Raw genomic sequence first — 144,179 nt, forward strand, 5'->3', positions numbered from 1 at the left:
TTTCAGCTTCCCAAGCACCCTCTCCTTAACAATAACAACTATAATCTCTCTTACCGCTTAAACTCTCGAATTTCTGGCATACTATTCATGTCTTCTACAGCGAAGACTCATGCAAAATACTATGAAGTTCATCTGCCATTTCTATGTTCCCATTGCTATCTCTCCAGTGTCATTTTTCAGCAGTCTAATATCCACTATCACATCTTTTACTCTTTGTATACTGTGTCTGAAAAAAAACTTTTAGTATTCTCTTTCAAATTTTTGGCTAGCTTAACTTCATGTTTCATCTTTTCTCTCCTTGTGGATTTTTTAGTTGCCTCCTGTTGATTTTTAAAAGCTTCCCAATCTTCCAACTTCCCACAAAATGTTGCTATATTATATGCCTTCTCTTTTGCTTTTATGCTGTCTTTGACTTCCTTTGTCAGCCACGGTTTGCTCATCCTCCCTTTAGAATATGTCTGCATCTTTAGGATGTATAGTATCTATCCTGCTCTCAGAAACAGCAGCCATGCTGTTCTGCTGTCATCCCTGATGGTGGTCTTACAGTTTCTTAACTCTATCACAAGAGGTCTACGAGGGGTCATTGATAAGCTTGTGGCCTTAGGTAGAAGGAGACAATTTTAGAAAACCTAGCACATTTATTTTTCAACATAGTCCCCTCCTACATGTACACACTTAGTCCAGCAGTCATGGAGCATACAGATCTCTTCTTTGTAGAAATGGTCCACAGCAGGGGTGATTGATAAGTTCATGGTACATGCACGTGCAGTTCAACTCTTTGAGTTATTATGCAGAAAGTTTGAAATTAATAACTCATCTCCTTCTTCCGTAGGCCACCAACTTATCAATCACCTCTGCTGTGGACCACTTTCTGGAGGTCCAAGACACCGACTTCTACAAAGAAGGGATCCATATGCTTCACGACTGCTGGACTAAGTGTGTAAATATAGGAAAAATAAATGTGCTAGGTTTTCTAAAATTGACTCCTTCTGCCTTAGGCCATGAACTTATCAATCACCCCTCGTACATATTCTGATCCTATGTCACCTCTTTCTAAGGCTTTGATTTCATTTTTTACCAACAGAGCCACCTACCCCTTCTGCATACCTGCCTGTCCTTTTGATATGATGCTATCCTTGGATGTTTAACTCCTCACTATGATCTTTTTTCAGCCATGTCTCAGCAATGCCCACAATGCCATACCTGCCAATCTCTAACTACACTACAAGGTCATCGACTTTGTATCATATATGGTGTGCATTCAAATACAACACCTTCAATCCTGCATTCGTCACCCTTTACGATCTTGCCCCCATGTTGCATTTTAAGTCACCACATTGACTGCAGTTTTGATCTATCACCTGTCTGTCTTTCCTCAGTCTTACTAGTTAAGCCAAGTTTATTGTCATTTAACTATATAGATGCATACTGCCAAATGAGACAATGTTTCTCTGGACCATGGTGTACACATAACACACAATACCTTAGGAAAGTATGAATTAAATCTACATATGAATTACTCTTAGATAAATAAAGTGCATAAATTAAATATTGTAGAGTACAGTATGGATTATGCAATCACACTTGTATACCTGGAAAAGCAACCGAGCCTCTGTTTAAAGATTCTCCCAAAGGTCCATCTCTAATGAGATTTCATCCCTCAGTCCCGGAGCTGAGATCCTCAGGTTAGGATATGAACGCTTGAGTTACAGGTTAGAGTATGAACCAGTATTAATTGTTGAGAATTTCATTGTCTGGTTTTCTTGGCTAAATTCTGAGAATTTTATTGACGTGGAATTTAAAGGAATTTAAACCATGAATGCTTTTTGACCTCTTGCAGTTCGATTTTTTTTTAATGCTCCAGATCCCAGCATCTACAGTCTCTGGCCCTAGGAAAGTTTTGTGAATAGAAATTTAATCTGAACAGGATCTGACAGTTTTGGTGGGAGAAATGTTTGCACAGTGTGACTCAGGGGCAAGTTTCAATAGCTCATTGTGATTGTGCCAACAAAGTAGTGAGACTCACAGACCTAAGCAAGAGAGTGCTGGAACAAAAGAACTGCAGGAAGAACCCAGCAGGTTAGGTGACATCTGTGAACGGTCAAAGTTTGGCATGAGGCTCTTCATCTGGGCTGAAAGATAGAGGGGTGATAGCCAATAAAAGACCACAGGACATAGGAACAGAATGATGCAATTCAGCCTATCTTCTCCACCATTCCAACATGGCTGATTTAAATTCCCTCTCAACCCCACTCCCCTGTCTTCTCATAACTTATGCCCTTATTCATCAAGACCCTATTCACCTTTGTCGTTTCCACAACCAACAACTCACTTTCAAGGACTCTACAGCACATGTTCTCAATATAGTTTAATTAATTAATATTATTATTATTATGTGTTTTGTATTGCACACCTTGTCTTTTGCACATTGGTTGTTTGTCAGCCTTTATTGCATTTTTTTTCTATCTACTGTGTATTCAAGAAAATCAATCTTCAGGTAGCTATGGTGACATTTTCAAACTTTGATAATAAATTTACTTTGAATATTTTAAGTATACCTGATAACTTAGCTTCCATAGCCGTCTGTGGCAATGATGCCTTCTGGCTAAAGAAATTTCTCCTAATCTCTATTCCAAATGTCCTGATGAAGGATCTCAGCCCGAAATTTCAACTGTTCATTCATTTCGATAGATGCTGCCTGACCTGCTGAGTTCATCCAGCATTTTGTGTGTGTTGCTTGGTATGCCCTTCTATTCTGAGGCTGTGTTCTCCGGTCCTAGACTCTCCCACTACTGGAAACATCCTCTCCACAAATATAGTGGCACAGCGGCACACTTTACAGTAGAGATATCCCAGGTTCAATTCCCGCGGCTGCCTGTAAGGAGTTTGTACGTGACTGCGTGGGTTTCCTCCAGGCGTTCTGGTTTCCTCCCACAGATGTGCCAGTTGGTAGGTTAATTAGTTATTATAAAATTGTCCAGTGATTGGGCTCGGATTAAATTGGGATTGCTGTGTCAATTCCATGCTGTAACTCGATAAGTAAATAAAGAGGTGAGGGGAAGGCATGGCAAATAATGGATGAATCCAGGTGAAGAAAGGTGATTGGAATGACAGAAATAAATGTCAAAATTCCTGGAGATTTTGTGTCAAACCGAGAGTTAAATTCAACAGGTTATTTTCAGGCTGACAAATTATCACCAGTAGGGGGCAACGGAGTTATTCCTGTTTACAATTTATAGCAGGACTTGGTGGAAGAATCTAAACTACTGTATTATGTCGAGGTTTGACACAAAACATGGTGGGTATGTTAGATGCAAGAAATATGTAAAAAGTCCACAAACAGAGCTGAAAAAGGTGGCACTCGTGGGGCTTGAACCGATAATTTGATTGTTTAGAACCTTACAGCAGTTAGACGAAATTATAAGAACAAGAAGTATATGATGTTGACCATTCAGCTCCTAAGGCCTGCTGTATCATTCAATGAGATCTGTTCCCTGGTCTCAGGACTATCCCTTCTGATTCTACACAGTCTGTTTTAAAATGTACCCCACGGTGAATGAGACCTCAGCGGTACACAGCGCCACAAATGTAGTCAAACCAGAATCAGGTTTAATATTACTGACATACTATATCTTGTGAAAATTGTTTCCAGCAGCAGTGCAACACATAAAAATATAAATATAACAAATTAAGTTATACAAAAAGAAAGCGAAATAGCAGGGTATTTTGATTTATTTATTGAGATACAGCACAGAATTTGCCCTTCCTTCCAGCCCTCAAGCACTGCCACTCAGCAATCGCCTGATTTAATCATATCTAATCACAGGACAATTTGCAATGACCTACCGACCTACCAACTGTGGGAGAAAACTGGAGCACCCGAGGGAACCCACCCCCCCCCCCCCCCCGTGGTCATGAGGAGAACATACAAACTCCTACAGGCAGTGGCGGGAATTGAACCCGAGTCACTGGTACGGTAAAGCATTCTGCTAACTCCTCCTGAATAGAAGCAATGAGAAGATAGCATGTAGTGGGTGATGAGGTCCTTCATAATAGACGACAACTAATTTGAGACATTACCTTTCAAAGATGTCCTCAATGGTGGAGAGTCTAGTGCCCATGATTAAGCTGGCTGAGTTTATAATGGCTTTTCCCCCAATCCTGTGTTGTGGTCCCTCCACACCAGACAATGATGCAACCAGTTAGAATGCTCTCCACTTTATATCTGTAGAAAGTTGTAGAACATGAGCAGGAGTGATCCACCAGGATCCCCATTTAGACTGATTTTGACTGGCCCCAACTTCTTTCTGTTCCATTTCTCCACATACCTAAAGTCCACAATCTTACAGATAAAACTATGTGCTACTACTTGAATTACTTCTGATGATTTTGACCTAGAAGACTTGACCACTGTTGTCCTCCAATACTTCTGTATTAAAGCTGATATCGCGTAACTCCGTGAACAATTTTCTAGCTTTTAGCCATCAGGGAAAAGCTCTGAAGGTGTTTTCAGGTAATTTCCATGGCACCATCCTTACCCAGACACCTAAGCGCCCCAGAAACCGCTATTAAGTGGGAAAGCAATCTAGTGCGCTGGCGCCGAAAACCGGAAGTCGTATCGGAAATACTCGCATGCGGCCAGTGAAGAACAGAGGCTGGAGAGTCGGCAGCAGGTAGGAGCGGGTTGTCGATGCGCATTTAATCAGCACTTCCTCCTCCTGCTAAGGGAGAAGCGGTGCGAGCTTCAGAAACGTTGCGGACTTCCACAGTGCCGGCTCTCCCCCGGTCCCGAAACCCGGCCAATTTCTGGTTCCCTAATGGAACGCGCTGCCAGGCCAGCCCTGGATTCACTGCTGGCCGTCGGAACGCCCGGCTGTTGCTGGAACCGTGATATGTTGGTTTCTCACTCATCTGGGGTTATGGGTAAACAGGTAGGCATGGGATACAGCCGGGGAGCTGTCCAGACTCTGCAGAGGGCGCAAGATCTAATCCAAACACTCTGCCCTCTTCTCATTGTTACTGTCAGGAAGGAGTGAAGGAAGGCTCACACTCAGCGATCCAGGAACAGCTTCTTCCCCTCTGCCAGCCGATTTCTAAATGGACATTGAACCCGTGAGCACTACCTCACTACTGTCTTTTTACCTTGGGATTTTTTTTTTTTGCAGTACTTAACTATTATATAGATATAGAAAAAAACTGAATTACTATATGTAATATATAGTAATTCCGTTTTTTCTATATTTATTTACCATGTATTTCATTGTACTGCTGTCGAGCATTTTGTTAATTTTACGACATATGCCGGTGATATTAAACCCGATTCTGGGTCGAAGTCGGGTTGATTGTTAAGAGAACGAGTACAGCAGCGTCACGGGCGCAATGCATCAATTAAGCACCATTTGCAAGAAAACACAAGTCGTACAAACTGAGTGAGAGGAAGACGATTAGTTAAACTTCCAGTTACAACCTTTGTTGAATAATTCTCTTCCAATGGAAACAGTTTACCTTGAAATTACATGATACCCGTCATCAATTTGAACAGCTGCAGTAAATATTCCTTAACATTAATCTGCTCATCGAAGAATATCTTCAATTGTGTCTTTGATTAACTGATGACCAAGTCAGCAGAGTTAATAAATTTACATCCATAATACCCCTGATAAACGCGGTACTTGGAAATGGGTCAAAAACTCGAATGCTGCTTCTGAGTGTCGCTTGTATGCAGTTAAACTATTGCAACCTAGCTTGTGTCAGAGAGTTAAACAGCATGGAGACAGGTCCTTTGCCCCAACTCATCAATGCTAAACAAAATGCCCACCTGAACTAAAGGCATTTGACCCATATCACTCTAACCTTAGCTATATGTGAACCTACCCCTATGTCCTTGTAACATAATTGTAACCCACCCCACCCACAGCTCCACTATTGCCTCTGGCAGTTCATTCCATTTGCTCTCCACTCTCTGTGTTAATAAAAGACATTCATTGCAGGTATGGATAGCAAGATTTTCACTATACCTTAATATGTGACAGTAATAAACCAATTTCTAAATGTTTCTCCTCTCACATTGAGCCAGTGCTCTTTAGTTTCAGTCTCTACTGCCAGGGAGAAACTCTGAATATCCACCTCATCTCCACCCCTTGTGGTTTAATAAATTTCCATAAGGTCACCCCCGTTGCCGTCATTCCAGTGAAAACTGTTCCAGACTAGTCTATGAAAGCTCTCAGTCATCCAGGTCATTGTATATCAAGCAGTAGTAAATGAAGGCAATTGGATTCGCTGTGTTGTCTGGAAGACATTTTGCCACTCATCCGAGAGGCTACTTCAGTTCTGATCCATGGTGGGTGATTTTCCGGCTTATAAACTCTGTGAGTTTAAAGGTATGGCAATCACATGAGGGTCGTAGAGGTAATGAGAGGGTCATTAGTCTTGTCTTTGCATGAACAGAGGTGTGAACTGTTGTGAACAGGTGAGAAGACAGCTGAAACGTCTCAACCCAAGCAAGGCTGCAGGACCGGATGGTGTCAGTACCAGGGTGCTCAAAGCCTGTGCCCCTCAGCTATGTGGAGTACTTCGCCATGTATTCAACCTGAGCCTGAGGCTCTGGAGGGTTCCTGTGCTGTGGAAGACGTCCTGCCTCGTCCCTGTGCCGAAGGCGCCGCGCCCCAGTGACCTCAATGACTACAGACCAGTGGCATTGACCTCCCACATCATGAAGACACTGAAGAGGCTTGTTCTGGAGCTGCTCCGGCCTATGGTCAGGCCACACTTAGATCCCCTCCAGTTCGCCTACCAGCCCCGACTAGGAGTTGAGGATGCCATCGTCTACCTGCTGAACCGTGTCTACGCCCACCTGGACAAGCCAGCGAGCACTGTGAGGGTCATGTTTTTTGACTTCTCCAGAGCGTTCAACACCATCTGCCCTGCTCTGCTGGGGGAGAAGCTGACAGTGATGCAGGTGGATGCTTTCCTGGTATCATGGATCCTTGATCACCTGACTGGCAGACCACGGTACGTGTGCTTGCAACACTGTGTGTCCGACAGAGTGATCAGCAGCACTGGGGCTCCACAGGGGACAGTCTTGTCTCCCTTTCTCTTCACCATTAACACCTTGGACTTCAACTACTGCACAGAGTCTTGTCATCTTCATAAGTTTTCCGATGACTCTGCCATAGTTGGATGCATCAGCAAGGGAGATGAGGCTGAGTACAGGGCTACGGTAGGAAACTTTGTCACATGGTGTGAGCAGAATTATCTGCAGCTTAATGTGAAAAAGACTAAGGAACCGGTGGTAGACCTGAGGAGAGCTAAGGCACCGGTGACCCCTGTTTCCATCCAGGGGGTCAGTGTGGACATGGTGGAGGATTACAAATACCTGGGGATACGAATTGACAATAAACGGGACGGGTCAAAGAACACTGAGGCTGTCTACAAGAAACGTCAGAACCGTCTCTATTTCCTGAGGAGACTGAGGTCCTTTAACATCTGCCGGACGATGCTGAGGATGTTCTACGAGTCTGTGGTGGCCAGTGCTATCATGTTTGCTGTTGTGTGCTGGGGCAGCAGGCTGAGGGTAGCAGACACCAACAGAATCAACAAACTCATTCATAAGGCCAGTGATGTTGTGGGGATGGAACTGGACTCTCTCACGGTGGTGTCTGAAAAGAGGGTGCTGTCCAAGTTGCATGCCATCTGGGTCAATGTCTCCCATCCACTACATAATGTACTGGTTGGGCACAGGAGTACATTCAGCCAGAGACTCATTCCACCGAGATGCAGCACAGAGCGTCATAGGAAGTTATTCCCGCCTGTGGCCATCAAACTTTACAACTCCGCCCTTGGAGGGTCAGACACCCTGAGCCAATAGGCTGGTCCTGGACTTATTTCATAATTCACTGGCATAATTTACATATTACTATTTAACTATAGTTCTATTACTATTTATTATTTATGGTGCAACTGTAACAAAAACCAATTTCCCCTGGGATCAATAAAGTTTGACTATGACTAAAGATGTTAGGACTGTATTGTAAGTAGCTGATAGGTGGTGTTGTACCCCACCCCCTCTGTCCAGGGATGGGTTTTCCAGTTTGACAAAGATGGCTTCTTTAACCCTCTTTCAAATCACTTGTCCTCCCTGTCCAAAATGTACACACTTCATTTTGGAACCACTCCACAAGCATAATAAGACCAACATAGGAAGGCTAACACCTCAGGTCAAGACTCGGCTGTATACCTACACCTAAAGGACAAGGGACACCACTTTGATGATAACAATGTGCACATTTTGGACAGGGAGGTCAGTGGCTTGAAAGAGGGAAAACCCATCCCTGAACAGAGGGAGTGTGGGTATGACACCACCTGTCAACTACTTACAATGTAGTCCTAACATCTCCAAACTGGCATCTTCACAACAGTTCACACCACCATTCTTGCAAAGATAAGACTAATGACTCTCTCATTACCTCTACGACCCTTAATGACCCTCATGTTATTGCTACACCTTTAAACACCTCTCAGAGTTTATAAACTGGGAAACTACCCACCACGGATTAGAATTGAAGAAGCCTCTCGGAGAGTGGCAAAGCATCTTCTAGACAACACAGCAAGTCCTTAATTTACTACTGCTTGAGTCCCAGACTGTGTAGACTCTCCTTTAGATTATGAAAACACTCAATCCTCGTTTATTGTCATTTAGAAATGCATGCATGCATTAAGAAATGATACACTGTTCCTCCAGAGTGATAGCACAGAAAACAGGACAAACCAAAGACTAACACTGACAGAACCACATAATTATAACATATAGTTACAGCAGTGCAAAACAATACCATAATTTGATAAAGAACAGACCATGGGCATGGTAAAAAAAATGTCTCAAAGTCCCAAGTCGATCAGCTCCTGAGTCTCCGATAGCAGGCGGCAAAGGGAGAAGCTCCCTGCCATAAACCTCCAAGGAACCGACAACTGCCGATGCCGTGGAAGCAGCCAACCACAGCCAACACCGAGTCCGTCCATCCGAAAACTTCGAGTTTCTGACCAGCCCTTCCGAGCGCCTTCGACGTCGCCCCGGCCGCCAAAACAAGCAAAGCCGAGGATTCAGGGCCTTCTGCTCTGGAGATTCCAGTTCCCAACCAGTAGCAGCAGCAGCAGCGAAGCAGGCATTTCAGAAGCTTCTCCAGATGTTCCTCCGTACTCTCATGTCTGTCTCCATCAAATCAGGATTTTGCACGGTCCCCTACTTGACAAATAACAGACATCACCACGGAAGTGGCCACGCGCGCTGCGTCGCGCCTCCATCTTCTCCTCCTCCTCCTGGAAAAAGAAGTCAAATCCTCTAGTCCTGGCTGCAACCTTCTGTATCTTTTCTGCACCCTTAACCTATCCTCATAAGGCAGCATGCTAGTAAATCTCCTTCCTCTAATGAGGTGACCAGAACTGAACAAAATATTGCAAGTGAGGTCTAATCAGGGTTTTATAGTTTTATGTTTTAAATAAAGGCACAAAGTTATCCACCCTCCCCTGTGTGTGGCTAATGGTGATACAAAAATCTCTACCAAGGTCCCAGCAATTTCTTCTCTTGCTTCTCAAAATGTTTTCGTCATGGAGTACTACAGAAACAGGACCTTTGGCCCATCCAGTCTGTGCATTCTGTTCTTCTGCCTAGTCCCACTGACCCACACACAGACCAAAATGATGGTTAAAACTCCTGTACAGCATTGATGGAACGTTGCATTTTTAGTGAGGACATTGAACTGAACAGTGTTGGCAGGTATTTCTATTGAGAAACTCCAGTGAGTTACTATGCGTGTGTCTACCATTCCAGATCTTGCTGCCAACATGCTGTAGAAACAGGAGAACAGAGTGGCACAGTTGGTAGAACCACTGCATCCCCGAGTAAACACTGCCATGGGATGAGCTTGTGATCTACTGGGTGAGTCCACTACTCTCTGTGCTGTGTCTTCCTACAAGTCTCTGATATTCGATAGCACACCTGTCTCTGCAGTGAGATTCCTTCCTGGGACCACAGCTTTGAAATGGCTGGGATGAACAGAGATGCTGAGTGTGGCACGACACAGTAGCATAGCGCAGCGGTCCCCAACCACCAGGCCGCAAAGCATGAGCTACCGGGCCGCGAGGAAACGATATGATTTGGCGACATGAAACGACAGGAGTCAGCTGCACCTTTCCTCATTCCCCGTCACGCACTGTTGAACTTGAAACAACCTACCAAATCACACCAAATCACACCAAATAACACATAAAACCTAAAATAACACTAACATATAGTAAAAACAGCAATGATATAATTCACAGCCTATATAAAGTAAAAATAATGCAAGTTTCACTTAAAAGAATCAGGAAGATTAAGCCAAAACTGATTTGTAGGAAAAAAATCGGCACATACACACATGCGCACACAGGTCCCCGCGCAAGGCTTCATGGTCATGGTAGTCTTTCTTGGGGTAAACACAAGTATCCCGTATTTGACTGCTACTTTTGTCCCTTATTTGGGAGTGAGAAAGTTGGCAACCCTACTTAGACACCCCTCCCGTCGGCCGGTCCACAAGAATATTCTCAATATTAAACCGGTCCGCGTTGCAAAAAAGGTGGGGACCCCTGGAATAGCGGTTAGCACAACACTTTACAGTACCAGCCACCCGGGTTCAATTCCTGCCGCTGCCTGCAAGGACTTTGTATATTCTCCCCGTGACCACGTGGGTTTCCTCCAGGTGCTCCGGTTTCCTCCCACATTCCATAAGACGTACTGGTCGATAGGTTAATTGGTCATTGTTAAATTGTCCTGCGATTAAACTAGGATTAAATTAGGGGATTGCTGGGAGGCATGTTTAAAGGGTCAGAAGGGTCTATTCCGGGTAGAATCTTAATAAATGAATTAAAAAAAATAAAACCATAGAGACACGTTTAGCATTCTGTTCTGGAGACCAAAGATCAGCCGGGTCAGTGGAATAGAAACGGATTAGAAGTGAGTCAGCATCTGTGAAGGAGAGAACGGGGTTTGTGACTTGTCAATGACCTGTGGAATTCTGGGAGATAAGTTAAACATGTTGGTTCAGGTGAGGTTCATATCCCTGTATCCTTCGGAATGCTGATGACCCAGGACAGTGTGTTCCAACCAGGCCACCGTACACCCTAGCAGGGGTGGACAGAACAGATGGGTTTGGGCTCCTGGGGTTTCCCTGTAATTGAACAATGGAAATCAGTGAAAAGCTGGAGCTCCTGTTCCAGAGATCTGCAGCTCAGTGAAGGAACAAACGAGGAGTCCCAGGGAGAGAGCTGCACAGTGACATGGGTTTGAGATGCTCTGCCAGAGTCTGCTAGAGGGAGGAAGACAAACAGGGTGAATGAACGGCTGGAGAATCAAAGAGGTCACTGCAAGTTATCTGGGTCAGTGAGTCCTTGGTCATCCTGCGGAGATTACAGACCTGCAGGCAATGAAATGCACTGGGTCTTGTTCACCATGGATTAGACACTGCAAAGTGTCAGGTCTTTGGACAAAATGTTAATGGGGGTCAACATTTTGGATTGAATGGTGAAAAGGTGAATTGACAGAGACCCCAGAAACCCAAAATAAACAATAGTTTGGGAGTGTGAGATGAGGGAATGATTTTGATGGGTTCAATGATGGTAGTTATTGGGCTGGGTGATTTAGCAGATCAGTAGCTATGGACCCATCAGCGTGATTCGAGGGTGGATACACGGGGAGAAGTCTCGTATAGAGGGAGGAAAGTGAAACGGAGAAATGATCAGAGTAATACCTTATCAGTGATGTGATGATCAGTGTCAAAAGGCCAGGGGGGAAGGCAGATGGTGGGCGTGGCTGTGAAAATAAATCCATATGTGGCGAGAGATTGAGGAGGAATAGGAGAAAGATACTTGGTGAGAAGAGAGAAAGAAGGGTTATGAAGTTTGAAATAATTAAACTCATTGTGAAATGAAATCAGGTCTGTTCAGTCAGCACACTTTCAGTTATTGCCTGTTTTACTCAGGGGGCTCAGGCTGAGTGTGGGTCAGACGTGCAGGAGATCTTGCTTCCTCCGAAGGATATGAGTGAACCACGTGAGTACTGGTATAAGTTTATTACTGTCACATGTACCGAGATGCAGTGAAAAGTTTGCCTTGGCAGTTAATTTGATCAACAATTCCAGTTATCCCCACTCTGTCTATTACCCCTCCCCATCACTGCTGTGTACCGTAGACACCTTAAACTATTTTTTATATTGTAAAACAAAATGTTGGTGCATTCTAATATATTTATTTATGTGCATTATATTCCATATTCAGACTTTAACCTCTAACTCAGTTAGCTCTTTTCCTCTTTTTTGTTTTTATATCATTTATTTTTAAATTATTCTTTATAATTATTGAATTTTTTTTGTCGCATGTCACACCCTGATTGACACACCACAGCAAATTCCTCATACATAGGAAATGGTCTAGTAAAGCTTTATTGCACTGCCTCTATAGCAAGAACATGTTTCCTCAGTACTTCCTTAGGAGGCTAGACATTCAGCATGTCCCTGATGCACACCAGTGTCGACAGATGCACCAAAGAAAGCAGCCTGTCCATATGCTTCACGGCTTGGTATAGCAGTGACAGTGCAGAGAGTTGTGAACACAGCTCAGCACATCACAGAAACCAGCCTCCCCTCCACAGACGCTGTCTACACGTCTCACTGCCTTGGTAAGGCAACCAGCAGAATCAAAGTCCCCACCCACCCCGAACATGCTCTTTTCACCCCTCTTCCTTTGGGCAGACACTAAAGCCAGAAAGCACACACCACCAGTCTCAAGAACAGCTTCTACCTCACTGTTATCACACTCATGAATGGACCCCTTGATAAGAAGGTGAACTCCTGACCTCAGAATCTTCCTGGCACGGCCTTGTAGGTTATTGGTGTCGGTTTATTGTTGTTACATCTACTGAGGTACAGTGAAAAGCTTGTCTTCCATACTGTTCCTGCAGATCAATGCATTACACAGTGCATTGAGGTAGAACAAGGTAACACAACAGTGATATAGTGTAAGCTGCAACGAAAGTGCAGTGCAGGTAACCAATAAGGTGTGAGATCACAACAAGGTAGACTGTGAGGTCACAGTCCAGGGAACTGTTTAATAGCCAGAATCAGAATCAGGTTTATTATCACCGGCATGTGATGTGAAATTTGTTAACTTCGCAGCAGCAGTTCAATACAATACATAATCTAGCAGAGAGAGAAAAAAATAATAATAAATAAAACAAAACATAATCATAAACAAGTAAATCAATTATGTATATTGAATAGATTATTAAAAAATGTGCAAAAACAGAAATACTGTATATTAAAAAAAAGTAAGGTAGTGTTCAAAGCTTCAATGTCCATTCAGGAATCGGATGGCAGAGGGGAAGAAGCTGTTCCTGAAGCACTGAGTATGTGCCTTCAAGATTCTGTATCTCCTACCTGATGGTAACAGTGAGAAAAGGGCATACCCTGGGTGCTGGAGGTCTTTAATAATGGACGCTGCCTTTCTGAGACACTGCTCACTAAAGATGTCCTAGGTACTTTGTAGGCTAGTGCCCAAGATGGAGCTGACTAGATTTACAACCTTCTGCAGCTTCTTTCGGTCCTGTGCAGTAGTCCCCAAACCAGACAGTGATGCAGCCTGTCAGAATGCTCTCCATGGTACAACTATAGAAGTTTTTGAGTGTATTTGTTGACATGCCAAATCTCTTCAAACTCCTAATAAAGTACAGCCGCTGTCTTGCCATCTTTATGACTTATAACAATGTGTTGGGACCAGGTTAGATCCTCAGAGATCTTGACACCCAGGAACTTGAAGCTGATCACTCTCTCCACTTCTGATCCCTCTATGAGGATTGGTATGTGTTCCTTCATCTTACCCTTCCTGAAGTCCACAATCAGCTCTTTCATCATACTGACGTTGAGTGCCAGATTGTTGCTGCGGCACCATTCCACTAGTTGGCATATCTCACTCCTGTACGCCCTCTCATCACCACCTGAGATTATGCCAACAATGGTTGTATCATCAGCGAATTTGAGTGATGTCTAACCACACAGTCATGTGTATCCAGAGAGTTGATGCTGCCCTGGTGTTACATGTATTATAATAATCCACAAGTTTCACCATCACCTCACTTTGATGGTGGACACACAGTTGTCCGAATTGCAGAACTTGCTTTTCTGTACTGTCTTTCTCTCACACTTCATTTAAATTAATTTCACAGGGTGTCAATAATGGAGGATTCACTGACCAGAAGCTCAAACCAAACGACAGATCACAACCTGCAAGTGTCACCCAATCCACTGGAATCTGAACATCAGCAGACTTTGTACATGGAAGCAGAAAGCTCCACTGACAGTGGAGAGAAATGGTCAACGTGTTCTGAGTGTGAGCAAGACTTCAGTCAAGCATCCACACTGACAGGAGACCAGATCAGTCACTCTGGGGAGAAACCGTGGAAGTGTGAGGACTGTGGGAAAAGATTCATTTCTCCTTCCCATCTGGAAACTCACCACCGAAGTCACACTGGTGAGAGGCCGTTCACCTGCTCTGAATGTGGGAAGGGATTCACTCAGTGTTCCGACCTGCAAAAACACCAGCGAATTCACACTGGAGAGAAATCATTTATCTGCTCTGAGTGTGGGAAAGGATTTATTCGTTCAGATAGTCTGGTGATACACCAGCGAGTTCACACTGGGGAGAAGCCATTCACATGCTCTGTGTGTGGGAAAGGATTCACCCAGTCATCCAACCTAAAAACTCACAGCCGAAGTCACACCGGGGAGAAGCCCTTCACGTGCTCTGTGTGTGGGAAAGGATTCACCCAGTCATCCAACCTAAAAACGCACCAGCGTGATCACACTGGGGAGAGGCTGTTCACCTGCTCTGAGTGTGGGAAGGCATTCATTCGGTCAGGAAGCCTGGTGATACACCAGCGAGTTCACACTGGAGAAAAACCATTTACCTGCCTTGAGTGCGGGAAGTGTTTCACACGGTCTGACAAATTAATGGCGCACCAGCGCGTTCACACTGGAAAATGGCCATTCACCTGCTCTGAGTGTGGGAAGGGATTCAGTCGGTCAGACATCCTGGTGATACACCAGCGAGTTCACACTGGGGAGAGGCCGTTCACATGCTCTGTTTGTGGGAAAGGATTTACCCAGTCATCTAACCTAAAAACACACCAGCGAGTTCACACTGGGGAGAGGCCGTTCACCTGCTCTGAGTGTGGGAAGGGATTCTCCCAGTCTTCCCACCTGAAGAATCATCAGCGAGTTCACATTACAGAATGAACATTCATCTATCCTGTGTGTGGGAAGGGATTCAATGAACAATCCAGTCTGTGGAGTCACCAGTAAGGTGACACTGAGGTGATGCCATTCACCGGCTGGGAGTGTGGGAAGGAGCTCAGTCTGCAGAATCACCGGTGAGTCGATGAGTGACTGCAGAAGCTGGATATTCCTGTCGTTGCTGCTGATGATATCCAGGATTTAACCATGGTCATTGTCCTGGTCTGGCTTCATTCTGCTGATGTTTACAGCCCGTGATTAGAGTTTATTCTTGACAAATCAAGAATATATCACCTTGATCTTTAATACCCAGCCTATTTCCTGCATATCTGATATTTAAAGGATAATTTAATTGAAGATTTTATAACAAAGGTAGTGTGGGAGATAAGTCTGCTGGAGCAAGCACCAGGGAATCAGATTTTTTATGAATGATGTAAAAGGCTGCAATAATTTTTCAGGTAGAAATTTGATGCTGGGTTAATTTGTTAAGCAAGGGATATGGGGTGATGGTTGTTATTTGGAGCTGGGGCACAAGTTGGCCGTCATGGCACTGAATGAAAGGATAGGCTGGAACTGCTCCCACCTCCCTTAGCATGCAGGTGAAGCATCTGTCAAAGAGCAGCAGATGTTGCTTACACTAGAGTCATGGTGGCCATAAGTACCCAGAAACCTCTCAGCAAAGAAAGCTACCTATGATGGTCAAAGGATGGGAGAATACATGCATGGATACCAGAGACTGGATGTGATGTCAGACCATGCAAGGCATTGTACAGCCACACACGTTCCTCCCTATTGGGCAGCAGTGGGTAGGTCAGTGGCACCGCATGGGTTTAATAGATTTCAGCACTGGTAGTCTTTGTGTTCCTGCCTAGCAGCTATCTCAATCTTTCTCCTTTTTGTTCGCCTTGATCTATCATGCACCAGCCTCTGTCTCCCTTTCCTATATGGTTCAATCTGTCTGGCAGCATTGACCCACCCCTTCAGGTTATCACTTCCCTCTACTCTCCATACCCATTTTCCTCAGACCATTGATCCAGGTCCCTGAGAACAAACTAGTACATCTTCACTGGATAAACTGCTCCACATGTGTCATGAATTCACAATGTCTTCTGAACCACTGGGACAGCAACTAGATCAAATGAGGGAGAAATCATTCATTTGCTTACTGTGTGAAAAGGATTCACCTGGTTGTTCCACCTACTGACATACCAGCGAGTTCACACCGGGCTCCAAATGTGGGAAGGGATTCACTCAATTATCCAGCCTTTGGAACATCAGTGAGTTCACACCAGACTGAGCCCATTCAGCTGCACTGAATGTGGAAACTTGCTCACTTGGTCACCCCACTTGCTGACTTAACAGCAAGTTCACATTGGAGAGAGGCTGTTTGCCTCTTCCGTGTGTGCGAGAGGATTCACTAAGTCATCTCACTTGCTGAATCATCAGAAAATTCACACTGGAGTGAATCATAAACACAAGAGAATCTGCAGTTGCTGGAAATCCAGCGTAACACATACAAGATGCTGCTTGAGCAACTCAGCAGGCCAGGCAGCATCTATGGAAAGGAATAAACAGTAGGCGTTTCATGCCGAAACACTTCATCAGAACTTTGGAGCGAGTCAACTCAGAACACTGGAGCCAGGCCTTCCATCTGCTCCAAGTGTGAAAGGGATTCACCCAACAATCCAACCTGCTGAAACACCAGCAGGTTCACACTGGTGGGAGGCTGTCCACCATATCTGAATGTGGGAGGGGATTTGCTCAGTCAAGGGAGCTCACATGGTAGAGAGGCTGTTCACTTGCTCGGTGTGAGAAGAGATTTATTCAGTCTTCCAATCTGCTGAGACACTGAGTTCACACTGATCAAAATACAGAGTACATTACCATTGCATCTGCTAAAATGAAGGGTCACAGAGGAGAGCAGGCATTATATTCCACAATTATTTATGGTGGTCAATACACACTGGGTTTTGTAGGTGGTTTTGTATTTATGCTGATGTTTCTGTCCCTAATAACTGAACTGGAATTTAATATTCTGTATGTTACTAATAAATCAGTTCTGCTTTAAATACTCTGTTTCAGGTTGATGTCCCTGCAATAATCAACATGTTCAATAGGAAGAGTCCTAATGAACTCAGGTCATCTGGTCCCCTGGCAGAATTTCTGCTCCTCTCCACTTACCCTGTTTGAATGTTGTATTTGTGCTCAGTGGCCAATTTATTTGGTACATGTGGTTTATGCAAGTTCATGGTCTTCTGCTACTGTAGCCACTCTACTTTAACGTTCAACGTGTTGTGCATCTAGAGATAATCTTTTGCACGCTACTAATGTAACTTGTGGTTATTTGAATTACTGTTGCCTTTCTGTCAGCCTGAAACAGGCTAGCCATCTCACTTACAAGGTATTTTCACCCAACAAACCGCCACTCACAGGATTTTTGTTTTGCTTTTCGCACAATTCTTTGTAAACTCTAGAAACTATGTGAAAATACTCAAACCACCCTGTTTGGCACCAACAAACATTCCCCGGTCAAAATCACTTGGATCACATTTCTTCCCCATTCAGATGTTTGGTCTAAACAACAACTGAACTTCTTAACCATATCTACATGCTTTTATGCATTGAGTGCTGCCACCTGATCAGCTGATTAAATATTTGCATTGATAATCAGGTGTACAGATGTGTGTAATAAAGTGGTAATTTAGTGTAAGAATGCAGAAGTCCCCCATTGCTTCATAATTTCGACAAAATGCAACAAAAAAAAACTGAACAGTAAAGGTGTGCAAACTTGAAAATTCTCATTGTCTCCTGTCCTTTCATATTTACTTACAGCACAAGTAGACTGAAGTGCTACACCTGCCCTTTCAGGTGAGGCAACACTTCACCAGCACATTGGTTGGGCTTGTCTATCTGTCTAGTGCTCCCTGAGACCTGACGCAGATTGGTGGACTGCTTTGTTGAGCACCTCTCCTCCATTCCAAAAAAGCAGGAATTCCCAGTGGCCAACCATTTAAATTCCTGTCCCCATAGCCATTCCTACATATTGGTGCATGGCCTCCTCTTCTGTCACGATGAGACCACTCTCAGGTTGGAGGAGCAACACTTCAAATTCCATCTAGGTAGCCTCCATGCTGATGACATGAATATCGATTTCCCCCAACCTCCTGTAATTTTTCCCCTGTCCCTTCTCCAATCTCCACTCTGGCCCCTTACCTCTACTCCTCACCTGCCCATTATCTCCCCCTGCTGCCCCTCCTCTTTCCCTTCATCCCTTGGTCCACTCTCAGGTTCCTTCTTCTCCAGCCCTTTACATTTTCCACTTACACCTCCCATGGTTAGTACTTCGTCTGCCTTCCCCCCCACCCCCAATCTGGCTTCACCTATCACCTGGCATGTCCTCCTTTCCCTCCCTTCACCTTCTAACTCTGGCATCTTCCCCCTTCCTTTCCAGCCCTGCAATGTCGGCTGATTATTAATTTCCATGGTTGCTGCCTGACCTGCCAAGTTCCTCCAGCATTTTGTGTGTGTTGCTTTAGACCAGGAGTGCCCAACCTTTTTTTTTATGGAGTGGACCAATATCATTAAGCAAGGGAGTTGTGGACTCCAGGTCGAGAACCCTTACCTTTGACCTGTGCCTATTGAGTCTACTCTGGCTCTCAGCATCCCCAATCGCCATTTATTTACTGGTAACCTACTCTCTCCCATCTGTACTTGGGAAAATGATTGAAGCTATCATTAAAGATGAGAAAGGGAGGCATCTGGAAAGAAATGGATCCTTTAGGCACATGCTGCATGGATTCAGCAAAGGCAAGTTCTTTGAGGATATAACAAGCGCAGTGGATAAATGGGAACAGGGATGTTATTTACTTGGGTTTCCAGAAAGCGTCGATAAGATGCCACATAAAAGACTTATCCATAAGATGAGGATGCATAGAGTTGGGGTGATGTATTAGCATGGATAGAGAATTGGTTAACCAACAGAAAGCAGAGAGTTGGGATACATGGGTATTGCTTTGGTTGGCAATCAGTGGTGAGCGGTGGTGCCATACGGGTCGGTGCTGGGCCCGCAACTGTTCACGATCTAGAAGAGGGGACTGAGTGTAGGGTATGTAAGTGTGCTGATGACACTAAATTGTGCAGACGATACGGAGAGTCTGCAGAGAGATATAGATAGGTTAAGTGAGTGGACAAGGGTCTGGCAGATAGAGTACAATGTTGGGAGATGTGAGGTCATCCAGTTTGGAAGGGAAAGAAAAGGTTATTATTTCAATGGTAAAATATTGCAGCATGCTGCTGTGCTGAGGGACTTAGGAGTGCTTGTGCATGAATCACAAAAGGTTGGTTTGCAGGTGCCGCAGGCTGTCAAGAAAGCAAACGGAATGTTGGTCTTCATTACTAGAGGGACTGAATTGAAGAGCAGGAAGGTTATGCTGCAACTGTACAGGGTACTGGTGAGGCTGCACCTGGAGTACTGCATGCAGTTCTGGTCTCCATACTTGGGGAAGGATATACTGGCTTTGGAGGTGGTGCAGAGGAGGTTCACCAGGTTGATTCCAGAGATGAGGAGGTTAGACTATGAGGAGAGATTGAGTAGCCTGGGACGGTACTCGCTGAAATCAGAAATATGAGAGGAGATCTTATAGAAACATATAAAATTATGAAAGGGATAGATATGATAGAGGCAAGAAAGTTGTTTCCACTGTGAGACTAGAACTAGAGGACATAGCCTCAAGATTTGGGGGAGTAGATTTAGGGTGAAGATGAGGAACTGCTTTTCCCAAAGAGTGGCGAATCTGTGGAATTCTCTGCCAAATTAAGCAGCGGAGGTTACCTCAGAAAATATATTTAAGGCAAGGTTGGATAGATTTTTACATAGTTGGGGAATTAAGAGTTCTGGGAAAATGTAGGTCCATGGTCAGATCAGCCATGATCTTATTGAATGGCCGACCAGACTCCACGGGCCAGATGGCCTCCTATTTCTAAGTGAATCGCCGCTTCCCGGGAAGGGCTGTTCAGATTCCTGGATGCTGGGAAGGAATGGAGTTAAAGGACAGATAATGCATCTTCCTTCAATATGCATCTCTTACCTCGTTCTTCCAAAACAAGTGGAAGCCCCCCCACCCCCAGTCAGTTCTGGTGGACTGGAATCCGGGACGTGAGGCTTTCAATAACCAGCAAGCTACAGGATCGCCTGAGGGAGATGGCGACCCCAGAACGTGGACTCAAGAGAGGGTGGAAGACGGTTTCACAGCGTTGCGCAGGCGCGGGTCGTACAGCCGGCTTCTGACGAAGGACGCATGTCTGTGCCCGGCTCTGAATGCGGGCAGCGCACTTGCGTTACTCGTCCAACTGCAGCCGGCAGAATACGAGTGCGCCGGCGCGTTGGATTAGACAGCCGTTTCCAGCGGGGAAAGCGTGGGTTGTGTTGGCACGGCGGGTCTGAGGGGAGGCGCTGGTCTGTGGTGGGGAATGATCAGACAGGGTGGGAGGGGTGAAAGGCCTTGGTTACTGAGGGGGGGGAGTGTGGTTTGAGGGGAGGGAGTGATGTGATGGTCTGAGGGAGGAGTTGGGGAAGAATTCAGGTTGGAATGGGTCTGAGGGGAGTTGAAATTGACTATTGCTGTGCGAAAAGAACAGAGATCTTTTCGAGTAGGGTGCAGACGTAGTAGAAGCGTTCCCGCTCAAGTTTCCGGCGAAGAGCTTTAAAAACTCAGTCTCCGTAAAAGAGGGGTGCCGCCTGGCGGAGTGGTCTGAGTCAGAGTGTTGGGCTTTGGCTCAACGGGGCTTCGGAGAAGAACAGGCGAAGGCAAGGTAAAGTTCATTCCTTATGAAGAGAATAGAGGGTATATCTACAGAGCCAGTGTTTTGTTCTGGGTGTCAGATGCCAGCCACCTGGAGATGCAGCTCCTTAGACTCTGTGTTAGGAAACTGGAGCTGCAGATCGATGACCTTCGGCTTGTCAGGGAAAATTAAGTGATAGACAGGAGCTACATCGGGTGGTCACCCAGAGGCTACAGGAGACAGATAATCTGTCAGGAGAGGGAAGGGGGATCTTCGGATAGTGGAGAGCACCCATGTGGCCGTCCCCCTTAACAATGTACTCCATCTTAAGTACTGTTGGGGGGAGGGGAATCTACCTGGGAGAAGCAACAGCGGCTGTGCCTCTGGCAGTGTCCGGCTCTGTGGCTCAGAAGGGTTGGGAAGTGAAGAGGCTGGCAGCAGTAATAGGGAACTCTATAGTCAGGGGGGACAGATAGGCAATTCTGCGGATGCAAAAAGGAAACATGGATGGTAGTTTGCCTCCCAGGTGCCAGAGCCCGCGATGTTTCTGAGTGCGTCCACGATTATCCTGAAAAGGAGGGTGAGCAGCCAGAAGTCGTGGTACATATTGGTTCCAACAACATAAGTAGAAAAAGGGAGGAAGTCCTGAAAACAGAATACTGGGAATTGGGAAGGAAGCTGAGAAGCAGAACCTCAAGGGGAATAATCTCGGGGTTGCTGTCTGTGCCATATGACAGTGAGGATGGGAATAGAATGAGGTGGCAGATAAATGTATGGCTGAAGAATTAGAGCAGGGGGCAGGGATTCAGATTTTTGGATAATTTTGACCTCTTCTGGGGCAGGTGTGACCTGTACAAAAGGGATGGGTTGCACTTGAATCTGAGGGAGACCAATATTCTGGCAGGCAGGTTTACTAGAGCTATTGGGAGTGGTTTAATCTAATATGGCAGGGGAATGGGAACCAGTATGATAGGGCTGAGGATGAGCCAGCAGGTTTACAAGTAGATAATGGATGTAACATGAATGTAAGGAAGGACAAGCCAGTGATTGGGTACAAATGCAGACAGAGCAAAGAGTTAAATTGTACAATTGAAGCAAAATTCAAAAGAGGGAGAACGCAGGACTAAAGGTACTGTATTTAAATGCGTGTGGCATTTGGAATAAGGTGGATGAACTCATGGCGCAATTAGAGATTGGTCGATATGATGTTGTGGGTATCACTGAGTCGTGGTTGAAAGAAGGGTCAGAGAATTTTGAATCTTTGTGGAGTTAGAAACTGCAAGGGTGAGAAAAACCATTATGGAAATCATATATAGGCCTCTGGTAGTAGCCGAGATGTGGGGTTGAGATTGCAAAGGGAGCTGGAAAAGGGTAATGTCACAATTGTAATGGGGGATTTCAATACGCAAGGGAATTGGGAAAATCAGGTTGGAGTCAGATCACAAGCAGGAGAATTTGTTGAATGCCTACAAGATGGCTTTAGAGCTGCTTGTGCTTGGGCCTGCTAGGGGAAAGGCTATCTTAGATTGGGTGTTGTCCCAGATCATATTTGGGAGCTTAATGTAAGGGAACCCTTAGGAGGCAGTGATGATAATATGATTGAATTTATACTCTAAATCGAGAGGGAGAAGCATAAGTCACATGACTGAGAAGCTTGCTGACCTTCCAGGTTGAGCTGGTGCCGGTGTAGCAGATGATGGTCTGACTGTGCATGCTGTTTGGGCGATTGTGAGTGTGAGAAAGAGGTTTGGTTGGTTTGGCCTGTAGTATTCTTTTGTTCTATTTTAACCTTTGGATGCAGGTGCTTATACAGCTTGTACTTGGTTGCCTTACAGGGGTTGCAAAGGAGTTGTTTTTTTGGTCTATCCCTTGTTTTGGGTGGCTGGTTTTTTCACCTTTGCATAAGCAGTTTGTGTTTAGCATGTTTTTCCAAAGAGAAAAGCAGACCGATAATCAGAATAGTGGCAAAGTTGTAGGCCTAACAAGGTAGGACTAAAAGTCACTTTGCAGTATAGTTTACTGCAAGAGGTGGAGAGAGGGGAATTTACTAACTTTGGCTCAAGAGGCTTCAGTGAGGAGGCACAGTTGAGTAGTGGGTAAAGCTTTTGTAGTGGTCGAATTAAAAACTCACCAAACTACAACTAATTAAATAAAGTAGGGATGATGCAGGATCAGGTGACGTGCTGTAGCTGCATGATGTGGGAGCTGGTAGACCCCATCATGGTTCCTGGTGACCACACATCCGCAGCAAGTGTTGGTTGCTCGTAGAACTCAAGCTGAAAGTTGATGACCTGGAATCTGAGCTTCACACACTGCGACACATCAGGAAGGGGGAGAGTTACCTGGATTCTCTGTTTCAGGAGGTAGGCACACCCATTAGATTAGCTGCCTCAAATTCGGACTGTGGGCAGGAACAAAAGGGTGTGACTGCAAGTGAGGCAGGTAGTGGGATCCAAGAGACGGTGCTGGAGAAGCCTCAGCCCATGAGCTTGCCCAACAGATGAGCAACCTAACTGTGGTTCAGGGAATCATTCAAGAGGGGGAGAGAAAAGAGAAATGTAGTGGTAATTGGGGATAATGTATTTGAGGGAATAGACAAAGTCCTCTGTTGCAGGGATTGAGTGTCTCGAAGGCTGTGTTGCCTGCCTAGTGCCCAGGTTTGGGACATCTTATCTGACCTTCAGAGGAATTTGCAGTGGGAGGGGAAAGATCCAATCGTCATCCATGTGGGTACCAACGACATAGACAGAATGAGGAAAGGGCTTCTGCTGAGGGAATTTGAGCAGCTAGGGACTAAATTAAAAAGCAGAGCCAAAAGGGTGGTAATCTCTGGATTACTACCTGAGCCACATGCAAATTGGCACAGGGTTAAGAAGTTTAGAGAGTTAAATGTGTGGCTCAAGGATTGGTGTGGGAGAAGTGGGTTTGAATTCACGAGAAACTGGCACCAGTATTGGGGAAGGAGGGAGCTGTACCAATGGGATGGGCTCCACCTGAACTGTGATGGACCTGGATCTGGGGCAAATTGCATAACTCGGGTTGTGGATAGGGCCTTAAACTAAATAGCGGGGGGAGGGGGGGGGTTCAACAGATTGGCGAAATATGGATAAAGTAAAATATAAAGTATGGATAAAGATAGGGTAAAAGCAAAAGTTAAAGAGAAAAGTAAGGGTGGGGTGCAAAAAAGTCAAGTGCATAAGAGACAAAGATTATTGGATTTTAAAGGCACAATGAGTGTAAGGTCACGTTATCTGAACGCCCGTAGTATTTGTAACAAGGTCAGTGAACTTGTGGCACAAATCAGTATAAAGGGATACGATTCAGTGGCCATTACAGAAACATGGTTGCAGGGTGGAGAGGAATGGGAATTAAATATCCAAGGATATCAGGTAATACGGAAGGATAGGCAGGAAGGTAAGGGAGGTGGGATAACGCTCTTAATTAGTATGAAATCATGACAGTAGTGAGAGATGATATAAGATCTAAGGAGCAGAATGTTGATTCCATCTCGGTAGAGATTAGGAATAGTAAAGGAAAAAAAAATCACTGGTGAGAGTTGTCCATAGTAACATTACATTGGCACAGACAATAAACGAAGAAATATCTGAGGCATGTAAGGATGGAACAGCAGTTATTAGACCAGAAGATACAGGAGCAGAAGTAGGACATTCGGCCCATCGAGTCTGTGGTGGGAGATTTTAACTTGCACATTGGGTGAATCAAGTAGGTTGAGGCAGTCTTGAGGAAGACTTCATAGAGTGCATAGCATACATGGTAGCTTTCTTGAACAGCATGTAACTGAACCTACATGCTATCTTGGATCTGGTCCTGTGCAGTGAGAGAGGTAAAATGAGCAATTTTGTAGTTTGGGATCCTCTTGGAAAGAGTGATCGCAGTATAATTGAGTTCCTCATTCAAATGGGGGGTGCAATAGTTTGGTCTAAAACCGGTGTATTATGCCTAAACAAGGGAGACTACAATGGGATGAGTGAGGAGTTGGATAGGGTAGATTGGGAACACAGGCTGTATAGTGGGACGGTTGAGAAACGGTGGAGACATTCAAAGAGATTTTTCACGGTGATCAACAAAAGTATATTCCAGTTAAAAGCAAGAACAAAAGTGGGAGAGCCAGCCATGGATAACTAAGGAAATAAAAGAAGGCATCAAACTAAAAGCTCATGCATACAAAGTCGCCAAGAGTAGTGGGAAAATGGAAGATTGGAAAAACTTTAAAAAACAACAAAGGACCACTACATGAATAATAAAGAAAGGGAAGGTAGCTTATGAAAATAAGTCAGCACAAAATATAAAAATGGATAGTAAAAGTTTTTACAATTATATAAAGTGGAAAAGGATGGCCAAGTGAATGTAGGTTCCTTGGAGGATGAGAAGGGGGATAGACATTGGGTAATGAGAAAATGGCTGAGGCTTTGAATGACTATTTTGTGTCTGTTTTCACAGTGGAGGACATGTCTAACATGCTGAAAAGAGATCATATGGATACGACAGGAGGTGAGGACCTCGATACAATAGCTATCACTGAAGAGGCAGTGCTGAGCAAATTTGTCGGCCTAATGTTAGATAAGTCCCCTGGTCCTGATGGAATGCATCCCAGGATACTGAAAAAAAAAGGCAGAGGTTATAGTTGAGTCTTTGGTGATCTTACCAAAATTCTCTGGACTCTGGGCAAGTCCCGGCGGATTGGAAGAAGGTGAATGTCACACCATTGTTCAAAAAAGGATATACGCTATAGGCCAGTTAGTTTAACATCTGTAGCTGGGACAATGCTTGAAGCTAACATTAAAGAAGAAATAGCAAGGCATCTGGAAAGAAATGGATACAATGGACAATAGGTGCAGGAGTAGGCCATTCAGCCCTTCAAGCCAGCACCACCATTCACTGTGATCATGGCTGATCATCCACAGTCAGTACCCGTTCCTGCCTTCTCCCCGTATCCCTTGACTCCGCTATCTTTAAGAGCTCTATCTAACTCTTTCAGAGAAAATCCAGAGAATTGGCCTCCATAGCCTTCTGAGACAGAGCATTCCGAAGATCCACAACTTTCTGTGTGAAAAAGGTTTTCCTCAACTCCGTTCTAAATGGTCCACCCCTTGCTCTTAAATTGTGGCCTCTGGTTCTGGACTCCCCCAACATCGGGAACATGTTTCCTGCTCTAGCATGTCCAATCCCTTAATAATCTTATATGTATCAATCAGATCCCCTTTCATCCTTCTAAATTCCAGAATATACAAGCCCAGTCGCTCCAATCTTTCAACATATGACATTTCCGCCATCCCTGGAATTAACCCAGTGAACCTATGCTGCACTCTCTCCATAGCAAGAATGCCCTTCCTCAAATTTGGAGACCAAAACTGCGCACAATACTCCAGGTGGGGTCTCACCAGGGCCTTGTACAACTGCAGGAGGACCTCTTTGCTCCTATACTCAACTCCCCTTGTTATGAAGGCCAACATGCCATAAGCTTTCTTCACTGCTTGCTGTACCTGTATGCTTACTTTCAGCGACTGATGGACAAGGACACCCAGATCTCGTTATACATCAGGCAGATGGAGCATGGATTCAGCAAAGACAGGTCCTTTTTGACAAACTTCCTGAAGTTCTTTGAGGATATAACAAGCGCAGTGGATAGAGGGGAACAGAGGGACGTTATTTACTTGGATTTCCAGAAGGTGTTCAATAAGATGCTATATAAAAGTCTTTCAATTAGATAAGGATGCATACAGTTGGGCGTGATGTATTAGCATGGATAGAGAATTGGATAACCAATAGAAAGTAGAGAGTTGGGATACATAGGGTGTTTCTCTGGTTGGCAATCAATGGTGAGCAGTGTGCCATAGGGGTCGGTGTTGGGCCTGCAACTGTTCATGATCTACATTAATGATCTGAAAGAGGGGACCGAGTGTAATGTATCTAAATTTGCTGATGACACTAAATTGAGTGGAAAAGCAAATTGTGCAGAAGACTATGGAGAGTCTGTAGAGAGATATAGATAGGTTAAGTGAGTGGACAAGGGTCTGACAGATGGAGTACAATGTTGGTAAATGTGAGGATATCCACTTTGGAAAGAAAAATGGAAGATCAGACTATTAGTAGTAAAAGACTGCAGGACGCTGCAGTGCAGAAGGACTTGGGAGTGCTTGTGCATGAATCACCAATGGTTGGTTTGCAGGTGCAGCAGGCTATCAAAAAGGCAAATGGAGTGTTGGCCTTCATTGCTAGAGGGATTGAATTTAAGGAGGTTATGTTGCAACTGTATAGGGTACCGGTGAGGCCACACCTGAGTACTAGGTGCAGTCTCCATACTTGAGGAAGGATATACTGGCTTTGGACGTGGTGCAGAGGAGGTTGATTCCAGAGATGAGGGGGTTAGACGATGAGGAGAGATTGAGTCGCCTGGCTCTGTACTTGCTGGAATTCAGAAGGATGAGAGGAGATCTTATAGAAACATATAAAATTATGAAAGGGATACATAAGATAGAGCCAGGAAAGTTGTTTCCACTGGTAGGTGAGACTAGAACTAGGGGACATAGCCTCAAGATTCAGGGGAGTAAATTTAGGATGGAGATGAGGGGGAAATGCTTCTCCCAAAGAGTGGTGAATCTGTGGAATTCTCTGCCCAATGAAGCAGCGGAGGCTACCTCAGTAAATATCTTTAAGACGAGGTGGGATAGATTTTTGCATAGTATGGGGAATTCAGGGTTCTGGGGAAAAGGCAGTTAGGTGGAGATGATTCCATGGTCAGATCAGTCATGATCTTATTGAATGGTGGAGCAGGCTCCATGGGCTGGATAGCCTACTCCTGCTCCTATTTTTTAATGTTCTTATGTATCAGTATCAAAATGGAATCACAGAGGCATGAGCGAGGAACTTACCCAGGTAGACTGGGAGACAATACTGCTGGGGATGACTGCAGAGCAGAGGTGGCTGAAGTTTCTGGGAATAGTTCACAAGGCACAGGATAGATGTGTCCACAAAAGAAGTTGTTCACAAGTGGCAGGGCTAGGCATCCGTGACTGACAAGGGAAGTTAAGGATTGCATAAAAGCCAAGGAAAGGTCATATAGGGTAGCAAAAGTGAGTGGGAAGTTGAATGATTGGGAAGCTTTTAAAATTCAACAAAGGGCAACTAAAAAAAGCTGTGAGAAGGGGAATCATGAACTAGGAGGGCAAACTAGCCAATAATATAAAGCAAGATACTAGAAGTTTTTTCAGTTATATAAAGAATAAAAGGGAGGGGTGAGTTGATATTGGACCACTGGAAAATGATGCTGGTAAGGTAGTAATAAACGGTAGATGAACCTAATGAGTACTTTGCATCGGTCTCTACAGTGGAAGATACTAGCAGTGTGCCAAAGGTCCATGACTGTCAGGGAGCAGGAATGAGCGCCATTGCTATTACAAAGGAAAAAGTGCTAGGCAAACTGAAAGGTCTTAAGGTGGTTAAGTACCTGGACCAGATGGACTACATCCCAGAGTCCTGAGAGAGGTTGCTGAGGAGATAACCGATGCATTGGTTATGATTTTTCAAGACTCACTTGATCCTGGCATGGTCTTGGTGGACTGGAAAATTGAAAATGTCACTTCACTCTTTAAGAAGGGAGGAAAGCAAAATGATGGAAATTAGCCAAACTTCAGTGGTTGGGAAAGTGTTGGAGTCCATTATCAACAATGAGATTTTGAGGTGCTTAGAGTCTAATGATAAAATAAGTCAAAGTCAGCATGGTTGCTGTCAAGGGAAATCTTGCCTGATAAATCTGTTAGAGCTCTTCAAGGAAGTAACAAGTAGGGTGGACTAAGAGGAAGCAGTGGATGTCATTTACTTGGAGTTTAAGAATGGATTTGACAAAGTGCCACACATGAGGCTGCTTAACAAGATAAAATCCTATGGTGTTACAGGAAAGATACTGGCATAGAGAGAGGAATGGCTGACAGGCAGGAGGCAGCAAATAGGAATAAAGGGGGGCCTTTTCTGGTTGGCTGCCAGTGACTAGTGGTGTTCCTCAGTATTGGGACTGCTATTTTTCACATTGTTTGTCAGTGATTCAGATAATAGAATTGACGGCTTTGTGGCAAGGTTTGCAGATGATATGAAGATAGTTGAAGAGGTAGGTAGTGCTGAGGATGCAGTTTAATTGCAGCAGGACTTGTACAAATTGGAAGAACGGGCAAAAGAGTGGCAGATGGAATACAGTGTTGGGAAATGTATGATAATGCATATTGGAAAAAAGAACAATAGTGCGAACTGTTACCTAAATGGGGAGAATGTTCAAACATCGGAGGTGCAAAGGGGCGTAGGAGTCCTTGTGCAAGAATCCCAGAAGGTTAATTTATAGGTTGAGTCTGGTAAAGAAGGCAAATGCAATGTTGGCATTTATTTCAAGGGGAATAGAATATAAAAGCAAGGAGATAATGCTGAGGCTTTATAAGACACTAATCAGGCCGCACTTAAGAGTATCGTCAACAGTTTTGGCCTCATATCTCAGACAGGTTGTGTTGTCGTTGGAGAGAGTCCAGAGAAGGTTCATGAGGATGATTCTGAGAATGAAGAGGTTAACATATGAGGAACATTTGGTGGCTTTGGGCCTGTACTTACTGGAATTTAGAAGAATGCGGGAGGATCTCATTGAAACCTACCAGATGTTGAAAGGATTATATAAGGTGGATGTTGAGAGGATGTTTCCAATGGTGGAGGTATCCAGAACTTGAGGGCACAGCCTAAAAATTGACCGGCGACCTTTTAGAACAGAGGTATGGAGGAATTGTTTTAGCCTAAGAGCAGCGAATCTGTGGAATGCTCTGCCACATACTGTGATGGAGGTCAAGTCCGTTGGTATATTTAAAGCGAAAGTTGATCGTTTTCCGATCGGTCAGGGCATCAAAGGATATGGCGAGAAGGCAGGTGTATGGGGTTGAGTGGGATCTGGAATCAGCCATGATGGAATGGTGGAGCAGACTGGATGGGCTGAATGCCTAATTCTGCTCCTATCTCTTATGGTCTAAAGATAAAATTGAAGCAACACGCACACAAAATACTGGAGGAACTCAGCAGACCAGGCAGCATCGAAGGAAAAGAGTAAACAGTTGATGTTTCGGGCTGAGACCCTTCATCAGGAGATGAAATTCATCGGAAGATAAAATTAAAATTTCCTTCACTAAGGCAAAACAAATTTTATAAGACTAAGCAGTGAGTTACGGGAAGTGACTAGGAAGCAGTGAATTGAATGGGTGTTGGAGCACTGGGAGACAGAGGGAACAGGTCCAGTATAAAGATGTTCAACCAAAGAGGAAGGATGGAGACCTGGATGACAAGAGGCAGGGTGGATGGAAGAAAGTGAAGGTGGGAAGGTTACACTGTATTAGGGACTGAATGCTCAATATTGCAGGACGTCTGTAGGGATTTAGAAAGTGTCAGGATAAAACTTAAAGGGAAATTTGGAAAGTACTGAGAGAGTGTGAAAATATAATGGCAAGTAAAAATAAACTTAAGGATCTTTTGAGATTACACAAAGAGCAAGAGGTAACAAAAGAGTCAGGTGGGACTGCGACACTAATTTATGTGTGGAGGAGGAGGTAGATATGAGGAAGATGGATAATGAAAATTCTGCAGTTATCTTCACAGAGAATATTGTCAATACAGTCAAGGAAGGTAGTGTGAAATACAGATACAGTAAAATGAGGCATTGTGATTTCACACGTTTGAAAGTATATAAACATTCTGCAGACCAAAGAGATTGGAGAAATTGGAACAAAACAATCAAATATCTGGAGATACTTTAGCGGATCAGGCACCATCTGTGGAGGCAGAGGGATACTTGATGTTTTGGATCTGAGCCCCTTGTGAGGACTTACTGTGTAGATAGCCAGTATACACAGGGGAGTGGTGAGGTAGGAGATGTTAGGTGATAACGGTAAGATGGTTTGACTGGTAAATGTGCTCAGGTCGTTGGTGATAGGTGGAGACAACAAAGGACTGTAGATTATGGAATGTGATTTAAAAAGGAAGTAAATGGAACCACAGGGAGGAATGGTAATAGTAGGAGTGGAGGTGGGGAATCAGTGGGCTAGGTGTATGGGTAATGGGCAGATGAAACCAAGTAGCGGAGGGGAAATAACCTGGGTAACAGGATTGTGTGTGGAGAGGGTGGGGGTTGAAAGAGTGTGTAGAGGACTTGGCTTGATCAGGAGGGAGAAAAGAACTGATTACCTGTTCATGCCATTGAGTTGTTTCCCTTATTTACATTTGCTCCCACCCTCACAGTGCCTACAACCAAGAGCTCAAGATGGTAACTGCGGAAAAACGTGGCAAAGATGTCACCTAATCTGTGTTTGATCTTGTTGATTTGGAGCAGGTCACACCCAAGGCACAATACAATAGGTGAATTTCTTACCTGTAAGGGTTTTGTTAGGTACTTGGGTGATGGTGAGGGAGGAAGTGTAGGGGCAGGTGTTGCACCTTGGTCTGCAGGGGAAAATGACAGAGGGTTGCGAAGGACGAGCAAACCAGAGAATCACTGAAAGTGTGGTCCCCATGGACAGCAGAGAGGGATAGGGAGGGGAACATGTGGCTGATGTTGGGATCACATTGCAACTGGCGGAAATGATGGACCCTTTTCTGCCCTTTTTGAAAGTGAGAATAAAACTACAGCTATGAGGACTCCTGCAGCACCCAGTGATCTCTGCCTCAGAAGCTGATGTCGGGCTGCCTTTCAGGAGAGTGAACCCTCGCAAGGCGACCTCGATGCAGTACCTGGTAAGGCTCTGAAAACCTGTGCCAACCAATGGCAGAGGTGTTCAAAGACATTTTCAATCTCTCAGTGCTATAGTCAGAAGTTCCCTCCTGCTTTAAAAGGGCAACAATTACACCAGTGTCCAAGAAGAGCAGGGTGAGCTGCCTTAATGACTATTGTCCAGTAGCACTCACATCTACAGTGATGAAATGCTTTGAAAGTTTGGTCATGGCTAGAATCAACTCCTGTCTCAGCAAGGACCTGGACCCAGTGCAATTTGCCTATCACCACAATAGGTCTACAGTGGACACAATCTCATTGGCTCTTCCCCTGGCCTTGGACAATACAAATAGCTACAATAGGATGCTGTTTATTGACTACAGTTCGGTGTTTAATATAATCACTCCTACAGTTCTGATCGAATAGCTCCAGAAATTGGGCCTCTGTACCTTCTTCTGCAACTGGATCCTTGACTTCCTAACCAGAATACCACAATCTGTGTGGATCAGAAATAACATCTCCACTGAATGTGGACTTCAGAAAGGGTAAGATGAGGGAGTACAGTTTCAAGTTCCTGGGTGTCAATATCTCTGACGATCTAACCTTGATCCAACATATCCATGCAGCTACAAAAGACAGCACAACAGAGGCTATATTTCATTAGGAGTTTGAGGAGGATTGGTGTGTTACCTAAAACACTTGAACATTTCTACACGTGTCCCTTGAAGAGCATTTTAACTTGGCATCCATAGTGTTCAGGACATCTTCAAGGAATGGTGCCTCAAAAGGCCAGTGTCCATCATTAAGGATCCCCATCACCCAGGACATGCCCCTCTTCTCATTGCTACTATCAGGAAGGGGGTACAGAAGTCTGAAGGGACACACTGAATGATTCAGGAACAGTTTCTTCTCCTCTGCCATCTGATTTCTGAATGGACGTGAAACCCATGAACACAACCTATTTTTTAAATTTTTGTGCTAATTTTATAATTGAACTATTTAATACTTACAGTAATTCAGTTTTTTATTATTACAGCAAAGTTATAATAATTGTATTATTATTATAATTTTGCTGCAAATGAACAAATTTCATGACATGCCAGAGATACTAAACCTGATTCTGATTCTGAGAATGAAGTTTTGGAATAGAAAGCTTTATCTCAAGAACAGATGCAGTGGAGACAGAGAAACTGAGTAAGGGAGGGTATCCTTGCAAGAGACAGTGGGAGGAGGAGTCTCGGTAACTGTAGGAGTCAGTGGGTTCATAGTAAATCTCAATGAATAGCTTATCTCTTGATATGGAAGGAGATCCAGAAAGGGGGGCAAGATGTCAAAAAGAGTCAAGTGAACATAGAACGGTATGGTACTGGGCAGGCTATTTGGCCTATAATGTGCTGATCTATCTAAAAGTATTTTAAACTCCACCAAACTGCCAACTTCCACTGGTACCCTTGGTAACCCATTCAAGCACCCATCACTTTGCATGTATAAAGATGCCCATCATGTCACTTTTAAACGTCCCCTTTAAAGCACATTATCTGGTGTTTGACATTTCTACCCTGGGTAAAAGATTCTCACTGCCCTATCCATGCCTCTCAATTTTAAAATCCTCTATCGCACATGCCCTCAGACTCCGATGTTATAAAGAGACAACTCAAGTTTGTCCAACTTTTCATGAACCCTCAAATCCAGGCAGCATCCTGGTAAACTACTTCTGCACCCTTTCCAGAATCTCCACGTTTCCTGTAATTGGGCAATGAGAACGGCGCACAATACACCCAAAGTTTTATATAGCTGCAACATGACTTCCTTACTTCTATACTCAATCCTCCACCAGTGAAGGTAAGACGCCCTATGCTTTATTTCGGAGTAATCAGCTTCTATACCTACTCTGTCATCTATGGGCAAGCCAGTTCTGAATCCAAACTTGTGATTCACTTTAGATAGACAGATAGACTTTATTGATCCCGAGGGAAATTGGGTTTCATTACAGCTGCATCAACCAAGAATAGAGCATAAATATAGCAATACAAAAACCACAAACAATCAAACAACAATATGCAAACTATGCCAGATGGAAATAAGTCCAGGACCAGCCTATTGGCTCTGGGTGTCTGACCGTCCACGGGAGGAGCTGTAAAGTTCGACGGCCACAGGCAGGAACAACCTCCAATGATGCCCAGTGTTGTATCTCGGTGGAATATGGCCGGAGTTCAACAGCAAAAAGTTCAATATCCGGTCCACAAACACGTTCCTCGATCGTAATATGACCAGGATTGCACCATCCGTTGTTAACCAGAACAGCAAGCCCCCAACTCCTTTACGCTTACTGCTCTCAGTGCACTTCCGGTCAGCCTGAACAGTCTGGAAGCCCTCCATGGAAACGTTTTGGTCGGGTATGTCCACGTGCAGCCCCATTTCAGTAAAACACATAACACTGCACTCCCAAAATGTTCTCTGACTCCTGGCTAGCGCCCTCAACTCATCCATTTTATTACCCACCAAACTCCTCTTCTCCATAAGTCTCTGTTGTCTCCACTCGGTCCTCTTTCCTCGCCTTTGTGATCCCCCTCTGCATCCTCTGTGTGTTTTCCTCCAGATTTTGGCAGGGGTGTCTGCCGCTCTGTTCGCTAAACCGGCTGGCATAAGCGCAATCCCATGCATCTTTATCTTCCTAATCAACCTACCATGAATGTACATTATCTACACGGATTCAAGTAAGGCATTTAATAATGTCCACTGCCTTACACTCACCAAGCACCCTTGTCACATTAAAAAAAACTCAATTAAGTTTGTAAGGCATGATATGGCAAGTGAAATCTGTAAACAGTACATTAATGAAGGAGAGTTCGCAAATACCTTACATTCATGTCACATAAGCATTCAGCAATTACAATGTCCAAAAATAGAAAGTCCAACTATCACCCTCTGATATTACCACTAGTGAATTCCACATTATTAATATCCTGGGAGTTATCATTGACAAGAAAGTGATGAAGTAGCCAGGTACACAATGTGTCTAGAAAAGCAGGTCAGAGACTAGGAATCCTGTGGTGAGTAACATTCCTTACTCCAGAGCCTGTCCACCATCTACAAAGTTCAAGTTAGAAGTGCGTAAAAGTTCAAAAGTTAATTAATTATCAAAGTATGCATATGTCATCATATATTACCCTGAGATTAATTTTCTTGCAGGCATTTGTAGATATAAAGAAAGGCAATAGATCAATGAAAAACTGCACAGAATCAAAGATTGACAAACAACCAGTGTGTAAAAGACAACAAATTATGCAAATACAAGAAAGAAAATAAAAATAATAGAAAACGTGACTTGTAGATTCCTTGAAAGTGAGCCTTCAGGATGTGGAATCAGATCAGAATTGAGGTGAGTGAAATCATCCACGCTGATCCAGGAGCCTGATGCTTGTGGTGTATTAACTGTTTCTGAGCCTTGTGGTGTGGTGGGGGACTAATGCTGCTGCACCTACTGGCCAATGGTGTCGCCAGAAGAAATCAGAGCCTAGATGGTGGTGGTGCTTGATGATGGATGCTGCTTTCTTGTGGCAATGCACCTTGTAGATGTGCTCAATGGTAGGGAGGGCTTATCCTGTGATAGAGTAGGCTGTATTTGTATTTACTGTTTTTTTGTTGGAAGCTTTTCTATTCATGGGCATTGGTGTTTCCATACTAGTTGTGATGCACCCATCAGGATACCTTCCAATTGCCCCAGAGAATGCAGCTTGATACCAGGCAGGATGTAGAACCTGCTTGATAAGTGTCCTATCATAGAACCATAGAAACTACAACACAGAAACAGGCCTTTTGGCCCTTCTTGGCTGTGCCGAACCATTTTCTGCCTAGTCCCACTGACCTGCACATGGACCATATCCCTCCATACACCTCCCATCCATGTATCTGTCCAATTTATTCTTAAATGTTAATAAAGAACCCGCATTTACCACCTCATCTGGCAGCTCATTCCATACTCCCACCACTCTCTGTGTGAAGAAGCCCCCCCTAATGTTCCCTTTAAACTTTCCCCCCTCACCCTTAACCCATGTCCTCTGTTTTTTTTCTCCCCTTGCCTCAGTGGAAAAAGCCTGCTTGCATTCACTCTATCTATACCCATCATAATTTTATATACCTCTATCAAATCTCCCCTCATTCTTCTACGCTCCAGGGAATAAAGTCCTAACCTATTCAAGCTTTCTCTGTAACTGAGTTTCTCAAGTCCTGGCAACATCCTTGTAAACCTTCTCTGCACTCTTTCAACCTTATTTATATCCTTCCTGTAATTTGGTGACCAAAGCTGAACACAATACTCCAGATTCGGCCTCACCAATGCCTTATACAACCTCATCATAACATTCCAGCTCTTATACTCAATACTTTGATTAATAAAGGCCAATGTACCAAAAGTATCCACAAACTTCACTCAGTCCTCCCTAAAAGTGGGTTGCAGGAGCCTTAGGTCCCACTCCACCAGGTTCAGGAACAGTTATTACTCTCCCAACCATCAGGTTCCTGAATCAGTGTCGAACTTCACTCACTTCAACTCTGAATTTTTCACAACCTACACACTCACTCTCAAGGCCTCTACAACTCGTGCTTTCAGTATGCCTATATGTATGTATTTATTTATTTGCTTGCTTATTTATTTAAATTTTAATTTGCACACTTTGTCCTCTGCACACCAGTTATTTGCCAGTCTTTGTAATGTATAGCTTTTCATCATTTCTATCATATTTCTTTATTTTCCTGTAAATGTTTTGAAGAAAATGCATCTCAAGGTAGTACATGGACCAGAAAGCATCTAAGGGAAACCCAACAAGGCTCCTTTGTCAGCCTCTTTCAAATCCATGATATCTACCAGCTACAGGGACAAGGCCAACAAAATCATTGGACTACATGGAAGTTTACAAACAAGCCACAAACCATCGTGACTTGGAAATACATAACCGTTCCTTCACTGTCACCTGGTCAAAATCCTGGACCCCTTTCTCTGACATTGTGGGTATTCATACCTCAAGAACTACAACAACTCAAGAAGGCAGCTCAATACCACTTTCTCAAGGGCAAGTAGGGATGGACAATTAAATGTTGGCTCAGCCTGCAAAGCTCAGTTACATTGAATGAATATTAAAAGAAAAATAAAATGAATTTGAAGTTCCAGAATGACGGAGGAATTAAAAGTCCTAATCACAAAGGGACATTTGTGGCAAAGTACAAGATTGTTTTTGTCAAATTCCCAGGGAGTTAAATTGTATCCTCTGGATACGTTCTGCCCAGGGACTAATGGGTGAAACTAAAGTGGGGGCACAGTGGAGCTAATGACAAGGCATGATGGGGGAGGTGACCACATGTAGGCTCTGAGAGTGATGCCTCAACAGTTTGAGGGAATACACCATTCACTATTATACAGAGAAGGGGATTGCAGAAGGCTAGACAAGATGGTTGCTGTAACAGGGGAACATCTGCCAGGCCTGTGCAATTAAATCAGTAATATTGGTGACTATTGCGAGGTATATCAGTGCTAAGGGAAAGATAAGACCTGTAAGCACGTACTACAAATTCTGTCCTGCTTGTGGTGTTTAAGATCTTCCTTGCTCACGTTGGAATAAAATTCTTGCAGGTGGGCTGTGACTTAGCATGACTTAGATCACTTTGTGACCTTCTGTTTTAAGGCAATGAGATAGCAGCTCATGTTCCTGTCTTTACAGGCACAGTCTGAAAATTGAGTCTAGTTCTGGACACCACTTTGTATGAATGACATTGAACACTGGAGATGAATGATGTCAGCAATTTGGAGAGGCAGAAGTTGTCAGGCAACATAGTTGGGTTCAAACCTGCTCTCCATTTCTGTGTGGTTTTCTCTGTGACCATATGGGTTCATTCTGGGTTCCTGGGTTCCTCCCATATCCCAAAGATGTGTAGGTTTATACAATAATTGGCTCCTGATGTGCAAGTGAATGATACAATCCAGGGAAATAATGGGAATGTATTGAGAGTGAAATAGCTTGGGTGTGGGAATAGGGTTCTGGGTGCTTGCTTGTTGGAGGGGACTTGGTGGACCAAGAGGTCTGATCATATGCTGTATGATTCTGTTGTTCTCCTCAAAGCAGAGAATGTTAAAACGAGATAGCATTGTGGTTTTCAAACAATGGGTTTTATTCACAGAATAATTAGTTTCTGTTAAACATTGCTTCTACTGGCAGAGGTGTAAGTAATCAGTCACAAATTTTAAAAATACTGAACTAAAAAGGCCAGGGGTAAAAAACAAGTAGAAATGTTTCATACCCGGCGAACTGCTGTGTGTGTCCTGGGATGTCCTGCCTAAATGGGTAGTAGAAGCAGATTCAACAAGAACCTCCAAAGGAAATTAAATCAAATTGTTAAAAAGGAATCACTTACCAGATCAAGTACTGGAGTCCAACACCACGGGCACACTCTCAGGTAAGAAGTTCAGCCACTTAAGAATGAAATGATGAGAAATGCTTTGCTGACACAGTAATCAGCTGAAATAAATGTACTCAGAATCAGGTTTAATATCACTGGCATATGTCGTGAAATTTGTTAACTGTGGGCAGCAGTGCAATGTAATCCATGATAATAGAAAAAACTGAATTACAATATATACAATGCCTATAAAAATAATTTCTCCCAAATGTAACCCTCAGGTTCGGCTGGCGGTGTTAGTCTAGCGAAGATGGTCTCTGGACCCGCCAAACTTGTGAAATCTCATTTGTGAGGATGCTGCATGATGTGTTACCCAGTACCATGAAATATCAGACAGTACACCATCTGCAATCAATGATTGAGCTTTACAATTCATAATTTGACCATAGGGTTAGCAAAGAAAACAAAAAGAGAAAGGGTCCATTTTAATTAAACAGTCCAATGTACACGTTGCAGCTCACAGTTTTCTGTCCGTTAGTTCTCCATCGATTTCCTCCGCGTGTCATCGACTCCCGGCCCCATTCCACGTCCACTCCACCCTGCAGTCTATGACCTCTCCATTCTGGCATCTTCTCTCTCCACCTTCCGCCAAACAAAAGACCTCCAACAACTCGAGGAAAAAAAACACTCCCTTTATTGGACAGCGGAACATTCCAAAGCCCGCATTATCTCTAGTCATAACCCAAATACTGCTGCTACAATGAACAACCATTACATCAGCAGTGAAACCTTTCCCAGGGCATTACACGTTTTATTGTTTTACAACATTGAATCACAGTGGATTTAATTTGGCTTCTTTTTTTGACACTGATCAACAGAAAAAGACTCGTATCAAAGTAAAAACAGTTCTCTACAAAGTGATCTGAATTAATTACAAATATAAAATACAAAATAATTGATTGCATAAGTATTCACCCCCTTCAAGTCCCTTAGTAGATGCAGCTTTGGCAGCAATTACTGTCTTGAGTCTGTGTGGATAGGTCTCTATCAATCTTGCATATCTGGACACTGCAATTTCTCCCCCCCCCCCCCCCCCCACCATTCTTCTTTACAAAACTGGTCAAGCTCTGTCAGATTGCATGGGGAGCATGACTGAACAGCCCTTTTCAAGCCCAACCACAAATTCTTAATTGGATTTCAGTCTGGACTCTGACTTGGCCACTCCAGGACATTAAATTCATTGTTTTTAAGCTATTCCTGTGTATTTTTGGTTTTATGCTTGGGGTCATTGTCTTGTTAGAAAACAAATCTTCTCCCAAGTCACAGTTCACTTGCAGACTGCACCAGGTTTTCCTCCAGGGGTTCCCTGTATTTTGCTGCATTTGCTTTACCCTCTATCTTCACAAGCGTTCAGAGCCTGCTGCAATGAAGCATCCCCACAGCATGACGCAACTCCCACCATGCTTCACAGTAGGGATGGTGTGTTTTTGATGATGTGCAGTGTTTGGCTTATGCCAAACATAGCACTTAGTCTGATGGCCAAAGAGTTCTGGCAAACTAGCTGAGTTTCATGTGAGTTTTTTTTCCCAACAATGGCTTTCTCTTTGCTACTCTCTCATAAAGCTGCAATTGGTGAAGCACCCTGGCAACAGCTGTATGTACAGTCTCTCCCATCTCAGCCACTGAAGCTGGTAACTCCTCCAGAATTGTCATAGGTCTCTTGGTGGCCTCCCTCACTAGTCCCGTTCTTGCACAGTCACTCAGTTTTTGAGGACAGCCTGCTCTAGGCAGATTTATAGCTGTTTCCATTTCTTGTTGATTGACTTAACTGTACTCAGAGATATTCAGTGACTTGGAAATTTTCTTGTGTCCATCTCCTAACTTGTGCTTTTCAATAACCTTTGCGCAGAGCTGCTCGGAGTGTTCTTTTGCCTTCATGGTGTAGTTTTTGCCAGGATACTGTGTCACCAGCAGATGGACTTTCAGATACAGTTGTATTTTTACTACAATCAATTGGAACACCTTGATTGCACATGGTGATCTCCATTTAACTAATCATGTGACTTCTAAAACCAATTGGCTAAACCAGTGATGATTTGGTGTGTCATCTTAAAGGGGGGTATTTTATATTTGTAATTAATTTAGATCACTGTAGAGATCTGTTCTCATTGACACAAGTCTTTTTTCTGTTGATCAGTGTAAAAAAAGCCAAATTAAATCCACTGTCATTCAATGTTGTATACTAATAAAACATGAAAACTTCCGGGGGTGGGGTGTGAATTTTTTTTATAGTCACTGTGTGTGTATATATGTATATAATGGTTAAATAAGTAGTGCAAAAATAGGAAATTTTAAAAAGTAGTGAGGTAGTGTTCATGGTACTTTTGGAGATTATGTACCTGAGGACTCTGGGATTAGGTGTGAGAATGGACAAGCCACAGGATCAAGTTAACAAAAGGTGGCTTGGGTTCAGTGGTCACACAGTGAATCTTTGCCACAATTGGGTATGTTCCAATATTCTCCTGGGCTGATCACTCCATATGACATGGGAGCACAATTAGGCCATTTGGCCCATCGAGTTTGCTCTGCTGTTTCATCATAGCTGATCCATTTTCCTCTCAACCCCATTCTCCTGCCTTCTTCCCATAAACTTCAAAGACTAATCAAGAACCTATGAAACTCCACCTAAAATGTACCCAATGACCTGGTGGCAATGAATTCTCCATTCACCGCCTTCTGGCCAAAATTCCTCCTCATCTCTATTCTAAATGGACATCCCTCTATTTTGAGGCTGTACGCTCTGGACTGCGATTTCCCCCATTAAAGGAAACATCCTCCACATTCACTCCAATCTAACATTCAATAGGTTTTATTGAGATCCGCCCTCCCCGCCATTCTTCTAAAGCCCAGAGGTTTCAATCGCTGCTGATATGATAATTCTTTAATTCCCAGAATAATTCTCGTGAATCTCATCTGAACCCTCTCCAATGTGTCAGCACTTCCTTTCTTTTTGTATTGTAGGGACATTAAGACCCAAGATAGTTTAAAACAGAACTGACTTATTAGTAACAGATCTAGAATATTCAACTCCAGTTCGTTTATTAGGGCTAGAAACGACAGCATGAACAATACAAAACAACGCACAAAAGCCAAGGTGTGTTGAACACCATAAATAATTGCACAATCTAATGTCTGCACTCATCAGTGACCCTTCATTTTAGCAGATGCATTGGTAAAGTACTCAATACATGTGGCTCAGATTGGCAGACTGGGTGAATTCCTTCCCACACTCGGAGCAGATGAATGGCCTTGCACAGTATGATGAGATTGACTCACTCCAAAGTCCTGATGAAAGCTTTCAGCCTGAAACATTGACTGTTTATTCCTTTCCATGGATGCTGCCTAACCTACTGAGTTCCTCTATCATGTTGAGTGTATTACTCTTGATTTCCAGCATCTGCAGAATCTCCTGTTTATGATTCATTCCAGTATGAATTTGCTGGTTTCAGCAAATGGAATGACTTAGTGAATCCCCTCCCACACTCAGAACAGGTGGACAGCCTCTCTCCTTTGTGAACTAAGCTGGTATGCCAGCAGGTGGGATGACTAAGTGAATGAGTTTCCACATTCAGTGAAGATGACTGGCATCTCCCTTCTTGCTGCTGCCATCAGGAAGAAAGTATAGGTCCTCAGGCCTCTACATACACTGGAATTTGCAAAGATTTGGCATCACATCTAGAACTTCTATAGATGTGTAGTGAAGAGTATATTGACTGGCTTCATCATAGCCTAATATAGAAACACCAATGCCCTTGAACGGAAAATCCTACAAAAAGTAGTGGATATGGCCCAGTCCATCACGGGTAAAGCCTTCTTTATCATTGAGCATATTTACACGAAACGTCAAAGGAAAGCCACATCCATCAACAGGGACTCCACACCAACCAATACATACTCTCTTCTCACTGCTGCCATCAGGAAGAAAGTACAGGAGAATCAGGAATCACACCACCAGGTTCAGGAAGTCATTACCCCACAAACAAATGGCTCATGAACCAAAGAGGATAACTTCACTTGCCCCATCACTGAAATGTTCCTATTGCCTGTGGACTTTCAAAGACTCATCATCTCATTCTTGATATTTATTGCTAATTTATTATTTCATTCTTTTTGTATTTGCATGGGTTGTTGTCTTTTGCACAGCGGTTGAACACCGAAGTTGATGCAGTCTTTCATTGTTCTGTTATGGCTATTATTCTATTACGTATTTATTGAGTTTGTCCACAAAAATGAATCTCAGGGTGGTATATGGTGACATACATGTACTTCGATAATAAATTTACTTTGAATCTATGACCGACACCTATTTCAGGAACTGTCATTACTCCTCAACCATGAAGCTCCTGAACCAGAGGGGATAACTTTCTTCAGCTTCACTTGCTCCAGCACTAAACGGTTCCCACAACCTATACTCACTTACAAGTACTCTTCTTCTCATGTTCTCATTATTGTTTTTTTGTATTTGCACAGTTGTATTTTGCACATTAGTTGTTTTTCCATCTTGTTGTATACATTTATAAAGCACAAGACATTGGAGCAGAATTAGGCCATTCAGCCCATTAAGTCTGCTCTGCTAGTCCATCATGGCTGATTTATTATCTCTTTCAACCCCATTTTCCTGCTTTCTCCCCATAGCCTTTGATGTCCTTACTAATCAAGAATCTATCAGCTTCCACTTCAAATATACCCAAGGGCTTGGCCTCCACAGTTGCCTCATCTCTCTTTTTAGAAATCTGAAACTTTTTGTATCCTTTTTTTATATTATTGGTTAGCTTACCATATTTCATCTCTTTTTTTTCTCTTCATAGCTTTTTAGTTGCCTTCTGTAGGTTTTTTTAAATTTTAAGTTTAAGTTTCAGCCTAATCTTCTATTCAGTGGCATTTTGGCAGATTTGCCATCTCCAAATAACAACCTTTGCCTCATATCCTTCAGTTAAAAAATTCACCCATTTGTTCCCAGTAATTTTTGCTATATGCCCTTGTTTTATTTTTTTTTTAGCTTTTATGCTGTCTTTGATTTCCCTTGATCATCTTTGTGAAGTATCTTCCCTACACCTTCCAAATTGTTCCCAGAAACACCAGCCATTGCTATTCTGCTGTCATCACTGGTAGTGTCCCCTTCCAGTCAACTTTGGCCAGCATGTCTCTCATTCCTCTGTGATTCCCTTTTCTCCACTGTAATACTGATAAGTTCAATTTTAGCTACCCCTTCTCAAACTCATTGATTCTATCATGATTCTGTGGATTTATTGTGAATGCCTACAAGAAAATGAATCTCAAAAGTTGTATATGGTGACATAAATGTACTCATACATTTGTAGATATAACTTTACTTTAAACTCACTGATATTTCAAAAGCTGAACAATTGAGTGAATTCCTTCCCGTATTTGGAGTATGTGAATGGCTTCTCTCAAGCTGAACTTGCCGGTGTGTCAGCAGGTGGAATGAGCAACTGAATCCCTTTCCACACAATGAGCAAGTGAATAAGTTCTCCCTGATTTAATCTTGTTGCTGTCTCAGTGGATCACATGACATTGTGAATACATTACACATGTGGAGCAGTTTATCCAGTGAAGATGTGCTAGTTTGTTCTCAGGGACCTGGATCAACGGTCTGAGGAAAATGGATACCGAAAGTAGAGGGAAGTGGTAACCTGAGGGTTGGGTGAATGGTGTCAGACAGATTGGACCATATAGGAAAGGCAAACAGAGGCAGGTGGATGATGGATCGAGGCAAACAAAAAGGAAGATGGAGACAGCAGCTTAAGTGACAAGCAGAAACACGAAGACTACCAGGGTTGGAATCTGTTAAGGAAGGTGATAATGGGAACCACTAATGGAGAAATAAAAGGCAGAAAAGGCAATGTAGTTCACTTCATAACAGAGCAAATAGTGGGGAGATCTGAGAACAATTGTCATACCTAACATTAGATACATGTTGGGAAGGTGTGCAGAAGCTTTACCATCCACTTTGTGTTTTCTAGGTTCAAAAATTCGAAGTAAATTTATTAGCAAAGTACATATATGTTAACGTATACAACTGAGATTTGTTTTCTTACGGTATACTCAATAAATTCAATAACAATAATAGTCAAAGAAAGACTGTACCCAACAGGGCAAACAAATAATGCAAAAGACAACAAAGTGTGTAAAACAACAATAATATATAAATAAAGAAGCAATAAATATTGAGAACGTGAGGTGAAGGGTCCTTGAAAGTGAGTCCATAAGCTCTGGGAACATCTCTGTGATGGGGTAAGTGAAGTTATCCCCGGAGTAATAACTGTTCCTGAACTTGGTGCTGTGAGTCCTGAGGCTCCTGCATATTCTTCTTGATGGCAGAAGTGAGAAGAGAGTATGACCTGGGTGGTGAGGGTCTCTGATGATGGATGTTGCTTTCCTGCAACAATGCTCTCTGTAGAGGTGCTCAATGGTGGGGAGGGCTTTACCCATGATGAACTGGGCCATACTCACTACTTTTTTGTGGGATTTTCCATTCAAGGGCATTGGTGTTTCCAACCAGGCAATGATACAGCCAGTCAATATACACTCCACCACATATCTATAGAAGCTTCTCATGCCAAATCTTCTAAGGAAGTAGAGGTGCTGCCATACTTTCTTCACAATTGCACTTAGGTGCTGGGCCAGGGCCAGTCTTCTGAATGATGATATTGAGGAATTTATTGTTGCTGACCCTCTCCACCTCTGATCCCCAAATGAGGACTGGCTCATAGATCACCAGCTGCCTCCTCATGAAGTCAATAATCAGTTCCTTGATCTCACTGACATTGAGTAAGAGGTTATTGTTGTAGCAGACTCAGCCAGATTTTCAATCGCCCTCCTACACGCTGATTCGTCATGATTTAGCCGACAATAGTGGTGTTGTCAGCAAATTAAAGACGGCATTAGCCATACGGTCATATATGTAAAGCAAATAGAACAAGGCACTCAGCACACTGCTTTGTGGTTCCTCTGTGCTGATGGAGATTGTAGAGGAGATGTTGTTGCCAATCTGAACCGGCTGGGGTTTGTAAGTGAGGAAATTGAGAATCCAATTGCACAAGGAGGAGCTGAGACAACGGTCTTGAAGCTAGATTAGTTTTGCGATTCATTCTACAAAACAACAAAAATTTGCGACACTGGAACAAATTGTCTGCCTCTCCACCCACAACCACACCCTTGTTGTTAAGAAACTACGGGCAACAGAACACAGGTGTGTGGCCCAGAGTCCACAGTATACCCTGGACACAGCTGGCAGTACAAAGCTGCAATGTTCCCACGCCCCACAGCTAGGTGCAGGCGGGCCAAAATTGTTGTCAATGTGGCGGCCTGCGGTGTTTACAGATTCCCCTGATTCTCCCTCATTTGAGAACTGTCCGATGTACCAGGATCGTTCTTGATTTAAACCCATGTCACACCACTAACCTACTCCCTGCTGCCCACCAGGATAAACCTTCTGTGTGTTGCTGGTCAATGTCCTGCATGGTTAGACGTCACATCTAGTCTTTGGTATCCATGCACCATTATTCAACCATTAGAGGTAGCTTTCTGTGCTGAGGTATTTCTGGATGTTTATAGCCACTATGTCTCTGGTGAAAGGAACACCTCCTGCTCTTTAATAACGTGCCTGTTCAGGGGAAGTGGTAGCAGTTCCAGCCTATTCTTCTATTCAGTGGCACTATGGTTGACTTGTGACCCAGCCCCAAATAACAACCTTTTCCTCATATCCCTTGATTAGCAAATTCACCCAACATCAACTCCCACCTGAAAAATAATTCCAGACTCTTACCACTTTTGAATGTTTCACCAAATGTTCCTAAAACTTCTGATTCTCTGATGCTCGCTCTGGCACTAGCACAGTTTTATCTGCACACCCGACCAGTTACTTTCATTATAAAATCCTCAGTTAAATTATCCTTTAAATATCAAATATGCAGCAGGAAACAGACTGGGTGTTGAAGATCAAGGTGATTTATTCAGCATTTGTCAGGAACATTAAACTCCAATCATGGGCTGTAAACATCAGCAGAATGAAGCCAGACCAGGACAATGGCCACCTGCAGACTGGATGACCTACTGACCCACTGACCCCTTCCCACAGTCAGGCATCACCCTCGTGTGAACTTGCTGGTGATTCCACAGACTGGATTGTTTGGTGAATCTCTTCCCACACGCAGGATAGATGAATAATCATTCTGTAGTGTGAATCCGCTGATGATTCTGCAGACTGGATTGTTGGGTGAACCCCTTCCCACACTCAGAGCAGGTGAATGGCTTCTCCCCAGTGTGAACTCGCTGATGATTCTGCAGACTGGACTGTTGGGTGAACCCCTTCCCACACTCAGAGCATGTGAATGGCTTCTCGCCGGTGTGAACTCGCCGATGGTTCTGCAGATTGGTTGGGTGAGTGAATCCCTTCCCACATTCAGAGCAGGTGAACGGTCTCTCCCCAGTGTGAACTCGCTGGTGTGTTTTTAGGTTGAATGACTTGGTGAATACTTTCCCACACTCAGAGCATGTGAATAACTTCTCCCCAGTGTGAACTCGTTGATGGTTCTGCAGACTGGCTGGGTGGGTGAATCCCTTCCCACACTCAGAGCAGGTGAACGGTTTCTCCACAGTGTGAACTCTCTGGTGTGTTTTTAGGTTAAGTGACTTGGTGAATACTTTCCCACACTCAGAACAGGTGAATGGTTTCTCCCCAGTGTGAACTCGCTGATGGTCCATTAACTTGTCAGACCGTGTGAAACCCTTCCCACACTCAAAGCATGCAAATGGCTTTTCTCCAGTGTGTACTCGCTGGTGTATCAGCAGGTTGCCTGACCGAATAAATCCCTTCCCACACTCGGAACATGTGAATGGCTTCTCCCCAGTGTGAAATCGCTGATGATTCTGCACAGCTGGGTGGGTGACTCCTTTCCCAGACTCAGAACAGGTGACCGGCTTCTCCCCGGTGTGAACTCGCTGATGGTTCTGCAAATTGACTGAGAGGGTGAATCCCTTCCCACACTCAGAGCAGGTGAACAGTCTCTCACTAGTGTGAACTCGCTGATGGTTCTGCAGACTGGATTGTTGGGTAAACCCCTTCCCACATTCCGAGCACTTGAATGGCTTTTCCCCAGTGTGAACACGCTGATGATTCTGCAGACTAGCTGAGTGGGTGAATCCCTTCCCACACTCAGAGCAGGTGAACGGCCTCTCCCCAGTGTGAACTCGCTGGTGCTCCATTAATTTGCCAGACCGTGTGAATCCCTTCCCACACTCAGAGCAGGTGAACGGCCTCTCCCCAGTGTGAACGCGTTGGTGTATCAGCAGGTTTTCTGACCGAATGAATGCCTTGCCACACTCGGAGCATGTGAACGGTTTCTCCCCAGTGTGAACTTGCTGATGATTCTGCAGGCTAGTTGGGAAGGTGAATCCCTTCCCACACTCAGAGCAGGTGAACGGCTTCTCCCCAGTGTGAAGCCGCTGGTGTGTTTTTAGGTTGGATAACTGGGTGAATCGTTTCCCACATTCAGAGCATGTGAATGGCTTCTCCCCAGTGTGAACTCGCTGATGATTCCGCAGACTGGTTGGGTGGGTGAATCCCTTCCCACACTCAGGGCAAGTGAATGGCTTCTCCCCAGTGTGAACACGCTGATGTATTTTTAAGTTGAATGACTGAGTGAATCCTTTCCCACACACAGAACAAGTGAATGGCCTCTCCCCGGTGTGAACACGCCGGTGTATCAGCAGATCAGATGACTGAATGAATCCCTTCCCACACACAGAGCATATGAACGGCTTCTCTCCTGTGTGAACTCGCTGGTGTGTTTTTAGGCTGAATGACTGTGTGAATCCTTTCCCACACACAGAGCAGGTGAACGGCTTCTCACCAGTGTGGCTTCGGCGGTGAGTTTCCAGATGGGAAGGAGAAATGAATCTTTTCCCACAGTCCTCACACTTCCATGGTTTCTCCCCAGAGTGACTGATCTCATGTCTTGTCAGTTTGGATGCTTGACTGAAGCCTTGTTCACACTCAGAACGCATTGGCCATTTCTCTCCACTGTCAGCGGAGCTTTCTGCTTCCATGTACAAAGTCTGCTGATGTTCAGATTCCAGCAGATTGGGTGACACTTGCAGGTTGTGATCTGTCGTTTGGTTTGAGCATCCTGTCAGTGAAGCCTCCATGACTGACACCCTGTGAAATTAATTTAAATGGAGTGTGAGAGAGAAGGGCAAGTTCTGAAATTTAGACAGCTGTGACCACCATCAGAGTGAAGTGATGCTGAAACTGGCAGACCATTATAATACACATACCACCAAACTCAAGATGTTACAAGACTAAAAAAAAATATTTATTTATTTAGGTATACAGGCCCTTTGGCCAAAAAATCACTGAGTTAATCCTAGCCTAATCACAGGACCAAATAACCTACTAACCAGTATGCCATTGGAAAGAGAGAGGGAATCCATGGGTTTACATGGAGAAACATTCAAACTCCTTACAGGTGATGTTGGAATTGAATTGTGAACTCTGATGCCCTGAGTTGTAATAGTGTTGTGCTAACTGTGATGCTACCATGGTGCTCACTCTCTGGTGACTTAAGTTGGACTCCTGACCTCACAGTACTTTGATATGATCTTGCACATTATTGGTTACTTGCACTGCTCCTTTGTTGTATTTGTTAAAGACTTTGTATTGCATTATTCATAAAGGTTGCTGGTGAACGCAGCAGGCCAGGCAGCATCTCTAGGAAGAGGTACGTTTCGGGCTGAGACCCTTCGTCAGGACTAACTGAAAGAAGAGCTAGTAAGAGTTTCAGTTAGTCCTGACGAAGGGTCTCGGCCTGAAACGTTGACTGCACCTCTTCCTAGAGATGCTGCCTGGCCTGCTGCGTTCACCAGCAACTTTTATGTGTGTTGCTTGAAATTCCGGCATCTGCAGGTTTCCTCGTGTATTGCATTAATGTTGTGTTACCTTGTTCTACCTCAATGCACTGGGTAATGCATTGATCTGCAGGAACAATATGGAAGACAAGCTTTTCACTGTACTTCAGTAGATGTAACAACAATAAACCGACACCAATAACCTACAAGGCCGTGCCAGGAAGATTCTGAGGTCAAGAGTTCACCTTCTTATCAAGAGGTCCATTCATGAGTGTGATAACAGTGAGGTAGAAGCTGTTCTTGAGACTGGTGGTGTGTGCTTTCTGGCTTTTGTATCTGCTCGAAGGAAGAGGGTGAAAAGAGAATGTTCGGGGTGGGTGGGGACTTTGATTCTGCTGGTTGCCTTACCAAGGCAGTGAGAAGTGTAGGCAGCATCTGTGGAGGGGAGGCTGGTTTCTGTGATGTGCTGAGCTGCGTTCACAACTCTCTGCACTGTCACTGCTATACCAAGCCGTGAAGCATGTGGACAGGCTGCTTTCTTTGGTGCATCTGTCGACACTGGTGTGCATCAGGGACATGCTGAATGTCTAGCCTCCTAAGGAAGTACTGAGGAAACATGTTCTTGCTATAGAGGCAGTGCAATAAAGCTTTACTAGACCATTTCCTGGGACAGCAGGTTTGATGTATGAGGAGAGATATCGACAATTAAGCCTATATTCAGCCAGTATTTAAGAATGAGGTGGAACCTTGACTTCACAATCTACCTTGTCATGATTTCCCACGTTATTGCATACCGACACTGCATTCTCTCTGTAGCTGTTACACTTTAATCTGCTTCGTTAATGATTTCCCTTTTTCTGCCTCAATGCACTGTGCAGTGAGTTGCTCTGTGTGAACAGTATGCAAGGATCAACTTCTTTCACCATCTACACTTGCATGACCTAATACACAAACTGTATTCCTTCCTCCACAGATGCTGACTGACCAATAATTATTTCTAGTGGTTGCTATTTCTATTCCACTGACTAGGTTGTTCTCCAGTCTCCAGACCAGACAGGAACCTCGTGGTCTGCTACCGGCGCCTCTATTATTTTATCAGGGCAGACTCAGCACCCCTGTCCATCACATCCATTTCAAATCTGTGGACCGACAGAATCTCACAACAGGGACGGAAGTGCAAACAAATATGAGAGGCTTGTGGGGAGACACAGCACAGGACTTTTGGCCCAATGAATCCTTGCCAACCATCAGCACCATGTACTTTGAACCAACAATATGCAATCACGAGGCAAGCCCACCACAATCTTTACTTTCATAGAAGGTAAAATTTGACTTGTTACCTAACACTCAAACAAACCTCTACAGATGCACTGTTGAAAGTATTGCAACTGGTTACATCTCTGTCTGGGATGGCTGTCTGAACGTGCATGAATGTAAGAGATTGCAGAGAGTCGAGGACTCACCCAATACATCAGGCGCACACCCCATGGCAGTGTCTACATGGTGCAGCACAGTAACATAGCGGTTAACACAACGTTAAGCAGCATTATCTGAAAGATCAGGTTTTGATTCCCGCCACTATCTGTCAGGTGTTTAAAGTATTCTTCCCCATGACCACGTGGATTTCCTGCAGGTGTTCCGGTTTCCCCCCCATATTCCAAAGATTACATCGGTATGAGCGAGGTGTTGGCCAAAGTAAATAGGAAGGAGCTGCTGGCAGGGATGTCAGCACAGCAACAATGGCATGTGTTTCTGGGAAAAATGAGGGAGGTGCAGGATATGTGTATTCCAAAAATGAAGAAATACTCAAATAGTAAAATAATATAACCATGGCTGACAAGGGAAGTCAAAGCCACTGTAAAAGCAAAAGAAAGGGCATACAACAAAGCAAAAATTAGTGGGAAGATAGAGTAGGGGTCACCAACCCGTCGATCGCGATCGACCGGCTGATCTTTGAGACTTTCCCAGTAGATCCCGAAGAAAAATCAAAAATAAATACACAAGTACTGTTGTAATGTGAGCATTATAAAAGTAAGTAATACTAATTAGGATAATGGTAATATAGCAATATTTTCACTAAAAAGCTGTTTGTCAAGAGAGATTGTTTCCGGGTTGCAGGGGTTTAGTTTCGTTCTTTCTGCCCAGTGCGCATGTGTGTAGTTCCCCCGCCATGCACCACGTTTTCAGCGTAGCCTGTGCTGCATCAAAGTGACCAATTAGATTAGGTAACAGTACAGACTGTTGCAAACATCAATATACGGCAGCGTCCCCAACCTCCGGGCCACGAAGCATGCAGGGGTGCAGCGGTAGTCGGGATGCACACAGCACATCTTTAAGAAAAAAAGCCGAAATAAACAAGCTAATTAATGAGGTGAATGTCGGCTCAGATCAGAGGCGACACAATCGGCAATCGCTCGTGATATCCTGATGGCGTGGCGGAGGCTCCACGAAAGGCGGCGCAAACATACAAGTTCCATCCAGAATGGGAAGAGGAATTTCTATTTACCTTGGCGAAAGACAAGTGTGTACATATTTTGTGCCACCAAACACAAGCACTGACTAAAAGAGGGAATCTGGAGCGGCTCCGCAACACCAACCACCAGAAATTTAAAGACACCTACCCCCCAAAGAGCGCAATTCGTGCCTGGAAGGTTGAGGAGCTGAAATCAGGGTTGAAGGCCCAGCAATCATTTTTCACCAAACATGCTGCTCAAAATAAGGCTGCTATTGAAGCATCATTTTGTGTAAGTCACCTTTAGGCTAAACACAAGAAGCCTTCTACAGATGGCAATTTATTCAAGGAAGCAATGGTCATTACCGCAGAGACTGTTTTTAGTGACTTTAGAAACAAAAACGGCATCACAACTGCAATACATAATGGCCCTGCAACAGTGACAGGGAGGGTAGAGTCACCATCAGAGGACGTGAATATTTTTCACTACAGTTCGATGAATCCCTGGATGTAATGCAAACAGCTCAGCTTGTTGTATTTGTCAGAATGGCTTTCCAGGATTTTACAACAAAGGAGGACATCCTCACTCTTTTGCAATTAAAGGAAAGAACGAGAGGTGAAGATATTTACAATGAGTTTAAAAAATATGTCTGTGAAAATGACATCCCCATTCATAAACTGGTGGCAATTATTACTGATGGGGCTGAGCAATGCGCAGTGTGTGCGTTAGTTTTATAGCACTGAAAGTCAGTGCCTACTTCCGGTCAACTTATCTATGTGAAATTGCATTTTCACAGATGAAAATTATTAAATCTAAGTACAGGAGCTGACTTACTGACAGACACCTCACTAGGGTTGCCAACTTTCTCACTCCCAAATTAGGGACAAAAGTAGCAATCAAATCCCGGGACATTGTGTGTTTACCCCGAAAAGACTACAATGACCATGAAGCCTTGCGCGGGCACCTGTGTGTGCATGCGCGTACGTGCCGATTTTTTTACCTCACGAATCGGTTTTGGCTTAATTTTCATTATTTCTACTTTATATAGGCTGTGTACTTATCATATCATTCCTGCTTTTACTATATGTTAGTGGTATTTTAGGTTTTATGTGTTATTTGGTATGATTTGGTAGGTTATTTTTTTTGGGTCTGGGAACGCTCAAAATTTTTTCCATATAAATTAATGGTAATTGCTTCTTTGGCGTAAAGCATTTCGACACGAAAGGTTTCATAGGAACGCTGTACCTTAGCGGGGGAAATACAGGACAGGTGGCAACCCTACACCTCACAGACTGTCTCAGACTGGCTGTCTGTAGTTATGAGCCAAATTTCAGGGAACTAGTAGAAAGTATTCAGCCCCAGTCATCACACTGAGTGCAACAGTCAATTTTTATCCATTTATTTTTCGTGTTGAAATAAAATTAAATAATGAAACTTAGAATTAAAGGTGTGAAGTATTGTAATATTCTTAAAGAAAGACAGCTATGGCCTGTTTGATATGCTAGTTACAGTGTTTTCTTGTTTGAATTAATTTGAAAGTTTGACAAAAGTATTTTGTGTAACTCAAATACAATTTGCCCAAATAAAAGGCCTCAAATTGGAAGTACAATCTGAGCTGTTTTTTCTCTAAACGATTTAGTAGGTAGATCTTGCCTTTCACTGAGGTCGAGGTAGGGGATTTTGGGCTTAAAAAGGTTGGTGACCACTAAGATAGAGGATTGGGAAGTTTTTAAAAACCTACAGAGAGCAACTAAAAAAATCATTAGAAGGGAAAAGATAAAATATGAAGGCAAGCTAGCAAATAATATCAAAGTGGATAGTAAAAGTTTCTTCAAGTATGTTAAGAATAAAAGAGAAATGAGAGCAGATATAGGACCACTAGAAAATGAGGCAGGAGAAAGAAAAAAACGGGGCACAAGGAGATGGCTGATGAACTAAATGAGTATTTTGCATCAGCCTTCACTGTGGAAGACACTAGCAGTATGCCTGACGTTGTATTGTGTGAAGGAAAAGAAGTGGCTGCAGTTACTATTACATAGAAAATAGGTGCAGGAGTAGGCCATTCGGCCCTTCAAGCCTGCACCGCCGTTTATTATGATCATGGCTGATCATCCACCTCAGAACCCTGCACCAGCCTTCCCTCCATACCCTCTGATCCTCCTAGCCACAAGGGCCATATCTAACTCCCTCTTAAATATAGCCAATGAACTGGCCTCAACTGTTTCCTGTGGCAGAGAATTCCACAGATTCACCACTACATGAGAGAAGGTGCTCAAAAAGCTGGAAGATCTAAAGGTGCATAAGTCAACCAGACCAGATGAAATGCATCCTATGGTTCTGAAAGAGGTAGCATTAGAGATTGTGATGGCATTAGAAATGATCTTTCAAAAATCTTTGGACTCTGGCATGGTGCCAGAGGACTGGAAAATTACAAATGTCACTTCACTCTTTAAGAAAGGAGGAAGGCAGCAGAAAGGAAATTATAGACCAGTTAGCCTGACCTCAGTGGTTGGGAAGATGTTAGAGTCAATTGTTAAGGATGAGGTGATGGAGTACTTGGTGACACAGGCCAAGATAGTACAAAGTCAGCATGGTTTCCTTCAGGGAAAATCCTGCCTGATCAACCTGTTGGAATTCTTGGAGGAGATTACAGGTAGGATAGGTAAAGGTGATGCAGTGGATGTTGTATATTTGGACTTTCAGAAGGTCTTTGACAAGGTGCCACACATGAGGCTGCTTATCAAGTTAAGAGCCCATGGTATTACAGGAAAGTTACTAACCTGGTTAGAGCATTGGCTGATTGGTAGGAGGCAGCAAATGGGAATAAAAGGATCCTTTTCTGGTCGTCTGCCAGTGACAAGTGGTGTCCTGCAGGGGTCAGTGTTTGGACCACTTCTTTTTATGCTGTATAGAAATGATTTAGATGTTGGAATAGATGACTGGCTTTGTTGTCAGGTTTGCAGATGATAAGAAGATTGGTGAAGGGACAGGTAGTGCTGAGGAAAAAGGTAGGCTGCGGGAGGACTTAGATTAGGAGAATGGGCAAGAAAGTGGCAAATGAAATACAATGTTGGAAAATGCATGGTCATGCACTTTGGTAGTAGAAATAAATGCGCAGACTATTCTCTAAACAGGGAGAAAATGCAAAAACCTGAGATGCAGAGGGACTTGGGAGTCCTGAAGGTTAACTTGCAGGTTGAGTTGGTGGTGAGGAAGGGAAATGCCATGTTAGCATTCATTTCAAGAAGAATAGAATACAAGAGCAAGGATGAGGCTTTATAAGGCACTGGTGAGGCCTCACTTTGAGTATTGCGAACAGTGTTGGGCCCCCCATCTTAGAAAAGATGTGCTGGCATTGGAAAGGGTCCAGAGGAAGTTCACAAGGATGATTCCAGGAATGAAAGGGTTATCATATGAGGAACGTTTGATGGCTGTGAGTCTGTCCTCACTGGAATTCAGAAGGATGAGGGAGGATCTCAATGAAACCTTTCAAATGTTGAAAGAACTGGACAGAGTAGATGTGGAAAGGATGTTTCCCATGGTGGGAGAGTCTAGGACAAGAGAGCTCAGCCTCAGGAAAGAGGGGTGTTCACTTAAAATAGAGATGTGGAGAAATTTCTTTAGCCAAAGGGTGATGAATTTTTGGAATTTGTTGCCACACGCAGTTGTGGAGGCCACGTCATTGGGTGTATTTAAGGCAGAGATTGATAGGTTCTTGATTGGACAGGGGAGAAGGCCGGGAACTGGAGTTGAAGAAGAGGAAAAAAAGGATCAGCCATGATTGAAAAACGGAGCAGACTCGATGGGCTAGATGGCCTAATTCTCCTCCTATGTCTTATAGTCTTAAGGTTTAGGGTTAGTGAGATTTGGCCATGTTATCTTGGCCTTGGAAACATTGCAATTTGCAGGCTGCCGAGTACAACCCTCACTGATTCGAACTGATACAAACAATGCAGTTCACTGTATATTTCAATGGGCATGTGACAAATAAAACTAATCTTTATATTACAGGAGGTGCTGACTCAAGAAGGTAAAATCTATCATCAAAGATCCCCACAACCCTGGTCATGCCATCTTCTCGCAGCTACCATTAAACAGGAGGAACAGAAGCCTGAAGTCCACACAACCACGCTCAAGAACAGCAACTTCCCTTCAACAGTTCAGTCCTTGAACCAACTAGAACAACCTTAATCACTACGTCATTACAGCAACAGTGTGGCCTCTGGTGAATCCGACTGTTAATGATTCCTCGTGGCTATAGTGTGCATAACAGTTTAATATGCCTCCAGTGGCTATACAAAGTGTGAATCTAGAAGCTTTGTACTGCATTAAGTGAATAAATAGTTTTTCATTGCTTGATTTTACCTGCAGTATTGACTGAGTGCTTTCCAATTATTATTTTTAGATTATAATTCTTATAATCTTATTTCTTATCTCTATGTGTATAGCTGTTTTTTTTGGCTAGGTGTAATATTCTTGAAACTGTCTGTTCAGTTTCCTTCTGTTTTATGAACTCTTAATAAAACAATCATGAACAACAAGTTTTACGTCTCAAAGACAACGGGAATTTTTAAGTGCACAACAAAAGTGATAAGAACTTCCTCCCTTCCTCTGTTGTCTGAGAGAACCCCAATCAGGAATGGCCAACTAGTACAAGAACTTACGATGCTAACAACTGCCATCAGAAGTTGCTGTATTAAAATGTAAACGCCACTGAAAAACGACTACAATGCAAAGCTGCGGAAAGGCATTCACAGATGAAATTACAAAAAAGGCAGCACAGGACGGTTGATCAAGTACCAAAAACAGTGAACCCGAAAATTGGAATTATGAAAACAAAGTTAATGTCTGTATCACAGATGACCTTGAAGCAACAAGTTTTATGCCTTGCTCCTGACTTCTTAAAGAATCTTGGATTAAAACAACAAAATCCATCACCACGCTGATCATTTTGAGCTACTATCTGGTGCTACATGCCTGTGATAGTAAGTTGCTATTGAACTTCTGCATACATATACAATCTGTGGCCACCTCATTACATCCAGGATTGGGACCCGATGTGCTGCTCTAGCCTATTCACTTCAATGTTCGTTGTATTGTGTGGTCAGAGATGGACTTCTGCACACCACTATTGAAATCCATGGATATATGAGTTATTGTCACCTTCCTTTCAACTTGAACTTGTCTGGCCATTCTCCTCTGACCTCTCTGATTAACAAGGCATTTTTGTCCGCAATAGCTGATCACTGGATTTTTTTTGTTCTTCTCATCATTCTCTGTAAAATCTAGATATTGTTGTGTGTGAAAATCCCAGGATATCAACAGTTTCTGAGATATTCAAACCACACTGCTTGGCACTAAAAATCTTTCCACGAAGTCACTTCGATCACATTCCTTGCCAATATGGATGTTTAATCTGAACAACTACTGAAGCGCATGATCATGTCTGCATGCTTTTATACGTTGAGTTGATGCCATTTGATTGGTTGATTAGATATTTGCATTAATTAGGTGTACAGGTGTACCTAAAAGTAGCCACTATGTGTATATTAACAATTTGGGTGAGAATGTTGCTGACTCACTTTGCAGTTGACACCAAATTGAAGAAGTCTGTCCAAGATTACAACAGGTACTAGATCAACTGGGAAAGTGAGCAAAGGAATGGCAATGGAACACAGCTCAGACAAGTGCAAAATGATGGATTTTGTGGAGCTAAAACAGGGCACGACTTGCACAGAGAATGATAGCCCCATGGAGCATTAGACAGAGAGACTTAGGAGTGTGTATATATAGAGTACCACAGCACAGAAACAGGCCCTTTAGCCTATATTCGTGCCAAACTATTAGCTTGCCTAGGCCCATCACCTGCATCTGAACCACAGCTCTCCATACCCTTCCGGATACTTTCCCAGAGTTCTCTTAAATGTTGCATTCAAACCCACATCCACTACTTCTGCTGGCTGCTCCCATTCCACACCCTCACTACCCTGAGCGAAGATCCCCCTCATGTTCCCCTTTCACCCTTAACCTATGACCGTTAGTTCTATAGTTCCTTGAAAGTGGCAACAAGAGGAGGTGCCGAAGAAGCCATATGGCATGCTTAACTTCATCAGGTGGGGCACTGAGTACAAAAACTGGGGCAACAAGGTACAGCTGCAGAAAACCGTACCAGAAATAGCGTGTAGTCCTGGTTGCCATACCCAGGAAAAATATGATTCAAATGGAAAGGTGCAGAAGGTTGCTGCTATGCTTGGAGGACTTGAGTATTATGAAGTGTCTGTACTAGCTGGGACCGTTATCACTGGAATGAAAGCAGCTGAGGGTGACTTTATGGAAATTTATAAACCCACAAGGGGTGGAGTTGAGGTGGATATTCACAGAGTTTTCCCAAAATTGTAGAGCACTGGTATAACAAAGTGTGGTAATTGGGTTGTTACTCTCACATATACTAAGGAGTACAGTGAAAAACTTCAGCCTGCATGCCATCCACACTTGCAATACATGTTTCTATTTAAACAGAGAGTGGAGAGTATATGGAGTGAGCTTCAGAGACAATTATGGTGGTGGTGAAGCTGGACGTAATGATAGTTCATTTTCGATAGGTGAAGTTAGAAGGATATGGGTCAAATGCCCTTGGCTCAGGAGTTGGGTCAAAGGGCCTATTTCATGCTGTTTAACTCTCTGACACAAGCCAGGCTGCAATATTTTAATTGCACGCAAGTGAAACTTCAGAAGGAGCATTCGAACTTTTAACCAATTTCCGAATGCCACAGTATTGCGGCTCTAGAGATTTGTTATGAGTTATGAGAATTCAGTTATCTAAAAGTACTGTTGAAGATATTCTTCAGTGAGCAAAGAAGTGCTTGGGAATATTTAACATGGGAGTTCAAACTGTCAACGAGGTATCATGTAATTTTCAAGATGAACTGTTTCTATTAGAAGAGAATTATTCAGCATACGTTGCTACTGGGAGTTTATCACCTCAGTCATTTGTGTTCCAGTCGTGTGCTTTTTTTATTCACTGTGCAACGGTAGTATAGCAGATTCGTGACGCTACCGCAGTTCGGAGCATTGGAGTTAAATTCTGACATCAACTACGGAATCCATGTGTGTTCTCCAGTTTCCTCCCACAGTCCAAAGGCATACCATTTAATGGGTTAACTGGTCATCATACACTGTCCCGAGATTAGGCTAGGGTAAATCAGGGGTTACTAGACGGCATGGCTCGGAGGCCCTACTGCGTGCAGTATCTCCATAAATAAATAACATCGTGCTAATGTTGCTGATCTTATGGTTTGTGCCTGTGATGCTACTGTACGTTTTTCGCCGCACCCATGCATACATATTCTGATGCCCATGATAATAAACTGGATTGTGACCCTGAAGTCCTTGCAGAGTCTGGACAGTACCCCGGCTGTAATCTAAGACCGTTTCTTTACTCACAGCCCACATGAGCCAGAACCTAATGCGTCCAACGCGCAGGCGCCAATACCCCAGCAGGGTACAGTATCTGGAACCGGCCTGTCCGACTCTCCATGGAAAAAAACAGACAATCGCTCTATTTCGGGGCGGGGGTGAGAGCCAGGACTATGGCAGTACGACAATTTCCGAAGGTCGGACCAAATCTCCCTCAGTGGAGGGAGGCAGTCCTGATTAAAAGCACACCGACCGCAAACTCCTACCTCCTGCCGATCCGCCAGGCGTCTGCCCTCAACTGCCCGCATGCGACTGTTTCTGACACAATTTCCGGGTTTCGGCGCATGCGCACAGGATTCCAACCCTACCAACGGCGGGTTCTAGGCTGCGCAGATTTGTGGGTAAAGAAGATGCCATGGTGATGCTCTGTACGTATCCTCTGAGCTTTTCCACGACTGCTGACGCCTAGTAAATTGTTGATGCGGGCAACGTAGCAACCCATTAAACACAGCAAGCTCTCATGGACAGTAAAGTAAAAACATACGTGAAAATCAAAATACATGCAGTCAAATTCAAGTTTACTGTCATCTCCAAAAGTTCAAAGTAAAATTTATTATCAGAGTCCATGCTGGCTGGTGGCATCGGCCCTGGACTTTGGAGCGAAGGCTCCCGAGTTCAAACCCATCCAGCTCCCCTGACACGCTTTCCATCCGTGCTGGATTGAGTGTCGAGCTAGCAACTCGACCTGGTAAAAAAGAAATTGCCTGCTACAGAAATAGCAACAGCAAAAAGTTGATGGCCTATGCGCTCTTGTGAGTTTAAAAGGCAATTTCCATTCCATCAGAGTACATACATGTCACCACATACAATCCTGAGATTCGTTTTCTGTGAACGTACTTAGCAAATCTATAGAACAGTATCTGTAAACAGAGTCAATGGCCAACAAACTGTGCAAATGCAAATATAAATAGATAGCAATGAATAACAAGCATGAAGAAACAAGATAAAGAGTCGTTAAAGTGAGACCGTTGGTTGTGGGAACACCAGACGTAGAATGAGTGTAGTTAACTCCCTTTGTTCAAGAGCCTGATGGCTGAGGAGTAGTAAATGTTCTTGAACCTGATGGTGTGAGTCTTGAGGCACCTGACCCTTCTACCTGATGGCAGCAGTGAGAAAAGAGCATGGCCTGGGTGGTGAGAATCTTTGATGATGGATGCTGCTTTTCTGCATCGATGTTTCATTAGATGTGCTCAATAGTTGGGAATGTTTTATCTATGATGTACTGGGCCAAATCCACTACCTTTTGCAGGATTTTCCACTGGAAGGCGTTGGTGCTCCCAAACCAGCCGTAATGCAGCCAGTAAGCACACTTTCCATCACACATCTATAGAAGTCTGCCAAATTTTCAATGACATGCTGAATCTGTGTAGACTCCGGAGGAAGTGGAGGCATTGTCGTGCTCTCTAGACTAGTAAAATACATGTGTGCAGAAGTGCAGTGAAACACTTGAAGACATCACAGGCGCATCGCATCAGATAAGCAACATAAGAAATATAAAACAAATTAAAAACAAATTATACACATTGTTTACAAGAAAGAACACAATTGAAACAAAAATAAAGTGCATTGTAGTGGTGATAAGTGTTTGTATACTGAGGTAGAGATTAAGGTTGCGCCAATTGCGCTATAAACAAAGGTGTTGAGACTTCAGACTTCTGTACCTGCTGCCTAATGTCAGCTGTGAGGAGATGGCACGGCCTGGTTGTGGGGATCTTTGCTAATAGCTTTTGCCTTCTTGAGAGAGTGTCTGCTGCAGATACTACTGATGGTGGGGAGGGACGTACCGGAGAGGTATTGAACAGAGACTATTACTCTCTGCAGCTTCTTACATTCCTGTGCATTCAAGCTGCCATTACCAGGCAATACTGGAATCAATCAGGGTACCTTCAGCAACCCCTCTGTAGAAGATGTGGTCATGGAGATTTACAGGCTTGAACAGCCAGTAATCAGGGAGTCACCTCAGATACCAGCTTCAATGTAAGAGCAATGAAGGATAACGCTTCTTCATCTTTCAACTCTAAATTAGAAGTCATTGAGATAGAGGCAGATTTTTTGGTGAGATTGGGTATTTGTAGTATATTGAGAAATGGAACAGAAAGGAGTGGGGGTCCATGCAGGTCAGTCAAATCAGACTAAATTATGAAGCATGCTTGGGGAGTCTGGTGGGCCACTCTTGCTCGCGTCCTACAGATGTATCATGGAGAGTATTCCAACTGGTTGCACCACCGCCTGGAATGGAGGGGCCACTGCACCAGTAAAATCTGCAGAAGGTTGCAAACACAGCCAGATCCATTATGGGCATCGGTCTCCCCAGCATCGAGGTTACCTTCAAAGGCAATGCTTCAGAGGGCAGCATCCCTCATTAGGAAGCCCATCACCCAGGACATGCTCTCTTTTCATTCTACCATTGGGGGGATTGAAGAAACACATTTAATGCTTTAGGAAGAACTTCCCCTCTGCCATCAGATTTCTGAGTGGACAATAAGCCAAGTTATGAACACTACCTCTCTATTCTTGCATTACATACTTAGGTACACATGTGCGTAGGTAGACGCTCAAGTGCATGGACACTGTCATGCCAGGACTAATATATTTTGGCCCAGTTAAACAGCTGGCCCAATTAGTCAAAGGTTTGTGCAAATAGTTCAAAAGGTATTAAAACAGACAAGCTATCGTTTAACTGAGTAACAAATTACGTAGTACTTAAATGAAATACAGAGCAAATTAGAACAGAAATATGAAACCGTGCATTAGTTCCTAATAGGTATCAAAGGAGGAATTCATCCAGCGTACACTGCTGTGTTCTTTTGATTGACTGTAAATGAACAAAATCAGCACACACTTGGGGCATATAATGGACTGCCTTCACATAATACTTTCAACAATTGCACACTCCATATCTTCATTTTCATGTTTATTGTAACATACAAGCTGATTGCCAATATTTTCAAATTCTCCGTAGTGCCTAACTTGTTGGAGTAGTAAAATTATTTCATTTCTGGTATCTCCAAGCCTGAATGCCTGAAACTGCAGTGAGCAACAGTTCTCAGTTGCCTTATTGTTGCCTCTCAATTTTGCATCACTTCATGATGCTAAACATTCAACACTTTCAGCATTTATTTCCGTCATTCCAATCACCTTTCTATACCTGGATCTATCCATTACTTGACAGCTCTTGCTCCATGCCTCCACCTCACATCTTTATATTTGTGGAGAGGATTGTTCCAAGAGTGGGGAAGTGTAGGATCAGGGGGGGCAGCTTCAGAATAAAAGGATCCACCTTTGGAACAGAGATTAGGAGAAATGTCCAGAGGCAGAAGGTGGTGGACCTGTGGACCCCACTGCCATGGGCCGCCGCAGAGGCCAAATCATCGGGTATATTTAAAACAGAGGTGGATAGGTTCTTGTTTGGTAATGACGTCAAAGGTCACAGGGAGGAGGCAGGAAAATGGGGTCAAGAGAGAAAAGAAATCAGCTATTATGGAATGGAGAAGACACACTGAGCTGAGTGGTCTAATTCTGCCCCAATGTCTTGCGGTCGTATATTGGCTATACCCGCTCTCCTCTATATTTCAATCCAGATGGAGAGCCTCCATGCCAAACATCGACCGTCCACAGATGCAGCCTGACCTGCGGTGTTCTTCCTGCAGCTTGGCTTTTGCACTGGAACGCTTTCACTCCGGTGGGGGGAGTCTCACTACCTCGTTGGTCACAATCAGCAGTGAATTCTGTCCCCTGAGTCACACTGTGCAGACACTTCTCCTACCATGACAGTCAGATCCCGTTCAGATTAAATTCCCATCCACAAAACCTTCCTGTTAACAAGGGCCACCATAGATCCCTTTAAATTCCCTGTCAATAAAATTCACAGAAAATAGCACAGAGAACAAAAAAAAAAATACTGATTCACACTCTTGCCTCACAAGTTCCAGTTCTGACCTGAGGATCTGAGGTCTGGTGCTGAGGGAGGTGCACCATCAGAGATACACCTTCAGTGAGCATCTTGAAGAAGAAGCTCAGTTGCTTTTCCAGCTGTACATAGACGTCCTCTGGCCCATTATTTACCTTTCCATAAAGCATCCTGCTATACCTATAGCCGACTGGGCGCGATCATTCGGAATAATCCCCACCTTTTCCCCTGTGTTTGTCAGTTATTATCTCCCTCAGGATTGCACTTTCCAAGTCCAGCACCTGCGCTCTCCGGTCTCTTGACATGAATACATCACTTTCTGTGCGGTGATTTTTAGTTACAAAATAACACCACGGAAGCTATGATGTGTTAGATTGTCCCTTCTCGTTTTACAGGCCATGGAAAGTTTGAAAACTAGGGCGCTGCTGTTTTGTGAGGCACTCAGCAACCAATCATCTTCTTCCCCCCTTCCTTCTCAGTCCTGAAGAAGGGTTTAGGATGTAACACTGGCTGTTTATTCATTTCCTTAGAGGCTGCCTCGCAGCTGAGTTCCTCCATCTTGTGTGCGTTGCTCTGGATTTCCAGAATCTGCAGAACTTCTCATGTCAATTATTTGTTTTCCTTGTCAGCAAATGGGAATTCTCATGAACCTATCCATGATTCAATCACCTTGCGCACCCATTCTAGTTAATTCAAATGATCTTCACTTGAATCTATGTGATTGACTATGTCTGACTAAGGGCTATTTTCTCTTCTACATACAATCAGCTGTTGGCAGAAATGCTGAACCATTTTACAAGGAAGGGCCATCACTGGTCAATCAGCAGCATCGATGACAGCTTCTAATTTCTATCACCCTGCTTACCCAGAATCCGCCACTCTCTGTACACTTGAAATGCAAGTGTCTCAAAAAAAAAAGAGGCGAGATCAGGCCTTCCTACAGATGCTGGGAAGACATAAAATATTGGAGGAACTCAGCCAGTCAAGCAATATCAATGGAGGGAATGGATGTTGACGTTCATTGGCCCTGCTCTCGGTAGGAGGTAATGACAGCTCACAAAGTCATAAAGTGTAGGGTAATGTAATTGGGAGAAATGTGCATAATTCACAACCAGCAACTTTGAGTCAGACGTGATGACAGTGTTACGTAAAGGTTTTTAGTGCGCTTTTGTTGGAGTACAATATAATGTGTTACAGGTTTCATTAAAAACAAAATGCCTCACTTTGTTTTATTTGTGGAAACCTACATTGGTGACTCTGAGAAGGTTATTGGGGTCTCCCTACCTTCTGTCCAAGACCTCCTTCAGAGTCGATGCCTCCAGAAGACACGGTACATCACTAAAGACCCCTCACACCCCCTCCATGAACTGTTTGTTCTTCTGCCATCAGGCAAACGTTACAGGGGCATCGAATCTAAAACCACAAGGCTACTAAACAGCTTCCTCCCACAGGCAGTCAGACTGCTAAATAGCTGCTCCACCTGACTCTGCTTTGGACACTTTTAACTTGCACTGGACACTTATAACTTGATTATAACTGACATGTGGCTGTTGTGTTTTAATATTTATTGTTATGTTTATTATTTAGTGTTGCGTTTGTTATGTTATGATTGCACTGCTCCTGAGAAACGCTGTCTCATTCTGCCCTGCAGAGCTGATATATGGTTAGAATGACAATAAAGTTTTTTGAATCTGAATCTTGAATCTGATGCTCTCGGATGATCCCGGAGTGACTGAACATGTTGGCCAATGCAGTTGCTTTGAAGCTGCAGGAGTTTTGGGAGCAAAATGCCGCCGCTTGGTTTGTACAAGCTGAGGCTCAGTTCACCCATGAGAAATCTCCGCTGACAACACCGAGTATTTCTATGTGATAGCGTCGCTCAGCATCTCCACGGCTGCGAGGGTGTTGAGTCTGCTTGAACACCCGCCTGAACACAATAAATATCGATCGCTGAAAACTCACCTTTCACAAGTTTTTGGACGATTGGAGATTGAGAGCACCAAACAGGTGCTCTCCTTGCCCGGCCTCAGTGATGTAAGCCTTCGGAGTTAATGGACCACTGGGAAAATCACCATCCCGGTTTTATTTTTAAAGAAGTCTTCATGCAGCAAATGCCTGATCAAGTTCACACAGCTCTTGCGAATGCACTCATGAAGGAGTATAGGGAGCTTGCTAGGATGGCTGATGGTCCATACCCAGTTAGGCAACGATGCATTATTCCACCTCCCTTCTCAAGCTCAATAAGACGGGTCACCAAGGTCCCCAGCAGAAGAAAGCCCACATTTGCAAAATAGACGTCACCGGATCTGTGCTTTTGCCATGATCGCCTTGGTACGACAGCTAGGAAGTGCCGACTCCCTTGTAGGTTCGACAGTGCCAGCACATCAGGACAACAGAAGTACGTGAACACCATGGATTCCAGCTACCAGCGTCATCTACTGTTCGTTATGGACACCCTTTCAGGGTGGTGTTTCCTATGTGGCATGGGTGTTCAAGTGTGCTGCCAGTGTCACCCATTGATGAGAAGGCAAAGAATGAAGAAACCTCACTGGAGGCCACCAACGGCAGCAAAATCCAGACCTGTGGGCCATGACAGGTGATGTTACACATGGGACATTGTCCTGGCTAAAGTGGCTAGACCTCTGCTTGGTGCGGATTTCCTGTGCTCCAAAGGACTGTTGGTCGACCAGCGTCTAGATGTCAGGGACTTTGGGTCATTACAACTCAACTTCTTGACCATGTCTGCATGCTTTTATACATTGAGATGCCACCACCTGATTGGCTGAATAGGTAGTTGCATTAACAAGCACTGCTACTACTACTACTACTACGTCAACTCAGGCCTAGGGGGCCGGCGTCAGGCACGATGACGGACTCTCCACTTCTCCCTCTCCCCCATCAGTGTGTTCAGTTCGTCTACATTAGCCGCGCCGCTGTCTTCTAGGAGCGTGTTGACCATAGTCTTGGGAGGGCGCTCAAGACTGTTATTAATGAGCAGATGTACCAATAAAGTGGTAATTGCGTGTAGGAAAGCAATGGAATAGCGGAAGATCCCCACAGTGTTATTGCTCCACAATTTATTGAATAAGAACCTTGTCAGAATACAACAAACAAACTGAACAGTAAAGGCGTGCAAATTTCTCATCGTCTCCAGTCCTTTTGTATTTCTCATATTTACTTATGACATAGCTAGACTGAAGTGCTACATCTGCCCATTCACCTCCATTCCGGGCCCCAAACACACCTTCCAGGTGAGGCAACACTTCACCTGTGAACCTGCTGGGGTCGTCTGTTATGTCCGCTGCTTGTGATGCGTCTCCTCTCCAATGGTGGAACCCGACGTAATTTGAGGAACTGTTTTGTCAAGCACCTCCATTCCATCCACAAAAGGCAGGATTTCCAGTGGCCAACCATTTCAATTCCTATCCCCATTCCCATTCCGACATGTCAGTCCATGACATAGAACACAGAAATCTACAGCACAATACAGGCCCTTCGGCCCACAATGTTGTGCCAACCGTGTAACCTACTCTAGAAACTGCCTAGCATTTCCCTAGAGCATAGCCCTCTATTTTTCTAAGTTATCTAAGAGACTCTTAAAAGACCCTACTGTATCCGCTTCCACCATCGCCACTGGCAGTTCATTCCACACACCAACCACTCTGTGTGTGAAAAACTTACCCTGACATCCCCTCGGTACCTATTTCCAAACACCTTAAAATAATGCCTCCTTGTGTTAGCCATTTCAGCCCTGGGAAAAAGCCTCTGACTATCCACACGATCAATGCCTCTCATCATCTTATACACCTCTATCAGGTCACCTCTCATCCTCTGTCGCTCCAAGGAGAAAAGGCCAAGTTCACTCAACCTATTCTCATGAAGTACGCCCTCCAATCCAGGCAACATCCTTGTAAATCTCCCCTGCACTGTCTCTCTAGTAGCCACATAGTATAGAATCTCTATAGTATCTAGAGTATGACCTCCTCTTCTGCCATGATGTGGCTACTCCACCAGTTTGAGGTACAACACTTTATATTCCATACAGGTAGCCTCCAACCTGATGGCATTAAACATTGAGTTCTCCAATTTCCAGGAATGTTTTCACCTCCCACTTCCCTCTTCTTCAATTCCTCACTCTGGCCTTTTACTTCATGTCCTAGCTGCCTATCACCTCCTGCTGGGTCCCCTCCTCCTTCCCTTTCTCCCATGGTCCACTCTTGTCTCCTATCAGATTCTTTATTCTCCAGCCCTTTACCTTTTCCACTTAGGCAGGTGATAGAGAAGGGATGCATTCAGACCAATGGTTTGAGATGTGTCTATTTTAATGCGAGGAGTATCGTGAACAAAGCAGATGAGCTTAGAGCGTGGATCAGCACTTGGATCTGTGATGTTGTGGCCATTACAGAGACTTGGATGGCTCAGGGGCAGGAATGGTTACTTAGAGTGCCAGGCTTTAGATGTTTCAGAAAGGACAGGGAGGGAGGCAAATGAGGTGGGGGCGTGGCACTGTTGATCAGAGATAGTGTCACGGCTTCAGAAAAGGAGGAAGTTATGGAAGAATTGTTTAGAAGTCTCTGTGGGTGGAAGTTAGGAACAAGAAGGGGTCAATAACTCTACTGGGTGTTTTTTTATAGACCACCCAAAGTAAAAAGGGACAGTGAGGAGCAGATAGGGTGACAGATTCTGCAAAGGTGTAATATTAACAAGGTTGTTGTGGTGGGAGATTTTAATTTCCCAAATATTGATTGGCATCTCCCTAGAGTGAGGGGTTTAGATGGGGTGGGGTTTGTTAGGTGTGTCCAGGAAGGTTTTTTGACACAATATGTAGAGAAGCCCAGAAGAGGAGAGGTTGTACTTGATCTGGTATTGGGAAATGAACCTGGTTAGGTGTCAGATCTCTCAGTGGGAGAGCATTTTGGAGATAGTGATCACAATTCTCTCTCCTTTACCATAGCATTGGAGAGGGATAGGCACAGACAAGTTAGGAAAGCATTTAACTGGAGTAAGGGGAAATATAAGGATATCAGGCAGGAAATTGGAAGCATAAATTGGAAACAGATATTCTCAGGGAAATGTCCAGAAGAAATGTGGCAAATGTTCAGGGGATATTTGCAGGGAGTTCTGCGCCGGTACATTCCAATGAGATGGGGAAAGGATGGTAGGGTACAGCAACTTTGGTGTACAAAGGCTGTTGTAAATCTAGTCAAGAAGAAAAGAAGAACTTACGAAAGGTTCAAAAAACTAGGTAATGATAGAGATCTAGAAGATTATCAGGCTAGCAGGAAGGAGCTTAAGAAAGAAATTAGGTGAGCCAGAAGGGGCATGAGAAGGCCTTGGCGGATAGGATTAAGGAAAACCCCAAGGCATTCTACAAGTATGTGAAGAGCAAGAGGATAAGACGTGAGAGAATAGGACCAATCAAGTGTGACAATGGAAAAATATATATGGAACTGGAGGAGATAGCAGAGGTACTTAATGAATACTTTGCTTCAGTATTCACTATGGAAAAGGATCTTGGCAATTATAGAGATGACTTACAGTGGGATGAAAAGCTTGAGCATGTAGATATTAAGAAAGAGGATGTGCTGGAGCTTTTGGAAAGCATCAAGTTGGAAAAGTCACTGAGACTGGATGAGATGTACCGCGGACTACTATGGGAGGTGAGGGAGGAGATTGCTGAGCCTCTGCCGATGATCTTTGCATCATCAATGGGGTCAGGAGAAGTTCTGAAGGATTGGAGGGTTGCGGATGTTGTTCCCTTATTCAAGAAAGGGTGTGGAGGTTGCCCAGGAAATTATAGACCAGTGAGTCTTACTTCAGTGGTTGGTAAGTTGATGGAGAAGATCCTGAGAGGCAGGATTTATGAACATTTGGAGAGGCATAATATGATTAGGAATAGTCAGCATGGCTTTGTGAAAGGCAGGTCATGCTTTACGAGCTTGATTGAATTTTTTGAGGATGTGACTAAACACTTCGATGAAGATAGAGCAGTAGATGTAGTGCATATGGATTTCAGCAAGGTATTTGATAAGATACCCCATGCAAGGCTTATTGAGAAAGTAAGGAGGCATGGGATCCAAGGGGACATTGCTTTGTGGATCCAGAACTGGCTTGCCCACAGAAGGCAAAGAGTGGTTGTAGACGGGTCATATTCTGCATGGAGGTCGGTTATCAGTGGTGTGCCTCAGGGACCCCCTACTCTTGGTGATTTTTATAAATGACCTGGATGAAGAAGTGGAGTCAGTAAATTTCCTGTTGACACAAAGGTTAGGGGTATTGTGGATAGTGTCGAGAGCTGTCAGAGGTTACAGTGGGACGTTGATAGGATGCAAAACTGGGCTGAGAAGTGGCAGATGGATTTCAACCTAGAAAAGTGTGAGGTGGTTCATTTTGGTAGGTCAAATATGATAGCAGAATATAGTATTGATTGTAAGACTCTTGGTGGTGTGGAGGATCAGAGGGATCTTGGGGTCTGAGTCCATAGGACGCTCAAAGCTACTGCGCAGGTTGACTGTGGTTAAGAAAGCATACGGTGACCTTCATCAATCGTGGGATTGTGTTTCGGAGCCGAGAGGTAATGTTGCAGCTACATAGGACCCTGGTCAGACCCCACTTGGAGTATTGTGCTCAGTTCTGGTCGCCTCACTATAGGAAGGATGTGGAAACCACAGAAAGGGTGCAGAGGAGATATAGAAGGATGTTGCCTGGATTGGAGAGCATGCCTTATGAGAATAGGTTGAGTGAACTCATCCTTTTTTCCTTGGAGCGATGGAAGATGAGAGGTGACCTGATAGAGGTGTGTAAGGTGATGAGAGGCATTGATCGTGTGGACGGTCGGAAGCTTTTTCCCGGGGCTGGAATGCCTAGTATGAGAGGGAACAGTTTTAAGGTGCTTGGATGTAGGTAAAGAGGAGATATCAGGAGTAAGTTTTTTATGCAGAGAGTGGTGAGTGCGTGGAATGGGCTGCCGGCGACGGTGGTGGAGATGGATACGATATGGTCTTTTAAGAGACTCCTGGACAGGTACATGGAGCCTAGAAAAGTAGAGGGCTATGGCTACCCCTAGGTAATTTCAAAGTAAGGACATGTTCGGCACAGCTTTGTGGGCCGAAGGGCCTGTATTGTGCTGTAGGTTTTCTATGTTTCTATGTTTCTAATAAACTTCCAAGCTCTTTACTTCACTCCCTCCCCCTCTCCTAGTTTGTGCTATATGGACAAATAGATGAACGTACAGATGTAATGAAAACTGTCTATCACAGGCAATATCAGATAAGCCACAATTACAAACAAAAACACAAATTGAACATAAACTACACACAAGTTTGTTCAAGCAAGAACAGAACTAGAACAAAAATCACCTGCTACCTTGTACTTCTTCCTCCTCTCCTCGAACCTTCTTATTCTGACTTCTTCCCCCTTCCTTTCCAGTCTTGATGAAGGGTCTCGGCCCAAAACATTGACTGTTTATTCCCGTCCATAGATGCTGCCTGACCTGCTGAGCTCATCCAGCACATTATGTGTCTTGCTCTGGATTTCCAGCATATGTATTACCTCTTGTGTCTACAAAAAGTGATTGCCAACATTATGACTGCCCTTCTCTTTACGTTAATGGTTTCCCTCTCTTTGTTTTCTTCATTTTTTTCACCAATTCCTTTTTTTTAAAAACGGTCATTTTGTGAAATGCTTTCAACATTAGAACACTTTTAAAAAAACACCAAATCTAGTAGAGGTCAGGGTTGGCTACCTGAACACTCTAGGTCACTTGCCTTAAGCTACTCAAGCATGCTGCCAGACTCTTGATCCATTGGTCCAAGGGTGTAGATAGGAGTGTGGTGACTAGAACAGATTAAACCAAAATCAATTTATTGCCATATGGCAAGTAAATGAATGCACAGATGCAATGAAAACTGACTATCAAAGGCACGTAGCATCAGATAAGTAGCAATTACAAACAACAACACAAATTCAACCCAAGCTATACACAAGCTTTTACAAGCAGGAACACAACTAGAACTAAATTACACAGTCCTTCATTGTGCAGAGTGACCAGCGTGGTCATAGTGTTGCTGTACTGCCATGATTTAAGGTTATACTGGTTGGTTCAAGAACCAAGTGGTTGAAGGGAATTTGATGTTCTCGAACGTGGTGATGTGGGACTTTAGGCTTCTGTCACTCCTGCCCAGTGGGAGCTGCGAGAAATCAGCGTGACTAAGATAGTGGGGATCTGAGATGTTACATTCTTGAGGATTAGCTTTATTTGTCACATGTACATTGAAACATACAGTGAAATGCATCGTTTGCATCTAATCAAATCAGTGAGGATTGTGCTTGGCAAGTTGCCATGCCTTCAGTGCCAACATAGCTTGCCCAAAACTCTCAAATCTTACATGTGCATCTTTGGGAGGAAGCTCTCTGCAGTTACTTACATACCTGCACATTCAGACTGTCATTCCAGACAGTGATTCAACCTATTACTATGCTTTCAACAATGCATCTGTTGAAGTTTGAGTGTTTGGTCACAAGTCAAACCTCCTTCCCTTCTATGAGAGTAAAGATGGTGGTGGGCTTAGCTCATGATTGCACATTGTAGGTTCAAAGTACGCAGTGGCTGATGGTTGGCAAGGATACATTGGGCCAAAAGTCCTGTGCTCTGTCTCTCCACAAGTCTCTGATACTTGACTGCACTTCCATCCCTGTTGTGAGATTCTCTCGGTCCACAGATTTGAAATGGATGTGATGGACAGGGGTGCTGAGTCTGCCCTGATAAAATAATAGAGGCGCCGGTAGCAGACCACGAGGTTCCTGTCTGGTCTGGAGACTGGAGAACAACCTAGTCAGTGGAATAGAAATAGCAACCACTAGAAATAATTATTAGTCAGTCAGCATCTGTGGAGGAAGGAACAAAGTTTGTGTTTCAGGTGAATGACCTGTAGAATTCCGAGAGGCAAGATGATAAACATGGAGGTTCAGGTGAGGCCTAGCTCCATATCCCTGTATCCCACCCTTTGGAATGCTGATGACCAAGGACAGTGTGTTCCAACCAGACCACCTTACATCCTATCAGGGGTAGATAGAACAGATGGGATCAGAGTCGTGGGTTTGAAATAGGTCTGCTGGGAGGAGGATGGTGAGGGGGAGGGAATGTGTTTCCTATAATTGGACTCTAGGAATGAGGGAAAAGCTGGGACCTTCTGATAGGGTGAACTCTTGTTCCAGTGTCTGCAACAAAGGGAAGACATAGAAGACAAGTCCTAGGGAGAGATCTGCACAGTAACATGGGTTTGAGCCATTCCGGCTGTCTCTGCCAGAGAGAGGAAGACAAGCATGGATAATAGGCAGCTGGAGAATCTTACAGGACACACCAACAGGTCCAAAGTTATCTGGGTCACTAAAGCAGACCCACAGGTAATGAAATGTGCTGGGCTCTGTTCACCATGGTTTAGACACTGCAAAGTTTCAGGTCTTTGCTGGCTTTGAATAAAACGTTAATGAGAGTCAATATTACATAATGTTGGGCTGAGTGGTGAAAAGTGAATTGGCACAAACCCCAGAAACCAATGAATAACAGGGTGTGGGAGGAATCAATGGGGTGACCATGAAAGTGGGTTGGAGAGATTATATGTGGAAAGAAATTAAGGGAGAATTGGAGAAAGATCAGGTGAGGAGAAAGAGAGTAACGATGAATCTTGAAATCACCAAGGATGAAACTTGTTGTGTTACCAGTGTTGAAGTTCGATGTCTTAGATCCAAGGTTCTTTAGAAGTCAAGAATAATGCAAGAAACTTGTTGCTTCATGATCATTTTATTGAGAGTCAATCAAGCAGAGAAAAGTTGAACAGACAGTGACAGAGAAAGCTAAGATTAAAGATGGTGCTGCTTTATGTTTAGCTATTTTAAACCACAGAGATAAGAAAAAATCCATTCAAATCTGTAGATAAGAGACAACCATTAAGAAGGTACTCATTCGAATACTGCAGTACCAAGTTAACCAATGAGAAAGGACTTATTCACTTAATGCAGAACAAAGAAGCCTTAAGAGTTTTCCAGAATTATTCTTTGTATATTAAAAATACATATAGGAACTGCTTACATACAAATAGATAATTAATTGTTAAACTGCAATGAAATGACAATTAAACAGTCTAATCTAAGAATTAAACAGTCGAATTCAAAAAAATCCCCCAATTGATTCTAACTCACACATTTAGAATCATCACATCTGAAAATTCAGAGGCAGAAAAACATGGTATCTACATTATGAATAAAATAATCGAGAAGCTACTTAGGTTATGAAATATCAAAGTGTATAAAGTCTTCAAGTTTTCATAAGATTATACCATGGTTAGGCAGATTAGTAGACACACCTACATGAGTTTGAACTATTCTATAAATAATCACCCTTTAAACACGTAAAAAAGATGTAAATTATGATAAGGCATATTAGTATGAATAATATGATTTGTGATATGAGTAACCCCAGCTTCTGGGACTTGAATTAATTCTCTCAAAGAAATCCCGTTTATCAGATTGATGTATTTTAGCGGTTTATTTATGAATATAAACAGCCAAATTAGCTATGCTTTCAGGTTCATCAGATATGTAAGTACAACATTCCTTGTCTATAATTGCGCATGTTCTCCCCTTAACTGCTAAGAGAAGATCTAATGCCGTATGATTTCAAAGAGGCATCTTATGCAGATGGTTCTTTACCCAAGGCTTCAGCAGTGTTATTGCTTACCATTTCTAAAGCTTCAGCAACACCATAAAATGGGAATAAATTTGATGCAAAATGATCTCCTTCTGAAATGCAATACACACAAAATGCTGGAGGAATTCAGCAGGCCAGGTAGTATCTATGGAAAAGAGTAAATACTCAATGTTTCAGGCTGAGACCCTTCATCAGGCCTGCTGAGTTCCTCCAGCATTGTGTGTGTTTTGCTTTGTATTTCCAGCATCTGCAGATTTTCACACGTTTGTGATCCTTCTGAAATGTTTCATTTACTTCTGGACGGTAAGGTCTATGTATGTCTCATGGCAGGAAAAACATACCCTAAGTAACAAGATCCTAATGAATTACATGGAAGAGAAGTGTCAGCTGAATTTCTGCACATAAAATATGCATTGTTCCGTGAACATAGACTATCTCTTATTAGTGATAGGAGTTTTGCTGAATTGTAATGTCTTTCGAGTCTTCAATAAAAATTCCAGAATCATTACCCCATTTAGGACAATGTAGAGTGTAACTGCATAAACTATGTCGAACTGGAATGGTACCTTCTGAAGTCAAGCAAAAGGTAGCTTTTACAGTGAACACGTGAAAAGCTTTGACATGAACGTTACGTGTGGCTATATCCCAGGATAGGACATGAATAGGGTCAGGTATGGTATTCCCAAAATCATGCTGATTATATTCACATTAATGATCCAGTTTCGGACAGTATGTCAGGGAGCATGATAATTACATATTTACCTATCCCTTGAAAATAGTGAATCACAGGCATAATGTCTGCATCACCATTGCTGGATTGTTTAATAAGGAGAGTGCATGTTTGTCTGGGTCCGCAGGAATGCCTACCATTGGTAAATATTTTGAAGTGTGTGGTACATATTGACATATCCAACACCTAGAGTCGTGAACAACCTCAGCAAATTCATTGTGATACTCATATTATGAGTCATCTCAATTGGCACATTATGAGTAGGGAAAATTCAGCAAATGACATGTGAATAAACTTCCTAGTATCCATTAGTTGTTGACTTGTTTGATGTCTTTTGGCTGGTTAGTGATTTGCTCCCTGTAGCCCAGCAACATAGGTACTGTGACAGAGGTTGCCAGCATATTAACCACAGGACTTGTTGTCTTTGCTGGATTCCACTTTAGCTCGCTTGCAGAGGCTGGCGTGTATCCACTTACTTTTACCTTCTACTTTCACTGCTAAATTGGTAATTAACAGCACTTGATGACGACCTTCCCAACGAGCTCCCAGTGGATCCTTATGCAGTTTCTTAATCCGGCCCCATTCGCCAGGAATCAGGGTGTGTCCTTCTGTTGAATCACTTCAAGCAGAGAAACCTGTTGAGAAGCAGGCTGGACAGATTAGGTTAATTTAATGATATCCGCCATAACGTGAATACTAGCCTCTCCGAGATTAAGAGGTCCCGACAATGACATGGATCACCCGTAACTATCTTGAATGGACAGTTTCATTTTCCTGGTCGCTCTGATGCTACATAAGACCATAGGACCAGAGGCAGGCCATGATATGCCTTCCTCATGATACTTAGTCAATCATTGTTTGATGGTTCCATTCATTTGTTTGACGTGTCCTGATGACTCTGGGTAATGTGGGCAATTGAAAACTATTCAATGTTCATCCCCTATTCCCAGTGAAATGTGTTCCTCGGTCAGAGTCAGTGTGATGTGCCAATCTCCATCTGGGAATATAGTCTTTGATCAGAATATTTTGCTGTCTGTGTGTCAGTGCTTTCCTTTTTTAGAATAGCTTCCATCCATCCTACTCATACATCTGAGTATCATTGACACTTTAATAAAGAAATATCATTCAGGTGGTGTAGGACTTAATTGTGGCAGCTTTTACCACTGCTCCAGGATTCGTTTTCTGGCATGTCATTCTTCTTCCTTATGTTTATTGAGCTTGTGCCCTGAACTTTGGTGGGAGGAGGAGATGGTGGCGCAAGCAGCTCGCAGCGGCCACTCCAGTGGTGATGTCTGTTATTTGTCAAGTAGGGCGCCATGCACAATCCTGATTTGATGGACATGAGAGCACGGAGGAACATCTGGAGAAATTTCTGGAATGCCTGCTTTGCTGCTGCTGCTACTGTGTGGTCTGGAATCTCCGGAGGAGATGGCCCCGAGTCCTCGACTTTGTTTGTTGCTCGGTGGCCGGGGCGGGGTCAAAGCACTCGGCAGAGGATGGTGCTTGGAGAGGCGGTATCGGAGGGGCTAGTCAGAGGCTCGAAGTTTTCAGACGGACTCAGAGTCGGCTGCGGTCGGGTGCTTCCAATGCATTGGCAAGCTGTCAGTGCTTGGAGGTTCTTGGCAGGGAGGGTTTCTCCCTTCTGTTGCCTGCATCAGATGATGAGTTGATCGGGGACTTTGAGACTTTTTTTTACTGTGCCCATGGTCTGCTCTTTATCAAATTATGGTATTGCTTTGCACTGTTGTAACTATATGCTATAATTATGTGGTTTTGTCAGTTTTAGTCTTGGTTTGCCCTTTTTTTGTGATATCATTCTGGAGGAACATCGTATCATTTTTTAATGCATGCATTTCTAAATGACAATAAACGAGGACTGAGTGTCCTCATAATCTGATCTAATCTAAAAACTTTGGATTCCACCACCATTGGGGGAATCTGTTGATCATCTTTCATACTCCATTTTGTCCTGGGGAGTGTGTCTGCTGTGCCAGATAAGGAAGCAACATAGTAGGACCTACTCGTGCCATACCTCCATGCTCCATCACTGTTTAACCTTCCACTACTCTCCACCCAGGACCACACTTTTCCCAGTCAGAGCATTGGGCTTGCATCTCTTGGATATCTTGTATGTTTGTCTGTGATACAGAGTTCAACTTTATTTTTATAATTCCAGTTATTGGGTTCACTGTTCTTGGCACTTCATTTACATCTTTTATTTCCTCCTGTGCTGCTTTTTTTTTTGCAATTTCATCTGCAAATGCACTTACACGAATTTCCATTGTAGTCATTTTTGAGTGGCTTTTACATTTTAATGCAGCACCGTCTGATGGCAGTTGTATAGCATCCATACATTCTTGTACTAGTTGGTCATTCTTTGATTGGGTTCTTACAACCACAATTAATCCTCCTTGTCTTCAAGTTTCAAAAATTCATGAACAACTCTAAAAGCACATCAAGAATCAGTGTAGGTATTAGCTCATCTTCCTTCAGCTAAGTTACAGACTTCAGTCAGAGCTTTCAGTTCTGCCCATTGCACAGAGGTACCAGGAGCCATGCTTCCTGATGCTAGCTCTTCAGTTCCAGAGACCACCACCTATGCTTTCTCAATCACCGAGGAGCCAACAGTGTACAGACCTTTGACAGAGTAATAACCAACAGGACACTGTCGGTCTCCATATTCTTGAGTGAAGACTGCTGTAATGTGTTTCTTGTTGCCATACAAGGTGGTCTATCTGTATCAGAGATTAAAGGCAACATTGTCCAGTTGTTCTTTATCAAGAATCACAGGGATATCTGAGTGCTTACCGCCTTTCAGCAGGATGTTGAGTGTTTGAGCAGTAGTTGATAAATTGGCCAGTATCTTGCCAATACATTGATTAGCAATGGATTCATTGTCGGTCCTGTATGTCTTCACGCCCTTGGTCTTTATTAGAGCGAGTTGTGACATAGCTGTCAATCTTATTGATTCATCATTGTCATCTTCACCTGAGTCACTAGGGGCTGCTGCAGAGTCCATGTCATGTCCATGCTGTAATTCTTCGGAATTCAGATGGTCATGGCGTCGCTGTCTTGCAAGACTGTCCACTTTAGGCTGTAATTCTCCGGAATTTGGATGGTAGCGCTGTACAGGGAGACTGTTTGATGTGGACTTCAGTTCCTCATGTGGACCGTATGAAATAAATGTTTCCCAGGGTGGAGTGCTAGCAGTAGTGTCATTGGCAACGTCACTCTAGCGTCTCTAGCAGGACTGCCCCCTCAAATTCACGACTGCACTTCCTTACATGGTTTCAATTCGTTTCTAAGCCCAGAAGAATGTACTCATGCCTAATTATTCCGTTCTTTTCTTCACTCGTTCTGTTCATGCAAAATATTACTCTTTAGATTTTTTATTGTCTCTATTACGCTGCTTTGTAGTTTAGCGCAAGTGTTGCGTTTCTTTCGATTACTAAAAGACTTTACTCGTTACGTTAACTCTCCATCGTTCATACATTCGATCAAACTGACCACATAGTCTTGTCTCTAAATCAGTAGCAGCCATTTCCTGGCCTTAACGTGCGCCTCCTAAATAAATGTAACAGTGTTGGTATCAGTGTAAGAAGTAGACCTGGATGAATACAGCTCTGAAGCAGACCTTGAGCACAGAACACGTGGAAAGGGATATTCTGGGTGCTGACATTTCATGGAAGGAGTCGTCGGAAGCTGTGTGAGACAGCGTGCTGGAATCCACGCTAGGTTAAAAGGCTAACCCTGCAGCCCGGCTCTCTGGTCAATAATACTCTGCAATGTTCACTCCCTGAAAAACAAACAGGACTATCTTCCTCTGCAGCTGACCCAGCGTGAGATGAGGAACTGTTGTGTGCTTATTCTTTGCAGAAACGTGGCTCCAGGACAACATCCCATCCACCATCAATCCTCAGGTTATTCCACTCAAGGACATGGACTAATAATATTTTGTGAGTGTGTTGTGCATTATCACAACTATATCATAACTATACGTATCTACAGGGTGTGGCTATATGTACTATGTTTTGCTTTGGCCCCAGAGGAACGATGTTTCGTTTAGCTGTAGACATGTGTATACTTAAGTGACAATAAACTTAAAATTAACCTTGTACATGAAGGGACAGTTTGATGAACTACAACAATACTAGCTTGCAGATTTTGAAGTAATGAATCAGGACTAATTAATGGATCCGTACTAATGAGATTTCCTCCTCCTTCTTCAAAAAAGGGCATTCCTTCCTCCACCATAAACGCAACCCTTAACCGCATCTCTTTGATTTCGTGCATGTCTGCATTCACCCCATCCTACCAGGAAAAGAGTTCCTTTTGTCCTCACCTACCACCCCGGTAGCCTTTGTGTCCAGCACATAATTCTCCATAACTCCTGCCATCTCCAACAGGATCCCACCACCAACCATATCTTTCCCTCCTCACCACTTTCCACTTTCTGTAGGGATCTCTTCCTATGTGACTTCCTTGTCCATTCATCCCTCCCCGCAGATCTCCCTCCTGATATCCTTGCAAGTCGAACAAGTGCCACACCTGTTCCTTCATCTCTTCCCTCTCTACCACTCAGGGCCCCAAACAGTCTTTCCAGGTGAGGCGACATTTCACCTGTAAGTCTGTTGTGGTCATCTACTGTATCTGGTGCTCCCGGTGTGGACTCCTGTATATCAGTGAGACCCAATGTAGATTGGGAGATCACTTCACCGAGCACCTACACACTGTCCGCCAGAAAACACAGGACCTCCTGGTGTCCACCCATTTTAATTCCACTTCCTATTCCCTTTGCAGCATGTCAGTCCACAGTCTCCTGTACTCATGCCAGGAGGCCACACTCAGGTTGGAGGAGCAACATCTTATATTCCATCTGGGTAGCCTCCAACCTGATGGCATGAAAATCAATTTCCCAAACTTCTGGTAATTGCCCCACCTTCATCATTCCCATTTCCCTCTCTCACACCTCCTTATCTGCCCATTAACCCCCTCTGGTGCTCCTCCCCCTTCCCTTTCTTCCATAGTCTTCTGTCCTTTCCTACCCAATTCACCCTTCTCCATCCCTTTATCTCTTTTCACCTATCTGTCATGGTCCGGTCCGTGAAGTCCGTATTCCAGTTCACAGTCCGGTCCATCGACCCTTGCTCCAGGTTTTCCTGTCTACCCTGTTTCTGTTCTTGTTGAGCTCTAATTGAGGCAGCTGATGCTCGTTGAGGCTGACTGCATAAATACCTTCAGAGACCAGGGCATGGATGCTGGATTGTTCTTGTCCTTACTCCTTGTATCCCTTCCTCTGCCTTCTGCTTCTTCGCCTGAAGACTAGTCTTGTCTTGCTGGTAACTCTACACCTTGCCTGAAGTTCTCGTTTCGCCTTGCATTGCCTGAAGCCTTGCCTGGTCTTGCTGGTAACTCTCGCCTCATCTCGCCTTCAGTCTTGTCCTGGAGCCACCCCGTACCTAGCTCCCTTCCTGTCCCTTGCCTCCGCTGGGTAAGTCAGGCCATCTTGCTGTTACCTGCAGTTGGTTCTGCCCCTTCCTGTCCCTTGCCTCCATCAGGTGGTGATCTGCACCCTGCCCAGGAGGAGCCTCCAGCCTCCTACCTCCTGCCAAGCCTCGCCTCAAGTCTCTAGCCCCCTGCCTCCTGCCAAGCCTCACCTCAAGTCTCTAGCCTCTAGCCTCAAGCCTGGACTCCAGCCTCCTGCCTCCTGCCAAGCCTCGCCTCTAGTCTCTAGCCTCTAGCCTCAAGCCTGGACTCCAGCCTCCTGCCAAGCCTCGCCTCATCTCTAGCCTTGCCTCAAGCCTGAAGACTCCAGCCTCCTGCCTCCTGCCAAGCCTCTAGTCTCTAGCCTCAAGCCTGAAGACTCCAGCCTCATCCTGCCTGCCAGCGAAGCCTCGTCCTTGCCTAGTTTTGTGGTCCGAGCCAGAGGCAAGACCCAGGTACTGGGTCCTTGTCCAGCCTCTGTCTCGGAGTCCAAGCCCGGGCTCCTAGCTCTCTTGTCCAATCCTGTTCTGGGTTCCCGGTTTTCGTGTCCATGTCCTTGCCCTCACCCTGTATCCTAGTCCTGTCCCTAGTACTTCAGTGTCTGTGTCTTGCACTTGGGTCCATTCCTAGCCACCTCCTTATGACACTATCAGCTTCCCAGCTCTTCACCACTGCCCCCCCTCCCGGTTTCACCTATCACCTACTACCTCGTACTTCTTTCTCCCCTCCCCCCACCTTCTTGCTCTAACTTCTCATCTTTTTTCCCAGTCCTGATAAAGGTCTCGGCCTGATATGTTGACTGTTTACTCTTCTCCATAGATGCTGCCTGGCCTGCCAAGTTCCTCCAGCATTTTGTGTGTGTCTTGCTCTGGATTTCTGGCGTCTGCAGATTTTCTCATTTTAATGGATGAGGTAATTGTGGGATGCCATCAGGACTGAAGGAGTTAAAGAAAGAGAATGGATAAGGACTAAACTTATGGCTGTAAAGAACAGAGCAAAGGCTGGAGAGGTATGAAAAGAAATGTATAGAAAGATGTCTAACAAGATACCTAACAGGAGTGACTCCAGGGACCAACCACTGAAGAAAACTGAGCCAGGGACTCAGAGAAGAACTTGCCAAGATGAAACTCTAGTCAAGTTTGTCAAGACAGGTAATATGTACGTCCATTGGTAATTTTTTAGGTACACCTGTACACACGTTTGTAAATGCAGAAGGTTAATCAGTTAATCATATGGCAGCAATTCAATATATAAAATCACACAGACATGGTCAATAGGTTTGGTTGTTGTTCCGGCCAAAGATCAGAATGGAGAAGAAATATGATCTGAGTACACTGACCTGGGAATGATTGTCGGTGCCAGATGGGGTGGCTTGAGTACCGTAGAAATGGCTGACCTCCTGGGATTTTCATGCAGAGCAATCTCCAGGCTTCACAGAATGGTGCAGAAAACAAAAAAAAAATAACAACCAGTGAGCGAAAGCTCTCTGGGCAAAAATGCTTTGTTAATGAGAGAGGCCAGAGGAGAGTGGCTAGACCAGTTCAGGATAACATGAAGGTGATGGTATCTTAATTAACCACATGTTTACCACAGTGCTGTGCAGAAGGGCATCTGTAAATGTGCAGCGTGTCGAACCTTGAAGTGAATGGGCTACACAGCCATAAGAGACCATGAACGGAGATACAATGGCCACTCTGTTAGGTACAGGAGGTACCTAATAAAATGACCACTGAGTCTATGTTGTGCAATAGACTTTGAAGATAGCTGGAAAATGAACCGGATGAACAGATTGCCCAATATTCATTTCTAACTTCCAGTGCCTCGACCACGTGCATCCCCCCGGCCACTGGAATCTCTGTAAATTATTGCTTAGTGCAGGTGAGGGTCGAAAAGAAAAGTGAACAGGCATGTGTGAGAGAATGACTTCCAGGGCTATAAGTTAGTAAAGAGAGGGGTAACGGGACTGGTTAACTATTCCCAAATTAGTGAGGTCAGCGTCTGAATGAAGGACGATATCACTTGTTTTGGCCTTTATCATCATGCAATGATTTATTGTTGGCCCACAGCTGACCTTTGACTTCTGAGGAGGATGTAGGGAGGCTGTGGTGATGGTTGGGAGTGGATGATATGGATAGGTTAAGCGAATGGGCCAGGCTGTAGTAAAGGGAATACAGTCAGTTCGCGGTTTAAAGGTCTTGACCCGAAATATGGATTGACCATGCCCCTCCAATTGTTGCTGCCTGCCCAGCTGAGTTCCGCCAGCGCTCTTGAGTATTGCTTAAAATGACACAGCCGTCATCTCAATATTGTTCATGGCAGCTTTCTGTGCATTGATAGGCAGCGGCGTTTCCTAATGACAGCAGCCACTGTGTGTGGAATGATCTGAAGCCGGGAACGGCAGCATCTAAAAGTAGCCACTCGACGACTGCTAACCAGAAATCACCTGGGACAAGAAAGTGTGCGAAGGAGACTGAAGGAGCGCGTGCACGCGCACACGGGAAGTGACATAACGTGAATGATGTGCGCAAGCGCTCCGGGATGTTCGGCGGAAGGTAGGAGAGAGGCTTCGGGCTGTGGGTCAAATCCAACGCGGGAGAATGGGTTCGAGGCTCAGCTATCATTTGCGGGAGACTAGGAGGGAGCTGCAGAAAGCCCACAGACAGCCACACCGGGTCAGACGAGGCCCCCTAGCCGCTGGCCGTGCTCTGTAGTCAGGCCCGGGATTTTCCCTGCTTCCCACGGCCCCACGGCGAGGAGCTGGGATGCGCATGCGTTTTTTCCCGGGCGCGATGAGTGCAGAGCACTTTCTGTCGCGTGCGGGATTGTGGGTAGCCAGCTGGCCATTGACTTCGCTGGACTAAGCGTTTGTGAATATAAACCTTTCCATATTCTAATCTTTGTTTAAAAAATTCTTACTGATTTTGGCTTTCATATTAAATTAATTCATTGTCCTTTGCTTCTTGTCCCTAAGAAGAAGCATACAAATTAGCCAGAGAAAGTGGCTCACCTGAGGACTGGGAGAAATTCAGAGTTCAGCAGAGGAGGACAAGGGGCTTAATTAGGAAGGGGAAAAAAGATTATGAGAGAAAACTGGCAGGGAACATAAAAACTGACTGTAAAAGCTTTTATAGATATGTAAAAAGGAAAAGACTCGTAAAGACAAATGTAGGTCCCCTACAGACAGAAACAGGTGAATTGATTATGGGGAGCAAGGACATGGCAGACCAATTGAATAATTACTTTGGTTCTGTCTTCACTAAGGAGGACATAAATAATCTTCCAGAAATAGTAGGGGACAGAGGATCCAGTGAGATGGAGGAACTGAGCGAAATACATGTTAGTAGGGAAGTGGTGTTAGGTAAATTGAAGGGATTGAAGGCAGATAAATCCCCAGGGCCAGATGGTCTGCATCCTAGAGTGCTTAAGGAAGTAGCCCAAGAAATAGTGGATGCATTAGTGATAATTTTTCAAAACTCGTTAGATTCTGGACTAGTTCCTGAGGATTGGAGGGTGGCTAATGTAACCCCACTTTTTAAAAAAGGAGGGAGAGAGAAACCAGGGAATTATAGACCGGTTAGCCTAATGTCAGTGGTGGGAAAACTGCGAGAGTCAGTTATCAAAGATGTGATAACAGCACATTTGGAAAGCGGTGAAATCATCGGACAAAGTCAGCATGGATTTGTGAAAGGAAAATCATGTCTGACGAATCTCATAGAATTTTTTGAGGATGTAGCTAGTAGAGTGAATAGGGGAGAACCAGTGGATGTGGTATATTTGGATTTTCAAAAGGCTTTTGACAAGGGCTCACACAGGAGATTAGTGTGCAAACTTAAAGCACACGGTATTGGGGGTAAGGTATTGATGTGGATGGAGAATTGGTTAGCAGACAGGAAACAAAGAGTGGGAATAAACGGGACCTTTTCAGAATGGCAGGCGGTGACTAGTGGGGTACCGCAAGGCTCAGTGCTGGGACCCCAGTTGTTTACAATATATATTAATGACTTGGATGAGGGAATTAAGTGCAGCATCTCCAAGTTTGCGGATGACACGAAGCTGGGAGGCAGTGTTAGCTGTGAGGAGGATGCTAAGAGGATGCAGAGTGACTTGGATAGGTTGGGTGAGTGGGCAAATTCATGGCAGATGCAATTTAATGTGGATAAATGTGAAGTTATCCACTTTGGTGGCAAAAATAGGAAAGCAGATTATTATCTGAATGGTGGCCGATTAGGAAAAGGGGAGGTGCAACGAGACCTGGGTGTCATTATACACCAGTCATTGAAAGTGGGCATGCAGGTACAGCAGGCGGTGAAAAAGGCAAATGGTATGCTGGCATTTATAGCGAGAGGATTCGAGTACAGGAGCAGGGAGGTACTACTGCAGTTGTACAAGGCCTTGGTGAGACCACACCTGGAGTATTGTGTGCAGTTTTGGTCCCCTAATCTGAGGAAAGACATCCTTGCCATAGAGGGAGTACAAAGAAGTTTCACCAGATTGATTCCTGGGATGGCAGGACTTTCATATGAAGAAAGACTGGATGAACTGGGCTTGTACTCGTTGGAATTTAGAAGATTGAGGGGGGATCTGATTGAAACATATAAAATCCTAAAGGGATTGGACAGGCTAGATGCAGGAAGATTGTTCCCAATGTTGGGGAAGTCCAGAACAAGGGGTCACAGTTTGAGGATAAAGGGGAAGCCTTTTAGGACCGAGATTAGGAAAAACTTCTTCACACAGAGAGTGGTGAATCTGTGGAATTCTGTGCCACAGGAAACAATTGAGGCCAGTTCATTGGCTATATTTAAGAGGGAGTTAGATATGGCCCTTGTGGCTAAAGGGATCAGGGGGTATGGAGAGAAGGCTGGTACAGGGTTCTGAGTTGGATGATCAGCCATGATCATAATAAATGGTGGTGCAGGCTCGAAGGGCCGAATGGCCTACTCCTGCACCTATTTTCTATGTTTCTATGTTTCTAATGATAAAGGAATCATTCCCTTCATTTACTTGATGCTTAATGATAGTTAACATTTCTGTCAGAATTTTTTCTCATCCTCTTTTTTTTAATGACAAGAATAACTCAACTTCTAGCCACCTAACTAATGTCCCTATTTTTGGCATCATTCTGGTGCCATGGTGATAAATTCCCAGTTCTCTGTGAATCTCATGAACAATATCACTACAAACAGTGTAGTAATCTGCGAACATTGATTTGGAGCAGTGGATTTGATTTTGTTGTCATTAGTTGGATAAATGTCCAATCTCATGCAGAAGTCACAACGCATCATTGAAATTAAAATGATCTAATCTAAAATGCAGTCCTGTATCACTTACTAATGGCTGTTGTAAACTCCTTTTACAGGATATATTTAGAGGATTGTTGTGTGGGAACCCCAAATTCAAACCTGTGCAATTCCGTTCACCAGCATCATAATATCAACAAATATAGAAGAAGAGAAGGACTGATTTACTTCTGAGGAGAAATTATAAACCACAGTGTAACCAGCGAGACAAGACTTGTTCCACTGCATGAGTGATCAAGAGCACCAAATCTGGGAAGACCTTTGGCCAGTCACACAGTCAGAGAAGATGGTTCACCAGTCACATCAGACTGAAACCATATGCTTGTTCTGCACGTTGGTAATGTTTTAATGAACCACCTTGGAGAGAAACTTTATAAATTATTTTTCATTCTGAAGGAGGGAGCAGAAATTTGTTTGATTAAAAGCAATAGACAATGAGGGGTGTTGATGCCAAGTAGCAATACTCCATTCCAACTGGAAACATGTAGTTACTTTGTGTCTGAACTGAAGTTTCCAGTTTTCTTTTGTTAAAATGTCTTTGTACTAGACTCATTGATCCAGGACCCTGAGAACACAACAGCACGTCTAGGACATTCTTCTCCTCCAGGTCCTCTCTCAAAGAACCCACAATGTCATCTGATCTGATGAGACACCAGCCAGTTTTTTCCAGAAAGAAATCATTAAAGTGTTCTGTGTGTGGGAAAGGATACAATGCTCTAACCAGCCTCAAGGTACAGCAACAAGTTCATTCAGGAGAGAGGCCTTCCACCTGCTCTGACTGTGGGAAGGGATTCACTCAGTCATCAGACTTGATGAAAAACCAGCAAGTTCCTGCTGGGGAGAAACCTTTTATCTGTTCTGAGTGTGGGATGGGATTCACTTGGTTGTCCAGCCTGGTGACTCACCAGCGAGTTCACACCGGGGAGAGGCCATTTACTTGTTCCGAATGTGGGAAGGGATTCACTCAGTCATCCAGCTTTTGTACACATCAGCAGGTTCACACTGGGGAGAGGCCGTTCACCTGTTCCGTCTGTGGGAAAAGGTTCAATCACCCATCTAACTTGCAGAGGCACCAGCGACTTCACACTGGGGAAAGGCCGTTCAGCTGCTCAGAGTGTGGGAAGGGATTCACTCAATCATCACATCTGCAGGAACACCAGCGGGTTCACACTGGGGAGAAGCCCTTCATCTGCTCTGAGTGCGGGAAGGGATTCACTCGGTCATCACATCTTCAGGATCACCAGCGCATTCACACTGGGGAAAAGCCGTTCATCTGCTCCGAATGTGGGAAGGGATTCACTCAGTCGTACAGCCTGATGATACACCAACGAATCCACACTGGTGAGAGGCCTTTTGCCTGCTCTGAGTGTGGGCAGGCATTCAGTAGATCAGATAGCCTGTTGATACACTTGCAAGTTCATTCTGGGGAGAGGCCCTTCATCTGCTCCCAGTGCGGGAAAGGATTTATTCAATTATCGGACCTGAAGACACACCAACGAGTTCACACGGGGGAGAGGCCGTTTATCTGCTCTGAATGTGGAAAGGCGTTCACTCAGTCATCCAGCCTAAAGACACACCAACGGGTGCACACCGGGGAGAGGCCATTCACGTGTTTTAGGTGCGGGAAGAGATTCACCCAGTCGGCTGGTCTGTGGAAGCACCAGCGCGTCCACAAGTGACCGCAGGAGCTGGGTTCTCCAGTTGTTGCTCATGATAATCACGTCCAGGGTTGGATCACACTCACTGTCCCAGCCTGTGTTCACTACTGAGGTTAATAGCTCCTGCAGCTGGGCTAGAGTTTAATGTGATGATGGTGGTCATTGTGGGAGGAGGGGTGACAGTCGAAGGGCTGGGAAAGGAGAATTAAACCAGGGAGCCGTGCCTTTCAGCAGTACGGTGGTAAATAATTCCTGTGTATACAAGTCAGCAACTCTTTCTCAAGTGGGATTTAATGTTTTGTAAATTTGAAATAGAAGATGAATGTATATTTGTTAACTGAGGGGTTAAGGGGTATGCAGCATGTTGGGCATTTGGAATTGGGTCAAAGATCGGGCACAGATGAATGAAGATGCTGTGGGTGGGGAGAGGAGGTGAATCACTGAATCATTACTGCACTGGTGCAGGTCATTCAAAACCCACTCTGCATCAACAATCCAGTCAGTCTTATTCCCAGCTCTCTCCTTGTAATCCTGCAATTTTCCCATCCCGGGAATCTGCTGAAAGCTTTTGAAGATTCCACCTCCCATTGGGGCAGTGAGTTCCAGACTGAGACCACTCACTGCATGAAATTGTTTCTGCCTGCACCATCCATGGCCAACCGTTTTACAGCAAATCCCCTGCTTCTCCTCCTTTCCACTAATGGCACCAGCTTCACTTTCTCCATTATCTGGACCTCTGGTGAGTAGTTTACAGAAAAGTACAGCACAGTACAGGCCCTTCAGCCCACAATGTTATGCTGACCTTCTAACCTATTCCACCATCCATCTAATCCTTCCCTCTGGCACAGCCCTCCATTTTTCTTTTACCCATGTGCCTATCAGATGTATCAGTATTACAGTGGAGTAAAGGGATGACCAGAAAAGAACACTGGCAGAGATGACGGCAGAGCAGCAATGGGTGGAATTTCTGGAAGCAATTCAGAAGGTACAGGATATATACGTCCCAAAGAGGAAGAAGTATTTTAAAGGCAAGATGAAGTATTCAAAAGGGAAGGAAAGTCAAAACCAACATAAAAGCCAAAAAGGGGGCATATAATAGAGCAAAAATTAGTGGGAAGTTAGGGGATTGGGAAGCTCTTAAATACCAACAGAAGGCAACTAAAGTGTCATTAAAAGGTAAAGATGGAATACAAAAGTGATCTAGCCAATAATATTAAAAAATGATACCAAAACTTTTTTCAAATATATAAGGAGCAAAATAGGGGTGAGTGGATATCGGACTGCTGGAAAATGATGCTGGAGAGGTAGTGATGGGAGACAAGGAAATGGCAGATGAACTGAATAAATATTTTGCATCAGTCTTCAAAGTGGAAGACACTAGCAGTATGGTGGAAGTTCCAGGTGTCAGGGGTCATGTGCATGAAGTTACCATTACCAGAGAGAAGGTTTTTGGAAAAATCAAAGATCTGGAGGTAGACAGGTCACCTGGACCAGAAGGTGTACCCTCCAGGGTTCTGACAGAGGTGGCTGAAAAGATTGTGGAGGCATTAGTAATGATCTTTCAAACTCACGAGATCCTGGAATGGTTCTGGAAGATTGGAATATTGCAAATGTTATTCAACTCTTCAAGAAGGGAGAGAGGCAGAAAAATGGAAATTATAGGTCAGTTAGTCTGACCTCAATGGTTGGGAAGATGTTGGAGACAATTGTTAAGGATGTGGTTTTGGGGTGCTTGGAGGCACAGGATAAAATAGGGCGTAATCAGCGTGGTTTCCTCAAGGGAAAATCATGCCTGACAAATCTGTTGGAACTCTTTGAAGAAATAACAATCAGGATAGACAAAGGAGAATTGGTCGATGTTATGTACTTGGATTTTCAGAAGGCCTTTGACAAAGTGTCACATATGAGGCCGCTTAACAAGCTGTGAGCCCATGGTGTTACAGGAATTTTTTTATCATGGATAAAGCAGTGCCTGATTGACAGGAGGCAAAGAGTGGAAATAAAGGGAGCCTTTTCTGGTTGGCTGCCAGTGACTAATGGTGTTCCACAGGGGTCTGTGTTGGGACTGATTCTTTTTACTTTATATGTCAGTGATTTGGATGATGGAATTGATGGCTTTGTTGCAAAATTTGCAGATGATGTGAAGATAAGTGGAGGGGCAGGTAGTTTTGAGCAAATAGGGAGGAGGAGAATGGGCAAAGAAGTGGCATAAGGAATGCCGTGTTGGAAAGTGTATGGTCATGCACTTTGGTAGAAGAAATGAACGATTTGTCTATTTTCTAAATGGAGAGAAAATACGAAAATCTGAGATGCAAAGAGATTTGGGAGTCCTTGTGCAGGATTCCCTAAAGGTTAATTTGCAGGTTGAGTCTGTGGCGAGGAAGACAAATGCAATGTTTGCATTCAGTTTAACAGGACTCTGATATAAAATCAAGGATGTAAAATTGATACTTTATAAAGTATTGAGCAGTTTTGGGCCCCTTAAAGTACTTAAACTGGAGAGGGTTCAAAGGAGGTTCATGAAAAAGATTCTAGGATTAAACGGCTTGTCATATGAAGAGTGTTTGATGGTGGGCCTGTATTCACTGGAATTTAAAAGAATGAGGGGTGACCTAATTGAAACCTATCGATTGGTGAAAGGCCTTGATAGGGTGGATGTGGAGAGAATGTTTCCTATGGTGGGAGAGTCTAAGACCAGAGGACACAGCCTCAGAATAGAGGGGCTTCCTTTTAGAATGGAGATGGGGAGGAATTTCTTTAGCCAGAGAGTGGTGAATCTGTGGAATTTGTTGCCTTAACAGCTGTAGAGGCCCCTTTATGTCTATTTAAAGTACAGGTTGATAGATTGTTGATTTGAAAGGGCACGAAAGGCTATGGGGGAGAAAGCAGGAGACTGCAGCTAAGAGGAAAAATGGATCAGCCATAATGAAATGTCAGAGCAGACTCAATGAGCCAAATTCCCTAATTTTGCTCCTAAATATTATGGTCAATCTGAGAGTCTCTTGAATATCTCTTAAATGGGGTACTTCGTAAATATTAATAGTCCTAGAAATAGTGGAAGTGGAGAGGATGCTTCCAATAGTCGGACAGTCTAGAACCGGAGGGCACAGCCTCAGATTGGAAGAAAATCCCTTTTGAATTGAGATGCTGAGGAATTTCTTTACCCAGAGGGTAGTGAATCTGTGGAATTCATTGCCATAGATGGGTGTGGAGGACTAATCATTTTTTGGGTATATTTAAAGTGGAGGGAAGTTCATAGGTTCTTTGGACACTTTATTCGGATGATCGTTCCTGTCCTCCTGAGAGAATACAGGGCCCACAGTGTAATATCTCACCTGGACAGGGCTCCCTCTGAAAGTCCACCGTTCTCCTAGCACTGTGCTAGAAGTTGGATTCTTGTGTTTGAGATTCAGGAACTGGAGAGGAAACTGAACCTTGAGCCCCACAGGTCAGAGTGCAGCCACTAAGTCCCAGCTGACCAGAGAAATTAGAAATCTCTACTCAAAATTTCTCTCCCACCCTTATTGATGGCTTTTGGATTCTCCTCCATAGATGCTGCCTGACCTGCTATGTTCCGACAGCATTTTGTGTGTGTTGCTCTGGATTTCCGATACTCATCCACGTAGTGCTCTCTAGCTCTTCAATGGAAAAACTGCCTGCTTGAGCCAAAAATGTCAAATTGTGACTGGTCAGCCCAGAGTATTTGTTGTCATTGTTGAATAGCGCAGTCCTTGCGTTTTTGTGCATAGGTGAGTCTCTTGGCTTTGTTACCACTTTGCAAAAATTGCTTTTTGGCATGAAGACCCCTTTGGACAAGGCTTCTCCGGACTTTGAAAGGGTGTACTTGGGTTCCAGTGGTTTCTGTGAGTTCAAAGCTGATAGGAGTGCTGGACGACTTCCAGTTTGGAAGGGGTGTCAGTTTGATGTATCTCTCATCTGCTGCACTCAGTTTCCATGGCCAGCCACTGCATTTCTGGTTCTTTACCTTGCCCACTACTCCGTGCTTCTTTGGACTGCACATCTTGAAACTCCTGTCTGCCATGAAATATCTGCTTGGGAGATCCTTGCTGATGCAGGGTGACCACCTTTTCTCTTGCTGCTGTGCTCACCCTTGTCATGGTGTAAGAATAAGTGATTTGAAGGTTAAACTGTCACATCTGCCACACCCTCACCTTTTAGTTTGGTTGTCCTTCACCATGTTTGATTCCTCCTACACCTGTTTCTGTTTCATTTAATCAGTTTAGTTCACTTAACTCATGATGTCATTGACCTGTTTGCTATCTTTGTTTAATCATGCACTGGGCTTGATACCTACAAAGTATTAATTTTTGTTTGAAAAATGGCCTATTACTTAATATGTTACTTTCTTTAACAAAATACAAAAAACTCTGTAAATTTTTTTTTGAAAATGAATGTTCGGAAATCTAAAATGTTTTCTTTTCTACTGACACAGTAATGCAGAAAACAGAAAATAAACGTGTAAAACAGAATGTATATAAGAAATCTAGGGTGCCTAAGGCTTTTGCATTGTAGAGTAGTAATTTTACATATTGCACTGTACTGTTCCTGCAAAAAACAAAATTCATGACATGATGATAAATCTGACTCATATGGGACTCTATTGTAGACTGAGAGTAGGAAGGGGACAGGGAGAGGGGAATCATGGTGGGGAAGAGGAAGGGAGAGGGACATTCTGTAATGATCAATAAACCAATTGTTTGGATGACCAAGCCCAGTGTCTCAGGGCCGGGTGTGTCTGCACACATGCCACCCCCTGCACCGACACCCCTTGTCTGCCACCTGCCCCACACCCCTCCTGTGCCACTCTACCCTCATCATTCCCCAACATTCTTTGCTCCCATCAGATTTACAAACTCACTTTCCGCTCCACGTTGACAAATACAATACTATGCAAATAGTCTTAGGCACATGTATATTGTTATGGTGTCCAAGACTTTTGTGCAATATTGTACAGCAGACTACAGTCAGAGTTCAATACAATCATACCCCCAATTCTAATCAACATGTTCCAAAACCTGGACCTCTGTACCTCCCTCTGCAACTGTATCCTTGACTTCCTCACTGGGAGACCACAGTCTGTGCACATTGAAAACAACATCCCCTCGCTGACATTTAACACTGGCTCATGTCGATGATGTATGCCTAGGCTACTGTTTTACTCTCTCTATACCCACGATTGTGTGGCTAGGCACAGCTCAAAAGCCATCTATAAGTTGCTGATATAACCTTTATTGGCAGAATTTCAGGTGGCAATGAGGAGGCGTACAGGAGCAAGGTAGATCAGCTGGTGGAGTGGTGGTGCAGCAACAACTTTGCAATCAACGCCAATAAGACCAAAGAATTGATTGTGGACTCCAGAAGGGGGAAGTCTAGGGAACACACACCAATCCTCATCGAGGGTTCAGAAGTGGGAAGAGTGAGCAGTTATCAAGTTCCTGGGGTCAACATCCTTGGGTGCAATATATTGATCCAATTACAAAGAAGGCATGGCAGCAGCTATATTTCATTGAGATTTTGAGGAGATTTGGTATGTCACAAAAGACACTGGCAATTTTCTATATACACACACCATGGAGAGCATTTCATCTGGCACGGAGGGGCCACTGCACAGGATATGAAATCGCTGCAGAAAATTGCAAGCTCAGTCATCTCTGGTAAGCATTCGCCGCCATAGCATCCAGGACTCCTTCAAAAGGTGATAGCTCAGAAAGACAGCATTAAGGATCCTCATCACCCAGGACATGCCCCTCTTCTCATTGCTACCATCTGGGAGGAGGTACAGGAGTGCAAAGACACACACTCAATGATTCAGGAACAGCTTCTTCCCCTCCGCCATCAGATTTCTGAATGGACAATGATTGTTCCTCTCTTTTTGCACTACTTCTTTAAACCTCTAATGTATACATCTTATTCTGATTTATAGTTTTTATTGTTATGTGTTGCAATGTACCGCTGCCGCAAAACAACAAATTTAATGACATATGCCAGTGATACTAAACCTGACTCTGAATGACTTGACGTAGATCTTGCACAGCGGCAGAAACAACCCGAGCAGTGCTCAGAACGGTTACACCTGGGAGTGACAAACGGCTGCAATAACTACAGGATCATTGCATTAAATTTTTAAAAATATATCGTCAGCTGTAAAACAAATGAGGATCTCAGGCCGCGAAAGAAGCTATTTAAAAACCTAAATGAGGTATTTAGGGTTTAGGCGGAATTCTTTTCCTGGTCGAAGCAGTGACGTAACGAAGATGTAGAATGTTCTTGTTCTCGGCGGGGGTGGCCCCTCTAGAAATGGGAGAGGGGGATGTGGGTGAGAGTGATCCTTGCCTGAGAGGAGGGGCTGACAGAATCAGGTTTATTGTCGTGAAGTGTTGTTGTGCGGCGGTAGTGCAGTGTGATGTGTAAAGATTTTGTAGGTTTATTATTATGTTGCTTATGCTGCATTGGATCCCGAGAAACAATCATTTCGTTTTCTTTTACACTCGTGTACTGAAAAATGACAATAAACTATCTTGAACTTTGATAATAACCCTGATTTTTGATTCTGACCTTCCATGAAATTTCGTGTTATCCAGAAATCCCTCAGCCTTAGAAGTTGATTTTATCCAAACTGAAGTCCTATGGTGGTTTCTGAGCATTCGCAATGCGAGCCAGTGTCCTGGAGGGACGAGGCAGAAACATAACGAGTTTCATTCCCTCCCCGGGTAGGACTAACTGAAGGAAGAAGTAGTAAGAGATTTTACTAGCTCTTCCTTCAGTTCGTCCTGACGAAGGGTCTCGGCCTGAAACGTCGACTGTACCTCTCCCCAGAGATGCTGCCTGGCCTGCTGCGTTCACCAGCAACTTTGATGGTCAGTATTGGCCCAGGTTCTTTCTCTTGTCTAACCAGTGACGTCATGAAGATGTGGAATCCTCGCCCCGCCTGGGTGAGCCGCTGTTGCATATCTAAGCCACGAGATGTCGCTGCATAGTCACAAGCGATTCTGCCGATGTTGGAGATCCCGAGCAAATCCCACAAAATGCAGGAGGAATTCAGAAAGTCAGGCAGCATCTATGCAGGGCAGCAAACATTCAACGTTTCGGGCCGAGACCCTTCATCGGGACCGGAGCGGAAATGGGCAGAAAACAGAATAAAAAGGTAGGGTCGGGGCGGGGGAGGGGCCGTTTGGAAGGAGTACAAGGTGATACCAGGCAAAGGGTGAGGTGGCCAGGTGCTAGGAAGCTAGGAGGGAAAAGGTGGAGGAGAGAGAAACATAGAAAACCTACAGCACAATACAGGCCCTTCGGCCCATAATGCTCTGCCGAACATGGACTTACTTCAGAAATTACCTAGGGTTACCCATAGCCCTCTATTTTTCTAAGCTCCATGCACCTATCCAGGAGCCTCTTAAAAGGAAAGAGATGAAGAAGGAGGAATCCGATAGAGAAAGAGAAGGAGGGGGAGCGCCAGAAGGAGGCATGTGAACAGAATAGAAGGGGTGAAAGGGTAAACTAGAGGGAGATGATGAGCAGGTTCACCTGGCCATACACTTCCCCTCTCTCACTTCCCTATTCTGGCTTCTGCCTCCTTCCTGGAAGAGTTTTGGCCCAACACGATGTCTGTTTATTCCCTTCCACAGATGCTGAGTTCCTCTGGTATTTTGTGTGCGTTGCTCAGGGTGTTACTGCGGACACTTATGCACAATAATCTTGAATGAGAACCACGTGGAGTGTCCTGGGAGAAACTTCCTGTGCCGGAATCATCGGGTTCTGTTGGAGAGCAGCAGTTCTTTTGCAGACAAAATACAGAGCATGTGTCAGCGTGTTTCAGACTGTGGTTGTAAATGGTTATACATTTAAACTCTTCTCAGAGACATTGATATCTGGAGGAATAAAGCCAATGACAACAAACTGAGGTGCCAGAGTCTTTGGGGATTGCATGGCTGCGGGAGGAAGGTGTGAGCACCAGATCAGGCAGAACCCAGCTTGGTAAATCAAACCATCAGCTGGTCCAGTCAATGTTTGCAAGGTCTTCTGGGGAGGCATTGACAAGTGCAATCTGCACCACTGGGGATTGTTTGACCAGCAGTGTCCTGCAGGGATCTGTTCTGAGATGCTCACTCTTTGTGATCTTTACCAATGACTTGGATGAGGAAGGCAGGTTAATGAATTGGAAGGTCGAATCTGAAGGCAGAATACAGGGTTAATTCAAGGTACATTTTGTACAAAGTACATAATAGCAGAACTCTTAGGATTGTGGAGGAACAGAGTGATCTTAGGGAAGACATCCAATGATTCCTCAAATTTGCCAAGTAACCTTGGTGATAGGGCATATGATGAGTTGGCCTTCGTTAGTCGGTGGAATTAGTTCAAGCCATGAAACTTTGATTAGCTGAAGCCTATAAAATTCTGATTGGACCACACACTTGGAGGGTTGTTTTCATTTCCCATTAAAGGAAGGATGTGGAAACTTTAGAGGGGATGCAGAGGAGATTTATCAGGATGCTCCCTGGATTAGAGAGCATGTTTTATGAGGACAAGTGGAGCTGGCTAAAGCTTTTCTCTTTGTAGCAAAAGAGGATGAGAGGTGACTAGATATGATGCATTAGATTGAGTGGACAGCCAGATACTTTTCCCCAGGACAGAATAGAGTAATACAAGACAGCATAATTTTAAGGTATTTGGAGGTAAGTATAAGGGGGTGTCAGAAAGCGTTTTTTTTCACATAGAGAGTAATCGGTGTGTGGAATGCCCTATCGGGGATGGTGGTAGAGGCAGATACATTAGGAACATTTGAGAAATTCTTAGGCAAATGGATGATAGAAAAACAGAGGGGCTATGAATGAAGGAAGGGTTTGGTTTGATTTTACAGCAGGTTGAAGGGTCGGTATAAATCATGGGCTGAAGGGCCTGTACTGTATTCTATGGTTTGTGTTTACCATCCTGTCAGTGAGCAATGTTTCTGGACCCCAAGATCCCTCAGTGCTCCAATGCTGTTCAGGATTCTGCCAACAATAGTATACGTTCCCTTTACATTTGATCTTCCAAAATGCAACATGTCATACTTGTCCAAATTAAACTCCATCTTCCAATTCTTCACTCAATCTTCAACTGCTCTGTATAATGCTGTTATCCTTTGGGAACCTTCTACACGGTCCACTGCTCCACCAATCTTAGTTACTCTGGGGAATCTCTTTTGAACTCACTCAAATGTTACTGTATCCTTTCCTGCATAATTGTGGCCTCACCAACACCCCGTAACACACCTTCATATATCTAAACAAACCCATTTACAATAAAGGCCAATAATCTCATTTAACCACTTGCAGCATGTCTTGTGGGCATGTGGCCATTGGACTAGCAACCTGAAGGTCGCGAGTTTGAGCCCCAGCCGAAGCAATGAGTTGTGTCCTTGAGCAAGGCACCTAATCACACATTGCTCTACAACGACACTGGTGCCAAGCTGTATGGGTCCTAATGCCCTACCCTTGGACAACATCGGTGGCGTGGAGAGGGGAGACTTGCAGCATGGGCAACTACAGGTCCTTCATACAACCTTGCCCTTCATACAACCTTGCCCAGGCCTGCGCCCTGGAGAGTGAAGACTTTCCAGGCGCAGATCCATGGTCTTGCAAGACTAATGGATGCCTTTAAAGCACCTGTCTGTCAACCCATTTGTGACTCACAGAGCAGGACACCTAAATCCCTTTGTACTCATTCAGCTGCAGTCACTTTCTACATAGATAACCTGCTGTTTATTCCTCTCACCCAGGTCCAGCACCTCACACTTTCCATATTGAATCTAATTGGTCAGGTGTAACTCACTCACTCGATCAACACTGTTTCAGAGTCACAGTACATTCACCACAACTTGCCTTTCAACCTCTGAGCTATCCACTTCCTTCTTGACCAACCCCAGCCCCTTTCACTCTGTTTCACTTACCAATTCGGCACACACAATGTGCCCAGCACCCACGGTTTCCTCTCCCCATTGTTCCACATTCTGCTCACTCCTCCTCCCTTATTTGATTCCATTCTCCACCTCCCTTTTCTGTCAGATCTCCTCATCTGCAGCCTTTCATTGCCTCCAGCCTCCATCGCCATTTCCACTCTTCACTTGTCCAACTGGCAACTCTTACTCCACCCCTGCCCCTCACCACTATCTCCCTCAGACCGATGAGGGGCTTGACGTGAAATGTTGACTGTCCATTTCCCTCCACACCGAGTCCCTCCGGCATCTTGTTTGAACATAGACCATGGAGCAGACCAGCACAGTACAGGCCCCTCAACCCATGATGTTGCCCTTCAACCTATTCCCATGCAAGTGGCAGCTCTGAAGGACCCCTTCCCCCAGTGCTCCTGCACCCAGGGGAATCGCGTGTTTCCAGTGTGAATTTGTTGGTGTTTCAACTGTCTGTCTGCATGAATCTCATTCCATGAACAGAGCAGATGAACAGACAGTCACTGCTCCAGGTGTGTGGATGGATTCACATACTCTTCCATTCCCCTGAGACACCAGGATATTGATGGTGACGTGAGGCCATTCACCACCCTGGATATGGTGCCCTCCCGAGACACCAGTGAGTTCACACTGGGGAGAAGGTTTACATGCGTCCTGTGGAATAGTTCAACACCTTGTCTCTGTGATGTCAGAAAGATTCAGTTACTGCTGCTGTTCATCACACTCAGGAATGAGCCCTGATCACCGGCACAGCTGGAGTTTGCTCTGCTGATGTTAGTGACCCCGGTAACCAGGCTGGAAATCAATAGTCTTGATCTATGCCAAATAAAACAGTTCTGTTTGAAACAAGAGATTCTGCAGATGCTAGAAAGCTTGAGCTACACACAAAATGCTGGAGAAACTTAGCAACTCAAGCAGCGTCTTCATCAGGGCTGTTTGAAACTCTCTTATCTCTCAAATCCTTACTGTCTCCCCACTACAAAATCAGAATTAGTCCTTTTATCACTGACTTATATGAAGTTATATTTGTTGTTTAGTGACAGCTATACTGCACAAAGACATAAAATGATCATAAATTACAAAATAAATCAATAGTACAAACAAGTGAGTTGATGAGTTCACGGACCTCTCAGGAAGCTGATGGTGGAGGAGAGGCTGTTCCTAAAGAATTGTGTGGGTCTTCAGCCTCCTCGAACTCCTCCCTGACCCTGGCAAATATCCTTGGTGATGGGTGCTGCCCTCTCGAGGCACCTCAACCTGAGGCTGCCCTCGCTCAGCCCAGTGGGGACCACACCGAGAACAATGTTAACCCCTTCATTCCTGGAACCATCCTCATGGGCCTCCTCTGGACTCTCACCAATGACAACACGTCCCTTCTGAGATAAGGGGCCCAAAACTGTTGACAATACTCCAAGTGCGGCCTGACTAGTGTCTTGTAAAGCCTCAGCATTGTCTCCTTCTGTGAGTCTTACATGAGGACTTCCACAAACGTTTGTAAGTCCCTTTGCCTGTTTTATTTTCTCTCCTTTTAGATAGTAGTCTGTACTGTTGTTCCTTTTACCAAAATGCATTATCATACATTTCCTAACACTGTATTCCATCTGCCACTTTTTTGCCCATTCTTCCAATTTGTCTAAGTCCTGCTGCAATCGTGTTGATTCCCCAGCACTATGCACCCCTCCACCTATCTTCATATCACCCGCAACCTTTGCCACAAAGCCATTATGGCAATATCGTGAGTTATTCATTATGGACTGTGCCTTTAAAAAGAGAGAGAAAGAGCATGCAGCTGGATTCAGAGAGAGAGAGGCACCGAGCAGCTCGTAAGTTGCTATGGTGATAGAAGCGAGGAGCTATATGATGGACAGCTGGTGTTCAGCACAACAGTACTTAAACCAGCGTAGTTGCTTGTTTCACAGGACACGCAGACACACTAAGGTGTGGTTAAGTTACCACTATTCTGTTCAGGTGCCCACGAGTGTGGGACTGAGGATCGATTGTGAGGGATGGATGTGTGATTATCGGTGCGTGAAAGAGTGACCCTGTGGAGTCTACCCGTGTGTCCAACCTTTGCCTGGGTTGGTAGACCATCACTTGACGACGGTGCTCTAAAGTTGGTCAAGTGTGGCTAACTTGGAAGTTTCGGAGGACAACGGGAAGAATCGACGGCATCGGCTTACATGGACAACAAACCACCTCTCTCCCTCCTCAATCCTACTCAACTCAATATCATGAACTGAACTGACTTCATTTACGTACCATCGTAAGACTGTATCAATTACCACCTACATTTGAAGAAGTTTGGGTTTTATATTTCCACACCTATATATGCATAAACTCTGCTAACCTGTTTGACTTATCTAGTTTTATATTACTGTGTTGCATAGTTACTAATAAGGTAGTGTTAGTTAACAGCAAAACAGACTCCAGGTGCGTTCCATTTCTGCTGGTTCCTTTAACCTGTTACGCGGTATGTAACAGCCATCAATTGCCAAATCATTGACAAGCAATATAAAAGGTGGTGGTCAACTACTGACCTCTGAGGAACACACTGGCAGCCAACCAGAAAAGGTCCCATTTATTCCCACTCACTCTCCTGTCTGTCAGCTAGTCCTCTATCCATGCCAGTATCTTTTCTGCAACGCCATGGGATTTTATCTTGTTAAGCAGCCTCATGTGTGGCACTTTATCAAATGCCTCTGAAAATCCAAGTACATGATATTCACTGCCTCTTCTTCAACACTTTCCCAACCACTGAAGTTAGGCTAACTGGCCTACAGTTTCCTTTCTTTTGCCTCCCTCCCTTCTCAAAGAGTGGAGTCACATTTGCAATCTTCCAGTCCTTTGGAACCATGCCAGAAATCAAGTGATTCTTGAAAGATTATGACCAATGCATCTGTTATCTCTTCAGCACCTCTCTCAGGACTCTGGGATGTAGTCCATCTGGTCCAGGTGACTTAAGACCTTTCAGTTTGCCTAGTACATTTTCTTTTGTAATAGCGTTGGCACTGACTGTCGCTCCCAGACACACACGGACCTCTGGCACGCTGCTCGTGTCTTCCACAGTGAAGACTGATGCAAAGTACTTATTAAGCTCATCCGCCATTTCTTTGTCCCCCATTACTACTTCACCAGAGTAATTTTCCAGCAGTCCAATATCAACTCTCACCTCCCTTTTACTCTTTATATAACTGAAACTTGATCCTGTTCCTGCATTTGATCTGGTATTCAGAAATGAACCTGGTCAGGTGTCAGGTCTCTCAGTGGGAGAGCATTTTGGAGATAGTGATCACAGTTCTATCTCCTTTACCATAGCATTGGAGAGGGATAGGAACAGACGTTAGGGAAACGTTTAATTGGAGTAAGGGGAAATATGAGGTTATCAGGCAGGAACTTGGAAGCATAAATTGGAAACAGATGTCCTCAGGGAAACGTATGGAAGAAATGTGGCAAATGTTCATGGGATACCTGTGTGAATTTCTGCATAGGTATGTTCCAATGAGACACGGAAAGAATGGTAGGGTACAGGAACCGTGATGTACAAAGGCTGTTGTAAGTCTAGTCAAGAAGAAAAGAAGAGCTTATGAGAGGTTCAAAAAACTAGGTGATGATAGAGATCTAGAAGATTATAAGGCTAGCAGGAAGGAACTTAAGAACGAAATTAGGAGAGCCAGAAGGGGCCATGAGAAGGCCTTGGTGGACAGGATTAAGGAAAACTCCAAGGCATTCTACAAGTATATGAAGAGCAAGAGGATAAGGCGTGAGAGAATAGGACCAATCAAGTGTGACAGTGGAAGAGTGTGTATGGAACCAGAGGAGATAGCAGAGGTGCTTAATGAATGCTTTGCTTCAGTATTCACTACGGAAAAGGATCTTGGCGATTGTAGGGATGACTTGCAGTGGACTGAAAAGCTTGAGCATGTAGATATTAAGGAAGAGGATGTGCTGGAGATTTTGGAAAGCATCAATCTGGATAAGTCACCGGGACCAGATGAGATGTACCCCAGGCTACTGCGGGAAGCGAGGGAGATTGCTCAGCCTCTGGCGTTGATCTTTGCATCATCAATGAAGATGGGAGAGGATGCAGGGTTGCGAATGTTGTTCCCTTATTCAAGAAAGGGAGTAGAGATAGCCCAGGAAATTATAGACCAGTGAGTCTTACTTCAGTGGTTGGTAAGTTGATTAAGAAGATCCTGAGAGGCAGGATTTATAAACATTTGGAGAGGCATAATATGATTAGGAATAGTCAAAGGCAGGTCCTGCCTTATGAGCCTGATTGAATTTTTTTGAGGACGTGACTAAACACATAGATGTAGTGTATATGGATTTCAGCAAGGCATTTGATAAGGTACCCCATGCAAGGCTTATTGAGAAAGTAAGGAAGCATGGGATCCAAGGGGACATTGCTTTGTGGATCCAGAACTGGCTTGCCCACAGAAAGCAAAGGGTGGTTATAGATGGGTCATATTCTGCATGGAGGTTGGTGACCAGTTGTGTACCTCAGGGATTTGTTCTGGAACCCCTACTCCTCGTAACTTTTATAAATGACCTGGATAAGTGGAGGGATGGGTTAGTAATTTGCTGATGACACAAAGGTTGGGGGTGTTGTGGATAGTGTGGAGGGCTGCCAGATGTTATAATGGGACATTGATAGAATGCAAAACTGGGCAAATGGAGTTCAAGTGAGAGGTGATTCATTTTGGTTGGTCAAATATGATGCAGAATATAGCATTAATGGCAAGACTTGGCAGTGTGGAGGATCAGAGGGATCTTGGGGTCTGAGTCCATAGGACACTCAAAGCCGCTACGCAGGTTGACTGTGTAGTTAAGAAGGCATACAGTGCATTGGCCTTCATCAACCGTGGGGTTGAATTTAAGAGCCAAGAGGTAATGTTGCAGCTATATAGGACCCTGGTCGGACCCCATTTGGAGTACTGTGCTCAATTCTGGTCGCCTCACTACAGGAAGGATGTGGAAATCATAGAAAGGGTGCAGAGGAGATTTACAAGAATGTTGCCTGGATTGGGGAGCATGCCTTATGAGAATAGGTTGAGTGAACTCGGCCTTTTCTCCTTGGAGTGACGGAGGATGAGAGGTGACCTGATAGAGGTGTATAAGATAACGAGAGGCATTGATCTTGTGGATAGTCAGAGGCTTTTTCCCAGGGCTGAAATGGCTAGCATGAGAGGGCACAGTTTTAATGTGCTTGGAAGTAGGTACAGAGGAGATGTCAGGGGTAAGTTTTTTTTACACAGAGAGTGGTGAGTACATGGAATGGGCTGCTGGCAGGGGTAGTGGAGGCAGAAACAATAGGGTCTTTTAAGAGACTCCTGGATAGGTACATGGAGCTTAGAAAAATAGAGGGCTATGGCTAAGCCTAGGTAGTTCTAAGGTAAGGACATGTTCGGCACAGCTTTGTGGGCTGACGGGCCTGTATTGTGCTGTAGGTTTTCTATGTTTCTATGAAAAAACTTTTAGTATCCTGCTTTATATTGTTGGCTAGTTTGCCCTCATATTTTACCTTTTCCCTTCTTATAACTTTTTGGTTCCCTTTTGTTGGATTTTAAAAGCTTCCCAATCATCCAACTTCCCACTCACTTTTGCTACCTTATATGCCCTTTCCTTGGCTTTTATGCAGTCAAAAACTTCCCTTGTTAGCCCAGTTGCCTACCCCAGCATTTGAAAACAACTTTTTCTGTGGGACATATCTATCCTGCACCTTGTGAACTATTCCCAGAAGCTTCAGCCATCTCTGCTCTGCTGTCATCCCTGCTAGTATCCTCCTCCAATCCACACAGCCAAGCTCCTCTCTCATGCTTCTGTAATTCCCTTTATTCCATTGCAATACTGATACAGGTGACTTATGTGTCTCACTCTCAAACTGCAGTATGAATTCAAGCATATTATGATCACTGCCTCCTAAGGGTTCCTTTACATTAAGCTCCCTAATAAGATCTAGGTTATTACATAACACCCAATCTAAGATAGCCTTTCCCTGAGTAGGCTCAAGCACAAGCTGCTCTAAAAAGCCATCTCATAGGCGTTCAACAAATTTCCTCTCTTGCAATCTGACACCAACCTGATTTTCCCAATCCCCTTGCAATCTCAGCCCCACATCTTGGCTACTATTTCGAGGCCTTTATGATTCCCATATGGTTTTTCACCCTTGTAGTTTCTTAACTCCACCCACAAAGATTCAACATTCTCTGACACTATGTTACCTCTTTCTAAAGATGTGCCTTCCTGCCTGTCCTTTGAGTACAAAGAATACCCTTTGATGTTAAGCTCCCAACTCTGGCCTTCTTTCAGCCAAGACTCAATGATGCCCACAACGTCATACCGACCAATCTCTAATTGCACCACGAGTTCATCCACCTTATTCTGAATGTTAGGCACATTTAAATACAGCACCTTCAGACCTGCATTCTTCGCCCTTTTGAAATTTGCCTCTGTGGTACAATTTAACCCTTTGCTCTGTTTACATTTGTACCCAGTCATTGGCTTGTCCTTCCTTACATTCATGTTACATCCATCATCCACTTGTAAACCTACTGGCTCGTCCTCAGCCCTATCATACTGGTTCCCACCCACCTGCCATCTCAGTTTAAACCACTCCCAACAGTTCTAGTCAACCTGCCCACAAGAATTTTGGTCCCCTCAGATTCAAGGGCAACCCGTCCATTTTGTACAGCTCACACCTGCCCCAGAAGGGGTCCCCATTATCCAGAAATCTGAATCCCTGCCCCCGCTCTAATTCTTCAGCCACACATTTATCTGCCTCCTCATTATTGTGGATGTGTTCAGAAACATCGTAGACCCTGGCACCTGGGAGGCAAACTGCCATCCGTCTTTCTTTTTTTGCATCCGCAGAATCACCTATCAGTCCCCCTAACTCCAAAATCTCCTATTACTGCTGCCATCCTCTTCAGTTCCCAACCCTTCTGAGCCACAGAGTCAGAGAAGGGTTGTGTTCACACACCAGTGGGTCACTGCAATACAAGAAGATGAAACAGGGAGAAATCTCCTCAGGTTGGTGCCAGTCTGAAAGCAGGGAGAGGACCCATCGCTGAGGATGTCCCAGTGTGGCTCCGGCTGGGACGATTGTCCTGTCTCTGACTGTACATTCTCTGTATTACTGAATGGAACAGGAGCAGAAACCAGATAGGGACCAGCACAGACCAGGAATGACAGCAGGGAGAGGGAATCTGCCCAGCATCATGGAAGTGGGATGTGAATAGGAGATTGGCCTGTCTAAGATTAGATTGTATTCACCAGGGTTCTGCATCTGTGAGGAGGACTTGGTGAGTGTGTACACAAGGGACTGTATCAGATGGGAGCTGGGCACAGCTCACCCATACGCTATTACTATAACCACTCCACTGGCTCAGCAGAGGATGTTCCTCTTCCAGCAGTTGGTAAAATTCCATCTTCTCCAGAACATTCTGGTGCAATTCCACACTGGCATCATAGACAGCGTCCTCACATCAGCCACTACACGCTGGTTTGTTGAAGCAACCCCCTCATGATATACAAAAACTACAGTGAATAGTCATGTCAGCAGAAAAGGTCACGACTGCAATCACTGCAGGGCTTGTATGCGTCCAGGATGAAGCAGCAGCAAGAAAAATCATTGTGGACACTACACACCCTGAAAACTGCCTTTCCCAAAAAACTTCCATCTGGAAAGTATTATAAAGTATTATTAAAACAAAAACTTCAAGTCAACTGAAAAATTACTTTCTCCAGGCAGTTAATCTGATCAACCATTATAGTTATCCCACCCCCCCCATCTATTACCTCAATCACTTCCCTGCACTGTAAACACATTAAAGCAGATTTTATAACCATGTCTACATTGTAAATACATGATGGATTTACATACATTTTATTCCACATTCATAATTTAACCTCTAACTTTACTTTTATATAATCTTTGTTCTTTATAATTTGTTTTGCATATTGCATCCTGAACAGCACGCCACAGCAAATTCCCCATACATTTGGTGAATAAAGTTGATCCTTGATCCTTTCTACCTCTGAACTAAATACTGGGCTAAGGAAAAGGAGAGATCTGCCCTTGATTTACTGAGCTTCATTATCACTCAGCCTCACTTATTAAAGTTTCTGCACTTTGACCTCAAGCCACACACGCTCTCTAAATCGACATGGTTAACTGGTATTGTGCTTGCAAACTCAATCAAAGCCTCCTAGGTGCCAGGGTCTACAATGTTTCTGAATGCATCCACAATATCTCGAAATGGGAAGGTGAACAGCCAGAAGATGTGGTACATATTGGTACCAACCACATAGGCAGAAAGGGGAGGAGGTCCTGAAAACAGAATACCGGGAACTGGGAAGGAAGCTGAGAAGTAGAACCTCAAGGGGAGTAATCTTGGGGTTGCTTTCTGTGCCATACCACAGTGCGGATGGGAATAGAATGAGGTGGCAGATAAATGCGTGGCTGAGAATTAGAGCAGGGGGGCAGGGATTCAGACTTCTGGATAATTGGGACGTCTTCTGGGGCAGGTGTGACCTGTACAAAAGGGATGGGTTGCACTTGGATCTGAGGGAGACCAATAAAGTAACCACTGAGTGTAAGTTAGAAGCTTTAAAAATGGCTTCATGTCAAAAAGCACTTAATTTACCAAGAAACTTACTGGTTCACACACCAACAACTACCCTCAATGGTTTATTTTTGTTTATATTTATGTAGAGATAAAGCATGGTAACAGATCCTTCTGGCCCAACCAGCCCATGCCACCCATGTGACCAATTACCCCACTAACCCGTGTATCTTTGAAGTGTGGGAGGAAACCAGAGCACCCGGAGGAAACACGTGGTCAGAGAGGAGAAGACATAGAACAGTACAGCACAGAAACAGGCTGTTCGGCCCAGAATGTTGTGCCAAACCAGCTAAAAAGCAAATCAAAAGCACTCAAACACTAATCCCTCCTACCTACACCATGTCCACATCCCTCCATCTTCCTCAGATCCATGTGCCTATCTGAACATTTTTTAAAAGCCTCTGATGTATTTTTCTCTACCACCACACCAGGCAGCACAGTCCAGGCATCCACCACTCCCTGAGTAAAAAACTTACCCCCTTTCATGCATGCCCTCTGGTATTTTGACATTTACACCCTTGGAAACAGATACTACCTGTCTACTCTGTCTATGCCTTTCATAATCTTATAAACATCTGTCAGATCTCCCCTCAGCCTCCAGCGTTCCAGAGAAAACAACCCAAGTTTATCCAGCCTCTCATGATAGCACATGCTCTCTAAACCAGGCAGCATCCTGGTAAACCTCTTCTGCACCCTCTCCGAAGCCTCAACACCCTTCCTATAGAGGGGGCAACCAGAACCGTATGTAATATTTCATAGAGTTTTATAAAGTTGCAACATAATTTCTTGACTTTTGAACTCAATGCCTCAGCTAATGAAAGCAAGCAATCCATAAGCCTCCTTAAACACCCATTAACCTGTGTAGTCACTTTCAAGGAGCTATGAACTTGGATCCCAAAATCTCTCTGATCAGCTACACTGTTACGGCTCTTTCCCTAACAGTATACTGACTCCTTGCACCTGCCCACCCAAAGTGCAACACCTCACACTTTTCTGGGTTAAACTCCATCTGCCATTTCTCTGCCCATATCTGCAGCTGATCTATATCATATTGTATTCTTTGCCAGTCTTCTACACTATCCACGACTCCACCAATCTTGGTATCATCAGCAAACTCACTTACCCACCCATGTACATTTTCATCCAGGTCATTTATATACTTCAAAAACAGCAGAGGTCCCAGCACAGATCACAAGATCTCCAGCTGACAAGAGCAGAATTCCATCCTGACTACTGTCTACTACAAAAAGCTCACTGCTTCTTGTCTGTGCCTCTGCCTGTTCACGCCAAAGCCTTCCCACTCTATCACTGGCACACTCTGACAATGACCACTCCAAAAGTGGCAGAAATGAACCTGGACTGCAATACTGCAGCAATACCATGCCGATTTAGTAAAGACTTTTACATGCAAGTCAATTTAAGTACATTTCATCTTGAAATATTCTATACAGAACATAATTCAATACTCTTCCCGCATGAAAACTGACTGGTGTGACACCTGATTGGAGGGATGAGTGAATTTCCCACCATCTGCTCCAAGGACTCAGAGTGAGCGAATTGTTGGGCCCCATTGTGATTTATTTGGTGGGTCAGGAACTAGATGATTGACTGAATTGTTTCCCACACTTGAAGCAGATGAATGCCCTCCATGTCCCTTACTGCAGTCAAACTGGCCTGTCTCCAGTGAGGACGTGCTGGTGTGCATTCAACATACCAGATATTAGAGGAAGGAAATGGTGTTTTCACCATGATGACCTACCTCCCAGACACAGACCAGGTGAAGTCCCACTCATCCTGATTCACGTTTCCACCTGGGATGGGGAACTGTTTCCTTCCCAAGCATTTACAACCCACACCGAAGTATCACTTTTATGAGGGAAATAACTTGTACGTTTTGCAAATCCCTGCAAGGCCGCTGGGAAAGTTGAAGGTCCAATGTCTGTGAACCCGAGTGCGAGTCCACTGGGGGCTGGGGGCCAAAGACAGCCCACCCTGGGGTTAGAGGACTGTGTGTGTTCATGGGAGAGAGGAAAGGGGGAATTTTGCTGTAGTTCTTTTGTTGTGTACCGTGTTGTTCTGCTGAGGAATGTGGGCGCACTATGTTGGCATTGGAACACCGGTCCCTGCAGCTCACGCAAATGATGCATTCACTGTACGTTTTGATGTACATGCAATAAATCTGCAAAGAGCCTTCGGTACCATACTGCCCTCATTGCTGGGGGGAAAGCTCCATTCAATGCAGGTTGGCACTTCCATTGTCCTGGATAATGGACTACCTGACTGGCTGACCACAGTTTGTGTGGCTTCAGAGCTGTGTGTCAGATATGGTTATAAGCAGCACTGGGGCCCCACAAGGACTGTATTGGCTCCCTTCCTGTTTACTCTGTAAACCTCAGACTTTACATACAACACAGAGTCATGTCATCTGCAGAAATTCTCCGACAACTCAGCAATAGTTGGGTGTATAAAGGGAGGACGGGAGGATTGAGTACAGGACTCTGGTGGAGGACTTTGTCAGATGGTGCAAGCTGAATCATCTGCATCTCAACATCAGTGAGACAAAGGAGACGGTGATGGACTTTAGGAAGACTGAGCCTGCACTGCTCCCTGTTACTATCGATGGTGAGGACGTGAGAATGCTGAGGACCTACAAGTACCTGGGGGTGCACCTGGATGACAGACTTGAGTGCAGCACCAACACAGAGACTGTGTACAAGAAGGGCCAGAGTCACCTCTACTTCCTGAGGAGACTGAGGTCGCCAGTACAACGTTCTATGCGGTGGGGTGGTGGGGAAATGGCATTCACATGGGTGATGCCAGCAGGCTCAATAAACTGATTAGAAAAGGTATAGGAGTCAAACTGGACATACTGGAGGCTGTGGTGGAAGAAAGGACCCTATGGAAAATCCTGGCATTTCTGGAGTGTTTCTCACCCTCTGCACGCCACCTTGGCTGCACAGAGGAGCACTTTAGTAACAGACTAAGACAACTGCACTGCTCCAAAGAATGCTACATAAGGTCATTCTTACCCTTGGCCATTAAGCTGTATAATTAATCAACCTGGGAACTGTTGACCCCGTCCTGTTAGAATGTCTGTTTACTTCTGTTCACCCCACTCTGCCATCACCAACACCCTGTGCTTTATTGCCATCACTTCTTATCCGGACAGTGTGAATGGGCACCTTTTACTGTATAATATTATGGCGATTCTTGCACTACCATCTTATCATTGTGAACTTGGAAATCTTGTACATGTTATTTTTAAGGAAACATTTTTAAAATTCTTTCTTGTAGCACTTGTCACACTCAAATTTCCTTTGGGATCAATAAAGTATCGATCTATTTCTGTGAAGACATGAGAGATGGCAGACAGTCTGAGGTGTAAGGCACACGAACAGGTCCTTCAGCCTGAATGAGTTGCGACCCGAACTCATCCAATTTATTAGCATTTGGCCCAGATCCTGCTCGACCTTTCCTGTCCATGAAACTGTCCGAATGCCTTTCAGACACTGTAATTGTACCTGCCTTTACCACTCCCTCTAACATTGTGTGACGGACACCCACCACCCTCTGTGTGGAAAAACCTGCCCTTAAAGAGCTAGTTCAATCTTTCTCTCTCTCTCTCTCTTTCACCTGAAACTGATGCCCTCTAGCTTGACACTCCCCTACCCTGAGAAACGGCTGTGATTATCCACCTTATTGATGCCTTTCACCACTTTATAAACCTCTGTAAGGTAATGACTCAACCTACTATGCTCCAGAGGGGTATAACCAGCAGAGGAAAATGTTTTTTTATGCAGGTGGTGGTATGTGGAACAGCCTGCCTGAGTTGGTAGAGAGAGATACTTTAGGGGCATTTAACAAACTCTGGGATGGGCACATGGATGATAGAAAAATGGAGGCCTATGTATCCGGAAAGGGTTAGATTGATCTTAGGGGCAGTTAAAAGGTCAGATCAAAGGGCCCACACTGTGCTGATGTGTTCTATGTTCCATCCAGTCTCTCTTTATAACTCAAGCCTTCCTGTCCTGGAATCATTCTTGAGAATCTATTTTGCAACTTTGCCTTTTTAATGTTATCCTTCCTATAGATAGGTGACCAGAAATGCACATAAATTGCGACATTTTCTACAGTTGCAACACGACGTACTGACCCTTGCACTCAAACCCCTGACTAAGGAGGGTAAGTGAGCCAAATGTCTTCATCACCCCGTTTACCACGTCGCCATTTTCAAGGAGCTCCGTACATATTTGTCTCTAGTGCTCCCCAGAACACTGCAATTCACGGTGCAAGGTTTATCTTCCCAAAATGCAACACTGTGCACTTGGCTTAAGCTCCCCCTGCAGTTCTTGGCACATTTTCCCCAGGTGAACCAGATTCTGGACCCTGGGACCACAAAACAGGACGCTGAGAGAGCTCAGCGGGTTCAGCAGAGCCTCTGGACGTTGAAAGTACAAGTTGCTGTTTCCAGTCGAGACCCTGCGTCAGGAAACCCAGACCACTGACTCATACTTTCTGCCTCCACAGACGCTGTTGGACCAACAGTGTGTTGTGCTCCTTGCCTTGTGTGAGCATCATACCACAAGAAAGGGCCACCTGGCCCCTCTCTCTGCCCCATCAGTTAGCAAGGTCATGACTGACAGTGATCGGACACCATTTTCCTGCCGTCGAACATCTCCTGATCAACTTAACATCAGAAGTTTCCACTGAGGTTGATGATCTCCTATTTCTAACATTTGACAGCATCTGCTGTGTGCTTGCCCGTCCCTTCAGCTCGTCCACATCCCCTCAAAGTCTCTTCACACCCCCCTCAATCCCAGTTCATTCACACAGAACAGATTTATTTATAATCGATGCAGAATACAAATGTACCTGCAGTTCCAGGGGAAACAACCCAAACGTGCCCAGTAACCAGGGTCCAAACCTGGATGTGATCAACAGCAGCAATAACTGCAGAATCAGTTCCTGCAGTCACTTGTAAACTCACCGCTGTCTCAGCAGCTGCCGTGTTTAAATGCCCCCCCCCCCCCCATATGTACCGCACATTTAAACTTTCCCTTCAGTATGAGCTCGTCGGTGCCTCCAGAAGTGAGAAGACCGAATAAAGTTCTTTCCACATTCTGGGCAGGTGAATGGTTTCTCCCCGGTGTGAACTCGCTGGTGCATCAGCAGATCAGTTGAACGAGTGAAGCCTTTACCGCAGTCAGAGCAGGTGTACGGTCTCTCCCCGGTGTGAATTCGTTGGTGCGTAAGAAGGTCAGACGACCGGATGAATCCCTTCCCGCACTCGGAGCAGGTGAATGGCCTCTCCCCGCTGTGAATTTTCTGGTGTATCTGGAGGTTTGAGGTCCGGCTGAACCCCTTCCCACACTCGGTGCAGATGAACAGCAGCCTCTCGCTAGTATGAATCTGCTGGTGTACCAACAGGTTGGCTGTCCGAGTGAATGCTTTCCCACAATCAAAGCAGGAGAATGGTTTCTCCCCGGTGTGCACCCGTCGGTGGGTCTGCAGACTGGATGAACGGCTGAAACCCCTCCCACACTCAGAGCAGGTGAATGGCCGCTCCCCCGTGTGTATTCGCAGATGTGTCAGGAGGTGGGACGACTGAGTGAACCCCTTCCCACACTCAGAGCAGATGAACGGCCTCTCCCCGGTGTGAACCCGCTGGTGAGCCAGCAGTTTGGATGACTGGGTGAATCCCTTTCCACACTCAAAGCAGGTGAACAGTCTTTCCCCAGTGTGAATTTGCTGGTGTACCAGTAGGCTGGATGACTGAGCAAATCCTTTCCCACACTCAGTGCAGGTGAATAGTCTCTCCCTGGTGTGAACTCGCTGGTGTACCAGTAGGTGGGTTGACTGAGTGAATGCCTCGCCACACTGAATGCAGATGAACGGCCGCTCCCCAGTGTGGACTCGCTGGTGCCTCTGCAGGTTGAAGGAATTGTTGAAACTCTTCCCGCAGTGAGAGCACGTGAATAGCCTCTTCCCAGCAGGAACTCGCTGCCGTTTCATCAGTTCTTTCCTGTGGTCGGATGGCCAAATGAATCCTCTCCCACAGAAGAATGGCCTCTCCTCACACGAGCTCAGTGGTGTGTCACCAAATGGGATGAGGGAGTGAATCCTTTCCTGCATGCAGAGCAGATGAACGGCCTCTCCCCCATACGAATTTCCCAGAGTCCCATCGTGACCGAGTCCCTACATGCACCTGAAGCAAGGTGACAAAGTTTCTCCAGGACCTCAGTGATCAGTCCGTAAAAAGATGACTGAATTGATTGCTTTCTTCAAAAGGAAACAGGTGGAAAGAACATGGGAATACTCTCAGGGAAATGGATCAAGTCTATCTCAGTCAAAAGAAGGAATGTTTCCTGGTGCAGAAACAAGGATGTGGTGAACACGTTCCCAGTCACAGATCAGGTGAGCTCACCTCCCCCAGCGTGTCACACACGGTCTCTTGTTGCAGTGGGTGTTCCTTTCCCAATCTGCACTGGAGTGATCACTGCCCGCTCCTTCACAGGCTGGAAGAAGTTACACGGCTTCTCTGCAAATCTCATGGAAGTGGTTTCTCCCCTCCCCACCGTAGACAGTGCCTCACTTCCCCAATGTGTCACGGTCGGTGCCCTGCAACAGCCCTCACTGCCTGGGGTCTGAAGTGAAACAAACCAGCATCTCTCCTTCCACGTTCACAGGCCGATGATATTCAGGTGCTGGGGAGCTGAGTGGGGTGTAGACCTGATGTGATATTCCATCTGAGATACCCAGTCGCAATTCCTCCACCTTTGATGTCCTGTAAAAAGTTACAAAAATCATCAGTGAGTACAGGGTAGTGACTCAGAACAGATCACTTTAATCTCCTGGGTTGGCTGTGGCTCAGTTGGTGGCTCTCTGACTATGACACTGTAACTGTGACATTTAAGAGAACATTTCAGTGCTCTGACATACTATGATGGCAAGGACACCACGTTTAAGTTGGGGCATTGCGGTAAGCCCTTTCCTTCTGTTCCACAGGCAAGAGTGAAGGCTGATTTATACTTGTGCATACTAGTTTGCGCTGTAGGCTACACAAGTGGGCTACGCCATTGTGAGCATTTTTACTTGTGCACTGGTGTGTCTGCATCATGCTGCAATTCACCGCCAAAACGCTAGTTGGCGGTGGGGTTTCTATGCCACTGTGTTGAGTTTCTTCATGTTGAAACTCAACACGAAGAAACTCAAACTTCAAACAATGGTGACTGAAACTGAAGGAGGGTGAATTTTCTGTGCTTGTCCGGCCAGTGAGAGACATGGATGAGGAAATGCATTTTAAATATTTTCTGATGTCGGCAGGTAGATTTGACGATTTGGTTCATCGTCTCCAACCGTTTATTTCACATCAGTGTACGCACAGTATACTCAGAGACTGGCAATCACCATTCGAGTTTCAGCTTCAGGTGGAAGTCAACAGGCTGTAGCAGCTAGCTACAAACTGGCGTCAAGCACAGTGTCCCCCATAATTTCAGAGGTCTGTAAAGCTTCATGGAAAGCACTGCAGCCAGAGTTCCTTCCCTGCCCTTCAGTCGCCCGATGGGAAGCTATTGCAGCGTAGGAGGAAATGTGAGGCTACCAAGCGGACCAATCACACTTGTTTCGGTCTGTGACACCGCAACATAGTTACATTTTGGGAGAGGTACCCGTTAAGCTACGGCGTAGGGTTTGCGTAGAGTGTGCCGCTACGCTGTACCTACGGCGTATATTTGACGCACAAGTATAAATCAGCCTTAAGGCAGCCTACACCACAGCTAACACACTATTGTAGCAGAGACATGAGGAAAAAATACTAAGTGGCTATACTTCAACAGGAGTCTGAGATTTGATATCTCACCGATGTTTTGCTGCACAATTGAGTGCTCGGTGGTGGGGGGGGTGCCAATGCTTTTTTGCTGGTGGGGGAGGGGGAGCTGGGAGGGGGCTTTGGGGTTCTAACATTTAACTGTCATTCATTCTTTGGGGCACTCCTCTGTTTTCGTGGACGTTTGCGAAGAAAAAGAATTTCAGGATGTATATTGTATACATTTCTCCAACATTAAATGTACCTGTTGAAATTTAACAGATTTACTGTGCATTCTAACCGGTTGTGCCACCATCTGGAATGGAGGGGCCGCTACACAGATTAGGAAAGAGCTGCAGAGAGTTGTAAACTCAGCCAGCTCCATCACGGGGACTAGCCTTGCCAGCATCGAGGACACCTTCAAAAGGTGATGCCTCAAAAAGGTGCCCTAACACTCAGCACATGCCCTCTTCTCACTGGCATGATCAGGGAGGAGGTACAGAAGCCAGATGACACACACTCAACGTTTTAGAAGCAGCTCCTTCTCCTCCACCATCAGATTTTCGAATGGGCAATGAACCCATAAACATTTCCTCACTATTTTTGCTCTCTTCTGCAACACTATTTTTTTTTATGTACTGCACTGTACTTCTGCCACAAAACAATAAAATTTCATTGAAGATAAACCTGATTCTGAAATCCTTCCAAATCATTACTGGGCCTCAGCTGGTCCATCAGGAAGGACACCGAGGAATCTGTGAGATAGTAATACAACTGTAATGTCACAGGGATCATGATTATCTGGAGTGACTGGAGCAGTCAATAGACAATAGGGGCAGCAGTAGGCCATTCAGCCCTTCGAGCCAGCACTGCCATTCACTGTGATCATGGCTGATCATCCACAATCAGTATCCAGTTCCTGTCTTATCCCCATAAGCTTTGATTCAGCTATATTTAAGAGCTCTATCCATCTCTTTCTTGAAAGCATCCAGAGACTTGGCCTCCACTGCCTTCTGGGGCAGAGCATTCCACAGATCCACAACTCTCTGGGTGAAAAAGTTTTCCCTCAACTCCGTTCTAAATGGCCTACCCCTTATTCTTAAACTGTGGCCTCTGGTTCTGGACTCACCCATCAGCGGGAACATGCTTCCTGCCTCCAGCGTGTCCAATCCCTTAATAATGTTATATGTTTCAATCAGATCCCCTCTCAGCCTTCTAAATCCCAGCATATGCAAGCCCAGTCGCTCCAATCTTTCAACATATGACAGTCCCACCATCCCGGGAATTAACCTTGTGAACCTACGCTGCACTCCCTCAATAGCAAGAATGTCCTTCCTCAAATTTGGAGACCAACTGCACACAATACTCCAGGTGTGGTCTCACCAGGGCCCTGTACAGCTGCAGAAGGACCTCTTTGCTCCTATTCTCAATTCCCCTTGTTATGAAGGCCAGCATGCCATTAGCTTTCTTCACTGCCTGCTGTACCCGCATGCTTGCTTTCAGTGACTGATGTACAACAACACCTAGATCTTGTTGTACTTCCCCTTTTCCTAACTTGACTCCATTTAGATAATAATCTGCCTTCGTGTTCTTACCACCAAAGTGGATAACATCACATTTATCCACATTAAACTGCATCTGCCATGCAGCTGCCCACTCACCCAGCCTGTCCAAGTCACCCTGCATTCTCATAACATCCTCCTCACATTTCACTCTGCCACCCAGCTTTGTGTCATTGGCAAATTTGCTAATGTTACTTTTAATCCCTTCATCTAAATTATTAATGTATATTGTAAACAGCTGCGGTCCCAGTACTGAACCCTGCGGTACCCCACTGGTCACTGCCTGCCATTCCGAAAGGGACCCGTTAATCGCTACTCTTTGTTTCCTGTCAGCCAGCCAATTTTCAATCCATGTCAGTACTCTGCCCCCCAATACCATGTGCCCTAATTTTGCCCACTAATCTCCTATGTGGGACTTTATCAAAGGCTTTCTGAAAGTCCAGGTATACTACATCCACTGGCTCTCCCTAGTTACATCCTCAAAAAATTCCAGAAGATTAGTCAAGGACGATTTCCCCTTCGTAAATCCATGCTGACTCGGACCTATCCTGTTACTGCTCTCCAAATGTCAGTGAGATTCCCCATCAAGCAGGGACTGAATAGAGATATTCAAATCAATGGGCTGATTTTAGACGAGATTGGGAGAAAAATGTAAGAAGTGACAATGTGATATTTATCCCTTTGCCTCTGATCCCTCCCTTCAATGTATCTTCACAACAGTTTTGTTAATGACAGAGGTCAGAGGACAATGTCCAGATGGGTTCAAGCTGACAGGAAGGTGACAGTAGCTTAAATAATTAAGCGTTACAACAGGGATGTGCAGGAGAACATCTCTGAATGTGTAACACATCAAACCTTGAAGTAGATGCTCTACAACAGCAGAACACCATGAACATACCTCCTGTGTCTAATAAAGTGGCTACTGAGTGTAAATGCACTATTATTTTTGAAATAACTTCCATCATTTTAACTGCTTGCTGTACCTGCACACTCACTTTCAGTGACTCACGTACAAAACTCCCAGATCTCTCTGAACATCCTCACTTCTGAACCTGTAGTCATTTACAAAGCAATCAGCTGCTCTATTTATTTCACTGAATTGGATAAGCTCACTTAAAGCCAGAGTCAGCCCTCTCCATGTGATATTTCATTTGCCCTATTCTCACCCACCAGGGGCAGCACCTCTGGTGAAGGGCCTTGTTGTGTTCATTCTGTGGCAGCACATCATAAATCTGTGAGAGTCACAGACAGAAAGAACACAGAGAAAGGCCCTTTCACCAAGTACATGCCAACTATATATGCACTACATCAACATTGTTTCTGTTTTATTTTCCCAGAATTATATCAATTCCTCACCTACTCACTCGGGGTAATTTACAGTGGTCCATTTATCTACCAAACGAAAAAGGGTAATTGTTCTTGCACCACCTGTTATAATTGCAGTTAGATCAGAAATATTTCTTTATTTATTAACTGGCAGTGTAACTCCGTTCCTCTTTATTCCGTCTGAGTTCCAGCTCCAGCCAGTGCACGCCCAGATCTGAACATTCAGAACTCGGCAGGGTCTGCCTGTGCAACAAACGCTGTGACATCAATGGCCGCCTTGTTACCCAACATGCAATGCACACAAGCAGCCGCTCTACTCCATCAATACGTATGCGCTGCCACGTACATTTCAGGCCGCCAGTGACGGCTCGGGGCGACGAGACACAAGACGGGCGGTGGGGCACGGGGGTGGGGACCGTTTATCATTAGCGCGGCGGTTAGCGATGCGTGTAGCGTCCATACCCGTTTTTGCCTCGTTGGGGTCTGTTCCTTGAGGTTAATTAAACGTGCGACCCGGCGCTTGACTCCGAGCCGTCGCCGAACTCCTGAGTAGGATCGGTGGCGTCACGTCTGATGTCGTGCGCATGCGCTCTGGGCTCCTGGACAGTCTTGGAAACTGTTTTAGACCTGAAGACCGTAAGATATAGGAGTAGAATTAGGCCGTTTGGCCCATCGAGTCTGCCCCACCATTTCATCATGGCTGATCAATTTCCATCTCAGCCCCAATATCCTGCCTTCTCCCCGTAGCCCCTCATGCCCTGACTAATCAAGAATCTTATCAGCCTTTGCCTTAAACATACCCAATGACTTGGCCTCCACGACCACCTGTGGCAATGAATTCCACAGATTCACCACCCTCTGCCTAAAGAAATTCTTCCTGGTCTCTGTCCTATCTAGGTTTTTCAACATGCAATAGGTTTCAGTGAGGTCTCCCCTCATTCTTCTGAATTCCAGTGAGCAGAGTCCCTGAGCCATCAAATGCCCCTCGTATGATAAGCCTTTCAATCCCAGTATAATTTTCATGAACCTCCTTTGAACCCTCTTCAATTTCAGCATATACTGCCTTCGATAAGGGCACAGAACTGCTCACAATACTCCAAGTGAGGCCTCACTAGCACCTTATAAAGCCTCAATGTTACATCCTTGCTTTTATATTCTAGTCCTCTGGAAATGAATGCTAACATTACATTAACCTTCCTCACCACCAATTTAACCTGCAAGTTAACCTTTGGGGAATTCTGTGTAAGGACCCTCAAGTCCCTTTGCACCTTTGATTTTTGAATTTTCTCTCCACTTAGAAAATAGTCTGCACTTTTATTTCTTCTACCAAAGTGCGTGACCATGCACTTCCCAGCACTGTATTCCATCTGCCGCTTCCTTGCCCTTTCTCCCAATCTGTTCAAGCCCTTTTTCCTATTTCCTGAACAATACTTGTCCTTTCACCTGCCTTTGTATCGTCCACAAACTTGGCCACAAAGCCATCAATTCTGTCACCCAAATCATTAACATATAATGTAAAAAGAATTGGTCCTAACACAGACCCCTGCGGAACACCACTAGTCATTGGCAGGCAACTAGAAAAGGCTCTCCTTATTCCCACTCTTTGCCTCTTGCTGATCAGCCATTGCTTTATCCATGCTAGTGTCTTTCCTGTAATACCATGGGTTCTTAATTTGTTAAGCAGCCTCATGTGTGGCACCTTGTCAAAGGCCTTCCAAAAATACAAGAATACAACATCTGCTGGATCTCCTTTATCTATTCTACTTGTTATTTCTTCAAAGGATTCCAACAGATTTGTAAGGCAAGATTTTCCCTTGAGGAAACCATGCTGACTACGGTCTATTTTATTATGTGCCTCCAAGTACCCAGAAACTGCATCCTTATGGTGGATGAATTGAAAGTGCAGATTGTTATTAATGATTATGATATAGTTGGGATCACAGAGACATGGCTCCAGGGTGACCAGGAATGGGAGCTCAACGTTCAGGGATATTCAATATTCAGGAGGGATAGACATGAAGGAAGGGGAGGTGGGGTGGCGTTGCTAGTCAAAGAAGAGATTAACACAATAGAAAGGAAGGACATAAGCCGGGAAGATGTGGAATCGATATGGGTAGAGCTGCGTAACACTAAGGGGCAGAAGACGCTGGTGGGAGTTGTGTACAGGCCACCTAACAGTAGTAGTGAGGTCAGAGATGGTATTAAACAGGAAATTAGAAATGTGTGCAATAAAGGAACAGCAGTTATAATGGGTGACTTCAATCTACATGTAGATTGGGTGAACCAAATTGGTAAAGGTGCTGAGGAAGAGGATTTCTTGGAATGTATGCGGGATGGTTTTTTGAACCAACATGTCGAGGAACCAACTAGAGAGCAGGCTATTCTGGACTGGGTTTTGAGCAATGAGGAAGGGTTAATTAGCAATCTTGTCGTGAGAGGCCCCTTGGGTAAGAGTGACCATAATATGGTGGAATTCTTCATTAAGATGGAGAGTGACATAGTTAATTCAGAAACAAAGGTTCTGAACTTAAAGAGGGGTAACTTTGAAGGTATGAGACGTGAATTAGCTAAGATAGACTGGCAAATGACACTTAAAGGATTGACGGTGGATATGCAATGGCAAGCATTTAAAGGTTGCATGGATGAACTGCAACAAATGTTCATCCCAGTTTGGCAAAAGAATAAATCAAGGAAGGTAGTGCACCCGTGGCTGACAAGAGAAATTAGGAATAGTATCAATTCCAAAGCAGAAGCATACAAATTAGCCAGAGAAAGTGGCTCACCTGAGGACTGGGAGAAATTCAGAGTTCAGCAGAGGAGGACAAAGGGCTTAATTAGGAAGGGGAAAAAATTATGAGAGAAAACTGGCAGGCAACATAAAAACGGACTGTAAAAGCTTTTATAGATATGTAAAAAGGAAAAGACTGGTAAAAACAAATGTAGGTCCCCTGCAGACAGAAACAGGTGAATTGATTATGGGGAGCAAGGACATGGCAGACCAATTGAATAATTACTTTGGTTCTGTCTTCACTAAGGAGGACATAAATAATCTTCCAGAAATAGTAGAGGACAGAGGGTCCGGTGAGATGGAGGAACTGAGCGAAATACATGTTAGTAGGGAAGTGGTGTTAGGTAAATTGAAGGGATTGAAGGCAGATAAATCCCCAGGGCCAGATGGTCTGCATCCCAGGGTGCTTAAGGAAGTAGCCCAAGAAATAGTGGATGCATTAGTGATAATTTTTCAAAACTCATTAGATTCTGGACCAGTTCCTGAGGATTGGAGGGTGGCTAATGTAACTCCGCTTTTTAAAAAAGGAGGGAGAGAGAAACCGGGGAATTATAGACTGGTTAGCCTAACGTCGGTGGTGGGGAAACTGCTGGAGTCAGTTATCAAGGATGTGATAACAGCACATTTGGAAAGCGGTGAAATGATCGGACAAAGTCAGCATGGATTTGTGAAAGGAAAATCATGTCTGACGAATCTCATAGAATTTTTTGAGGATGTAACTAGTAGAGTGGATAGGGGAGAACCAGTGGATGTGGTATATTTGGATTTTCAGAAGGCTTTTGACAAGGTCCCACACAGGAGATTAGTGTGCAAACTTAAAGCACACGGTATTGGGGGTAAGGTATTGGTGTGGGTGGAGAGTTGGTTAGCAGGCAGGAAGCAAAGAGTGGGAATAAACGGGACCTTTTCAGAAAGGCAGGCGGTGACTTGTGGGGTACCGCAAGGCTCAGTGCTGGGACCCCAGTTGTTTACAATATATATTAATGACTTGGATGAGGGAATTAAATGCAGCATCTCCAAGTTTGCGGATGACACGAAGCTGGGTGGCAGTGTTAGCTGTGAGGAGGATGCTAAGAGGATGCAGGGTGACTTAGATAGGTTGGGTGAGTGGGCAAATTCATGGCAGATGCAATTTAATGTGGATAAATGTGAAGTTATCCACTTTTGTGGCAAAAATAGGAAAACAGATTATTATCTGAATGGTGGCCGATTAGGAAAAGGGGAGGTGCAACGAGACCTGGGTGTCATTATACACCAGTCATTGAAAGTGGGCATGCAGGTACAGCAGGTGGTGAAAAAGGCGAATGGTATGCTGGCATTTATAGCGAGAGGATTTGAGTACAGGAGCAGGGAGGTACTACTGCAGTTGTACAAGGCCTTGGTGAGACCACACCTGGAGTATTGTGTGCAGTTTTGGACCCCTAATCTGAGGAAAGACATCCTTGCCATAGAGGGAGTACAGAGAAGGTTCACCAGATTGATTCCTGGGATGGCAGGACTTTCATATGAAGAAAGACTGGATGAACTGGGCTTGTACTCGTTGGAATTTAGAAGATTGAGGGGGGATCTGAAACGTATAAGATCCTAAAGGGATTGGACAGGCTAGATGCAGGAAGATTGTTCCCGATGTTGGGAAAGTCCAGAACGAGGGGTCACAGTTTGAGGATAGAGGGGAAGCCTTTTAGGACCGAGATTAGGAAAAACTTCTTCACACAGAGAGTGGTGAATCTGTGGAATTCTCTGCCACAGGAAACAGTTGAGGCCAGTTCATTGGCTATATTTAAGAGGGAGTTAGATATGACCCTTGTGGCTACGGGGGTTAGGGGGTATGGAGGGAAGGCTGGGGCGGGGTTCTGAGTTGGATGATCAGCCATGATCATAATAAATGGCGGTGCAGGCTCGAAGGGCCAAATGGCCTACTCCTGCACCTATTTTTTGTATGTTTCTATGTTTCTTAACAACTTCCCAGCCACTGAAGTAAGGCCTTTAATTTCCTATCTTCTGCCTCTCTCTCTTCTTGAAGAGCTGAGTGACATTTTCAATTTTCCAGTCCTCTGGAACCATGCCAAAATCAATTGATTCTTGAAAGATCAACATGAATGCCTTCACAATCTCTTCAGTCACACCTTTCGGGACCCTCGGGTGTAGACCATCTGATCCAGGTTGTCTATCTGCTTTCAGACCTTTCAGTTTCCAAAGCACCTTCTCCCTGGTAATGATAACGTCATTCACTTCTGCTCCCTGACATTCTTGAATTTAGGGGATACTGCTAATGTCTTCCACAGTGAAGTCTGATGCAAAATTCAGTTCATCCACCATTTCCTTGTCTCCCATTACTACCTCTCCAGAATCATTTTCTAGTGGTCCAATATCTACACATGCCTCTTTTTTACATTTTATGTATGTAAAGAATATTTTGGTATCCTCTTTAATATTATTGGCTAGCTTACCTTTGTATTCTATCTTTTCTTTCTTTATGACTTTTTTAGTTGCCTTTTGTTGCTTTTTATAGCTTCCCTATCCTAAAACGTCCACTATTTTTTGCCCTCTGGATTTTATGTTGGCTTTGACTTGCCTTGTTAGCCACGATTGCATCATCATGCCTTTAGAATACTTCTTCTTCTTTGGGATGTATCTATCCTACACCTTCCAAATTGCTCCCAGAAACTCCAGCCATTGCTGCTCTGCCATTATCCCTGCTAGTGTTCCCTTCCAATCAATTTTGGCCAGCTCCTCTCTCATGCCTCTGTAATTCATTTTACTCCACTATAATACTGATCCACATGACTTCAGCTTTTTATTCTCAAACTGTAGGGTGAATTCTATCATATTATGATCATTGGCACCTAAGGTTTCCTTTACCTTAAGCTCTCTAATCAATTCCAGTTCATTGCACAACACCCATTCCAGAATAGCTGATCCCCTAGTGGGCTCACCCAAAAGCTGCTCCAAAATGCTATCTCATAGGTATTCTACAAATTCCCCCTCTTGTGATCCAGCACCAAACTGATTTTCCCGAACTACTTGCATATTGAGATTGCCCATGACTATCATAACATTGCCCTTTTGACATGCATTTATGCATCTTCTATCTCCCATTGTAACTTGTAGACTGTGTCTTTACCACTGTTCGGGGGTCTGCATATAACTTCCATCGGGGTATTTTTACCCTTGCAGTTTCTTAACTTTACCCACATTGATTCTGAATTTCCCAATCCTTATGTCACCTCTTTCTAAGGATTGAATTTCATTTTTCACCAACAGAGCCACCCCACCCTCAATGGGTACTCTTGGACATTAAGCTCCGAGCTATAATCTTTAATCAACCATGATTCAGTGATGCCCACAACGTTATACCTGCCAATCTGGAACTGTGCTACAAGTTCATCTACTTTACTCCGTATACTGTGTGCATTCAAATATCACACATTCATTCTGTATTCATCACCCTTTGCAATTTTGTTCCCTTTTACATTGCAACACATCCCTTTGACTGCAATTTCGCCCAGTCATCAGCCTCTCTTTGCTAGCAGTCTCACTACACGCCGCCTCTGTTTGTAAACCAACTATCCCATCCTCAGTACTGTCACTACGGTTCCCATCCTCCTGCCAAATCAGTTTAAACCCTCCGGAACAGCTCTAGCAAACCTGCCCGCAAGGATATTGGTCGCCCTTGGGCTCAGGTGCAACCTGTCCCTTGTGTACAGGTCATACCTCCCCCAGAAGAGATCCCAAATGATCCAGAAACCTGAACCCCTGCCCCCTGCATCAGTTCTGCAGCCACACATTTATATGCCAAATCATCCTATTCTTACCCGCACTGGTGCACAGAACAGGCAGCAATCCAGAGTTTTTCAGCTTTCTACCAGGCTCTCTAAAATCTCTCTTCAGGACCTCCTCGTCTTTCCTACCCATGTTATTGGTGTCAATAGCTACCCTGACTTCTGGCCGCTCACCCTCCCCCTTTTCGAACGCCGTGGACCCGATCCGAATCTACCTGACCCTGGCACCTGGGGGGCAACATGCAATCCGGGATCCTCTATTGCATCCGCAGAATCTCGTATCTATTTCTCTAACTATGGAACCTCCTATCAGCACTGTAGTCCTCTTCACCTCTCTCCTCTTCTGAGCCATAGCACCGGACTCACTTCCAGAGACCTGTTTCCTTCCCTCGGTATGTTGTCCCCCTCAACAGTATCCAAAGTGGTATATTTATTATTGAGGGGAACGGCCACAGGGGTGCTCTACACTGTCTGCGCATTTCCCATCCGTCTCCTGATGGTCACCCAGTTACCTGTCTCCTGCAACCTAGGGCTGACTACCTCTCCTAATTTCCATTTAGTTTGCACTTAACCAGCATCTGCCACTTTTCCAGCTTCCTTGATGCTTTATGGTTGATTATCGTCATGTCAGAGAAATATATTAACAGCAAATCAGAAACTCTATGGAGGGGAATAAGCTGTCGCCGTTTCGGGCCGAGACCCTCATCAGGAGCGGAATGGAAGTGGGCGGGATAAGAAGGTGGGGGATGGGGAGGGGTACAAGCTGGCGGGTCACGGAGGGATAGCAGTGAGAGAGGGTCTCCCCGAATTTCCCTCCATAGACACTGCCTGACCTGTTGAGTTCCTCCAGCATTTTGTGTGTGGTATCCACAGCCTCCCACAAACAACAACATTACCATGAAAGGATCTGTAACGTTGATTGGGGAGCAAATGTTAATTGGGACCTTGGGAATAGATCTCCATGGTTCACACAGTTGGGGATCTTCCCTATTTCAGTTGAGAGAACAGTTCTCTTGAAGGATGCTGTAGTGTATTTAATATTTCAGTAAAATTTGAGTACTATTGAAAATATATTGTTTGATTAAGCATTCTTTGTTTGTTTACATAACTGTATGTACAACATATGTGAATGGCGCACATATTATGGCAGCAGGTCATGTGCGAGTGCCTCACGAAAGTAAAACTAAGTACACGAGTATCTGTGGACTCCTGCGTTTTCCTCTCTACTAGTTTCTGAAGTTACAAAGCATAACAGATGCTGCGTGTAGCAGTGTGACAACCTGTCATCACAGCACTGGGAGCAGGAGGCTGCACCTGATCAACTCTTCACAGTTAGACTGTGAATGTTCAGAGTCATGGTACAGAAACAGACCCTCCAGCCCAACCTGTTCACGGCTCTCTACACTAATCCCACTTGCATGAACATAGAATATATAACTTCACAGTACAGGCCCTTCGGCCCACAATGTTATGCTGACTTTCTAACCTTTCCTGAAGTCTTATCCTTGCACCTAAACAGCCCTCCATTTTTCTGTCATCCATGTGCTTATCCAGGAGTTTCTTAAATGACCCATTGAATCTGCCTCCACCAACACCCTTGTCAGAGTGTTCCATGCACATACCATTGTCAGTGTAACGACCTCTTAGCTGTCATTCCCCCATTCCCAATTCATTCCTCCAGTTTAAAATTATGCTTTTGTATATTTTTGCCCTGGGGAAAAGGCTCTGACTTTCCACTTGATCTATGCTTCTTATGGGCTTATAATCCTCTCTCTGCTTGTTTTACAACTGGCAATTAATTTTTGAATTACAGGCACTTATTCAGCTGTTATTACTGCTGTTCTTCATTTCCCCATTTAACTGCCTCTCAGCACTGTTCTAGATTGTTTCTGCTGGTGTGTAAATAGATCTATGACAAATAATTCAGTTGTTTTAAACACAGCGTATTCAAAATTGTCACTAATCAGTGCCTAGTTCTCTGTTGGTTGTCATATATATCAAAGCTGTGGGTGATAAAGTAGGTTTCATGATTCATAAGTTTACAGGTGACACCATAATTGGTAGTGTACTTTACAGAGAAAAAGTTGTCTAAGATTACAACATGATCTGAGTTAACTGGGAAAGTGGGTAAAGGAATGGCAAATGGAATTTCGCTCAGAAAAGTGTGACATCATACATTCTGGGAAACTAAATGATAATAGGACATGCATGTGAATGACAGGATCCTGGGGAGCATTGTAGAACAGAGACCAACAAATACAAGTACGAGGGGTGATTGATAAGTTTGTGGCCTGAGGTAGAAGGAGATGAGTTATCAATTTTAAACTTTCTGCATAATCACACAAAGAGTTGAACTGCATGTGCATGTAACGAGAGCGGTATAACTCATCTCCTTCTACCCTAGGCTACGAACTTATCAATCACCCATGCTGTGGACACTTTCTGGAGGTCTAAGATCCGTATGCTCCACGACCGCTGGACCAAGTGTGTAAGTGTAGGAGGGGACTATGTTGAAAAATAAATGTGATAGGTTTTCTAAAATTGAAATTAAAAGGAGTTAGAGAGCCTCGTGGCTTGGTGTTGTGTTAACAACCTTTGCCTGAATGTCGGCAAAACTAAAGAGCTGGTCATTGACGTCAGGAAGTGGGGCAAAGCACATGCTCAGGGATGAGTCAATGATGCTGAGGTGGAGATGGTTGACAGCTTCAAACTCCTGGCTGTAATGACAATCTACCTCAATATGCCCTTGCATCTTACAGTATTGTCTTGCTACCCTGCACTTTCTCTGTACTTCTTACAATTACTGTATATTCTTCATTCCACTCTTGATTTTCACTTTACCGTCTTGATGCAAGGGACTTATTAGGGAGAGTCAACATGGCTTTGTGCATGGTAGGTCATGTTTGACCAATCTATTGGAGTTTTTCGAGGAGGTAACCAGGAAAGTGGATGAAGGGAAGACAGTGGATATTGTCTACATGGACTTCAGTAAGGCCTTTGACAAGGTCCCGCATAGGAGGTTAGTTAGGAAAATTCAGTCGCTAGGTATACATGGAGAGGTGGTAAATTGGATTAGGCATTGGCTCAATGGAAGAAGCCAAAGAGTGGTAGTAGAGAATAGCTTCTCCGAGTGGAGGTCTGTGACTAGTGGTGTGCCACAGGGATCAGTGCTGGGTCCATTGTTATTTGTCATCTATATCAATGATCTGGATGATAATGTGGTAAATTGGTTCAGCAAATTTGCTGATGATGCAAAGATTGGAGGTGTAGTAGACAGTGAGGAAGGTTTTCAGAGCCTGCAGAGGGACTTGGACCAGCTGGAAAAATGGGCTGAAAAATGGCAGATGGAGTTTAATACAGACAAGTGTGAGGTATTGCACGTTGGAAGGACAAACCAAGGTAGAACATACAGGTTAATGGTAAGGCACCGAGGAGTGCAGTAGAACAGAGGGATCTGGGAATACAGATACGAAATTCCCTAAAAGTGGTGTCACAGGTAGATAGGGTCGTAAAGAGAGCTTTTGGTACATTGGCCTTTATTAATCAAAGTATTGAATATAAGAGCTGGAATGTTATGATGAGGTTGTATAAGGCATTGGTGAGGCCGAATCTGGAGTATTGTGTTCAGTTGTGGTCACCAAATTACAGGAAGGATATAAATAAGGTTGAAAGAGTGCAGAGAACGTTTACAAGGATGTTGCCGGGACTTGAGAAACTCAGTCACAGAGAAAGGTTGAATAGGTTAGGACTTTACTCCCTGGAGCGTAGAAGAATGAGGGGAGATTTGATAGAGGTATATAAAATTATGATGGGTATAGATAGAGTGAATGCAAGCAGGTTTTTTCCACTTAGGCAAGGGGAGAAAAAAACCAGAGGACATGGGTTAAAGGTGAGGGGGGAAAAAGTTTAAAGGGAACATTAGGGGGGGCTTCTTCACACAGAGAGTGGTGGGAGTATGGAATGAGCTGCCAGATGAGGTGGTAAATACGGGTTCTTTTTTAACATTTAAGAATAAATTGGACAGATACATGGATGGGAGGTGTATGGAGGGATATGGTCCGTGTGCAGGTCAGTGGGACTAGGCAGAAAATGGTTCGGCACAGCCAAGAAGGGCCAAAAGGCCTGTTTCTGTGCTGTAGTTTCTATGGTTCTATGAGGCATTTTGGTATGATCTGTAGAGATGTCATGCAAAACAAGGTTATTCACTGTATCTGTGAAGATGTAGGGGAAGTATTTAATTTCGGAAAAGGGAATTACGATGCTATTAAACAGGGACTTGGGAGCATAAATTGGGAATGGATATACTCAGGGAAATGTACAACAGAAAAATGGAGGTTCTGAATAGGTTTATCTAACTGAGACAGGAAAAGGATGGTAGGGTGAAGAAACCGAGAGACGTGGAGCATCTAGTCAAGAGGATGAAAGAAGCTTACTGAATGTTTAGGAAGAAAAGGATCAGATAGTGCTCTAGAGAACTACAAGGTAGCCAGGAAGGCGCTGAGGAATGGACAGGAGAGCTAGAAGGGAGCATGAGAAGGCCTTGGTGGCAATAAAGGCCTTTATGAAGACCATAGAGCAGAGAGGCAGCAGCTTACAGAAGGGGGATTTAGTTTAGTAGGTTAATTGGTCAGATGTGTGTAACTGGGCAGTGCAGGCTTGTTGGCCTGGTTGGATCTGTTACTGTGCTATATTTCTAAATAAAATATAAACTAATTTTAAAAGACTAATGATTTTCAGTATTATACTGGTGTGAACTGTAGAATAGAAAGAGATGAAAAGATTAGGAATAAACAGGCTGTTTCTAGGTTATGAAGTTGTAAGGATCAATGCAGGGGCCCCAACTCTTCATAAGCCATGAACAATGATTTAAGGCCGAATGTCTGTATCCACAGTTGCTGATGATGCAGAACTGGATAACTGATTGTTTGTTTGTCCGTCCTGTCTGACGATGACAGTGAACCTGTGCAGGAGAGTTTTTAACATAGAAAAGCCGTTTGCACTGGGGCAGGTCCAATCTCTCGACCTCAGAAGTCTGGACCAAGAGGTCTGAATATTTTGGCTGCCATGGTAAAGAAGTTGTTAGCACGGTGTCCTCTGTTAAAAGTGAGATTAGATATTAGATCACTGGAAAAGGATGCTGTAAAGTCAGTAATGGGGGACAAGGGGGACAAGGAAATGGTGTATAAACTGAATATATATTTTGCAACAGTCTTCACTGTGGAAGAAACTAGCGGAATACCAGAAGTTCGAGACTGTCAGCAGGCAGAAGTGAGTAAAGTTGCCATTACTAGGGAGAAGGTGCTTGGGAAACTGAAAGGTCTGAGGTAGATAAGTCACCTGGATCAAATAGTCTACACCCAGGGTTCTGAACGAGGTGGCTGAAGAGACTGTGGAGGCATTAGTAATGATCTTTCAAGAATCAATTGATTCTGGCATGGTTCTAGAGGAATGGAAAATTAAAAATGTTACTCAACCCTTCAAGAAGGGAGAAAGGCAGAAGAAAGGAAATTATGGGCCATTTAGTCTGACCTCAGTGGTTGGGAAGAAGTTGGAGTTGATTAAAAAGGATGTGGCTTTGGGGTACTTGGAGGCACTTGATAAAATAGGCCATAGTCAGTATGGTTTCCTTAAGGGAAAATCTTGCCTGACAAATCTGTTGGAATTCTTTATAGACATAACAAGCAGGATAGACAAAGGATAAATAGTAGATGTTGTCTACTTGGATTTTCAGAAGGCCTTTGACAAGGTGCTGCACATGAAGCTGCTTTAACAAATTAAGAGCCCATGGTATTACAGAGAAATACCAGAATGGATAGAACAATGACTGACAGGAGGCAAAGAGTGTGAATAAAGGGAGCCTTTCCTGATTGGCTGCTGGTGACTAGTTGTGCTCTACAGGGGTCTGTGTTGGGATCGATTCTTTTTATGTTATACAATATGTCAGTGAATAGGATGATGGAATTGATGGCATTGTGGCCAGTTTTGGTGATGATACAAAGATAGGTGGAGGGGCAGGTAGTTTTGAGGAAGTAGAGAGGTTACAGAAGGACTTAGACATATTAGGAGAATGGGCAAAGAAGTGGCAGATGGAATACAGTGTCGGGAAGTGTATGGTCATGCACTTTAGTAGAATAAATAAAAGCACGGACTATTTTCTAAGTGGAGAGAAAATTCAAACATCTAAGGTGCAAGGGGACTTGGGAGTCCTTGTGCAGGATTCCTTAAAGGTTAATTTGTAGGTTGAGTCTATGGTGAGGAAAACAAATGCAATGTTAGCATTCATTTCAAGAGGACTAGAATATAAAAGCGGGGATGAAATGTTATGACTTTACAAAACATTGGTGAGCCTTCACTTGGATTATTGTAAGTAGTTTTGGGCCCTTTATCTAAGAAAGAATGTGCTGACATTGAAGAAGGTTCAAAGGAGTTTTAAGAAAATTATTCCAGGATTGAAAAGCTTTTTGTATGAGGGACGTTTGATGGCTCTGGGCCTGTACTCACTGGAATTCAAAAGAGTAATGAGGGGAGACCTCACTGAAACCTATTGAATGTTGAAAGGCCTTAATACAGTGGATGTTGAGAGGATTTTCCTACCGTGAGGGATTCTAAGACCAGAGGTCACAGCCTCACAATAGAGGGATGTCCTTTTAGACTTGAGATGAGGAAGAATTTCATTAGCCAGAGAGTGTTGAATATGTGGAATTGATTGCCACAGGTAACTGTGGAGGCTGGTTTTTTAATGTATATTTAAGACAAAAGGTGATAGGTTTTTGATTGGTCAGGGCATGAAGGGATACAGGGAGAAGGCAGGAGACTGGGTCTGAAAGGGAAAATAGATCAGCCATGATGAAATGGTGGAGCAGACTTGATGTGCCAAATGGCCTCATTCTACTCCTATATCTTATGGTCTTATGGTCATTCAACGATCTGCCAAAAGGCAGTAGGTGCTTAGATGATGCTGCGACTCATAATGAAGGAGACCAACTGGAAGCATTTCAAACTCTAAAGGCGACATTGTGCACTGTACCTGCATTCAGAATGTCTGATACTAGTAAATCATTTACCATGCATATCAATGAAAAACACATGATGGCAGTGTAACTCACGAACATGGGCACCGATAGTGTCCCGTTTTTTACTCCTTTGCCAAAAACCTGATTCTGTACACTGATAGCTCCTCAACTGTTGAGAGGGGAATTCCAACGACTGTTTCTGAAGCTGAAACGCTGACATCAGGAAACATGGCTCCCGGTACCTCTGTACAACTGTCATGGTTCCGTTTGGCTGTTCCCCTTTAACGCTCCTTTCTCCCTGATTATGCCCTAATTTCAGTCATTAGATTTCCAGTTGCTGCTAGTTTACCTAATTACAGTTCACCTGGTTTTCATCAGAGACTGTGAAATAAGTACGATGGCTTTTCTATCTCAGGTTGCCGGTTTGTTGGTTTATTCTCCTGTGATACCTCGTTCTCTTGTCCGCTTAGAACCATTAGTTCTAAGCTTAGTTCCAAGTTCCGCTCTAGTTTCAAGATAGTCCCTGGAGATCCCATCTCTTTGTAAAGATTCCTCTGGTTTGCTGTTCTACGTTCACGTCTACGCCAGCATCCCCAATTCAGTTGACGTGCTGGTGTCCTGCACTTGGCTTCTCCTCAGTCACCCCGTGCAACAACAACAGGCAGAACTGGAAGCTCTGACTGAAGCCTGTAACGGCAGAACAGACGTGAGCTAATATCTACACTGATTCTGTATATGCAATTTGAGTTGATCATGATTTTGGAAACTTACGAAGCCAAAGGGGACCTCTTATAGTTGTAGGAAACCCGATCAAGAATGGGAAGCTAGTACAAGAACTTATGAATGTCATACGGTAGTGGCTGGATTAACATGTAAAAACAGCTCCAAAAAGACAACAAGGGAAAGCTGTGGATATATATTCGTGAGTGAAATTGCAAAAAAAGGCAGCACAGAAATAAATATAGAAAATTTTAAAAGTACTGAAAACATATGCAGTGAGCAAGACAACTGAAGTTATGAATACAAAGTTGGACTCTGTATCATGGATGAACATACAAGATATTGGTGAGGCTCACAAAACCTGTGCCAACCAGCTGGCAGGAGTATTCAAGGATATTTTCAACCTCTTGCTGCTAAGGGTGGAAGTTCTCATTTGCTTCAAAAAGGCAACAGTTATACCAGTGCCTAAGAAGAATAAAGTGAGCTGCCTTAATGACTATCGCCTGGTAGCACTCACACCTACAGTGATGAAATGCATTGAGGGGTTGGTCATGACTAGACAGAACTCCTGTCTCAGCAAGGACCTGGACCCATTGCAATTTGCCTATTGCCACAATAGGTCAACAGCAGATGTGGCCATCGCACGGTCTTAGACCACCTATGTCAGGACGCTGTTCATTGACTGTAGCTCAGCACTTAATACCATCATTCCCACAATCCTGATTCAGAAGTTACAGAGCATGGGCCTCCATACCTCCCTCTGCAATTGGATCCTCAACTTCCAGAGTTGATCGTCTGTGAGGAGGATATATTATCACCAATCTGCACGGATTGTGATCTTCTGGTTAGATAGATAGATATACTTTATTAGTAACAAAACCAAATTTCCCCCAGGATTAATAAAGTATATCTATATATCTATCTAACCAGAAGATCACAATCTGTGCAGATTGGTGATAATATATCCTCTTCACTGACAATCAACTCTGGCGCACCTTGGGGTGTGTGCTCAGCCCACTGCTCTACTCTCTGTATACACATGACTGTGTGGCTAGGCATAGCTGAAATACCATCTATAAATTTGCTGATGATGCAACCATTGTTAGTAGAATCATAGGCGGTGACGAGAGGGTGTACAGGAGTGAGAAATGCCAACTAGTGGAGTGGTGTCACAGCAACAACCTGGCACTCAATGTCAGTAAGACGAAAGAGCTGATTGTGGACTTCAGGAAGGGTAAGACGAAGGAATGCATACCAATCCTCATAGAGAGATCAGAAGTGGAGAGAGTGAGCAGCTTCAAGTTCCTGGGTGTCAAGATCTCTGAGGACCTAACCCGGTCCCAACGTATCGATGTAGTTATAAAGAAGGCAAGACAGTGACTATAGTTCATTAGGAGTTTGAAGAGCTTTGGTATGTCAACAAATGCTACTACTTCTATAAATGTACCATGGAAGGCATTCTGACAGGCTGCATCACTGTCTGGTATGGAGGGGCTACTGCACAGGACCGAAAGAAGCTGCAGAGGGTCATAAATTTAGTCAGCTCCATCTTGGGTACTAGCCTACAAAGTACCCAGGACACCTTTAGGGAGCAGTGTCTCAGAAAGGCAGAGTTCATTATTAAGGACCTCCAGCACCCAGGGCATGCCCTTTTCTCATTGTTACAATCAGGTAGGAGATACAGAAGCCTGAAGGCACACACTCAGCGATTCAGAAACAGCTTCTTCCCCTCTGCCATCTGATTCCTAAATGGACATTGAACCCTTGAACATCACCTCACTTTTTAAATATATATTATTTCTGTTTTTACATGATTTCAATATACATATTCTGTAATTTATTTATTTATTTATTTTTTCTTCCTCTTCTATGTATTGTATTGTACTGCTGCTGCTAAGTTAACAAATTTCATGACACATGCCAGTGATAATAAACCTGATTCTGGTATTGATCTTTGTGTTAAATATACTCATGGACTCAACTGTCTGCAGCTGACTCTTACCACAGGCTGTGAATTTCCACAGCTTTCCCTTGATGTTATTTTGCAGTTGTTTTTACCTTTTAATATAGCCATTGCTGATGGCAATTGTATGACATTCATGAGTATTTGTACCAGTTGTCCATCTTGATTGGTTTTCCTACAGCCGTAAGAGACCCTTTGTTTTCATTAGTGTCTAAAATCATGATCAACTCCAAAAGAATATTGAGAATCAGTGTGTTATTATCTTCTGTTCATTCTGCCAAGTTATAGGCTTCAGTCAGAGCTTTCATTTCTGCCTGTTGTGCAGAGGTACCAGCAACAAATTTTCCCGATGCCAACATTTCAATATTCCAGACACCATCTCACCAGGGCCTCTATATACTGAGTGTCTACTTTAATCAGTAGACAATAGACAATGGGGGCAGGAGTAGGCCATTCGGCCCTTCGAGCCAGCACCGCCCTTCACTGTGATCATGGCTGATCATCCACAATTAGTATCCAGTTCCTGCCTTATCCCCATAACCTTTGATTCTGCTATCTTTAAGAGCTCTATCCATCTCTTTCTTGAAAACATCCAGAGACTTGGCCTCCACAGCTTTCTGGGCCAGAGCATTCCATATATCCACCACTCTCTGGGTGAAAAAGTTTTTCCTCAACTCCATTCTAAATGGCCTACCCCTTATTCTTAAACTGTGGCCTCTGGTTCTGGACTCACCCATCAGCGGGAACATGCTTCCTCCCTCCAGCGTGTCCAATCCCTTAATAATGTTATATGTTTCAATAAGATCCCCTCTCAGCCTTCTAAATTCCAGAGTATACAAGCCCAGTCGCTCCGATCTATCAACATATGACAGTCCCACCATCCCGGGAATTAACCTTGTGAACCTACACTGCTCTCCCTCAATAGCAAGAATGTCCTTTCTCAAATTTGGAGACCAAAACTGCACACGGTACTGCAGGTGTGGTCTCACCAGGGCCCTGTACAGCTACAGAAGAACCTCTTTGCTCTTATACTCAATTCCCCTTGTTATGAAGGCCAGCATGCCATTAGCTTTCTTCACTGCCTGCTGTACCTGCATGCTTGCTTTCAGTGACTGATGTACAAGAACACCTACATCTCGTTGTACTTCCCCTTTTCCTAACTTGACTCCATTTAGATAATAATCTGCCTTCCTGTTCTTACCACTAAAGTGGATAACCTCACATTTATCCACATTAAACTGCTCTGCCCACTCACCCAGCCAGTCCAAGTCACCCTGCATTCTCATAACATCCTCCTCACATTTCATACTGCCACCCAGCTTTGTGTCATTGGCAAATTTGCTAATGTTACTTTTAATTCCCTCATCTAAATCATTAATATATATTGTAAACAGCTGCGGTACCAGCACTGAACCCTGCGGTACCCCACTGGTCACCGCCTGACATTCCGAAAGGGACCTGTTAATCGCTACTCTTTGTTTTCTGTCAGCCAGCCAATTTTCAATCCTATCAGTACTCTGCCCCCAATACCATGTGCCCTAATTTTGCCCACTAATCTCCTATGTGGGACTTTATCAAAGGCTTTCTGAAAGTCCAGGTACACCACATCCATTGGCTCTCCCTTGTCTATTTTCATCGTTACATCCTCAAAAAATTCCAGAAGATTAGTCAAGCACGATTTCCCCTTCATAAATCCATGCTGACTTGGACCAATCCTGTTACTGCTATCCAGATGTGTCGTAATTTGATCTTTTATAATTGACTCCAGCATCTTTCCCACCACCGACATCAGGCTAACCGGTCTATAATTCCTTGTTTTCTCTCTTCCTCCCTTCTTGAAGAGAGGGACAACATTAGCCACCCTCCAATCCACAGGGCCTGATCCTGAATCTATAGAACATTGGAAAATGATTACCAATGCATCCGCGATTTCTAAAGCCACCTCATTAAGTACCCTGGGATGCAGACCATCAGGTCCCGGGGACTTATCAGCCTTCAGCCCCAACAGCCTATCCAACACCATTTCCTGCCTAATATAAATTTCCTTTAATTCATCCATTACCCTAGGTCCTTTGGCCACTATTACATCTGGGAGATTGTTTGTGTCTTCCCCAGTGAAGACAGATCCAAAGTACCTGTTCAACTCGTCTGCCATTTCCTTGTTCCCCATAATAAATTCACCCGCTTCTGTCTTCAAGGGCCCAATTTTGGTCTTCACTATTTTTTTCCTTTTCACATACTTAAAGAAGCTTTTACTATCCTCCTTTATATTCTTGGCTAGTTTACCTTCGTACCTCATTTTTTCTCCGCATATTGCCTTTTTAGTTACCTTCTGTTGCTCTTTAAAAGTTTCCCAATCCTCCAGCTTCCCACTCGTCTTTGCTATGTTATACTTCTTCTCTTTTATTTTTATACTGTCCATTACTTCCCTTGCTCATTAATGCAAATATCTAATCAGCCAATTGTGTGGCAGCACCTTGATGCACAAAAGCATGCAAGCATGGTCAGGAGGTTCAGTTGTTCTTCAGACTAAACATCACAATGGGGAAGAAATGTGATCTAAGTGACTTTGACCGTGGGATGTTTGTTGTTGCAGATGGAGCAGTTTGAGTATCTCAGAAACTGCTGTTCTCCTGAGATTTTCACGCAAACCAGTCTCTAGAGTTTATAGGGAGTGGTGCAAAAAACAAAAATTACCCAGTGCGCAGCAATTCTATGGTTGAAAATGCCTTGTTAATGAGAGAGGTCAGAGGAGAATGGCCAGACTGGTTCAAGCTGTCAGGAAGACAACAGTAACTCAAATCACCACAAGTTGAGTGATCTGCAGAAAAAAACCCATCTCTGAATGCACACCACCTCGAACTTTTAGGTAGATGGGCTACAGAGCAGAAGATCACAAACATACACTCAGTGGCTACTTTATTAGGTCCAGGAGTAAAGTACCTATTAAAGTAGCCACTAACTGTAACTTCAGTATTATGTTTTAAAATTTGTTAGCAATACCTTCCATCATCTTAACTGCTCGCTGTACCTGTATATTCACTTTCAGAGACTTCATATACAAAGCTCCCAGGTCTCTCTAAACACCTTCACTTCTGAATCTGTAGTCATTTACAAAGTAATCGATGTCTCTATTTATTTCACCGAACTGGATGAGCTCATTTAGAGCCAGAGTCACAGACTTCTCCATGTGATATTTAATTTGTCCTATTCTCACCCACCAGGGGTAGCATCTCTGGTGAAAGGGCTTGTTGTGTCCATTCTGGGGCAGCTCTCTCACTTTTAATCCCTGCCAGACACTCAGCTCTCACCTGTAGCTCCAAGCAGCTGTTATATGTGACGGTACACCCTGGTACCCGTTTCAACAATTGGACTAAGCTAGATGAGGGTATCTGGCAGGTCTCGTACCCTGATGAGACAGGGACATGCCTGTCCTAGCTTGCAAATTCAGCTCCAGTGGACTGTGCAGATGAGATCACCAGTGGGATCCAGCAGCCAGAAAGGTGGTTCTGCAATGGTTTTGGAAAGTGAAGGGCATGACAAGGCACAGAAGTAGTCCTGGTCATCCACAGCAACCAAAGAAAATCCTGTTTGTGATGAATACCACTTATATCACTGGTCCCAGACATCTAAGTTCGAGAATGGAACTGCCCCAGTGCCATGGCTTTAAAAATTCTTCCACACGGGTTTCACTGTCATCATCAGATAGGATGGGCAACTGACTGATCAATTTTTCTCACTCACACATATCCAGTACACTTGAGCACCTTCTGTACCCATTGTTACAATATACACAGTCACCCTGTTCTGCAGCATTGACAACTGTGGATACAAGATACTTGGCTCCAAATCATTGATCATGGCTTGTGAAGAGTTGGGGCCCCTGCATCAATCCTTACAGCATCCTAATTAGAAATAACCTGCTTATTCCCATTCAATTTCTATTTTGCAATCCTCAATACACATGTATAGTATTGCCAACCTCTTGTTTTTCATTGTTATTTCTATTAAAGGAGATAGCATAGTAACAGGCCCTTCTGGGCCAATGAGTCAATGCTGTCCAATTACACCCATGACCAATTAACCACCAAAATGTTCACCTTTGCAAAGTGGGAGGTGTGACAAGAATACACATAGATTAAGATGTTAGCTGTCCTGTGCTGGCACCGGTGGGATCAGCAGTTGGTCTGCCACCTGTCTTCAGGAGAGAGAGAGATAAGGAAAACAATGGAGCAGCATTTGGAGATGTTAATGAAGGGACGGGAGAGAGAGTAACAGAAGGAGAGAGCTGTCAAGAGCGGCTCCCCCTTTGAACCCTGAAATGTTTGAAGTGATGGACAGGCGATACCCCAGCAGGGGGATAAAAAGGGACAGGTTCGCTAAGGCAGGACACACACGACACCCGAGGTAACGAGACCCTGGAAGCGGTGCGTTTCTCACAAGTCGGTGGGAAGTTTTGAAAGGCCGGTTGCGGGACTGGGCCATCGACGCACAGGGTGGAAAGGCATGATCGGCGGGAACCTGGTGTGTGTCCACCCTTGCCTGGGTGCCAGGTTCACCGCAGGGAAATGATCGTATCTGGAAATGGAGGGGTCACGGTCGGTGACCTCAGATGACATCACAAAGGACTCGCCCGAAAGGTGACTGCGAAGGTCTGTGTGGAAGCCGTTTGAATATTCATTCATTTTGCTCTCTCTCTCCTTCCCCCCCACTGTCCATCGCCACGGCAGCGAATACTGCGAACTGAACTGAACTAAATGGAACTGAACTTTGCGTCACTTTGAAACTGGTCATTTATCCCTAGACAATGATAGAGCTTGATTGATCCTGTTATCTGAATTCCGTGTACATGTATGTTTATCACTGCTGAACTGTTGCATTTATTATCCTTTTGTTTAGAGTACTGTGTTGCTTGTTTCTTTAATAAAACTTTCTTAGTTCTAGTAATCCAGACTCCAACTGAGTGATCCATTTTGCTGGTTTGGCAACCCAGTTACAGGGTACATAACATAAGTGGGGGCTCGTCCGGGATTTTGAACGCTAAATTTGGGATGGAGTAAATTGATTGGGTCAAAATTCCCGAAAGAAAGAAAAGACAAACAACAGAAATGGAGGCTGAGGAAATTATAAAGGCGCTGACCTTGGAGGCATTAGAGGATGCCAGGAAAACGGAATTGGTAGCTGTGGCCAAACGGTTGAATCTTGCAAAGGGGAAGTCGACAATGAGGAGAGCGGAGATACACAGAGCTATCGTAGAGCACAATGTATCTAAAGGTGTGTTTCCCCAAGGCGAGCTGGAGATGCTGTCTATTGAAAAACCTGCTGGAGACGCGGTACAGGTGCAGTTTGAAAAACTGAGACTCGAGCACGAGTTCCGGGTATGGCAGTTAGAACACGAAGAGAAGCAGTTAGAAAGGCGGGAGAAAGAGAGAGAGTTAGAAAGGCAGGAGAAAGAGAGAGAGTTAGAAAGGCAGGAGAGAGAGAGAGAGAGAGAGCTGGAGCGAGAGGAGAAACAGAGGGAAAGGGAATTCGAGCTGGAGAGGTTAAAGACAAGGGCAGAGCAGGGGCCCATGCCGAACCAAGGTGGAGGGTTCCGGGCGACCCAGGAGGTTAGGCTGGTTCCCCCATTTGACGATACCGACGTGGATCGGTACTTTCTCCATTTCGAAAAAGTTGCTACAAGTCAGGACCAGCCGAGGGATAAGTGGGCTGTTTTGCTTCAGAGTGTACTGAAAAGGAAAGCCCAACAAGCTTACTCAGATTTGTCCGCGGAAGATGCCCAGAGGTATGAGGTGGTGAAAGAGGCCATCCTCAGGATTTATGAGTTGGTCCCGGAGGCATACCGGCAGAGGTTCTGGAATGCGAGGAAGCACGTATTTAGAGTTTGCCCGTGAGATGCAGACATATTGTGAGCGTTGGTGTGCCTCGAAGGGGGTAGAGGGGGATTATGACAGACTGCTACAGCTGATCCTGATTGAGCGTTTAAAGGTTGTGTCCCTGAGGGTATGAGACCCTACCTAGATGAGAAAGAGGCAGTCATGTAGCTGCAACTGCTAAGTTAGCGGATGAGTATGCGTTGACGCATAAAATGAAGTTTGCCCCGAGTAAAGGCTACCAGAAGGGTAGTCAGGACGGCGGGGAGAGTCCGCCGGAAAAGTCAGAAAGTAAGCCGGGGATTAGTGAGAAGGATAAGGTAGACCGGGAGCAGTCTGGTAGGAAGTCTCCTGGGGTCATCTGTTATAATTGTGGGAAAGTCGGACACTTTGCGTCCAGGTGCTTTGCCCCAAAGAAGGAGACGGGAAAAGGAAAAACGGCGATTTTGACTGGCTGTATCGAGCTGGTAAACGAACCGCTAGGAGAGGACAGGTCTGCCAAAGTTCAGGAAGGGCGCGAGAGGTTTATCTCGGCCGGATTGGTGTCAGTGAAGGAGGGGTTAAAACCAGTTCCAGTGCGGATCTGGAGAGACACGGGGGTGTGTCAGTCACTGATACTGAAGAGTGTATTAGAGTTTAGCTCAGAGACCCAGACTGGGGAGGTCAAGGTCAAAGGTATTGGGGAAGGGACGGAAGCCGTGCCTTTGCACCAGATACACTTACAAAGCAAGCTGGTCTCTGGACTAGTCACGATCGGGGTGAGGCCCGAATTACCGATGAAAGGCGTGGAAGTCTTGCTCGGTAATGACCTAGCCGGGGGAATCGTGTTCCCAGTCGTGAGATTGACAGGTCAGCCTGCCAGCATTGAGGCCCCGCCCATGGACTCACAGGTTCATCACGGGACTGTGGTAGTAAATTTAGCTGAGACGTTTCTGCCAGCCTTGTACGAGAAGGGGGTAGAAAGTGAAAAGAAGGAGTGTAGCGAAACAAGAGGTAGTGAGGGAGCTGAGACAGACTTAGCATTAGCCAGGAAAGAATTTGTGCAGGTGCAGGAGTGAGACGAGGGGCTGATGGTTTTGGCAGGGACAGCTCTCTCTGACACAGAATTAACAAGGGAACTAGTAGGCTATTGTGTGGAGGAGGAAGTGCTAAGGAAGAAAGGGAGACCAAGTACCGTACCCGCAGATGAGGAATGAGGGGTGGCGCAAAAGAGTTATGGGGATGAGATTTTTAACCTGGCCCACAAAGTACCCCCTGGTGGACATTTTGCGGTGCTGGAGGAAACTGTTGGTGGAGTCGTGAAAGAGGTTTACCGGCTGCCCAGGAGGAAGGATGTTATTGATTATGGCCGACGCGAACTGAGACGGTCACAGGCTTTTGATATGCTAACAAACCTAGTCGATGTTAGCGCGGAAATCAATGAAGCTAGGGTCCCCCTGATAAGAGAAAAAAACCAGTTTGAAAAGATGAGTATGGTATCGACCAGATGGGAGAAGGCTATTGTTTTGGCCAGCTCTGCTGATAAGGTCTCTCCCTTAATCCCCGAACAAAGCGACTCTTTAGGAGAAGTAATTAAACGACTCGCACACGTGTGTTTGATTGTCCCGAGGCGATGCAAAGAACTGGGACGTTGGGTGGTGTCTGTTACACTAGGCCAGTTTAGCGAGCAACACTCATATAGAATGAGTAATTCAGTGAGTAATTCAGTGACTAAAGGGCTGACGAACACAGAGGTGTGTATTGGTGATGTAATACGGCTGTCTGAAGCCAGCTTGATAGTGAACCTTGAAAAAAATGAGTTCGGCCACACGAAGGTCACTTACCTGGGAATTGTGGTGACACAGGGGCAGCTGGCAGCGATGCAAGCTAAGGTGCGGGCTATCTCTGACATCCCAACCCCGACAGACAAGAGGGCCCTCAGAAGGCTCTTGGAGATGGTGGGGTACTGTAGGAAGTTTTGCCATAACTCTGCGGTTACTACCCCTCCCCCTCCTACTAAGCCCTTGCGAGAGAAAACTAAGTCGGGATGGGACGACCCTTGTTATTGTGGTCCGGGACGAAACCCAATGAGAGGTTACATTGATCGCAATTCATCAGTGTTTTTGGCCACTATGAAGTTTGCTAAATTGGAGCCTGGTCTAAGGGATTATTAATAACACATATAAAAGGAACAGAAAATGTGATGGCTGACTGTCTGTCAGGTGTTAACAACTTCAAACTCGCTGTATTAGCCAAATAGCTGATAAAGATGTATATTTGTTGTATCAAATGATGTATTCATGTTTGTAATTTTTACCCCTGGTAAAAATCCTTAAAGGGGGAAACTGTGACAAGAATACACATAGATTAAGAAGTTAGCTGTCCTGTGCTGGCACCGGTGGGATCAGCAGTTGGTCTGCCACCTGTCTTCAGGAGAGAGAGAGATAAGGAAAACAATGAAGCAGCATTTGGAGATGTGTAATGAAGGGACGGGAGAGAGTAACAGAAGGAGAGAGCTGTCAAGATCGGCTCCCCCTTTGAACCCTGAACTGTTTGAAGTGATGGACAGGCGATACCCCAGCAGGGGGATAAAAAGGGGCAGGTTCGCTAAGGCAGGACACACACGACACCCGAGGTAACGAGACCCTGGAAGCGGTGCGTCTCTCACAAGTCGGTGGGAAGTTTTGAAAGGCCGGTTGCGGGACTGGGCCATCGACGCACAGGGTGGAAGGGCACGATTGGCGGGAACCTTGTGTGTGTCCACCCTTGCCTGGGTGCCAGGTTCGCTGCAGAGAAACGGTTGTATCTGGAAACGGAGGGGTCACGGTCGGTGACCTCAGATGACATCACAAAGGACTCGCCCGAAAGCTGACTGCGAAGGTCTGTGTGGAAGCCTTGAATATTCATTCGTTTTGTTCTCTCTCTCCTCCCCCCCCCATTGTCCATCGCCACGGCAGCGATTACTGCGAACTGAACTGAACTTTGCGTCACTTTGAAACTGGTCGTTTACCCCTAGACAACGATAGAGCTTGATTGATCCTGTTATCTTAATTCTGTGTACATGTGTGTTTATCATTGCTGAACTGTTGCATTCATTATCCTTTTGATTAGAGTACTGTGTTGCTTGTTTCTTTAATAAAACTTTCTTAGTTCTAGTAATCCAGACTCCAACTGAGCGATCCATTTCTGCTGGTTTGGCAACCCAGTTATGGGGTACGTAACAGAGGATACAATAGACAATAGGTGCAGGAGTAGGACATTCAGCCCTTCGAGCCAGCACCAGCATTCACTGTGATCATGGCTGATCATCCACAATCAGTATCCTGTTCCTGCCTTCTCCCCATATCCCTTCACTCCTCTATCTTTAAGAGCACTATCTAACCCTTTTTTGAAAGAATCCAGAGAATTGGCCTCCACTGCCTTCTGAGGCAGAACATTCCACAGAACCACAACCCTGTGTGAAAAAGTTTTTCCTCAACTCCGTTCTAAATTGTCTACCCCTTATTCTTAAACTGTGGCCTCTGGTTCTGGACTCCCCCAACATCAGGAACATGTTTCCTGCCTCTAGCATGTCCAATCCCTTAATGATCTTACATGTTTCCATCAGATCCCCTCTCATCCTTCTAAATACCAGAGCACCCAGAGGAAATCTAATTAATGATGGAAACTCAACCTGTCATTCACACTGTATTAGCATTGTGCTAACCACTACACTATCGTGCCACCTTAATTTTGTTTCATAACTTTGTGTGGCACCTTTCAAAGGTCTTCTGAAAATTGAAATAAACTATGTCCGCACCTTTCTGTTTTAGTTACAACACCAGCAAATAAGAAAAATAATCGTCATTTTCTTATTTTAAAAAGTACAGCACTGAAACAGGACCTTCAGCCCATCTAGTCTATGCGAAATCATTTAAATTGTCTAGTCCCATCGATCTGCACTGGGACCATAGCCTTCAATACCTCTGCCCGTCTAAACTTCTCTTAAACATTGGAACCAAGCTCACATGCACCACCTGCCCTGGCAGCTCATGACCCACTGAATGAAGACGTTTCCCCTCATGTTCCCCTTAAACTTTTCTCCTTTCATTCTTAACCTATGACCCCTAGTTGTAGTCCCACCCAACCTCAGTGGAAAAAGCCTGCTTGCATTTACCCTATCTATACCCCTCATATTTTTCTGTGCCTCTAGTAACTCATGTAACCTTCAGCTACGTCTTCTAAAAATACAGAATCAGACTACAACAAACTCAGAGTGGATCAAATTATAAGTGTGCTTATTACTTATAAGGGAAGGCTACCTCCATACGTTGTCATTGGTAGGTAGCTTCAATCTTATATGTCAAAACAGAACGTTTTTATACATTTTTATACATTTACAAAGTCCAGTAATTCATCAACGTTATGCCTTCGAGGTCGTTTCATCCCGTAATTACATTCCTGTCTTATCTCGCATCCACCTTGAATGAATTGTATTTGTCTTCAATGGGCCCATTTGTCTTGAAGGTTTCTCCTCCAACAGCTGTGACCAGCTTTTCTCTGCTTTCAACCATGTAATGTCAAAACAGTCCCTGCTATAAATTACATACTCTTTATGTAATTTATGTGCAAGTTTCCCACATCAGCAAACCAGTAAAGCACTCTGGAATCACACAGGTTCCATTTTGTCACATTACATTTTACAAAAGTTATAAGTTCGTAAAGACTTCAGGGTAACATATATTTCCACACCCTCCTTTCTGTCATTTTATGACAGCACCATAATCTTCAAAGCACAAGGGTTAAGGTATGAGTACAGTTATCAAAATGATTTCAGATATTTATGTAATCTTACAGACTCAGAGCTTTAGTCAAGCAAAATCCCCTTTCCATAGTCCGCACCTACAGGTACCCATTTTCAATATCCTCACCTCCTTAGTCCTACTAAACTACACAAAAATTGCAAAGGAGTAGCAGCTATTATTATGATACTGTAATGTGAGATAGTCGCCTATCATCCTCTAAAACATTTGTTGTTTTCAAATTCTTATCCCCACCTTCCTGCAGTAACATTCTGACTGTACCAATAAGGGGAGGAAGGAGGTCTATGTTTCTGAGCCCAATCATCGTTCCCCCAGAAACCAAACATATGCAGGGCTGAGGGCTTGGACCAGTTGAAGTTACAGTTCATCTCTATTTCATTGAAGGGCTTGGGCAAAAGGGAACACCCATTTCTACATGTGCCGGGACAGCCATACAAACCCAGCAGCTTGAGAGATTGGTCCTGTTTGCATATTTGGAAGTTGTCGCCTAAGAAAATGTTCGTGGCAATTAGATCTGTCGGAGAAAAGACAAGCACTAATCCAACTACCTTCATTAGTGGTTTTATTTATTTTTTGTAGTCGTTAGACCGCTTCTTACAGAGAGAGGCGTGGATCCACGACGGCTTTTCTATTATCGTGATGGCTGTATTGGTGACTAGCGATACCTGAAATGGTCATTCAAATCAAAGTCTTAAATGTCCGTACTAGCACGTAATCTCCAGGATCCGTGTTGTGACACTTGGCGTCTGCTATTGGTTGCTAGGCTTTTTTTAAAAAAAAAATCTGTTGATAATATTTGTAGTGCTTTTTGTTAGGGCAAAACAATAGTCCAGCATACCCTCGTCCATTCATTTGCTTAACTCCTGGTGGCGCGTCAGATAACAGGCGCAAGGACCACCCTATTGTGATTCCTGTGGGGACTGGCCAATGATTCCATTTGCAGCGGCTCGAATAGTCAGCAGAACCAAAAAAAAACTCTTTCCACTTTAGTCTAGTTTCCTCACGCGAAGTTTAAGAAGTTTCTTCTTAATCATTGCATTCATCCTTTCCACTCGGCCCGCTGACTGAGGATAATGGAAATGTTGATCCACCTGTA

General features: G+C 44.4%; 3 protein-coding genes across 4 annotated transcripts; 2 read left to right on the forward strand and 1 right to left on the reverse strand.

Moving 5' to 3' along the window:
* Positions 1-4,650: 4,650 nt before the first annotated feature.
* Positions 4,651-17,345, forward strand: LOC140204013 (uncharacterized). Its single transcript, XM_072270234.1, has 2 exons — positions 4,651-4,673; positions 14,249-17,345. The coding sequence occupies exon 2, from the start codon at positions 14,259-14,261 to the stop codon at positions 15,315-15,317; it is 1,059 nt and encodes a 352-aa protein (XP_072126335.1). The 5' UTR covers positions 4,651-4,673; positions 14,249-14,258; the 3' UTR covers positions 15,318-17,345.
* A 28,905-nt stretch (positions 17,346-46,250) lies between these two features.
* Positions 46,251-116,722, reverse strand: LOC140204037 (uncharacterized). Its single transcript, XM_072270287.1, is given in 4 exon segments — positions 46,251-48,178; positions 77,997-78,002; positions 110,885-112,255; positions 116,626-116,722. Coding segments are annotated over 3 exon segments (2,535 nt in total). The 5' UTR covers positions 111,604-112,255; positions 116,626-116,722; the 3' UTR covers positions 46,251-46,368.
* Positions 82,461-93,357, forward strand: LOC140204004 (uncharacterized). Of its 2 annotated transcripts, XM_072270223.1 has the most exons (3): positions 82,461-82,477; positions 85,282-86,840; positions 92,140-93,357. In XM_072270223.1, the coding sequence occupies exons 2-3, from the start codon at positions 85,852-85,854 to the stop codon at positions 92,417-92,419; spliced, it is 1,269 nt and encodes a 422-aa protein (XP_072126324.1). In that variant the 5' UTR covers positions 82,461-82,477; positions 85,282-85,851; the 3' UTR covers positions 92,420-93,357. The 2 variants fall into 2 exon arrangements, with proteins under 2 accessions (XP_072126324.1, XP_072126327.1); XM_072270226.1 differs by having other exon boundaries at positions 85,282-92,222.
* Positions 116,723-144,179: the final 27,457 nt, after the last annotated feature.

This window comes from Mobula birostris, chromosome 10 (assembly GCF_030028105.1).
Source record: "Mobula birostris isolate sMobBir1 chromosome 10, sMobBir1.hap1, whole genome shotgun sequence".
NCBI lineage: Eukaryota > Metazoa > Chordata > Chondrichthyes > Myliobatiformes > Myliobatidae > Mobula > Mobula birostris.

Coding starts and splice junctions, on each gene's coding strand:
- LOC140204013 (XM_072270234.1), top strand. CDS start 14,259: ATGGAGGATTCACTGACCAGAAGCTCAAACCAAACGACAGATCACAAC.
- LOC140204004 (XM_072270223.1), top strand. CDS start 85,852: ATGTCATCTGATCTGATGAGACACCAGCCAGTTTTTTCCAGAAAGAAA. Junction 86,841..92,139: donor AGGCCATTCACGTGTTTTAG/GTGCGGGAAGAG, acceptor CTTTATTGGCAG/AATTTCAGGTGGCAATGAGG.